Here is a 144179-nt window from a genome sequence, read left to right as displayed (position 1 = left end):
ACTCATAGAGTAACACGTTACTCATAGAGATCCATAGAGTTACGTAGAGACGCATAGAGATTATATACAGACGTATAGAATAGGCGCCGTCCATAAATGACGTCACGCACCTGCACCTAGTGGGGGGGTGGGGTCAGACATTTGTGACGATGTGTGACGAGGGGGGGGGGGGTGAGAAATGTGACGTCACATCAAAATGCGCAACTTTAAATAAATATAGACAACACGTTCTACTTAATTAAATCGACTTTTTAATAAACGTTTTCTCCTACAACATCACAGTGCAGCGGCACATTAAATACGCACTACAATAACAATAGTTTAAAGCGATTTGAAGCATGTTTTATTTTAGGGGAGGGGGCAGAGCTTTGTGACGTCATATTTGAGGGGGGGGGGTCTGACTTTTGTAACGCCGGGGGGGGGGGGGGTAAAAAATCGTACAAAATCGCGTGACGTCATTTATGGCCGGCCCCATAACGTAGACACTCACAGAGATCCATAGAGTTACATAGAGACTCACAAATTTACAGAGAGACCCATCGAATTACATAGAGACCCATAGAGTAACATAGACACTCATAGAGATCCGTAGGGTTACGAAGAGACTCACAAATTTACAGAGAGACCCATCGAGTTACGTAGAGACTCGCAGACCACAGGCCGACAACGGCAGCGGTTACAGTACAGGGTTGACCATATATACAGGCATCAGAGTCGGGATCGAACCCACAACCTCCCGTATATCAGGCGAGGTAGTTAACATCTGGCGAACCTCCATGATGGTTCGACAACGTGGTCCAGATGTCTTGTGAGCCCACCTCCCATTTAATTATCTAAAACGTAATCTTTTTTTCAGTAAGGTTTATTTTAAAACAGAAAAAAAAATATGGAAAGGAACAAAAATGTTTGGGATCAATTCATTGGTGGGGGGAGTGGGGGGGTGTTACAACACATTTGGATATACATATCTAAAAGCAATTATTATTATTACAAAATATATAATACATACATCTATAATGACGGATCATTTATTTTTATCAAAAGGTTGTTGTTGCAGGGTCAACGCTCGATCACCAGCAAACTTAAGTTTACTTTTCAGAACATTCACTTGAAACCAACCTACGTCTGTATACGTCTGTCAATGATGTTTGGCTAGGGATCAGTTTGTTTTCACCCCATCAAGTAACTTTGTGTTTCTTTCAGCCTTTATTTATTTTCGCTGTGAATCACAAACAATATCGGAACCAAAACGACACTGCTTACGATATTATCATGTATTGTGCCCCTCAAGCGAACGATCTGATTGATTTAGATTCCTTAGATTATTTGGCTGATATTAATCTCCAGATAATAAGCCACTTCGTTGAGCTATTTGTGGCCTGGTGGCTTTTGAAAAATAAGCTAATATCTCAGTGGGCTTCACCTGGCAACATAAAATAGTTTATTTTTATTTATTTTCTCGTGCTTTGCTTACCTTTACCATACTTTGAACTCCTTTCGTGCTTTTGTATTGTTTGTTGTGGTAACTTCCTGAGCCGCCCCGACTGAACCTCTGTGAAAAATATCTTTATAGCTCATCAGATTCCTCCACTATAAATACATATTCTGATTCAGACTATTGATATGACCACAACTATGTCAAAGTAGTTCAAGCCATGCACGTCACCCTCTATAATACCAAACTGACACTTCAGAGACACGCCACGCCACAGGACATGCCTTGTTAGAACGGGAACGCATTTAATTGGTTCTCTAAGCGTTCAACTGTCAGAAATGATTGAATGAAGGATGTCACTATTCCTGTGTGACCTGTTTGACGCTCTCGTGTGTTTGTGCTCGTGACTGCTTCACGCGGAACACGTGATGCTCACACGTGGTGCGCACGCGCCCGTGACTGCATCACGCGGAACACGTGATGCTCACACGTGGTGCGCACGCGCTCGTGACTGCATCACGCGGAACACGTGATGCTCACACGTGGTGCGCACGCGCCCGTGACTGCATCACGCGGAACACGTGATGCTCACACGTGGTGCGCACGCGCCCGTGACTGCATCACGCGGAACACGTGGTGCTCGCACGTGATGCGCACGCGCCCGTGACTGCATCACGCGGAAGACGTGATGCTCACACGTGGTGCGCACGCGCTCGTGACTGCTTCACGCGGGACACGTGATGCTCACACGTAGTGCGCACGTGCCCGTGACTTCTTCACGCGGAACACGTGGTGCTCGCACGTGGTGCACGCGCGCGCGCCACCGAGACCTCACTCTCGATGTGAATCTGCTCCACAAAACGCAGGCAGCGTTTCATCTTTTGCAGAGCGCGTGCAGCGCGGGACACACTTAGTTTGCCTTCTGAATGGGGAGTAAATTGGTGAAGACGGAAAGACGTGTGGCGTCGTGGTGGCTCGTGTTGACGGAAGTTTGGGAAACCCTGCACGATAGGGGCAGCTACATTGAGCAACATTAATCTGAATAGCAACCATTCATCGAATCATGAGGGGGGGGGGGGGGCTATATCCACCCCTACGCAGTGATTGCATGACTACGTAAATACAATGTCTTGGTTTGTGAGAAAAAACATTTCCAGAAATAGTTAAATAATGCACGTGGCGTAGCTGTGGTGCAATGTTTTTAGTGCATTGCGCAATGAATCAGGCTCGCTGAGTTCAATTCCTGGCTGGTGGTGAGTGAGATACGAGCCGGTCCTGGGCCCAATCTCTTCTGACACGTTCTGACCAGTGTGGTGAAGTATGGTCAAACAACCCCTATGATCGACAAAGCTTTGGGAGGTCTTCATCCAGCAGTGGAGAGCCATAAACAAGATACAAACACCATTGGAACCTCATTTGCCAGTAACAAATATCTGGCCAAAAGGCCAGATAGAAGGGTAAAACACCAATTATCATATTTTTTACTGGCAAATGAGGTTCCAATGGTGTAAATGCTTTCCCCGAGCTCTCATACTCTGATGGTGCATTGTCTTTGAGTTGTGCGCCTTTTGGCGTCATCTGGTCCAACCCATGTGAGACTAGGCTCTAAGGAAAGCTGTCTCGGGTGTGGACCAATCAACTTCAAGGACAGTGCATACATTATCAGAGTTATGTTTTTGTTTGCATTATGGCTGCAGGTATTGTGGTCTATGCAAACATGACTCCTTGTAAAAAAGGTGTCAGTTTTGTTGCCAGATAGAAGGGTAAAAAACCAATTATCAAGATACAAACAATCCGTTTATCTGCATACAAAAATAGAACATTTTAAAATCGACGTGGCAAGCTAAAACATCTTAGTCCAATGGCCTCTTAAAATGTTGGATCAATGTCCTCCAGTGCCATTTGCTGAAGTCACCTCAGGAGTGGTTTTATTTTACTGAGCAATCAGAAATGAAATCTGTTAGCACATATTGGCACGGTGTCAGTTGCCCCGTGCGATTGTGGTCATGCTACCCGTACCGTGGTGCCAGAATCAGAATATTTACTTTAACTGGTGTAATATGATGAGATATCAAGCTATTTTTTTAACAGATGACCAGTGGACCGCATGGGTTCACGTAGTGGACCGCATGGGTTTACGTAGTGAACCACTGTCGTCTGCGTTCTTTCAACGGCGGAGTAGGAAAATAAATTAAAAAACAACTCCACAAACACTCTCCCAAAGCCCTCTCCAGTCTAGCAGACGAAGCAGAGTGCGACGAAGGCATCTAGCTGCTGAATATTTTTGCCATCACCGGCGAGACAAAGCCACAAAGGAGATTGGCTCTGGTATTGGGTCAATCAGTTTCAAGGGCGATGCGTACGTTCACCAAGCGCGTCTGTTTGCATGTTTTACCACGAGGGTTCGTGGTCAATGTGGACTCGATACCTCGCCAATAGTCGAGCCTATTTGGTGTTTAAACATCTTGACACCTGCTGTGTTATTGCAGGGCAGCGTAAAGCCCTTCTTCTTAATGATCATAATGTTACGTGTTATTACCATTTGGTTTGTTTTGACCTGATCAAACCGTACAATAATACACGGCGCTGATACCGGGCAACATTGTTGAGTCCACACTGCCCACCGAGGGCAGTGTTTGTGTCTGGATTTCGGCCAGCCGTCATTAAACCGAATTCTCAACCGTTGAGATTCGATTGTGTCAACGTGGTGAGGAATGAACCGTGTAAACAAGTATAACCCGTAAAAACAAAGTTTTTCACTCTAAATCCTTTATATGCGTGGCGGCTAGATTCCTCTCGTCCTCTGGCCTGAGATGGCTGCCACCTATGGGTCAGATGATTGTCTGCAGTATTAAACAATTGGTAATTAAATATTTAATTTGTTTTCCCTAAACAGTGTAAAATTTTGGAAAAATTTTTTCACGAACATTAATTGTCTCGCACAACGAGTCTGTGTGGAAAATGTCAGCTCGATTGGATCACGGGAAGTGGGTTAAAAAACGACCGAAAGGTTTGCACGGTCGTAAGCACGCAAGCGAACTTAATATAAAGGATTTAAAAAAAACATCACAGCAGTGAGGACATTCTTTTTTCAACTTCATTCGGTATACTCCACTTCTAATTTCGCACCTCCCATTATCACGGTGGGATACGTACGGTGCGAAATAAGTTCAACGTACTGCACATATAGGCATAGTCATACCTGTCAACCCATTATTATCAGCGCCCTACCTTATCACAGACCAATTCAGACCTCATTTGTCACCCCCGTGTCCTTAGAAATGTCAACGTACGTTCAACAAAGTCCCACCACAAAGGAGAAAGACAAAAACAAACAGACAAACAAAATGTTGCCCGTATTGAAACGGCTGCACGCTCGTATGGACCTGAAAATGCTATTTCCTTGTACAAGAATGCGGAGTAAAGCGTATGGGTTGACACGGCATGCATAGTTCAGGATAACATTCACATATAACGACTGAATGGCTGATGAACAAATGCCACGGAGGTTTCGCGTGGGACACACACCTCGCTAACTCTGTCGCAGTGAATTGTCTCAACCACCTCAATTCAGCGTTACAAAGTTGTTACTCTGCATGATTGACAGCCACGGGGGGAGACGAATGCAGTCATCGTAAAATGTAGGAAACGCCCACAAACCAATTGACCTTTTAAAAAAAGGGTATTCAGAGGCGCGGGAGAATAACATTAAAGAGCGAGAGACGCACTTGAACATTCCGGTTGGAGGATGACTCTGTCGGCGGTCGTCTTGCCTGGCCAGAGGTCTTGCTCTCAACCATCTCGAGAACTGCTTTTGTGTTTAGTTTATTATTATCCAACCCCCGAACCTCCGATTATCACGGTTGTCTACGTGTGGTGCAACAGAAGTTCAAAATACACTACACTATACACTACATTATACACTACATTATACAATACAATACACTACAATATACAATACATTATACACTACACTATACACTACAATACACTACAATATACACTACATTATACACACTACTCTATACACAACGATGTACTTCACTACGATACACTACACTATACACTACAATACACTATACACTACATTATACACACTACACTATGCTACAACCTACACTATACACAACTATACACGTCACTACTATACACTACACTATACACTACAATACACTACATTATACACACTACACTATACACAACAATACACTTCACTACGATACAATACACTATACACTACATTATACACACTACAGTGTAGTGTAGTGACTACACTATGCTACAAACTACACTATACACAACGATACACGTCACTACTATACACTACACAATACACTACATTATACACACTACACTATACACAACGATACACTTCACTACTATACACTACACTATATACTACAATACACTACATTATACACTACACTATACACAACGATACACGTCACTACTATACACTACACTATACACTACAATACACTACAATACACTACATTATACACACTACCCTATACACAACGATACACTTCACTACGATACACTACACCACTATACTAAATTTAAAATGTATTTCTTCAGAACTGCTTTTTGTGTTTAGTTTTCTGTCCTTCCCCGGCACCTCCGATTAGCATACGGTGCGAAAGAAGGTCAACATACAACGTACATACAAACGGGGGTCACTTGAGGCAAAGCGTGTGGACATACCGCACTCTCTGTCAGAATTCTAAAAGGTGTATGCGAAGGGACATCATACACAGTTGTCTGACATCTTTTCCGGATTCATTCCGACACACAATGGTGCACTGCTAGCTGCCAGGGCTCTCATTAGACAATCCTTGTTCTGCTTCCCTTCACGTAACGCCTGCAAATAAATTGTAATAAACATGCCAATTAAAAGGAAACGCCAAATAAATAAATATTCTGATTCTGCTATGGGGGGGTTGTTTGACCATACTTCATCACGGTTTGCGAAGGGAGGGGTAGAGAACGAGGTAGCAACCAGTTTAAATCACACTTCCCCGACGTTATCCATTGTTAAATCACACTTCGCTCATGATGACCACAACCCAGAATAAAACTCGGCCCACCGAGCTCATAACATAATTTTATTTCCCCCCTGTTACTTTAATGATACACTTAAGTTTTTTTTTTTTTGGGGGGGGGGGGATCAGGGGTGAGATTATATAATTATTAACATCACCAGCCATGATAGGTTTCTTGTTACATTCTGACAATCATTAAGTTAAAGCAATATTTTTCTCAGGTGTGGCCTCGGTATGTGCGGCTTTTCTTTTTTTAGCTCTGGGCTTGGCCAGACCCCAGTCTGTTTGCTCGGCTGGGAATTTCCCAGCCCGACCACGTGGGCCTTTGCTGGCTCGCGTGGCGAATGGCTGAGCGTTCAACGCTTGCCGGATATATGCAAATCATTTTGCAAACCAAAGAAGGGCAGTCGACGGAAAGGGTGTGTGTGCGCGTGTGTGATGATGATGATGTTGAGGCGTGTTCAGGGGGAGCGTGGGTCAACTCGGCATCCACTGAGAACCTGGGCACGGTTGTGTAATAAACATCGCCTACTGGGGAGACAAAGGCGGTCGGGCGTGGTCGCTGGTCACGCCACCCCTCCCCCCTCGTGTGCCATGCCGACCCTCGTGTGTGGCTTACTCCCTCACAGAACTCGCCCCCAAAAATCCGTTTGAGGCTATATGGGGGGCCTTTGTCTTTGTTGGGTGAGCGGTATAATCGAACCCGGCGACCCGAGTTCGATTCCCGCTCACGGCCAACAGCCAGTGACGATCGTCTGAACCGGTCCTGGGCCTCCTTTAGGTCGACTCAGCCTCGAATGAGTTACCTGGTGCAGCGTGTGTCGGGAGACAAAGGCGAACGGGCGTGGATGTGCTGGCCAACTCACCTGCGCGCGGTGCATTTCCGGCCATTATATTGGTGGCTGTCTCTCACGACACTTGCCCCAGCTGTCTGTTGATACTATACGGGGGCTCTTTGCCTTGTGGGAGGGGGCTGACACGCCGGCAGTGGTTTGTCAAAATTCTGGTTTGTCAAGTTTGTAGGTGAGCTTCATTCGCCACGCGATGCCGAGCAATTAAAACAAAGTCCTCCAGGCATGCACTTTAAACTTTAATCCACCCACATTCTCTCCGCTTATTTAACTCTCCACGCTTCGGAGGAATTTTTTTTCACCCAAGATGAACAGCGTGGAATGTTGGCAGATCTTAAATCTGTCCTCCACCCCACCCCCATAACATCGCCACAACATTGTGTTGCGTTCTTGGCGTATTAATTGAGAGGGTTGAGGTGGATCAGAGCTGGGCAAACATCGACTTATAGGACCGCAGACCGTGGCCACTTAATGGCACCGATTCTGACTGCATCCCAGCTTGCCCCGTGGTTATAATTAAAGCCGGTTGGTTCCATTGTGTGTTCTTGTGGCAACATTAAAAAACTACCAGAACGTTACATTTCGATTTAAAGCTTTCGTGACTGCAGGGATTCATCTTCTTGGTTCTTTCGGTAAAGTCACGTAGAAGGGAGATAATAATACAATAATACAAATAAAACATAATAAAATACAATTCTCACGACGTTTCGGACCACAACGCAAGCAGCCATCCTAAGGTGAAGAACAGGGCTGTCGGAAAGACAGCGTCTGAATGAACACCACCACCTGGTTCATTCAGACGCTGTCTTTCCGACAGACCTGTTCTTCACCTGAAGATGGCTGCTTGCGTTGTGGCCGAAACGTCGTGAGAATTGTATTTTATTATGTTTTATTTTTATTATTTCTCTTCTACTAGAACGTTCTTTCCAACAACGGACAACAGTCGATGATGGTTGCATGCGAGTTGTGTCAACTCGCATGCACCTTGTGAACACAACACAATCGGCATCGAAGTTCGGGCCGCAGATCGTAAATAGAGGGTCCCTGTTTATCGCATGAAGGCAGTGCGCAGGCACTGATTCAAGCGAGCCTGGCTCTCGGCTGATAAGGCAATGTTTGCCGAGTCATGGTCCAGAGTTTGCTCGTGTGATATTATTGCATTAATTCTGCTGCAATGATGCACCCCCAGAAGGGGTGTGGGAAAAGAATGGGTTGTGAAGAGAGGGAAACATTGTAGGCTAATCTATCGGTATAAATAATTATCCTTGTGTGTATAATTGTACTGTGTGTTTACGTTGTTTTAGTGACTGGAAAATGCACAATGCGTATACAAATGTGTGCTTGTCAAACTAACAGAAAGGTTTTCATTTTAACTTGACGGCACTTTTAGAAAAGTCGTCCCACCATTGTATGTTAACTTCATTTTAATGAGGCGGAGGCAATTTCCTACATGCCCTTTCCGTCATTTTGTTAACGATGGGCATTCCAACTAGCTATCAGCTGATAGCAGTGTAAACGTGTCTGCATATGTGTACGCAAAGGGTCGTCTTGTGACTCCAAATGAATTTACTCAAAAACATAATTTGCATGTAAATTTATCTTTTAAACAAACTTTACCTTGAAAAAACATTACGTTTTAGATAGTTAAATGGGGTGGGGGTCACAAGACATCTGGACCCCCCTTGGCTAGGAGATGTTAACTCCCTCGCCCGGTGTGCAGGAGGTCGTGGGTTCTATCCCCACCCTGGCGCCTGCTGCTGCTGTATATTTGGAGTTTGCGGTGTCTCTCTCTCTCTCCCCGTGGTCGCGCGGATTTTTCTTCGGGTCCTCCGGTTTTTCCCTCCACGTTTAGAATGAACATCGCCACGCGTTTAGAGCGTTTGGCTACCTGCCCTACATGTCCACACGATGAGACCACTTCGTTTGGGATGGCCAGGTCGCTTCTGAAAACACACAAAAATAGCTGCTTAGCTCCAGTGGGACCTTAACTGGACAAAATACAAACAAACAAAACATATTTACATCATTGTTACCTCATTTGCCAGTAAAAAAATATGATAATTGGTTTTTTACCCTTCTAGCTGGCAACAAAACTGACACCTTTTTTTTTACAAGGAGTCAAAATCTGGCAAATGAGGTTCCAATGGTGTAAATGCTTACCCCGAGCTCTCATACTCTGATGGTGCATTGCCTTTGAGTTGTGCGCCTTTTGGCGTCATCTGGTCCAACACCATGTGAGACTAGGCTCTAAGTGAAATCTGTCTCGGGTGTGGACCAATCAACTTCAAGGACAGTGCATACATAATCAGAGTTGTGTTTTTTGTTTGCATTATGGCTGCAGGTATTGTGGTCTATGCAAACATGACTCCTTGTAAAAAAAGGTGTCAGTTTTATTGCCAGATAGAAGGGTTAAAAAACAATTACTGTATCAAACAAAAAATAGTTTAAAGTTATTTTCTCTCTCTTTGGCCATCCACCTGGGCCTGTTCTCACCGCGGGAGACCTTCAGGGTTAAAGTCTCGCAGTTTGTATTTTTCCGTCTTACCTCTTGCCACAACCCCCTTTCATCTCGCGATGCGTGGCGTGGACCGATTCAAACCCCCGCAAGCAGCTTGGTTGTGAGCCACACAGCTGGGGCGTGTGTGTATGCGTGCGTGTGTGCGTGTGTGTGTGTTCGTGTGTGTATACGTGCGTGTGTGCGCGTGTGTATTCGTGCATGTGCGTGTGTGCGTGTGTGAGTGCGTGTGTGTATGCGTGCGTGTGTGCGTGCATGTGCGTGTGTGTGCGTGCGTGTGTGTGTGCGTGCGTGTGTGTGTGTGCGAGCGTGCGTGTGTGTGTGTGCGAGCGTGCGTGTGTGTGTGTGCGAGCGTGCGTGTGTGTGTGTACGAGCGTGCGTGTGTGCGTGTGCGCGTGTGTGTGCGTGTGTGTGCGTGTGTGAGTGTGTATGCGTGCGTGTGTGCGTGTGTGTGCGTGCATGTGCGTGTGAGTGTGTGTGCGTGTGTGTGTGCGTGCGTGCGTGTGTGTGCGTGCGCGCGTGTTGGTTTACTCCCTCTGGGGCTGTGTGATCTGCGGTTATTATTATTGACCTGCATATTAAAGGCAGGTGGGGGTGGTTGGGGTTGAAACGCGTAAAGTATAAATGTGTCGTTAAACTCGCCACCACCAGACGCGGCCAATTTGTAAGGTTTGTCACGTAAACAGAACGTGCCAATTCGTTGCTACTGCAGCACACCAGTTGTGTGTTGGAGAGTAAACCCACAAGATTTATATGATGTTTTATATTAACCTTCAGTCGGCACGACTGCACTTGTCTGTCGTGTTTGCTGTGCGTTGGTTGTGAGTTTGTGGTGGGGAGCGGTGGCGCAGTGGTTAGCGCGCTGAGCTGCGAACCCGGCGACCCGAGTTCGATTCCCGCTCACGGCCAACACCGGTGACGATTATCTGAACCGGTCCCGGGCCTCCCCTAGGTCAACTCAGCCTCAAAGCAGTACATGGTACAGTGTAGAAACATTGTCACGAGGGGGATAAAGGTTGCTAGGCGTGGTGCTGTCCACCCACCCCCTCTTGTGCCGTGCCGGCCTTCATAGGTGCTTGCTAACAACACTTGCCCCGGCAGTGTGTTAAGGCTACACGGGTGATCTTTGTGTCTTTTGGAACTCACAAGACCAGGACCGTCGTCGTTGCGTCTCGACGTCTCTAACGTCCTCATCCGCAACGCCCGTCCCCACTATTCACATCCGTAACGGCAAATTTATTTTCTTCGTTCAAACAAACCCCATCTAAAAGGCGCAAATCGCTTCAGCTCGACATTTAACCGCCTAGTCTCGCGCAACGCCATCCGACACTGAGCTCAGTGTGGGAGCTTTCTTGCCGGTATCAAAATATAACAAAAACTTTTTCTTGCAATAAGATGTTAAAACACCAAACGGAATCCTTTTTCAAGGAGTCCTGTCTCCGTTAACCACACGTACTTGTGGTGAACATGCAAACGAAACCCATGCTCTGATGATAATAATTACACTGGTCAACACACTTTTTCTGGCATAAGGTATTCCAACGGTTTTAAGGTAATTTTGGGGTGCTGATTCCAAATCTGGCATCAGTTTTTGTCTAATCACATCAGGTTTTTGAGATATCAAATATTGCATTTTCAATAAAAACTGCAGAAGAAAATATTAAATAAATGTGGATATCTACATACAATTATATTATAAACACACTATCCTAAATACATCACCATATTATGGGGACCTCATTTGCCAGTAAAAATATGATAATTGGTTCTTTACCCTTCTATCTGGCAACAAAACTGACACCTTTTTGCAAGGAGTCATGTTTGCATAGACCGCAATACCTGCAGTCATAATACAAACAAAAGAACATAACTCTGATAATGTGCACTGTCCTTGAAGTTGATTGGTCCACACCCGAGACAGCTTTCCTTCGAGCCTAGTCTCATATGGGTTGGACCAGATGACGCCAAAAGGCGCACAACTCAAGGACAATGCACCATCAGAGTATGAGAGCTCGGGGCAAGCGTCTACACTATGGGGACCTCATTTGCCAGTAAAAATATGATAATTGGTTCTTTACCCTTCTATCTGGCAACAAAACTGACACCTTTTTGCAAGGAGTCATGTTTGCATAGACCGCAATACCTGCAGTCATAAATACAAACAAAAGACATAACTCTGATAATGTGCACTGTCCTTGAAGTTGATTGGTCCACACCCGAGACAGCTTTCCTTCGAGCCTAGTTTCATATGGGTTGGACCAGATGACGCCAAAAGGCGCACAACTCAAGGACAATGCACCATCAGAGTATGAGAGCTCGGGGCAAGCATCGAGCTCTCATACTCTGATGGTGCATTGTCCTTGAGTTGTGCGCCTTTTGGCGTCATCTGGTCCAACCCATATGAGACTAGGCTCGAAGGAAAGCTGTCTCGGGTGTGGACCAATCAACTTCAAGGACAGTGCACATTATCAGAGTTATGTTCTTTTGTTTGTATTATGACTGCAGGTATTGCGGTCTATGCAAACATGACTCCTTGCAAAAAGGTGTCAGTTTTGTTGCCAGATATAAGGGTAAAGAACCAATTATCACATCACCATATTTTAACACTAAAGCAGTCATTGACTCGCAACAACTTGCAATCATAATTGACAGTTAATTTCGGGTAAAATCAATGAAAATGGGGTATGCCGATAGCATAAAAATGATGTGATAGAGAAAATTTGAGATAAGATTTGGAATCAGCACCCTGACATTAGTCTAAAACAGCTGCAAAAGTCCAGGCCAGAAAAAAACGTATTTTTTTTGTTGACCAATGTAATAAGATCCGAATTGTCTTTGAAAGTGATTGGTCCGCACCAGAGACGGCTTTCTCAACTCCACGGCTCAGCATTGCCTCTCGGTCCGCAACATTGCACGCGTTCTATATTGTATTGTTATCATGATTCCTACTTAACACTTCCCGGTGCACAGACCGCGACACAAACGCCGTGCCGTGTTTAAGTTTCAGTTGCTCTCGGACAATGCCGGATTTGACCCCACGGCGTACAAATGGGAGGGCTGCCCAGCACAATTCCTCGCGCTCGCATCATGCTCGCAGTAGACATGGCTGGCTGTGGTTTACACTGTCGCCTTCTAAGTATGGTGAAGCTGCCCGTTCTTCCTCTGCCTGACATTTTCAGAGCAACCACCCCGGGTTTATTCACAGGCGTTGGACGTTGGAGTTGAACCCCACGGACCTCAGGGGTGCCAGCTCACGACTCTGACCTTTGAACTGTCCGGTCAGGTCACCTTCCCGGTGTAGGGAAGAGACGCTCGCTAGAAGCCGACGCATTTTTGTTTGTTTGTAAGAAGGTCAGTCGGGCCGATCAAGATCTTTTCTTTTTCAAGAACATTTCCGAGGAAAATCTTAAAGCCACAAGCTTTTCCTCACCCCTCGGTGACATTTAAATAACAAGACAAGTGATTTGCAATGAACCTGCTTTTCACTCAAGGGGTTTATGATCATTTAAGCCGGGCAAAGAGCAACCTTTGTGTGTTTTTGTGTACCTTTTACAGTGGCGAGTGGTTAAATACATTATATTGGGGCTGCTGTAACGCCCATTCACATTGTTTATTTATTTATTTCAGAAACCCCTAGTTAAGATCTTTGATACATTTCTTTTAAAATTGATTTTCGAGGAAATCGAACATTGACTTTAATATCGGCTATGTTTACTTAATGTGACATTTAGTAATCACACGCATTAGCCTCGTGCGCCATTTGATAAAGTGACGAGCCTCGCTTCGTTATCGCTAATGGGCAATCGGCAAGTCTTTGCTGGATTTTGATTTTTTTTTATTCTGCTTCAGCCAGAGCTATTACCGGAAAAATGAAATAAGCTCTGTAGCATATTTGCATATTTATAAATAAAAAAAAATATGCGCTTCGTGATAATGAAGTTCAACTGCAATGGGTGGTTCTGTTCCCACATTCTCAAGACCTTTTGTGCCTACTATTAAGTATCATATGGAAAACAATTGTGGGCAGAGAACAATGATGACGATGATGATTTTATTTACCTGTAGAGGTTAAAGACATCATACAAGCTACGGTATTGCCAAAGGCAGTGGGTCCATGTCGGACACGTCGCTAGAATCTATCTAAACTGTTTTTATTTTACCAGCTAAGGTCCACTGAGTTATGCAGATCTTTTTCAGAAACGACCTGGCTGTCACAAATGATAGCTCAACGAAGTGGCTTTTTATCGCGTGGAAATTTCTAGCAGCAGCCAAATACTCTAAACGCGTGATGTCGATTCTAAATGTGAAGGGAAAAACTGGAGGATCCGGAGAAAAATCCACACGATCACGGGGTGAGAGACACGCAAACTCCAAATATACAGCAGTAGGCGTCAGGGTCGGGATCGAACCAACGACCTCCTGCATATTCATATTCTTAGGTTTTTTCGGTAAAGTCACGTAGGTAAAACATAAAAATAAAATAAAAATCACGACGTTTTGGAGGCAACACAAGCTTCCGTCTTCAGGTGGAACCGTCACTTGATACAGCTATCGTGCTGTGACGGTTCCACCTGAAGACGGAAGCATTTGGTTTTGCTCCGAGTTTCGTGACTGTATGAGACACGTGGACCCCATTACACACATCGTCTAGCACGGTGCGAAAGAAGTTCAACATACACACATTTTGTTTTTTTCGGTAAAGTCACGTAGGTAGAAAAAATAATAGATCACGACGTTTCGATCACAGGGCAAGCAATCGTCTTTACCTGATGACGATCGAAACGTCGTGATCTATTATTTTTTCTACCTACGTGACTTTACCGAAAGAACCAAATCACATCGTCACGTACGATTTGACAAGCATCGATTGTTACACACGTGGTTCGACGTGCCTATCGTTAGCTTTAGAGCCAACGCGAATGAGTCGTTTCATCATTACACCCCAATTATGCGATATGTACTCAACTGACAGAAAAACAAACATTTTTTTTAAGAAAGGCAGAACTTGAACTAACCAACACGATTTAATGAATATGTAACTGAGTGGGTATTTCAGCAATCATTACAGAACAACTGAGGGTTTTGATTGCAGCAGCCGGCTATAAATAATCTACCATGACCTTGACGTGACCTTGTGCTGGTGACCTGATTGGTGATTGGTTAATACCGGTAGGAACCTCCTGGTTACACCAGCCCACAGCACAGGGGATTATTGTGTCCGTCGTGCAGGGAGGGGCTGGGTGGGGAGGGAGGGGCTGGGTGGGGAGGATGGGGAGGGGCTGGTTGGGGAGGGGAGGGTGGGGAGGGGCTGGGTGGGGAGTGTGGGGCTGGGTGGGGGGTGGGAGGGGTGGGGCTGGGTGGGGAATGGCTGGTCACCCTGTGGTGCCCTTATAAAACTCAACGTTTAACCTACTCACGCCGGCTTGTGCCCGCCCTCACAGTCGGGCATATTTGCGGAATACACCACGCCGCCGTTGACCCTGGCCATTGACCGAGCAACCCAATGTTCCTACCAGCTCCCTCCGCAGGAATGTGTTTCGTTGTTGTTCTACACTTGGGCTACGCCCATCTCCAAACCCTTATAAACAGTTTGCCTTTAGAGGCAGATCCCCTTTGCCTGATGACGAGCGCTTGTGTTGCGATCGGAACGTCGTGATTTGTTCTATTTTATAATTGTTCACACGGTTTTTATTAACTCACTGTCTGTTGTTGAATCCTCAAATCTTGTAACTCAATTTTAACCCACTTCCCAATGTGGTATCGACTGCAAACTTGATATACTTATGTCACACTGATGACAATACTAAATTCTTTCATAAAAATACAAATTAAATATTTTTAAACATTCTTTTTTATATGTTATCTTTCGGCTTGGGTCTAATTGTCCACGCTCAACTGACGTTGGCTGTAAATCACCACGGCCCATTACGTTATGGCAAGCTTCGGGGCCACTTCCTGGAGTCGTGGAGTTCTGCCATTACGAGTACGGTACATTTCATTAAAGCGTGTTTTTTAAAATATTACTTATGTTATCTCTAACTACGTGACTTTACTGAAAGAACCAAAGAGTAAACTATCTTTTGTTTCATCACTAATACCCGGCGAGTTCGATTCCCGCTCACGATCAACACCAGTGATTATTATCTATAACGGTGCTGGGCCACCTTTAGGTCTACTCAGCCTCAAACGAGTAACCGGTGCGGTGTGTAAACATCGCCACTAGAGAGACAAAGGGCAACCTGGGCGTGGTGCTGGCCACCCACCCCCTCGTGTGCTGTGCCGGCCTTCATAGGTGCTCGCGAACAGCACTTGTCCCAACGGTCTGTAAAGGCTACACGGGGGACCTTTGTCTTTGGTAGGTTGCGAGAGTGAAATGCCAGGCCCTCAAAGCTGACCTTTGAGCTCTGTGCGCACGGTTGCCCGGTCGTAAATGGCGACCTGATTCCCGCACGTCACATTGTGTATTAGTTACCACTTCCCTGAGTAACAAGCTATGGACCACTCCAAACAGAGCAATAGTAATGATCTTTCGAATCGCTTTAACACCACTCGGCTGGAAAACACGACATTATGATGTGAACTTCCCACTGAGTTGAACGCCAGTCATGTTTATCATACTTAGGCACCGCCTTCACATGTCTGTCCCCCTCCATATGAACAATGTCCCATCAGCCATACCCGATGCACAAATGGAAACTTAAAAAGTCTCCAGCGGTGTGCGACTGTGGTCATCCAGAACAGAGCGTTCAAGTTCAAGTTCATTTATTAGGTATAGCCCTGTGAGCCATTCGGTTCTTGAATCGGGTGCAACCGCAACAAACAAAAACATAAACAAAAACATCTTAAAGTGAATATGTGACTGAGTGCAAACAGAAAATTCAAGAAAAGAGGCAAAATATTGCAGAAAAAACACCTGTCACCAACGCTGTGTGCAAAAATCCGTCCAGCGTGTAACGGCGCAACGCCCCGATCCATAAACACGACGGAGACATCGCAGCGATGAAACACTCCGCTTGCTCCAGACTGGGCTACAGTATCTGGGCTTGGCCACCTGAATGTGAACTTGTAAGTTGTTGCTCTGCGTTTACATCAGCAGACATACGACAAAAAGGAGAAGAAGACATCCTTCTAGGAGAGCATAAACTTATCGGCATTGTTTAAACGTGTATGTCTGTTTTGTATTACTACATCGCTGTTGTGTGCAACAATCCAATATAGGGTGTTCGTTAAACATTAATAGCGTCTGTTCAACAACAGCAATGTAAGAAGTTTGACTTTGGTCTTACTTAATAAATAAATATCTGGACTTCGTCTCAGTCTCCTCTAATAATTATTAACTCTGTGTTTGAAGAGAGGGAGGTCGTGGATTCGATCCCGACCCTGACACCTGCTGTATATTTGGAGTTTCCATATCTATCTCCCCGTGGTCGCGTGAATTTTTCTCTCTCCGGGTCCTGCGTTGTTTCCCTCCACACTTAGAATCGACATCACGCGTTGAGAGTATTTGGCTGCTGCTAGAAATTTCCACGTGATAAAAAGCCACTTCGTTGATCTCTCATTTGTGGCCCGGTCGCTTTTGAAAAGAGCTACATAGCTCAGTGGGCTTTACCTGGTCAAAGATAAAAAAAAAGTTGAGTCTTAGTCGAGGTGTCAGATCGACTGGGCAGATCTGACCACCCCACGTGGCATTCCTCCAGCCTTGAACTCACATTGCTACCCTTGGCTGTACCGCCGGTGTCAGATCCACTGGGCAGATCTGACCACCCCACGTGGCATTCCTCCAGCCTTGAACTCACATTGCTACCCTTGGCTGTACCGCCGGTGTCAGATCGCCGTGTGAGTAACCACCCCACGTGACATTCCTCCAGCCTTGAACTCACATTGCTACCCTTGGCTCTACCGCCAGTGTCAGATCGACTGGGCAGATCTGACCACCCCACGTGGCCTTCCCTCAGCCTTGAACTCACATTCCTACCCTTGGCTCTACCGCAGTGTCACATCGCCGTGCGAGTGACCACCCCACGTGGCGTAACATTGCTCCGGCCTCGTGCTCACACAATCTCTGTCCACTCTCCCCCTGCCCCCACCGCACCCCCCCCCCTCCCTGCCCCGCAGGTGTCAGATCGACGGGCGGGTGACTCGCGTCGCCTGGCTCAACCGCTCGAGCATCCTGTACGCGGGCGGCGACCGCTGGACGCTGGACCGCCGCGTGTCGCTGGCGTCGCACACGCCCAGCGAGTACAGCGTGCGCATCGCCGGCGTGACGGCGCACGACGAGGGCCCTTACACGTGCTCTATTCAGACCCAAAACCACCCTAAGACATCTCAGGTGCATGTGATAGTACAAGGTATGCTCTCAACCCGGTCTGAGCTTTATCAATCAAATCAATCAATGTCCTGTCAATTTGTAAAAAATTAATAAAAAATAAATCGAAAATAATGTCACCTTAGCCCCCAAAATATTTTTTCGGGAAAACATTACGAAAGTTTGATTCAAGTTTAAATCAAATTGTTAATGGGGACACATGGCGGGGTGGGGTGGGGAGCGGAAAGAAACGGAGATGGAATCTCGACCGGTCGCATCGCTGTAGAGGCCAGGGTCACCGCTGTGCCACAGACATCTCCCCGCTGGGTTTTCGCCTCCTTCCAGCTCGCTGTTGGCTTATTTTCACGTGGGAATTCATAGCGGCCAAATAACAATCCGAACAATCCAAACGCGCGTTTTTCGGGTCCGACCCCGAGACACATTGGAGCGCCCGACGTCACTGAAAGTGGCTCCCAGGCTGCCGCAAGGAACACCGTGCAGTACCGGGTCGGTGGGTCATGCCACCTCTGTCCGTGTCGGTGTTTGTGTCTCAGAGGTCACGGTTGCATTCCCTTGGCTGGACGCTTAGGCGTTACGGGCATTCCAACAAAACCGCAGTGACGTGCTTATGAAAGGCAATTATTCGATAATCCACGTCCACCGATAGGTGCGGCTCCAGTTCTGAATCACACCTTGAACCATAAATTGCATTCGTGTGAACACATGTCAGGGGCATTAAGCTGTGACTAAGACCCACTGAATGTGTGCGGTCGCACTGCAGCGGCGCAAGCGTGTCAACCGGAACGACGCTCGCGATGACGTACGGATCAGAAACATGGATACTGACAGAAAAAAATGAACACGAGATCCCGATATGACAATAGGTGTTACCCTTTCTGGCACTGAAACAGGTGTTAAGATGTTAAAGCACCAAACAGAAAGGTTCCATGCTACAAAATCTGATGATTGCACAATTCAGCAGGGAGAGAGAGGCACGTGCGTGGAATTACACTGAGAGACGGACAGAGAAACGTCATGGGTGGGAGAATGTGCAGCATGTGATGGACGTACGAAGCGTTAAGAAAAGTCAAGTGGGGCTTGCACAGGGCAAGTCGATATTAAGGTATATTGAACTTCGCTCGCGCCGTACGTAGCCAACCGTGCTAATCGAAGTTTGCGGGAAATCGGAGGTGCGGGAACGATGGGTAATGATGGGCGATTGCAGGGGAAGATGGAGCGGGCGTCCGGAGGACGTCCACCGCAGAGATGGAGCGATGAAATCAGCCCCTTGCGCACGAGACAGTTGGATCGCGCGCACTGCGGGGACCGTCCAAGAGAGATGTCGACGGCTTTAAAGGGTTTCGTTGTCGTCCAGCAGGAGGCTAGGTCATGGCTGACGGTGGTCGTGATGACACCGCGTGTTGAGAATTGTGTCAAGCCTGCAAACTTGCAACAACAAAAAGCGGTGACACGCGTTTGAGAACACGACGATTATCACAGGCACTCAACGAAACATTGCTCGCTGTTTGTTTAATGGTTTAGTGCACCCACGTCTCCGTCCATAAATTCCCCCTACTTAAAAAAAATGATAGACAGCTGTCTGCTACAGCGATGCGTTCACGTGCTCAGTCAGCGAGGAACCAACGTAACCCTTTGGGGACCTCGTCAACAAACGTCATCATTGTCATCAACCCGAATTAACAAGCAATACAAATGTTGAGGCTTCTGTCAGTACACTTCTGGATGAAGCCCCCCCCCCCCCCCCCCATTGGGATTGTTCGACCATACTTCGGGCAGTGATAGGGTTTGCCAAGAGGGAACCCCAGAAATTATTCGCATATCACTCGCCACTTATGTTCACGATGAACCTCCAGTGGCTGGGTTCAGAGTTCATTACCACTAATCAACTATGCCACTAATCTAGCGGAAAAAACCCACCAGTGATACCCGTGCAAACGTTGTGTCTTCAACTGTTAAACATGACAGTAATATCAGCATAGAGTCAGAGTGCTGAGCTCGCACGAATGGGTCCTCGAGTTTTAGGGAGATAACGCCAAATGACTGCACAGAAAGATTAAAAAAAACTCTCATTAAAGTGTTGATTACACTTAATTTTGGCAAAAATAAAAAATCTAAGATCGTCAGAATATGGGTTCGATTGTCGTGAAAATAACAATTATCTTGTTGGCAAAACGGGTGGGAGAGTGTGCCCCCCCCCCCCACCCCCAAAGTCCGTGGACCAGAGGAGGTCTCTTTTAAGTGAAACTCGGCGGTAGCTCTGTGAAATCTGCTTCCGTGGGACGTCCCCTTACGCAGCGTGACGCGCGCCGCTCTCTGCGAGAGATTCGAATGGGTCCATCGTGGCCACGTAACGCCGATAGCACGATCTGGACAAAAAAATCGGGGCGAAATTTCTAAGTGATCAATACAAAATAATGTTCAACCGACGCGTGAAAGGGCACCGTTGAGTCAGCGTGACCACGATCGTGTGTAAGAGCCAGTTACAGAAAGTTTGATTCCCGAAACCGTCCAACAGGCGCGCCAGAGATCATTGAATCATTGCCCAAATTGGCCCGTGCGAACAGGAGCTGCCTCGAAGGACCGAGGCTTGGTGAGACGTTGAGTCGGGTGGTGGTGGTGGTGGGCAGAGGGGAGGGGAGGGGCCGCTACAGACAGACAGAGAACAACGTTGAGGCAATATGTTTATTCGGTTTACCAGTTAAGGCCTTAACTGAGCTGTATCGTACTATTTCGGAAAGCGACCTGGCCACACAAATGATAGCTCAACGAAAGTGGCTTATTCTTATTATCACGTGGACATTTATAGCAGTCAAATGCTCTAAACGCGCGTTGATTCTTAACACGGAGGGGGGAAAAAACGGAGAATCCGCAAAAGAATCCACGCGATCACGGGGAGAGAATCATGCAAAGAACAACAACAACTATACAGCAGGCGTCAGGGTCAGGATGGAACCCACGACCCCCTGTAAACCAGGCAAGGGCATTAACATCTCAGCGGCCCAGTGTGTGACGGCGTCGGGGGTCCAAATTTGCTACATTAGAAAATTCAACTGCGCATTACTCACCACCACCACCACCCACAACAACTACTACTACTACTGCTGCTCTGTAAACCGCTTTGATTGACGTTTCGATATTCGTCATCGCTCCGTTCAGGAACGCATCCCCGACGAAAACAAGGTGTTACTGAAAAAACTCAAATGAACTTGCACTCAACTAACAGCGAGTGACACCAGAACCAGGCCTGGGGCATCCACCGCTCACCTCTCGCCGCTCATCACCAAAAACTCACCCATGGTCAAACAGCGCACCATAAAACAACGTTTTAATATCCCACGGCCTGGTGCAGCCACAGTCCGTTAAACATTTACAGGGGAACCTATAACTCAGTCGGACACGACTGGTTTGAAGTCACCAATATTGCCTCTTTGTGGCGTTTGAAAAATAGTGCCAATAAATGCGGTTAACAAGATGCCTCGTCCAAGATTTTAAGTACAGATACGCGACTTCAAAGGGGGCGTCAGCACAAGTTTGAGTGACCGAAAATGGGATCGCTGCCATTTAAACACGAATGTTTGCGGCAGAGCCGCATTGAACCTGCTTTCCCACGAAAACTGTTCCTTATGTAATAAAAAGGACTCGAACACTTCTCTCTGTCTTCGTGTCTTTATTCAGGTTCACGTCTTTACCCACACGGCACTCTGTTATAACTCCTGTATTTGTAGCCCCCGGCTATTCACTGCTATTATAGCTTCCTCTCCCCTCTGACTCTCTGCTTCATCTACTGTAACCTCCTCCCTGCAGACTCGCTGCTACCCCTATGCAGATCCCCGCTGCTACCCCTATGTGCAGACCCTCTGGCTGTCACTGTATGCAGACCCGCTGCCCACCCTCTCTGTGCAGCCCCGCTGCTGACTGCAGCCTCCTCGCTGCTTCGGGTCGGTCACCGCTGGCCAACGGTGCCGATCCTCGCTCCCCCCGTGTTCGTGGCGATCTCGCCACACCCCGCTTCGCCCTTCGTGGCCTTCCTCTGTTCCTGGTTCCCCGTCACTCCCCCTGCTCTTCCGGTTCCCCTCCTTCTATACTCAACCCCTCTCCCCCCACGTGACCTAACTCCTCCCCCCCTGACGGCACCTCAGAAGGGCCGTTTACAACCGCATTACATCACCCTCCCCCCTAAAGAAAATCCAGCCGACCTCGGCTGAATTGCAACCTGAAAAGCAATGCGGGTGTAAAGGGCCAACACGCAAAAAGACACGAAGCATTGAAGAACATTATAACAATAACACAACACAACACAATCTAACGAAACGTGAGGGATTTCGAGCGAGTACGGGTAGCCGGGCCGTCCCGGACGGTCGGCGGCCCACCCGCCGAGCGGGAACGTGGAAGGGTTTTAGGGGCGACGGGCGCAAGTTCTTCCGTCGCCATTGGAGGCCCGCCACTGTCCCGCTCGCGTCCAGAAACATCCCGTACTCGCGTCCGCGGAGGGATAGGAAGAGCTGCAGGTCCCGTGGGTTCTGCGGCTCCGGTCGGCGTCCCACAAGCGGAAGGTCCTCCTCCCTGCGCTGTCACGGCCGGCTTGTCTGTGAAGGGTACGACAGGCGCTCTCGCAAGGTCAGCAGACACAGGCAAGGGCGAGTCGGCAGCAACAGACCCCGGCAAGGCAACTTGGGGAGATGACGCATCCGGCCGTGGGGCAATGTATGGCTTCAACCGGGACGTGTGCACGAACCAACGCCGTGCACCAACCTGAACACGCGCCGACTGTGGGTTGGGAACCTCAATGAGGCGGACCGGACCCTGCCAAGGTCGATGTAATTTAGGAGATGTACCTGGCCGCACCTGTGGGCAATGAAGCCAGGCCAGGTCCCCCTTTTTCCAGGGACACTCCCCCTTTGAACGTCGGGCACACCGCTCATTCCTGGCCTGAGCCTTGGCAGTAGCCATGCGGGCATTTTCCCTCGCCTCAGCGACACGCCGAACGTTGTCCTTAATATACTCAGGAAGAGGCTTAACAGGCCCCCTCGCACCGGTTCCCAACTGGTCATGAATCGGCGGCACGTTCTCACGGCCGTACATAAGGAAAAACGGCGAGTATCCAGTAGCCGCGTGCGGCGTCATGCGATACGCCGAAAGCACCCCAGGGATATGCAAATCCCAATCAGATTGGTTTTCCCCGACTGTATGGCACAGCATGGCGGACAGAGTCCGATTCAACCGTTCCACCATACCATCCGTTTGCGGGTGGTAGGGGGACGTCCGTATCTTTTTAGTTCCAAGAGCCGCACACACCTCCCCCAACAATTTAGACGAAAAGTTACGTCCCTGATCCGTAAGGAGCCTCTCCGGAGCCCCTTTGTCCATTACATACCCAAATAGAAAGGCGTCCGTGATAGACGCCGCTGACTGGTCAGGCAAGGGCCAGGCCATCGGCCAGCGAGAGAGGTACTCCACCCCCACCAGTAAATACTTATTCCCTTTAGCTGATGGCGGAAAGGGTCCCAAAATATCTAACGCCACCAACTCATTAACCCGAGATACTTTAATCGATTGTATCGGCGGAACATATGGATGTTTAGGCGGCTTACGGCGGGCACAATCGGGACACGCGCGAACGTGACCGACGACATCCGTCGTCATGCCGTGCCAATAATAGTCTCGTTGCAGCGTCAATAGGGTTTTCTGTACCCCCAGGTGTAAAAGTGTGTCACAGTGCAAGGATCTAATCAGCTCATAGCGCAATGACGCAGGCACAACGAGACGCCAGTGTTCCTGTATCCCTTCCCTCCACATCAGTAACCCATCTCGGAGAGCAGTTTCCGAATTACCACCCGCACCGACTTCCTTACCCGCCTTCTCCGTTCGTTTCCGTAACGACACCAAAGAATCGTCCAACATTTGCTCCCGAATCCACACAGACCTTGGAAGACGCAAAATCCCGTCAGCCGGTCCCCCTTCAACCGGTCCCGGTGTAAGCGGAGGTTCGAGAACATCCACTGCCCGCGCGACAGGTTGAGGGGGGGGCTGAGCCGGTCCACACCTATGCGTCCCCGACGCACACGCACAAGGGGATTGTTGCGGCAACCTGGACAGTGCGTCCGCGTTAGCGTGACGCACACCCTTCCGATGGTGAATTTGGAAGGAGAATTCTTGCAACGTGTCCAGCCATCTCGCCAATTGTCCGGATGGCTGGTCCATCTTAAGAGCGTACTGCAAGGCCGCATGGTCCGTTCGGACAATAAACGACCGACCGTACAGATACGGTCGAAATTGGCGGAGAAAATACACAATAGCCAAAAGTTCCCTGCGAGTGACGCAGTAACGAGTTTCCGCGGGAGACAAAACCCGACTCCCGTACGCCACCACACGCTCAACACCACCTTTTGACTGGGACAACACCGCCCCAATCCCGGTGTCACTCGCATCAGTATCCAGAATGAAGGGATGTTCAAAATCCGGATAATCCAACGTCGGCGCAGTAGCCAGTAGGTCGCGCAGGCTCCGAAACGCCGCCTCCTCCGGCGGTCCCCACACAAATTTGTGCCCCTTCCCAGTAAGGAGATGCAAAGGCCTGGCGATAGTAGCGAAATTCGGAACAAACCTCCGGTAATATGAGGCGAACCCCAAAAACCGACGCACATCACCCACCGTGGCGGGGGTTGCCCAATCCCGGACACACGCAGTTTTCTCTGGATCCGTGGCCACCCCGTCCGCACTAACAATATGTCCCAAGTATCGAACGGAACGTTGCAGTAGATGACATTTCTTAGGCTTGAATTTCAAATTAGCAGAACGCATTCTGGCAAAAACGGCCTCCAACCGCAATAAATGCTCATCAAATGTGCGGCTGAAGACAATAATATCATCTAAATAAATGAGACATGTCTCCCACTGCAACCCCGTCAATACCAACTCCATCAATCTCTGAAAGGTGGCAGGGGCTGCATTCAACCCCATCGGCAGACAGTTAAATTGGAACAACCCCTGCGGCGTACGGAACGCTGTCTTTTCCCGCGAGAGCTCGTCAAGGGGAAGCTGCCAGAAGCCCGAAGAGAGATCTAGCGTTGAAAAAAACTTAGCCCCTGACAAGGCGTCGAGAGAATCGTCCATACGCGGCAGGGGATACGCATCTGCCACCGACACTTTATTTAACTTCCGAAAATCCACACAAAATCGTAATTTACCATCTTTCTTTTTAACCAACACGACAGGCGCACCCCACGGGCTATTAGACGGAGATATAATATCCGCTTTCAACATGTCTTCCACAGCCCCTCGAACGTGCTCACGCTCAGCCGGACTCATCCGACGCGAGTTCAAGCGGATAGGGGCCGCGTCCCCCGTTTCGATGTGATGAGAGAGCAGCGAGGTGCGTCCCAAGTCCAAATCGTCCGAGCTAAACACATCGGAATAGCTCGCTAATAATTTATGAATCGCACAACGCTGCTCAGCGGAAAGGGCCGAATTTTCCGCACATAATTCGGCGATCCAACGATCGTCCACCCCTCCGTCGTGTGAAACACCACCCACCAGCCCCCCGTCCGGAATGTCACTCTGAGCCGTAAACGCCGTAGTGGCGTGTGCCACAACGGTACCAGCCGGCACACACACGCTTTCAGAAGTCGCATTTAACACCTGCAAAAACGGGCGCTGATCCGGACGGACAATGGTTTGCGCCCCCACCAGTGCCAATCCACCCGTAACAGCGGCGGACGGCGACAGCAAAATTCCACAAGCACTCTGCCGACCCGGAACCGGCTTCCGGTATCGTAGGGGAATGAGCATCTGCGAGCCAGGTGGAATATCAACTGAAACTTCCGATAACGCCTGCACCTGGGCAACCGGAGCCGGTCGCCCCCAGGTGGACTGTAAAAACGCCAATTTGCGGCCCCCTGGCAGTTCAATGCAATTTTCATTGATTCTAATTAAAATGGGCATCTTAGCCAAAAAATCCGTGCCCAACAAGCAAGGAACCGCCAGGGACCTCGAAATTAACACAACGCCCGAGGCCGAGACCCCCCCGATAGAAATATTAGCGTCCACCTGTCCCACGATGCCCATACTACCCCCGTTCGCAGCGATGCAGGAAGCGTAAGCCGGCCTCACGGCCCCCGGTGGGATGTTCAAAAGATGGAATATGACATCCGAAATAATGGTCGCGGACGCCCCGGAATCCACCAAAATACGCACGTCCACCCCTTGGATCGACCCCGGTACAGTGGACGAACCTGTAGCGGCCGCGACAACCCGCCGAGCCAACTTACGCCACTGCGTTATCGAGCGACAAGGCGCAGATACTGGCCTCCCATATTTTAGAACATCCGCGTCGCACAACAACGGCGATGAGTGAGGTGTCAGGCCTTGCCGGGTGTCTGGTGCGCACCGACTTGCCTGTGCCGGAGGGTCTTTCTTTGGGACGTCCGCGATCGAGGCCTCCTGCTGGGGCAGCCCCGGAACCCGGGCCCAGCAGTCCCTGGCATAGTGGCCCCGACGGCCGCAGCGGAAACAGTCGACGTCGGGTCGGCGCGCAGCAGGCACCCCGTCCCGACGTGGCCGCGCCGGCGGCGGAGCCCGCAGCCCCGGCCCGCTTCGAGCCGGCCACGGAGTGGAGGCGGCCGACAGCTCCTTTGGGCCGGTCGCATCCGGCACGTACACGGCCTTTGTAGGGTCCCACCCTACGGCCCCCCCATCGACGACAGGACCGCCCGTCCACGCCGTGACTTGTTTCCAGCGGCGGAGATTGAACTGGGTGTCCAAACACTTGGCCGCGGTCCGGGACGTGAGTTTCTCGTGACCGCACGCCGGCATAGGAATGCCCAGATCCCGGGATAACTCCAACATCTTCCCCAAGATGAGAGGTTCCAGCAGGTCAGGCTCCGTCTCCGGGTAAGCGGCCATCGCGAGTTCCAGCACGGCGCCCCTGTACGCTACAGGCGACTCCTCCGGTGCGCGTTGCCGCTGCACGAAGCGGCGATGGGCGTCATCCGGTGGCTCGTACGCGTCCGCCATTTCGTCGAACACTCCACGCAATGTTTTCTTCTTCGCAGCTTTTATAGAGCGAAAAAAACGAACAGACTCATCGTCAAGGAGAGTCGGAAGCACCTCCAGCGCCTCGGCGTCCGTCCACCTTGCCGTTCGTACCGCCGCCAAAAATCGACAAGCGAACGCACTCCAATCGCCCCCGATGGAGAACTCCTTAACAGTTGTAAGGTGACGACTGCGGCTCCTTGGCCTGCTTCCGTCCGTCACCGACTCTTCCGGCGGCAAGTTCAGCAAGGCGTCGCAACGCGGTGTCGCCAAGATGGCGGACGATCCTCGTGGCGGCCCCAAAATGGCGGCTTCCCGCCTTCCGTGGTGCGCCACGCCCAAGATGGCGTCTTCACGCCGCGTGGCCGATGGCGGCGCCATCGAAGACGACCCGGGCTCCTGCCGATCACCACCATCACCTTCCAACGCCGCCCTTGGCGTGACAAGGTCACACAACTCCGTGATGACGGTTTTTAGGGTCGCCAGTTGCTCCGCCATCCGGGTCCATCTTAAATCTTCGTCCTTCAACGCAGATGGGTCGGACGCAGCGGCAACCTCCTCCACACCCGGGCCCTCACGGATCTCTCCCTCCGCCGAAGTGAAGCCGACCTCAGGAGGAAGATCGTCGTCGTCCGATGATGAAGCCGACGCCGGAGATGGGATATTCTTCTTCCTCAGTTGTTTCGCCATGCCGTTTCACTTCTGACTCCAGTGTAATAAAAAGGACTCGAACACTTCTCTCTGTCTTCGTGTCTTTATTCAGGTTCACGTCTTTACCCACACGGCACTCTGTTATAACTCCTGTATTTGTAGCCCCCGGCTATTCACTGCTATTATAGCTTCCTCTCCCCTCTGACTCTCTGCTTCATCTACTGTAACCTCCTCCCTGCAGACTCGCTGCTACCCCTATGCAGATCCCCGCTGCTACCCCTATGTGCAGACCCTCTGGCTGTCACTGTATGCAGACCCGCTGCCCACCCTCTCTGTGCAGCCCCGCTGCTGACTGCAGCCTCCTCGCTGCTTCGGGTCGGTCACCGCTGGCCAACGGTGCCGATCCTCGCTCCCCCCGTGTTCGTGGCGATCTCGCCACACCCCGCTTCGCCCTTCGTGGCCTTCCTCTGTTCCTGGTTCCCCGTCACTCCCCCTGCTCTTCCGGTTCCCCTCCTTCTATACTCAACCCCTCTCCCCCCACGTGACCTAACTCCTCCCCCCCTGACGGCACCTCAGAAGGGCCGTTTACAACCGCATTACACTTAAATACTCAATGCAAGTTTGTTCATCACAAACCGTGATTCATTCTTCATAGCGTGTTTACATACAGTGGCATGGGTGTGTGTGTGTGTGTTTGGGGCGGTAGTGTAGCAGCTATCTCGCTACGAACCCGGCGACCCGAGTTCGACTCACGCTCACGGCCAACACCCGGTGACAATGATCTGAACCGCTCCTGGGCTTCCCCTAGGTCGACTCAGCCTCGAGTGAATACCTGGTGCGGTGTGTCGTAAACATCGCCACTGGGGAGACAAAGGCGGCCGGGCGCGGTGCTGGCCACAAACCGCCTCGTGTGCCGTGCGGCCCTTCATGTGCGCTACTCAAGAAGAGCACTTGACCCAACAGTCTGTTGAGGCTACGCGGGGCAATCTTTGTCCATTGCAATTGTAATCACGCGAAGCGCTTTGCGAATCCGCTTGTGGACGAAGGCTTCCCCACGCCGGCCATGGGTGGTCGGGGGGGGGTGCCGTGTTGTCGGCTCGCGTCACTCTTGTGAATTAGACCCTCGTCCAGGTATCTGGAGTTCTCGTCGCCAATGCCGGATTCTTCTAGCAGCAAAAGTAGCGGCGTATGTAGTAGCTACGTATGGAGCAGATTTCTCACACACACACCCATACCACGTTCAAGGGCCCCCGCGCTAAATGCTTTCAAGCTATCAATTCCGGTGCAGTGATTATGCACTTGCTCTATTACTATAGTACTCATCTTCTTGGTTCTTTCGGTAAAGTCACGTAGAAGGGAAATAAAAAATTATAAAAATAAAACATAATAAAATAATTCTCACGACGTTTCGGCCACAACGCAAGCAGCCGTCATCAGGTGAAGAATGAAACACCACCAAGCTTGGAGCGTACTATAGTACTATACTGCCTTCAACTTTTTTGAACGACTGGGTGTTTAAGGTTCGCGATTTTTCGTATGATATGGTTGTATTGAAATGAAAAAATAAAATTTTTCTTTATTATGCGAGTAAAAAATGTTGTCTTTTAATATGTACGTGTCTTTTTTTTTATTTAGGGCCCCTTTATAACATAATATGCTACAGGCCCCGCACTAGCTTGATCTGCCACTGCTCGTCGGGTTACACAAAACGAACAATGGGAGGTCGTCACGCCTTCACCACTGCTGCTGCTCTCTCTCTCTGTCTGTCACCACTGCTGTCTCTTCCTAAGCTCGAGTCCAAGTTTAGCCTCTTTCTACTTAAGGCACCTTGAGGGATTGTGAAAGGCGCCTAATAAGTGCAAACTATGATTATACATTTTCAGATTTTTTTTAAGTCGGCTACGTAAGTCTCCTCCATACATTGAGTACGTCATTCGGCTTGCACGGTGTGGTGAGATTCGGTCACGATGAGATGAGTTGTACATTAATATCGTATTAGCATCGAACCTTGGTTGTGACTGCAATATTAAGTTAAATGCACAGTGCTGAGGACACGGAAATTACCGTTTTCTCTCTCTTCCTCCCACACAAACCCAGCAGCCTCCGGTATTGTGTCGTTGTTGTTGAACCAGATAAGGCCCACTGAGCTATTAGTTCTTTTTCAGAAGTGACCTGGCCACAAATGATAGCTCAACGAAGTGGCTTATTGCGACGTGGAAATGCACGTCCTTAGGTGAAGAACAGGTCTGTCGAGAAGACAGACCTGTTCGAGAAGAAGACTGTCTTCTCGACAGACCTGTTCTTCACCTGAGGACGGCTGCTTGCGTTGTGGCCGAAACGTCGTGAGAATTATTTTATCATGTTTTATTTTTATTATTTTATTATTTCCATTCTACGTGACTTTACCGAAAGAACCAAGAAGAAAAATTCCAGTGGATTCCTTTCTGAAGTTCGTTTCGACGTGGGTAGCCGCTTTGGCCCGCAGCATAAGTCGTGGAAGCCTGCACTGTTGTCTTACGTGGCTGCAGAGTTTGGTGGTGGTACATGTTGTTCACGTCGTTTATTGTGAAAATTCGGTCACAGTTCCTATGACCACTGTTTCATTGCTTTTATGGCTTTATTTTGGTGATTTTTGAAAAGTTTTTCGGTTTGGCCATGTTTGTTTGTTGTAGTACAGAGTTAGACTGATGGCCTTAATCTAAGTTGTCTTGTGGTTGTTGTTGTTTGACTTGCATCCCACTGGAATTTTGCACGCAGTGTTGGTGTACGGTGATTTTTGTGCAATATTTTGCTGTCTTTTCTTTGGATTTTCTGTTTATACATAGTCACTTTAAGATGTTTTCTTGTTCATGTTTTAGTTTTTTTGTTTGTTGCGGTTGCACCCGATTCAAGAGCCGAATGGCTCACAGGGCTATACCTAAATAAATTAAACTTGAAACTTGAAAACAAAACTGACACCTTTATTTACAAGGAGTCATGTTTTGCATAGACCACAATACCTGCAGTCATAATGCAAACAAAAAACAAAACTCTGACCAGATGACGCCTTTTGGCATCATCTGGTCCAACCCATGTGAGACTAGGCTCTAAGAAAAACTGTCTCGGGTGTGGACCAATCAACTTCAAGGACAGTGCACATTATCAGAGTTGTGTTTTTTGTTTGTATTATGACTGCAGGTATTGCGGTCTATGCAAATATGACTCCTTGTAAAAAGGTGTCAGTTTTGTTGCTAGATAGAAGGCTAAAAAACCAATTATCATATTTTTACTGGCAAATGAGGTTCCCATAGTGTAGATGCTTGCCCCGAGCTCTCATACTCTGATGGTGCATTGTCGTTGAGTTGTGCGCCTTTTGGCGTCATCTGGTCCAACCCATGTGAGACTAGGCTCTAAGGAAAGCTGTCTCGGGTGTGGACCAATCAATTTCAAGGACGGTGCATACATTATCAGAGTTATGTTTTTTTTTGCATTATGACTGCAGGTGTTGTGGTCTATGCAAACATGACTCCTTGTAAAAAAAGATGTCAGTTTTGTTGCCAGATAGAAGGGTAAAAAACCGATCCACGCACGGTCGGCACGCGTCGCGAGCGCTCTCGGTGGGGGACAATAAGCTCACGCCGGAAACTCACGGGGTTGCCTTTAGTGACGTGAAGTCTTTTATTAGTTTTTTTTTTGCATGCATGAAGGATAACACAATCGAAATGAAAACTAAACCCGTCGACTCGTCACCGAATCGTCACACGTCGTCGACGACCGACCGAAAGTGAAAACTGATGCTTTTATTGTTGAGGCTCAACAAAAAACGACGCCCGGGAGAGTTGCACGGTTGCGGCGATCGAACGACGGAGATTCAGCGGAAACCACGTGCCCATCTCGTCAATATATGGGGCGCCGCGGTGGCTACGAGATGTTATCTCCCTCGCCTTGTATGCAGGAGGTCGTGTGTTCGATCCCGACCCTGACGCCTGTTGTATAATTGGAGTTTTTGTGTTCTCCCCGTGGTCGTGTGGGACTCCGTTTTTCCCCTCCACAGTTATAAGCACGCGTTTTTGATTATTTGGCGGCGATACATTTCCACGCGATAAGCCACTTCATAGAGCTGTCATTTGTGGCCAGCTTTACTCCTGAAAGAGAGCTACGTAGCTCAGAGGGCTGTAGCTGGTAAAATTAAAGTTGAGTTCATAGTTACCGTACTTACATCGTCCACGCGACGCGTACGCATGCGTTTCACATTTACGACTACACAGGAAGCGATAACGATAGAGTATTTTAAAACATTATTATTACTACCCGTATACAGAACATTTATATTAATATATATCTCTCTCTCTCGAATAAAGATGAACAGTTTGCCTTCGCGATTTATAAAACGTGTGTTACGCTAACGGAGACGTACAAAATTCCCTCGAAAGAAATCCCCCTGCAGCTATTAATTTGAAGACGTTAAAATGATTCACGCGACCGTGAAAACCATGCTACTATGCGCGCATTACACGTATATATATATATATTTATATACCCTACACAGTAAACCCCATAAAATACTCGTACGCGGGGATGGCACACTGTTAAACATTTATTCGAATGACATAATCTTGGATTTAGCGGTGACGCAGTGAAACGGTTTCCCGCACTGCCCCATGAACCCGGCAACCCAAGTTAGATTCCCGCTCATGGATAACATCCTGTGGTGTATGGTGTCTGAACCAATTCTGGGGCCCCAAACCCCGGCCCTCCAGCAATCTGCACTGACCGGCGTGGTGAAGTATGGTCAAACGACCACCAGTGACCGAGAGTACGGAGAGAGACCTTTATCCAGCAGTGCTAGGATCATGGTTTATCAGACACGAATAACAATTTGTTTAATTATAATATCAGTGGACTTTAAAACAACTGCGGATGCAACTAAATCAGAATCCTACTTAAACTTTAAACATGCTACCTTCAAAGAAGAGAGTAAAATGTTAAATTTATTACCTATTCTTACCATTGTTAAAGAATCAAAACCTTAATTATATAGACGTTGAAAATCTTCGTAAACTTAAACAATAATCAGGATGTATAAAAACACACAAATGTTGTGTCATAAATTAAAATCAAAGGTGAAAAAATAGATTTAAATATGTATATGTAACACGACGGTTAGAAAATATTAAATATAATGTATGCTAAACGTATTGACTTTGTTGCAGAGCCAAGTTTAACTCATCTGTAAGAACAAAATAATTAAAATAAATAAGCCACGCGAATTGTCCGTCTCATTGACCAATCTCACTCATAATCCTCTCATCGCTATTACAATAGGCAGCCAAACGTGGACTATAATAATGACTGTGCTGTGGAATAGAGCTTAATTATAGCGACGTTTAAAGCTATGTAATAGCCATTACGTCAATGGTTTCTAACTGATTATACGTTATAAAAACATTTCATGAAAAATATAATTCGTAATTGCTGAGCACTAACCATAATAACCCCTCTAACCGGGTCTCTATTGAGATTTATTCTGTCCCCGCCTGCGCACTTGGTCATGAATGAGCGGAGGTTTGGAGAACGATAAATCTCTGGGCTTCAAAGCATTAAATGCCTCTCTCTCTCTCTCGAGGGGCAGTCAATGCCCACGCCTACCAGATGAGTGAAACTTTCTCCGACACGATCTACGCTTTAACAACAACGACAACAAAAATCACGCGTAAAAATGACAGTAAGAGAAACGAAAGTGGTTATATAAGGGGGAGCGCCTCATCGTATAACTATACAGGTGGCCACGTAACGCGACCAACACGTGGAGTTTCATAGAAACCATGAATACTTCGCAACAGTCCCTGGGAAAAGTTCCTTGTGGCACAAGCCACGACAGCTCGCAAGCACCGTCCCACACACGCAGCCAAAATCGCACCTTCCAAGTCTCGAACGTGGACTGGGGGAGGGTTGGGGGGGGGGCATTTTAGGAGTGGTTGCCACACCCCCCACCCTCCACCCGGCCAAAAAACAAATAACGCGACAACAACCAAAACCAAATTGGTGTTTAAAAGAGGGAATATGGTTGACAGTTTTTAGCAGCAATGATAAGCCGCTTACTGCTCGTGACCAATTTGCATCTACGGTGCACGCCGTTTGTTTTAGCGGAAATAAATACGTAGATAAATAGGCTGTCAGAAGTTGCTAGTGGTGGCCGATGCTCGGCTTTTTTAACCGATGAACAAAAAATTGGCTGGAAAATGGCAATTCATCGGCGTTCGCTTTTTGGGATCTCGTAGAAAATGGAGACGTCGCGTTTATTTGCTTCGGCATTTCACGTTCGCGGACGTTGGAAGGCCCTAAGAGACGGTGCGTTTGCGAGCCTTCGTGCTCGACGGCCTAGGAGCCAAACCCAGACACCTTAAGTCGCTAAATTGAAAACATTGAAGGAAACCCGACTGTCACATGACAGTGATTTTCTGACCAGGGCGACGCCATGCGAACCAAAGTCACTGCCTGCCCAGGATGGCCTGAGCAGGGGCCCTTGCTCGTGGAGACACCCCAGCCCTCCCTCTTAGGATCTGTTTCACCTGCGGAGAACAACAAAAACAACAGCGGGGGGAAGGGAGGCACTGGGTTAAGCGGCGTAAGATAAACACGCGCGTTCAACGGCGGCGTTGCGTTACGCGATTTTCATTCTGGACGTGTTGACGAGCGCGCCGTTACGGTACGATGATTACCAATCAACGTTGCGATTAAGATCGTGAGTCAAACCCGACTGACGACAGTGAAGTTACTTACAAAAATGTGCATCGATGACGATTGTGATCAAGGTCATGATGCGAGTGATGGTGACAGGTCATCGGCGACGAGGAATGTGGCAACGACACGAACGACGATGATCGTGAGCATCACAATCACGGTGGCGACCGATCTATCTGACAACTGCGCCGATCGTGGCTGATCGGATGACGACATTCACCGCGATGACGACAGCGCCTGCCGTCGGGCTCACCAATTCGGCGCTCGCGCTGCCCTGGTACACCAGGTGGAGCGGCTGCTCGTTCTCCAGGTTGCGCACGCTCGGGTCGGCGCCGTAGTGCATCAGCACCAGGATCACGTTCTCCTGCTCGCTGCCACCGCAGGCACCGCCGTTGCCCATCCCGGCCGCCACGTGCAGCGCCGTGTTCCCGTTGTAAGCCTGCGAATGGTCCACAGGCAAACCCCCCTCACACGTGAAGCGACGGCAATAGCAACGCCAGTGCCACCCACCACCACCACCGCCACCGCCGAGAGAACAAAGATCCCCCGTGTAGCCTTAACAGACTGTTGGGGCAAGTGCTGTTAGTGAGTAGCACCCTATGAAGGCCGGCACGGCACACGAAGGGGTGGGTGGCCAGCACCACGCCCTGCCACCTTTGTCTCCCCAGTGGCGATGTTTACACACCGCTCCAGGTACTCATTTGAGGCTGAGTCGACCTTGGAGAGGCCTACGACCGGTTCAGATAATCGTCACCGGTGTTGGCCGTGAGCCGGAACCGAACTCGGGCCGCCGGGTTCGTAGCGCAGTGCGCCGACCGCTGCATCACCGCTCCCCACGGCAGTGCCCCCCCCCCTTCACACCCCCACCCCCCCTAAGCAGTGACGTGTCGTCGTGTCGACGATCTTACCTTCATGTTGATCAGCTGTGGACTGCACGTCGGGAGACGGAGCAGGAAGTCGAGCAGCTCGAGGTTGGAGTCCTGCACAGCGAAGTGAATCACTGACCTGCCACTCTTCCCATCCTGCATCGAACAACAACAACAGCAGCAGCAGCAATCCCCGGGATTAGTTTATCGCTGTCATTTTGCACACCCCTTTTAACAAAGCGCATTCTTGTGAAACAGGCAAAGCTGAGAATGCAAGCAAATATTTTAGTTGTTACTTATATTCTCCGCAATGATGCTGATGATTATTATGCATTGTTTTTAAGTAGCTTCACGTCGATTCTAGATTTGAAGTTTTCGTGACTGCAAGGATTCATACTCTTTGGTTTCTTCGGTAAAGTCACGTAGGTACAAAATTTAAAAAAATTAAATCACGACGTTTCGGGCGCAACACAAGCATCCTTTTTCAGGTGGGGACAACTTAGCGAAAGCACAAACGCTTCAGTGTGTCTTCACGTCGATCCAGGAGCCGTATCCAACAGAGAGTGTCCTTGCCCACGGACATGTGGCAGGCCGCCAGCATTGGTGTAAGCAAGCCTGGCTCTACTGATGAGACGCTCTCCATAGAGCAGCCACCACCACTCTTGACCTCCCCACGAAACGCGACTCATTTATCGAAGCTCGGGTCAGGATGGTGCCGCGGTGGCGAGATGTTAACTACCTCGCCTGGTATGCAGGAGGTCGTGCGTTCGATCCCGACCCTCATGCCTATATATTTGGAGTTTGCGTGTCTCTCTCCCCATGGTCGCATCGATTTTTCTCTGGGTCCACCGGTTTTTACATCCACATTTAGAATTAACATCACACATTTGAGAGTATTTGGCTGCTATAAATGTCCACATGATAAGCCGCTTTGTTGGGCTATCGCTTCTGGTCAGGTCGCTTCTGAATAGAACGATATTGCTCAGTAGGTCTTACCTGGTAATACATGTATTTTGAACGTGTATGGTATGTATGTTGGACTTCTTATACACCATACATAGCCAAGGTGTGGGTAAAATAAAAAATAAAGTTTGGTTTTAATAAAAAAACGTCTCTCACCTGAGCGTGGAGCGAGGCGCCCATGCCCAGCAGCATGGCGACGGTGCCCAGGAGGTGCTGCTTGCGCTGCTGCAGCCGCACCAGCTCCGCCGCCCCAGAGGCATTCTGGGGGCGTTCGAGCATCGCCTGCAGCTCCCGCGCTGTCTGGCCGTGCGCCATCACCGCGCAGTGCAGCGGCGTGAGGCCTGAGGGGGGCGGGCAGGGGGAGAGGCGTCATCCTCCGTTAGCGAGTTCGACGCTCGTCCATGGCAGGCAAAACGCAACGGTGCCTGATCATCGGCGGCCGTAGCAACAACGGCGGCAGCATCGTCGGTTCGTCAGGCTTCATTCGTCAGGGTTCATTCGTTCGGGTTCATTCATTGGGGTTCATTCATTGGGGTTCATTCTTTCAGGGGCATTTGTTCGGGTTCATTCGTAATTGACAAGGGCCCAGGAATGAAAGACTTAAAAAGCGAAGAGTTTCGTTGATTGCTCGAGAACCTTCCGTGCTTTAATCGGCGCACTTGCCGACTGATTTGATGGCCTCTGTCGTTGTGACTTCTCTCATTGGCCTCCTGCCCTTGCCAACTGTCCGGATAACGCGGCTCCCTCTTGCGAGCTGACAATATTGTCCCAGTGCACCGCGCTTCAATTCGTGCATCAATTTGCATCAATCGTCAACTCATCATCGTCTCTCTCTCTCTCTCCAATCGTTGTCAATTGATCAGTGTCGGCTTCCGTTCAAAAAACCACCGTCAAATGTATACCGTGCCATGTGCAGACGTGCGAATGTGTGAATATGACTCAAGCCTGCGATGTCACTACAAGAAAATTTAATTAAACCTGCCAAGTACGTTTTTGAAATTTTAAAACCATTGGGATTAGTTAAAGGGAACAAAAGAGTGATAGAAATATATACGTTTGAATCTGTAAGATATCAACAGCGGTTGAACACAAAACTCTAGAGATGGCGATTGTGTTTGGACTCGAGAAACTCGCAATCTGTGGTGAGGTATTCATAGGGCTCCGCGTGGAGAACACGAAACCTACCTTCGAAATTCGTAACGTCAACCTCCAAGACCTTTCCCCTCTGCTTGCACCACTTCTTCAGAACCTGCATCCACCGAGGCAGAAACATCACGAACGCGTTAGACCACCCACTCCTGCTCCCGCCCCCGCCCCCCGCCGACTCAATGCGACGTTCTCTCACGTAGCATCGGAACCAAAGAAAACTCGCACGGTAGGTCCTCGCTTAACGCGCGGTGTTCGCACAACACACTCGGCAACATCGCTCCGAATAAGCAGTCTTAGAACTCTGTGAGGCTTTCCGGGGTAACCAAGTACAATCCCCAAAAAAATAAAAGTGATACCGATTGAGGATAGGATGCCACGGTAGCAAGATATTTACTGCCTCGACTGTTATGCAGGAGGTCGGTGGGTTCAATCCCAAACCCTGACGTCTTTATGTTTGAAGTTTGCATGTTCTCCCCATGGTCGCGTGGATTTTTCTCCGGGTCCTCTGGTTTTACCCTCCACATTTATAAATCAACACGCGTTTAGAGTATTTGATTGATGTAAATTGTGATGAGACACCTCGTTGAGATATCACTTGTGGTCAGGTCGCTTCTGAAATAAAGCTATGAAGCTCAGTGGGGCCTTACCCAGTAAAATTAAATATAGGTTTTAAAAACTGGTTTTAAGATTCCTCACCTCCAGCACCTGCAGGAACCCACCCTCGGCACAGACGTGGATCAGGGACCGGCCCCAACGGTCGGTGGTGCTGTTCTCAGCGCCCAGCCTCATGAGGTCACCCACGATCAGAGGCTGATTGGTCACGGTCGCCAGGTGCAATGCCGACTGGGTAAAAAAAAAAATGAGTAAAAAAAACACACGCCCTGTTATTCAAGGTACACAAATTGCATCGTGATTTTTTTTCAAACGATTTTAGTGAACGCCTTTAGCGTAGTTTTTATTCTTTGCAACGAACCCGAAAACAGTTTGCGCGTGGCGAAATTTGGCACTTTCACAATCTTCATCGTCAGCCGTGGTCAATCCACTGTCGCGTGAAGGTGTCACCAAGCCGTCCGTTGCTACCCGTCACCTGGCACCTGCCGACGAGCGTCGGGGTGGTTTCCATGGCTCTGTTTTTATCATCTTTATGAATATAACGATAGCGTTCATTTTTCACTGCAGACATCCTTTGGGGGTTTTTTTGTTATCATTTCAAGTGTGTGTGTGACGTGCGTGTTGAGTTGGGGGTTACTGAGGAAGCGGGTTACACCTTCAAAGAATAAAAAAAAAAGCGGGAGACAAAAGACGCACGCGCGCTATGGCACAGGGACTGAGACACGTTGCGTAACTATGCGTCGCCTTTACGGACTTCCTTGAGCATTAATTTGCATTTCCTCAACAGTTGAGGTGGCGCCTTCACTATTTACATTTCTGCATCTTGCGGGCGGGCCGACCGGTGAGTTGCGCAACGCCGAGCGGCGTCGAGGAAGTCGAATTCATTACCCCGGACGCGGGGACAAACACCGACGCCGCGTGACCGATTTTATCGTCGAAGTCACCCGAGGCAGGGTGCGAACCCCCCCCCCCCCTTGCCCCTCCCCCCCTCCCCGCCACCACCTCCAACCTCCGGGCCACTTGCGCATCTCACCAGGCCATTGTGTTCCCGTTCGTCCAGGTACCCGTGACTCGCCATTTTCCGCGCCAGCACGAACGCCAGCGCCCGCTGACCGTGAACCACCGCGATGTGCAGCAACCTAGAGTGGGGTCACGCACGCACGCACGCACGCACACCCACATACCAGCACACACACACCAGCACACGCGCGCACACACGCAAATGCCAGCACGCACACACGCGCGCGCATACCAACACGTAGCCAAACACATACGTGGACACAACAACACACACGCAAACAAATGAAGACGGTGCACATTTGAACAGGATGACTATGCACAATTTGAGTAAATTAGACCAACTCTTTACCGCTCAGTTTTATTCGTATTAGTATTGGGCCAGGATAGCTGGGATTTTTTTTCACGTATCAAGTTCATGTTAAGAGGGCATATGTGAGAGTTTGCCACCGTGGTGCCGACAGGGTATAATTTCGTGATTTATGACAGTCGCTGCTGGGATTTTCATGCCATTTAAACGTGAATGTGTAAGCAAGAGAGAGAGAGAGAAAAAATCGTATCTCTAATGGCTTTAAGCCATGCAATCTTTTAAATAAGACGGTGGTGGCGGCCAGTATTATCTCGAGTTACCAGCCCACTGCCAAAAGAGTCCACGGAAAAGTCTGCAACAAGATGTCACTTCCTTCCAAGTGGCTCTGAATTTAGTCGGCATCTTGAAAGTTTCACGACGAAATGCAATCCGCAGACCAATACTCGATTGAATTTTTCGCAAGCTACTGTCACTGTCAACTAGCCTGAGACTAAACAGCTGATGGAATTAACACCGCTTCTCGGCATGGAAAAGAAGCTTGACGGTTCATCGGATTCCTCCAGCATAAATAAACGTTCCGATTTCTGCGTTAAAGCTCCACTTTGGCCGCACCGACACCCCCGCCGTGCCAAGTGCGAGCGACCCGTGTCTCGTCGTCGTGCCCTTACGTGTCGCCGTCCACGTCCTTCTGGCACAGCTGCTGCGTCGTCACGTGCGCCAGCTTCTGCTCCATCTGCTGGATCTGCCTGTCCAGGAACGACGAGCCGCTGCCCTGGGAGCAAGTGCTGCTTGTGTTGGGCGCCAGATGAGGAGCGGGAGGAGCAGGAGGAGCAGGAGGAGCAGAAGGAGCGGGAGGTTGATGCCGCGGCTGCTCGCTCGGCCTGCCCCCCAGGGGGGAAGGGGCGGCCTGCTGCTGCTGCTGTTGCTGAGGCTGGCGATCGGAGATGTACACCCATTTGTTGTCCACCTTGGGAAGCTTCCCCACGTCGAGCTCGGCATAAGGCCACTCTTGCGGCTTCGGCTCCGCCGGCGTGAACTTCTTGTCCGGCCAGCAATCCTCCAAAGGCAGGAAGAGCTCCTGTGTGTTGTTCGGATCGTGGGTGATCGTCCCCATCTCCGGCTGGGGAGAAGACGATTTGAACATGTCCCGCTCCTCTATCTCGAGGATGTTATCGAGGATTTCCTGCAGGTCGTCGCTTTGGTACTCGGAGGAGTTTTCCTGGAACATCTCCGGCATCTCGAAGGCGGAGTCCGACTCCTGTTTGGGCTGCGGGGGCGAAAGACACCGCGAGTTACACACGTGTGCCACGTTTAATGCATGCAGGGCGATCTACCAAGAGGTAACTTTGAATCGCTGACACGTCGTAACGCTGCGTTATATATTTTACCAGGCTAGGCCCACTGAGCTATGTAGCTCTTTTTTTCAGAAGCAACCTGACCACAAATGATAGCCCAACGAAGTTCCTTATTACGTGGAAATTGATAGCAGCCAAATACTCTTAGCGTGCGATGTTGATTCTAAATGTGGAGGGAAAAACCGGAGGACACGGAGGAAAATCCACGCGACCACGGGAAGAACATGCAAACTCCAAATACACAGCAGCAGGCGTCAGGGTAGGGATCGGACCCACGACCTCCTGCATACCAGGCGAGGTAGTAAACCTCTCCTAGCCACCGTGATGATGACGAGAGAGAGACACGCAAACTCCAAATATAAGCCTGGTGCCAGGGTCGGGATCGAATCCACGACCTTCTGCAGTTAACATCTCGCCACTGGGCACAGTCCTTGGGGGTAGTGGGAGTTCCAACTATTATTCCCAGGGTTCGTTGTTAAAGTGGCGACAGGAACGGGAGAGTGTGTGGCGCGCGTAGTCGCCCGCTGCCTCTCCGACGAGGGGTTCTCACCGGCTGGGATGGACACACTCGCTTAGAGGGCACGGGCGTGTTGCCACTACTCCGGCGCTTGTTGGGGATGTATCTTTGGTCTGCACATTGTGGGGGGGCGGGGGCAGAGGTGGTGGGGAGCCGGAGAGGAGAGAGAGGCAATGGACATTAGTCGCGAACAACGCAGACCAGGGTTTGGACTAATTGATTCACCGATAGACAAGAAAAAACGTACGACTGCTGATAAAGCGTTGGCCAAAACTTCATTGCATTACGTATATATATATTTCAGTGACTAAAGCAGCGTCCACTTATGACAATTAACGGATGAACGGCAATGTGGCGGCAGGGTGGCGCAGCAGTAACTCTTGTATGCCTCACAACAAAAAAGGCCTAGGTTCGCTTCCCGACTGGGGCGCCTTTCTGCGCGAAGTTTGTGTGTTCTCCCCCTGCTCTGCATTGGTTTCTTCCGGGTTTTCAGGGATCCTCCCATCGTTAAACACACACGCTACATCATCGGTATGGGCCAAAGCATCCCGATGCTGGATGTTCGCCTGCAAATTACTGACATTGGGATGGCAAGTCGCAGCGTCGCAGCCTACCGCTGCAAGAAACAAAAACAAACTTGGCAGGACCGTGCTGAAAGCAAGTCTTCAGACTCGGTGAGGCTTTCCTGGGTAAGCAAACGTCAACAATAGGAATAATACTAATGATGGGTGGTAATTATTTTCACACCGCGCGATTGGAAATACGCGCTTCAAATTTGCCTTATTTTTTGTATTCATTCACCAATACGAAGTTCTATGGAACACAGCCAGAACTAAAACGTAGCTACAAAAAAACATCTGAACTACGCCCTGCCCTCGAAAGGAATTTCCGATTGACGTGGCTAACTGGTGGTGGTCGGTGTCCGTTCAGTCGCCAAGTTAAGTGTGTGCCGCGTGCGACTTCAGCGTGAGCCAAGTGGCCAGTGTGCGCGCATTACCTTCCATGCAATTGCTGAGACTTCCTTGCACCTGGGTCTGCAAAAACAACAGCAACAACAAATGAAATTGACAACGGTCGTACATTTTACAATGTATGGAAAACTGTACGAAATATTTTCATTGTTTGTAACAGATAAAAAAAAATGGCAACTGTGCAGCCAACGTCACCCTATTTATACCTAGCATAGTGTCCCATATCTTTGACCCAGCCAAACTGGTTAGCGATTGCAACTACAAAATAAAAGTCTCCTGGTGACTATTATTGTATTTCATTCTCACAGTGCACTTTTTACGTACTGTTCCCAAATAAACGTATTCTCGTCACATTGAGCATGCTAAGTAAGTCTTGGCTTTTCCAATGCCAAACTTGAGAATCTCGTAATATATGTGTGTCAAACATATGAGTCCAACTTTCCATGGCAATATGCCTTCTTTCTTCATGTCATGTTACAAAGTAAATTATTATTATTTTAGCACTCTTCTCAAATGAATTCGTTTTCTCGTTTCTGCACCAGTGAGATCGATCACGTGGTAAAATGCAAAAGCACTTCTGAGTTTGACAAACTACTTTAACGCGCCGGTTTGTTTTTAGAAACAGTTCGTACGTCCACCCAGGCACTGCCACTTGAACAACAATAATTTTCCCGACCGTACTGCAACACGCTGGTCAGTGGTGAATGATACCTGAACCGGCTAAAACCGGTTCGGAACACAGTTCCCCCATGGTTAGCCAGGAAGCGCGACACATTTCCAACTGCAATAAAATAAACTGGTATACTCGTTTTGCGAAGCGCGTGCGTGCGCGTGGGCGATCACGCGCGTGCGCCCTTTTTTTAATCAATTCTAATTCCACAGCTGTTTGTAAACCTGGACAACTTTTCCGGGAAAGCAGAAGAAAAAAAACCCGCTCAGCGCCGCATTCGGCGCAAACGGGGGGCGGCCTACGCGCACCACCACCAACACGTGCGTGCATTCCGTTCCGTACGCTCGGCCTATTTATACGGCGCACTGCTGTGGCTGCGGCCCACTGCGGGCAGAGTGTTTCCCTCCGATAAGAGAGCGAGAACGAGCGAGACATAGAGAGAGGGGGGGGGATGGTGGGAAGAGCGACGCTTGACGCACCTGGCCCGTCACTTGGCCGTTCCTCTGTCGCTCCAGCAGGGTGCGGACCGTGCAACGCACGCGCACGCCTTGGTAGACTCGCGGGTTGTCACCACCTGCAGCAACGGTAACAACAACAACAATAACATCAACGACCTGAACATCAACAACAACAACCACCAAAGACAAAGATGCACCCCCTGCTGGAACTTTCACAGGCTGTTGGAGGCAAATGGCTGTAGCGAGCACCTGTGAAGGCCGGCACGGTGCAACGATGGGGAGGGGTGGTCGGCACCACAGATTGTTTATACCCCCACACCAGACACTCTGTTTCAGGCTGAGTCGGCCTGTGGTAGGGAGGCCCAGGACCGGTTCAGATGCATCGTCACCGGCGTTTGGCGGCCGTGAGCGGGAATCGAACTCAGAAGACAGCAAGCTGCCTTTCTCCCACTTTATTTTATTTTACCAGTTAGGGCCACCCAGCTATGTGGTTCTTTTTCAGAAGCGACCCGGCCAAAGATTATTGCTCAACGAAAGTGGCTTATCATAACGTGGTAATTTATAGCAGCCGAATGCTTTTTAAACGCGTGTTTTATAAGTGTGGAGGGAAAAACTGGAGGGCCCGGAGAAAAAAAAATCCACACAACCACAGGAAGAGAGACACGCAAACTCCGAATATACATCAGGCGTCAGGGTCGGGATAGAACCCACGACCTCCTGTATACCAGGTGAGGGAGTTAACATCTCATAGCCACAACGTGTCAGGGTCGGGATGGAGCCCACGACCTCCTGTGCACCAGGCGAGGTAGTTAACATCTCATAGCCACAACGTGTCAGGGTCGGGATGGAGCCCACGACCTCCTGTGCACCAGGCGAGGTAGTTAACATCTCATAGCCACAACGTGTCAGGGTCGGGATAGAACCCACGACCTCCTGTGCACCAGGCGAGGGAGTTAACATCTCCTAGCCACCGTGGCAGACCCACAAGTCCCCCCTCACTCCCCATTGTTTGTACAGCTCGTATACTCTGCCTCTCTAAAATAATAATGATTTTAATCGCGTCTTTCACCTATCTGAGAATGCCTAAAATAAGAGCAATCATAATGAGGGTCCAGCCTTGAGGTGTTTGGAAAGTTCCATTGAAACGCGGATGGGATTATTGTTTATCAAATATAAATTCACTCTCCTCAGTTGCATCTCATTTCCAAGGGAGTAAAATGCCGTCGATTCCTTAAATTTAACATGTCATTTACAAAGCAGACATGACCGATTCATACCGCACAATATGGCAGATGTAACACTTTAGACACTGTAAATATAAAACGTTTAAATAATGAAAGTTACAAAAAAAATTAGGTAATATGTTTTAAAAGAAATATCACTAAGCAAAAACGTTTGCCGAATCTTTTAAAAATGAGCACGCAGAAATAAGTTGTGACGCAGTGGAGAAGCTACCTTTAAAATATATTGTATCAGTGCAAACAAGATGTTCTTTTTTTAACTGCATACCTTGAAGGACACTGGCCTGAAAAGTTTCTCTCATTAAAAAAATGCCACTTACCGTGCATAGGTGATTTTGAAGACAAAATGTTTCTCAGACGAGACAAATCAATGGGATGCCTGGCGGCTGGTGTCAACTTGTGCGACCTCATCGATGGCAATTGTTCACGCAAGGCTCATCGTCGAGAACGTCGCATCCTCACGCCACTCGACAAACTTCCTCAATGATAGTGCGCATTTCCCTTGCGTCCCTCTGAATCACCCCCCCCCTCCTCCCCCCATCGTATAGAATCCCCGTTATGGAACACGTATTTTTTTAACATTATTTTGGGAGTCGTGCACTAACCGCGAGCAAGGAAGCAGATGTACGATTATCCAAACGGAGGTCACTGCGCCCCATTATAAAATAGACGATTGTGCAAATGTACAAAAAAGTATATTGTGGGTATCCGAGTGACGTGGGTCGATGGGTCCGTAATGTGAACTCCCCATTCTCTCGATGTTTTGGAGAAGCGGGGCAGGCCAAGGCAAATTCACTGACCACAGAAAGCCCCACTTACGAGTGCCGAATTAACGCACGCGCACAAAAAACACAGAAGTTAATTTTCCTGGGAGTCGCCGATTTTTTCAACGGGTTAATTTCCTATCCTGCTCGTGCGTTACGAAATGAAAGCCAATCGCATCGAACGCGCGCGCTTCGCCCACCTCGTTGAGATTTGCCCTTGGAGGCTACGTTTGCTTCTCACTGCTTACCGAATGTTTAATGTGTCCGTATTGTCGCAAGACTCAAGTGGCGAGTCGGCACGGAGCCGTCGTCAGCGTGGTATTTGCGTAAAGGCTAAACACAGTGCTTCGCTCGTTCGAATCTACTTTTTCGTGTAAATGTTTCCGCACATAGAAATTATTCGGTGGTGCTGTTGCTGCATTGGCACTGGTGCAACAAGCAACACATGGAAAACAAGAAAACGCAACTCGTTCGTCGATTACAAGGCAACATTTTGCCCGACGGCTCGTATTCACGGCACGTTTAAAATATATATTTAGTGATTGAAAGCTTTCGTGACTGCAGGGATTCATATTCTTGGTTCTTTCGGTAAAGTCACGTAGAAGGGAAATAATAAAATATATATAAAACAATATTCCCTTCTACGTGACTTTACCGAAAGAACCAAGAAAATTTACACCATGAGACCTCCTTTACCAGTGGCAAAATATAGTAATAGGTTTTTACCCTTTCAACTTGTACCAGTTGAAAGGGTAAAAACCTATTACTAAACCAAGAAAATCTATATTTAGTGATCAATATGTGCAAGTGAGTACTCGGTGCGGTGCGTAAACATCGTGGCGCTGGTCACGTGTACCGTTCCGGCCTTCGTAGGTGCTTACTCTTAGTTCTTTCGGTAAAGTCACGTAGGTAAAAAATTAAATTCAAATTAATAAAAATAAAATAATTTTAATTTCATTTATTACCTACGTGACTTTACCGAAAGAATTAAGAGTATGAATCCTTGCAGTCACGAAAGCTTCAAATTTGGAATTCGTAGGTGCTGCTCGCTAACAGCACTTGCCCCAACAGTCTGTTAAGGCTACACGGGGGCGAGGGGATCTTTGTCTGGTCCCCGGGGGAGGGGGGCGGTGTGTGGGTGGGGGGGTGTTGTAACGCACCGGTCTGCCGAGCAGAGCACGAGCTCTCGGGCGGGGAGCTGGGTCCTCCTCCGTGGCTGTAGCAGGGCGAGGCGGGGGTCCCGGCGCGAGGGGACAGCCCCATGCCGCTGTCACGGCTGTGGCAGTCGTCCGGACTTCTCGGTGTGTCGCGCATCTTCCCTCCTCGTTCGTGGAGACTCTACGGTAGATATATATCGTGGGGGGAGGGGTGGGGAGGGGGCGAATATTTTTAAATTTAACAGCTAAAGTAAACAATAAAATGTTAAACAATAGATAATTTCTATTTATTTTTTTCCTACGTGACTTTACCGAAAAAAAACCTAAGAGTATGAATCCTTGCAGTCACGAAAGCTTCAAATCTAGAATTACCAGCTAAAGGCCCACTCAGCTGTATAGGTAACAAAAGGTTCAGAAGCGATCTGGCGATCACAAAATGATCGCTCAGCGAAGTTGAGTCTCGCGTGGAAATGTTATAGCAGCAACATCAGCGACAGCAACAGCCAGGCACTCTAAACGCACGTTTGATTCTAAATGTGGAGGGGGGAGAGTGAGAACATGCAAACTCCAAATTAAACAACAACGCGTCAGGGTCGGGATCGGACCCACGACCTCCTGCATACCAGGCGAGGTAGTTAACATCTCCTAGCCACTGTGATGATGACGAGAGAGAGACACGGCAAACTCCAAATATAAAGCTGGTACCAGGGTCTGGATCGAACCCACGACCTCCTGTATATCAGGCGAGGTAGTTAACATCTCCTAGCCACCGTGATGATGACGAGAGAGAGACACCGCAAACTCCAAATATAAATCTGGTGCCAGGGTCTGGATCGAACCCACGACCTCCCGCATACCAAGCGAAGTAGTTCACATCTCTTAGCCACCGCGGTAACAATCAGCACGGGCCAACAAACGGTTCCAGAGCAGCAAAAGGCAGCAGCGGCAATGCGAGCCTTAACATCTACGGAGATGAAATTCGAGAGAGAGACACGGGGGTCTCCCCCCACTTGCCAATAATCATCGCGCCGTTCACCAGCGTGGGTTCGAGTGAGCCTGGCCGCTCTGCTCATGAGACGCTCGTGTTGAAGCAATACCCGCTGAAATGATGGCACTCCAATAAAGGGCCTTGTGACTGATATGGATGTTTGAAATAAAGTTGGTGCGATTTTTTTTTAGGTTTTACGTGGAGGGGCAGATATGTGAAGGTGTATTATCGGCGTATTATTTATCCTCGAGAAAAAGATCGAACCGACCGGGCAGAGAGAGAGAGAGAGCGAGCGGGTGGACTGTTCAGTTAAAGCGTGTCATGGCAATCGTAAACAAATCCATACGAATTATAATGCAGCGAATTCGATTACGGTTAATTCTCAATCTAATGTTCGATAAAGGCCACGCCACGTCGGTTGTTTGCAGCGCCGGATTAAGATAGTGTGGGTCTGTAGCATATCCCATTAAAAAAACACGTAAATATTAAAAACACATTTTTTTTACGTGCATCGTAAAGTAATTGTATTTTTTCATTTGCGATACAGCCATATAATACGACAACCTTAAACACCCAGTCGCTCGTAAAAGTTGAAGGCGGTATAGTACTATAGAGATAGAGCAAGTGCAGAATCACTGAACCGCAATTGATAGCTTGAAAACATTTAGCATGGGGCCCTTGAAAGTGCGGGGCCCGTCGCTATGTAGTAGCTACTACATACTACTACATATGTAGTAGCTACTACACATGCAGCTACTACATTCGTAGCTACTTTTGCGACTCGGAAAATCCGGCACTGGTTGTTTGGCAATCGCGGGTTGCAAGTGGGAAGGACCCCGGCCGAACCAGCTCGGAGGAGTACGTGCCACTGATGTTAGCCGTCGCCTGGAGTCAAACTTAGGTGGCTCAGGCTCGCCGGGCAATGCGCGAACCACTTCGCCCACCGCTCCCCCTGCACCCGCTCCCCCCCTTCATCAAAATTATTTGCAAAAGAATAGTTATATTTTTACCCGAGTAAAGCACTGCATACAGGAATATACATGTGCAAAAGAGTTGTTACCCTGAAGTAATGTCTATGTAGCGTAATATATCACACGTTATACAATACACACCCTCACCGCAAAATTGCAAACACCGTCACAGCAAATCCAGTTTTAATTTAATACGAACCCTTATAAATAACTCCAATGGTTGCATACACTATGTTCAAAGACTACGATACACAGCATACACTATTTAAAGAGCGGCGTGTGATTTTAAATGTTCGCATTTTAATCCTTGTAAAAACAAAACGTAGAGGCGACATTCGGCACGCTATATACCCCAACTGAGCAAATCCGTTTTGACGCGTAAAAAAATAACTAAAACTCCACCATTGGAACCTCATTTGCCAGTAAAAAATATGATAATGTTTTTTTACCCTTCTATCTGGCAACAAAACTGACACCTTTTTTTTACAAGGAGTCATGTTTACATATACCACAAAAAGGTGTCAGTTTTGTTGCCAGATTAAAGGGTAAAAAACCAATTATCATAAAACTCCACATTTTACCATCTCATTTCTAATCGAATACGCGCACACACACACACACCACACACACCGTGTCGTTGTATACTCACCAGATATTCCGATGAGAAAAATGTCAACGGCAGCTTGCGGCCCACGTCTCTCTGACCGACGCACACACAAAACCCTCCACCCGCCCACAAAGACTCCTCTGCTCAACTCCGCAAGTGTCTCTCTCTCTCTCTCCGCCCCCCGCGGCCCTTCCGTCTCCTCTCGTCGCTGCGTGCGTGCGTGAGAGTCAGCCGACTGTGGCGTGCCGTGTGCGTGCGAGTGCACTTTAAGTAGTGTGGGCGGTGTCCACTCTGGTGCGGGGCGGTTCTTTGGAGTGACGGGCTGTTGCTGCTGCTGATGATGATGATTGATAAATGATGATGGCTGTGGTATGTTCAGTTTCATTTATTAGGTACAGCCCTGTGAGCCATTAGGCTCTTGAATCGGGTGCAACCACAACAAACAAAAAACATGAACAAGAAAACAACAACAACAACAACAAAACGATGTACTTTACTTCAACCGTGTGAAGTCCACTGAGCTTTTAATTTTAACTTTATTTTCTTCACGTGACTTTACCGAAAGAACCAAAGAGTAATTCCTGCAGCCACGAAAGCTTCGAATCTCGTCTCCACTGAGCTGTTTAGCTCTCTCTTTTTTTCAGAGGCGACCTCATCACGTGCAATGGAAGCTCGTCCACATTGGGCTATAACAGTCATCGTACGTGGGAATTTAGAGGAGCAGCCAAAATAATCGAAACACGTTTATTTTTGAAAGTTTTTTTTGTCATGTGAAGGAAGGCAAAACCGGAAGCACCCGGTGAACAATCCACGCGACCATCACGGGGAGAGGGACAGAAAACACGCGGACTCCAAATATGCAAGTGGCATCATCCTGGAGGGTCCGGGATCGAACCCACGACCGCCTGCGTACCAGAAGAGGGAGTTGTCGCGTCCTTCCCAGTGGCGATGATCATTAATAACACTGGTCAACACACTTTTTCTGGCATAAGGTATTCCAACGGGTTTAAGGTAGTAATAGGGTTTTACCCTTTCAACTGGTACAAAAACTGACACCTTTATACAAGGCAGTTGAAAGAGTAAAAACCTATTACTATATTTTGCCACTGGTAAAGCAGGTCTCATAGGGTTTAAGGTATTTTGGGGTGCTGATTCCAAATCTGGCATCAGTTTTTGTCTATCACATCAGGTTCTTGAGATATCAAATATTTCATTTTCAATCAAAACTGCAGAAGAAAAATATTAAATAAATGTGGATATCTACATAAAATGATATTATAAACACACTATCCTAAAAGTACAGCACCATATTTGAACACTAAAGCAGTCAATGACTCGCAACAACTTGCAATCATAAGTGACAGAGTTAATTTCAGGTAAAATCAATGAAAATGGGGTATGCCGATAGCATAAAAATGAGATGTGATAGAGCAAATCTGAGATCAGATTTGGTATCAGCACTTTGAAATTAGTCTAACACAGCTGCAAAAGCCTAGGCCAGAAAAAAATGTTTTTTTTTTGTTGACCAGTGTAATCAGAGGGAACATTCTAAAAGTGAACGCATAGCGAAATCGTCGCAAAAAAAATCAATAATCATGATGGGTCACAAATGAACACGGAGACGATACACCTCCTCATTTCTCTCTCTCCACATCGAAAAAATAGGTTGTGTTTTACACATCTCATCAGCCACACGGCCTCGCTTCCGATAGTTTATTACCCAGCAGTATTGCTTTAACACCAGCAACCTCTGACCCGGTTTGGACATTTGATGTCTCATCAGCAGTGTCCGGCTTGCTTCAACTAATGCTGCCGACCTGCTATGCGTTTATAGGCGACGACGCTTGTCTGGCAGTTATGGATCCTCATGCAGTATGACTCACAGCTCTATAATACTTCACACGAACATAATCATTGGCGTCCACGCGGAGAACAGAACGAAATATATGACCGGACAATACAATAAACAATACCCCTCCTTTCTTCCCGTGTTATCGCTCTACAGATCACCCCTTGCAAAGTAAATAATCCTCGTCGCTTAAGTTCGCATCTGGTTAAACCGCGGATCCTAATGCCTTTGGCTCCAGAGCCGCGTGTGGCTCTTCAAGGAACCGCTGCTTCATGTACACGTTATTTTATTAAGGTCCCACCACCGTCTCGTGTTCACCACCGTAGTGGAATTGCGGCTCTTGAAGTATTGAGGTGTGTGCCGGATTAAGCTAGTGGGGGGCCTCTAGCATATGTTATAAAGGGGCCCTAATTTTGTTTTTAACACGTAAATATTAAAACACTATTTTTTTACTTGCATAGTAAAGTAATTATATTTTTTCATTTGCTATACAGCCAGATAATACGACAAATCGATAACCTTAAACATTCGGTCGTTCATAAAAGTTGAAGGCAGTATAGTACTGTAGTAATAGAGCAAGTGCAGAGTCACTGAACCGGAATTGATAACTTGAAAGCATTTAGCGCGGGGCCCTTGAAAGTGCGGGGCCCGTAGCTACTACATATGTAAGCTTCTTTTGTTACTCGGATAATCCGGCACTTATTGAGGTGTGCTTTTTGTTGTTGTTATAGTACCGAATTCGATAAAAAAAAGTCTATGCTTGTTATTCTGTTTGCCGACGCCCGTGGGTCAAACAAACTAACACCCTGACTTGTCTCCTCGCCGCGTGCAAACAAAAATGTTACCGCATTATTTGACGCATCCCATCGGTATTCGGTTAAATGATCCCTGACTCCAAGGGGGTTGAATGGAGGAGCTGACCGTTGACGGTAGTTGCCACACCTTTGATAGATTCCGAGGAAAACAATATTTGACGACAACAACAACAAAAAACCGCCCAATCGTTACGGGCAAGACTCGTTGCGTGCTTGGCCGTTATGGAAAATATAAATAATAATAACCATGAGCAGTGGTCTACAGGCATGATCGATGCAATAGGAACGCGATTGCGATCGTCATTGGGGCCGGCTTGCGTGCAGCGTGGTAACTACATTGGTCATCGCGCAGCGGAGTCAAACTGGACCACCACCCACATTCGTTTCCCCTGCCACGGCTAACATTAGTGGGGTGAGTGAGGTCTGAACCGTGCCTGCCCCCACCGTCACCAAACGCTACCCCCCCCCCCCGCTCCCTTTCACCAACCCACACACGTGGCCAGCGTGTTGAAGTGGTTGTGTGTGCGGTATTCGTTAGCGCAATGCGCTACGAACCACCGTGCATAACAGGTATTATAGGTGGCTTAAAGCTTTCGTGACTGCAGGAATTCATATTCTTTGGGTCTTTCGGTAAAGTCACGGAACTTTGTGACTTTACCGAAATACCCAGAGAATATGTATTATAGGCTGCGGCGCTACGCTGTAAGCAGCAGAGGGCGGTACAGCAAAATATATTCTTGTACTGAACGTATATTCCTTCCCCGCAACCCAGGCTGACCAGCATGGTGAAGTCTATGGTCTAAGGACGCCTCCGTGGCGAGATGTTTACTACCTCGCCTGGTATACAGGAGGTCGTGGGTTCGATCCAGACCCTGGCACCAGCTTTATATTTGGAGTTTGCGGTGTCTCTCTCTCGTCATCATCACGGTGGCTAGGAGATGTTAACTACCTCGCCTGGTATACAGGAGTTCGTGGGTCCGATCCCGACCCTGACACCTGCTCTATATTGTGAGTTTACGGTGTCTTTCTCTCGTCATCATCACGGTGGCTAGGAGATGTTAACTACCTCGCCTGGTACGCAGGAGGTCGTGGGTCTGATCCCGACCCTGATACCTGCTCTATATTGTGAGTTTGTGGTGTCTTTCTCTCGTCATCATCACGGTGGCTAGGATATGTTAACTACCTCGCCTGGTATACAGGAGGTCGTGGGTCTGATCCTGACCCTGACACCTGCTGTATATTGTGAGTTTGCAAGTCTCTCTCCCTGTGGTGGTCGCGTGGATTTTTCTCCGGTTTTCTTTTTCCCTCCACATTTAGAATCAACACCACGCGTTAATGAGTATGTTTCTGCTATAAATGTCCACGTGCATAAGCCAGCTCAGTGGGCCTTACCTGGTTAAAGCAAAAAAACATTTGTTTAGTTTTAGTTCATAGTTTAGTGTGACATGACACTGAAAAACCGGAAAGGCACCCCCACCAAGCACACGAGGAGAGCGACAGCGTTGCCATATCCTGGCGCACACCTGTAAGCCCAACGCCCACGGCACACCTGGCAAGCCCCGGCGATGGTGGTCACCCATCAAAATGCTTCCGATATTTTGTCCCCGGGGTTTTAATCCATCTATTAGCGCGGCCGTGGCGTGCAGACTGCCGAGCACTGTTAAGCCACTGTCGAGTTTAATCTGTCTACGTTCAGTAGCTGTGGGAGCGCGGAGATGTTGCAGCGATGTGTTTCGTCACCTACCGGATGTGCCATTCAAAATCGTCACCTATCATTTCATCTCACGTGTACTATGCCCACGCACGCACGTGGCTATATCGTGATAGATGGTACAGTGGGCGCATTACAGGGTGCTTCAAAACTATGGTAACACTTATATGCGACTTTCGTTTTTAATTGGGAAAAGAACGGATAACATGAAAACAAATGTAATGTCAATAGCTTTTAAAAAGTCAAAGAGTCTCCCAATTGTTCGCCATCGTTGTCAACGCATGCCTGGAATCTTCTCCAGGTAGTCTCCAGAATCAGAAGGCACATTTCTCGTGGTATTGTTGCAAATTCTCGGAAGTGTTCGCATTTTTTTAAGCACACTGCATTATCTTCTTGGTTCTTTCGGTAAAGTCACGTAAAATGGAAATAATAAAATGCAAGCAGCCGTCCTCAGGTGGAGAACAGGTCTGTCGAGGAGACAGAGTCTGTTCTCCACCTGAGGACGGCTGCTTGCGTTGTGGCCGAAACGTCGTGAGAATTATTTTGTTATTTTTTATTTGTATTTTATTATTTCCATTCCACGTGACTTTACCGAAAGAACCAAGAAGATGAATCCCTGCAGTCACGAAAGCTTTAAATCGAAATTTAACCACCCTGTATTAGTCAAAAAGAATACGTTTAGAGCGACAAGAGTGAATAGTGCGTTTGTGCATTTTACACAAACTCGACGAGCCGAGTTCTATTTATGCCCACGGCCAGCACTAAGTGACGATTATCCGAAGTGGGTCTCCCGTAGGTCGACTCAGCCTCAAATGAGTATACCTGGTGCGGTGTGTAGCCATTAGCTCCTGGGGAGGTCACAAAGGCGGCCGGGCGTGGTGCTGGCCACCCGCTCCCTCGTGTGCCGTGTTGGCCTTCAGAGGTGTTGGCAAACGGCACTTGTCCCAACAGTCTGTTAAGGCTATACGGGGGAAAACTTTGATGAACGTCTTATTTGGAGTAGACAATAGCGGCGAAGCGTGTAGTATGGGCCACACCACCTCGTTAATTGAGGTGCTGCTACAGCCTTAATAGGTGTTCGCTGACACGTACTCGCCCCAACAGTCTACCGTACGGCTTAGCTAGATGGGGTTGGAGGGACCTGCAGGTTACGTCAACAAGATGTCGTTTTTGCATTGCCTAAGGACGGCGTGGGTAGAGCATCGAAAGTGTCACGTTCCGTAACGTGACACCCGCGACGAGGTTGAAGCGAGGCTCTCCGACAAAGTGAAATTAACAATTTTTTTTTTACCCGGCGTACGCGTCCGGGCACGATCCTTATCCGGACAACTCATTGCGTTTCTCATCTATGGGACTCCTTTTTTTTTGCATAGCCAGGATCAAAATGACGAAAGGAGGTGAGCGGCTTGGCCTTTTTCTGGCAATAACACGGGTGCTGTTAAGATGTTCAAACACCCAACAGACACCTAGAGCAGGACATCAAGTTTCCATTAAGCACACATACTTGTGGTAAAATAGGCAATCATTGCGGGTTTTCTCTTTGTACACTTTGATACTTTCCACCACCACCCACTGAGCCACCGGGCGTTGATTTGTTTTTTCTCGTAGCGCCTTTCAAATACTGATTATGATGATGATCAAATCGCTGTGAATGTGCCTGATCTCAGACGTTCAGCAGACTATGACGATGGTTACTACTTGAGCCTGGTTACTACCTGGATGGGAGGCTGTGCCAGGGAATCCGCCAGTTATTGTAGACGTGTGCTGACTGAGAGGTAACCAGCGGATGGGGTGTGTAAATAATTTTGTGTTATTATTATTTCACGTGGATTAACAGATATAGAAACGGGATGAATTGTCTACTCAGCCACACGGACGAACATGAGCTCACATCCTGGCCAGCTTTGACTCACAATTTCGTCATGTTGTCCTATGGATCAGCCTTTATTTCCCGGTCACAGGAACGTGGAATTTCCACAGAAGACCAGGAGAGCCAATAGAAAACGACACATCTCCGTGTGGGATCATCGTGGTGAATATACAATGGTCCGACGTTCCGGGAAATAGTCCTTATGTTGTTTTCACGGCGGAGAGATTCACCGACTTGCATAACAACACCATGCCCCTCTCTACTCAGAAGTGGGGGGCATTGCCCTGCATATCACCAGCTCGCTATTCAATTTGCAATGCGTACTCCTCGGTATCGTGAAGTTGGCGTTCTTGCGGAATGTGGTCAGTTTAGTTTTTTGAAACTTCGAGACGCCTGTCCTCCCAGAGGTGCTCCAGCGCTGTGGAAGCCTGAGATCTCTGACCGCTGACTCGTTCCTGGTATGGCGGGAGGAGGGGGGGGTCTCTAATAAATAAATAAATAATTCTGGGATAGGTTAGATCGCGTCGATATAACTGTGTCGTTATACCCGCCACCACCCGACACACAGCCGCTTAAGGTTTGTCACGTAAACTCAACTATTAGTTACCTCCATAAATGACGTCACGCACCTAGGGAGGGGGGGGGGGTCAGACATTTGTGACGATGTGTGACGAGGAGGGGGGGTTATGAAATGTGACGTCACATCAAAATGCGCAAATTTAAATAAATATAGACAACACGTTCTACTTAATTAAATAGACTCTTTAATACATGTTTTCTCCTACAACATCAGAGTGCAGCGCCACATTAAATACGCAATACAATGACAATAGTTTTAAGCGATTTGAAGCATTTTTATTTTCAAAATGGAAATATGGTTGGGGGGGGGGGGCAGAGCTTTATGACGTCATATTTGAGGGGGGGTCTGACTTTTTGTGACGCCGTGTGACGAGGGGGGGGGGGGTCAAAAATCGTCCAAAATCGCGTGACGTCATTTATGGACGGCCCCTGAGACACACCCGGTGTGTTTGGAAAGTAAACCCACAACATTTGCAATTCGAGTACGACGCTTCGCTGGTATTGACAACCAGCTTCATCAGGCCATAGCCGGTATTGTGAAGCAGTCCTCCTGTTTCGGTCTTAAATAGGGGGGGGGGGGGGCTTAAGGTGATGTCATTACTGTGGGCATATCAGGTGCGAAGACCAGAGAGGAGTTAATGTAGTCATATAAATGACAATGGATCGTGTTGATCTGATAATATGCGATCTCCCTCGCCTGGTGTGCAGGAGGACGTGGGTTCGATCCCGACCCTGACGCCTGCTGCTGTATATTTGGAGTTTTCGGTGTCTCTCTCTCCCCGTGGTCGCGTGGATTTGTCTCCGGGTCCTACGGTTTTTCCCTCCACTCTTAGAATAAACGTCACGCGATTAGAGTATTTTGCTGCTATAAATTTCCACACGTGATGGCAAGCCGCTTCTTTTAGCTTTCGTTTGTGGCCACGTCGCTTCTGAAGAAGAGCTACATAGCTCAGTGGACCTTACCTGGTGAAATACATATTTTGTATTGTTGCTGGGTAGTTACAGACAGGATCCACAAAGCTCAACCCTGCACTTCGACACGGATGAGATGAGAATTGTACTGCACTTTCATTATATTACATCTGCACAACTATTTTCTGCTGACTCAGTGCTGAGTCCACTGTTGGTGCCCTGCTGCGGTGTATTTAAAGAGTCCGTCAGCATCATCAGCAGTATCATCATCATCAGCAGCATCAGTATCAGCATCATCATCATCAGCAGCATCATCAGCATCATCATCAGCATCATCATCATCAGTAGCATCAGCATCTCCATCACTTGGTCAGAGGGAGACAAACACGGACTCGAAAATTCCAAGGTTTTTTTGGTCGTCCGAAATGTTGTGGAGACACCTACGAACGCCCCTGCTCTGCCAACGAGGCCCCCTGAATGTTTGATCACCGTGCCAAGTTGTGTTGAAAGCCACTCGCCTATTGGGGTTTAAGTCAAGATTGGCCTCTCTAATCCTCAGCTTTCTCTCGTGAAATATAAACGTGGAGTCTCGGTGGGCTCTCACGCCTGTTTGCCAAAAAATAAAACAAATTTGAACCGACTTTGCCACGCTCCCCAGACGTCTTGGAAGAGGTGGGAGTACCCACAATTTACCCCACGACACCGCAGTCAGTTGGACTAACTCGTAGGACTAACTGTGGTGTGCCTACTGTCTACTTCTGGGTAGATGGGGGGGGGTAGGGAGGTAATTGTTTAAACTGCCGGATTGTCAGTCCAGCGTCCAAAGCATTACACCGTGGAGACTGTTGCTTATCGAGACAGCCTGTGGATAACAACAAAGCCCCACGTATATAGAGGCAGACCCCCCCCCCCCCCGCCTCCCCCGCATCCCTTGTCCATTGTTTGGGGGTCTCTTTGCTGTTCAAAGTCCCCCTCCCGTAGCCTCCCAGTGTCGTCTCGCGCGCGCCCGTGCAGTCCAAAGGCGACGTGGCACAAACGAGAACTCACGGGTGCGACTGAAACCCGGATTTGAACCCAGGGTGTTTATTGAGGTGGGTGGGCTGGTTGCCTCTGCAAACTCTAAAGGGCACGGTGTTGGACTCGTTGACATCGCAGTTGGTGGGGCGGCCCCCACCCCCGCTGCATAGAAGCGGTGGAAGAAGAAGACGTTCACAAGACATATTTTAAGACATCTAATAAGACATCTAATGCGAGATCTAATAAGACATTTAATAAGACCTCTAATAAGACCTCTAATAAGAGATCTAATAAGACCTCTAATAAGACATCTAATACGACATCTAATAAGAAATCTAATAAGACATTTAATACGACATCTAATAAGAGATAGCGATACTAAAGAGGTGCGGTTAACGAATACAGGAGACTGACCACGGTTCATTTCACATTTCTAACTGTTCAAAGTTATGCTCGTAATAAAGTAATTATTTCGCCATAAATTATTTAAATCCGAGAGGATATACTGTATATATAAACATCACAACACACATTCAACTTGCCATTTCATTCTTACATAAAAGTGACAGCTCTCTCTAATGTTCCGTTGCCCAGGAACGTGTTCCAAACTCGTTTTCAATGTAACAGAAGAGCTGGGGGTGCATCTTGTCATAAGCGACATGAGTATTCCAGTGTGCGACCAGACTAACCAGTGACCAAACCAGCTCAGGGCCTGCACCACCGACAGTGATGATGATCTGAAACGGTCCGCGGGCTCCCCCTAGGTCGACTCGGCCGGACGTGGTGCTGGCCTTCATAGGGTTCCTGCCTTTATAAAGGGGTTCTAAATAAAAAACATAAATATTAAAAAAATGTTTTTTACTTGCATTGTAGAGTAATTGTATTTTTCATTTGCTATACAGCCAGATAATACGACAAATCGATAACCTTAAACACCCAGTCGCTCGTAAAAGTTGAAGGCGGTATAGTACTATAGAGATAGAGGAAGTGCAGATTCACTGAACCGGAATTGATAGCCTGAAAGCATTTAGCGCGGAGCCCTTAAAAGTGCGGTGCCCGTAGCATATGTAGCTACTTTTGCAACTACGATAATCCTGCACTGGGTGCTACTCGACCATGGCTTTATTGACATCGGGCAAAGGTTTTCGAGGCTGCGTCTTCACGATCCCGAGAAGGCGGTGACCACTTGCGTGTGGGCGCCAGGGCTGTGTGTGCGCGAACGCTGATCCACCGTTGCAGTAAAGTCAGAGGTGCCGAACCTTTTTTTCTGCCAAGGGCCATTTGGATATTTATAGCATATCATTCGCGGGCCATACACAATTATCAACTTAAAAAAATTAGCCTGTTATATTTGGTCAAACATTTAAATAACTCACCCCTAATGCGATGGGCTGGAACTGCTTCTCTTTGACGAGGCGTGTGATGATGTTAGCTGGTGTTGATGATGTTGCTACTCGCAACTGCTTTTCCAGGTTTGCTCCCAGATTTATTGAATTTCGAGTCCCGCCTGCGGTTGCCTTGGCAGGGCCACACTAAATGATTTCGCCGGCCTCATACGACCCGCGGGCCAGACGTTCCCCACCCCTGAATAAACAGTCAACAACCCAGCGCCTCTGCGTGAGCACACGCCACTGTACCTGTGTGTCTTGTCTCTATATGTTAACGCGTGTCCGTCATTTGCTCTTGTGTGTCTGCCGTCACGTCTTGTGTCTCGTCTCATGTCGTGTCTCTCCACGTCTCTAATTATGTCCATCTGTGTCTGTGTCCTCTCTCGTTGGCTTCTATTGCGTCAAGATTTGCCTCTTCCCCCTCCTCCCTCCTTGAGCGTCTACCTGTATCTGTCTCCATATCTGTGTATGTGTCTTGCCTCTCTGTGGCCTTCATGTCTACGTGTGTATATCTCTATCGATGTTTCTCTGTGTCTCTTTCTGTCTGCGTGTCTGTCTGGGCGTCTATATCAATATCTCGCCATGTGCCCGTACGTCTCTAGTATTCGTCTTTTATATATTTACCAACTAAAGCCCCACTGAGCTGTGTAGCTCTTTTTCAGAAGTGACCTGGCCACAAATGATAGCTCAACGAAGTGGCTTATCACGTGGAAATTTACACCAAATAATCTAAACGCGTGTTGCTAAATGTGGAGGGGAAAACCCGGAGGACCCCGGAGACAAATACACGCGACTACGGGCAGAGAAACAGGCAAACTCCAAATATACAGTCGTCAGGGTTTTGATCGAACCCATGACCTCCTGTATACGAGGCGAGGGAGTTAACATCTCGCCAACGCAGCTTGGGATTGACTGCTCTGTCCATCTCTCTCCGTGTCTCTTTGTCTTCGTGTGTCTGTCCATCTCTCTCCGTGTCTCTCTGCCTTCGTGTGTCTGTCCATCTCTCTCCGTGTCTCTCTGCCTCCGTGTGTCTGTTCATCTCTCTCCGTGTCTCTCTGCCTCCGTGTGTCTGTCCATCTCTCTCCGTGTCTCTTTGTCTTCGTGTGTCTGTCCATCTCTCTCCGTGTCTCTCTGCCTCCGTGTGTCTGTCCATCTCTCTCCGTGTCTCTCTGTCTCCGTGTGTCTGTCCATCTCTCTCCGTGTCTCTCTGCCTCCGTGTGTCTGTCCATCTCTCTCCGTGTCTCTCTGCCTCCGTGTGCCTGTCCATCTCTCTCCGTGTCTCTCTGTCTTCGTGTGTCTGTCCATCTCTCTCCGTGTCTCTCTGTCTTCGTGTGTCTGTCCATCTCTCTCCGTGTCTCTCTGTCTTCGTGTGTCTGTCCATCTCTCTCCGTGTCTCTCTGCCTCCGTTGTGTCGGTCCATCTCTCTCCGTGTCGCTCTGTCTTCGTGTGTCTGTCCAGCCGTCTCATCCGTGGTCTCTCCTGTCTTCGTTGTGTCGTAGCATCTCTCTCCGTGTCTCTCTGTCTTCCGTGTGTCTGTCCATTCTTCTCTCCGTGTCTCTCTGCCTCCGTGTGTCTGTCCATCTCTCTCCGTGTCTCTCTGCCTCCGTGTGTCTGTCCATCTCTCTCCGTGTCTCTCTGCTCTGCTTCCGTGTGCTGTCCATCTCTCTCCGTGTCTCTCTGTCTTCGTGTGTCTGTCCATCTCTCTCCGTGTCTCTCTGCCTCCGTGTGTCTGTCCACTCTCTCCGTGTCTCTCTGTCTCCGTGTGTCTGTCCATCTCTCTCCGTGTCTCTCTTGTCTCGTGTGTCTGTCCATTCTCTTCCGTGTCTCTCTGCCTCGTGTGGTCTGTCCATCTCTCTCCGTGTCTCTCTGTCTCCGTGTGTCTGTCCATCTCTCTCCGTGTCTCTCTGTCTCCGTGTGTCTGTCCATCTCTCTCCGTGTCTCTTGCCTCCGTGTGCCTGTCCATCTCTCTCCGTGTCTCTCTGTCTTCGTGTGTCTGTCCATCTCTCTCCGTGTCTCTCTGCCTCCGTGTGTCTGTCCATCTCTCTCCGTGTCTCTCTGCCTCCGTGTGTCTGTCCATCTCTCTCCGTGTCTCTCTGTCTTCGTGTGTCTGTCCATCTCTCTCCGTGTCTCTCTGTCTCCGTGTGTCTGTCCATCTCTCTCCGCGTCTCTCTGTCTCCGTGTGCCTGTCCATCTCTCTCCGTGTCTCTCTGTCTCCGTGTGTCTGTCCATCTCTCTCCGTGTCTCTCTGCCTCCGTGTGCCTGTCCATCTCTCTCCGTGTCTCTCTGTCTTCGTGTGTCTGTCCAGCTCTCTCCGCGTCTCTCTGGCTCCGTGTGTCTGTTCATCTCTCTGTGTGTCTCAATTTCCACACTGCCCTACGTCAGCACGGCGATGCCACTTAGCGTTTGTGAAACGTAGCAACGACCCCCCACCGAACCCCTTCCACTCCCCTTACCCCGTCCACTCTCACGCTAAGCCTGACCCTAACCCTTTGATGGGGTCTGCCCCAGTTAGAATAACAAAGACCCCCCCCCCCCCAAACCCTACTCACTCGGGGCGCCTGCTGAATGTAATCCCCACCCTGGAGGTGGGAGTTTTAGCCTTGCCACCATTAGTTCCTGCGAAATTTCCCAAGCTGCTCGCTATCGAGCTAGTTATTTTCGGACCCTTTCATTCACCCGTTTCTTTTGTTTGCTATTTATTTCAAGCAGTCCACGGAATACGTTTTCCCATCCACCAGCCAAACCCACCCGCCCATTGTTTATTCTGCTGGGGAGTTGTTGCTTTGGTTCCTGTTACAGACGAAGGCAACCCTCTCGTGAGCGTTGAAGTGGATGGCGAGAAAATGAGTCTGGAAGGTAATTCACAAGATCTGTGCCCTCGTTCCGCTGATTGCGCGCTGGTGTTATTGGCCAGGGTTTTTTTTAATGGAAAAAAACAACAATGGATATTGGGTCTACTGGCAGTTTCCCCCCCTCGGTGCGAAACAAGTTCAACACACATACTGTGCACACCCCCACCAAGAATGACGTGTCGAGCCATGTGCCTATCTCAGTCATCTATAGCAAAGTTTTTTTTGTCCTTTATATATATTTTTTAAAATTCCCAATTATGATCAAATTGTGCCACTTGTTATGTAACAGATGCTACCCATGGCGCTCATTCCCCTGGACAAACGACCACATACAGAGCAAATCATCATCTTGCCCGACGATAGCCGATGATCGCCCAATGAAGTGGCTCATCATGTCCAAATGTATAGCAGCCAAATACTTTAAAGGTGGAGGGGAGACCCGGAAGACCCGGAGAAAAATCCACGCGACCACGAGGAGAGACATGAAAACTCCAACTATCCAGGCGTTCAGGGTCGGGATCGAACCCACGACTATCTTGTATACCAGGCGAGGTAGTTAACATCTCGCCACTGCGGCCTGCAACTATGGCAGTGCTGGTGTCAGTGGGTTCGGGTTGGGTTATGGTTCGAGTTAGATGCTCAGCCATCTAACTTGTCTACCACCTGGTAGTTTATCCTGGGTAAGAGGTTGCGAGCAGCGCGTAAATACACTTGCGTCTGGATCTCCGACCCCGGATAACATTTCAAATGCCCAGCGCACAGCATCCGAGACATCTCATCTCCCACTACGGCTGTGGCTACCAGTCACGTGTCGAGTTCGGTCTACCAGCAACACGGAGCCTGCTTGTTTGTGGCGAGATTGCTATCTTCCTCGCCCAGATATGCAGGTGGTCGTGGGTTCGGACTCGACCCTGACGCCTGCTGTATATTTGGAGTCTGCGTGTCTCTCTCTCCATGTTCTCAGGTTTTTTTGTTTCCCCTCCACAGTTAGAATGAACGTGGGTTTAGATTATTTGGCTGCTATAATTTTCCGCATGATAAGCCACTTCGTTGAGCTATCACGCTATATAGCTCAGCGGGCTTTACCTGGAAAAAAAAACTTTTAGTTTAGAATGTGCGTAAGTTTCGCAAACGTGTTATACGTCTGTTCCAGGCCAGGGCACGCGTAGGCACGCATGGTTTGCGATGCCAACTTCTATCCTTCATTCACCCGTCGAAGCACAGGTGTGGTTGGCAGGGATAATTGCACGCTGCGATTATTGATATCGTTTAAACATGAATCCACTGTGCGTGACATCCTAGCAAGGACGTTCCAATAGCTTATGTGACAAGTTACACTGTAACCATTTTTTTTGTTCCTGGTTAGTAAATGTTATTTTGTAATTGCTTATGCCTCAAAAGTACAGAAGATGGCTATTATTCCCCACAAACTTTGCTTTTGTGACCAGGAGAGCCCGAGGCTATACGGGGGATCCTTGTCTTTTAGTCCCAAGCCGAGCTTCTGCTCCAATGGTCAAAGAAGGGCTTGGAGAGATCGTGTTTCATAATTAATTATGAAAATACACTACGCACAGCGTAATTATTTAACGTGTCACTTATATATGTCGTGTGTAGCAAAACTAGAACTGGTCAATGTATATAATGGGATTTACATGAAGTGCTCTTCCTCTGAAATGGGTTGCTGCTCTTGTTGACAAGACAGCGAGCGCCGCATTTTTTCTTCCCGCGACACCACGTACGCAAGTTGAACTTCTTTCGCACCGTACGTAGCCAACCGTGCTAATCGCAGGTGTGGGCAAAGGGCATCAAACTATGGGTCTCTGTGCGAGCCGATGGGTCTCTGTGTGAGCCGATGGGTCTCTGTGCGAGCCGATGGGTCTCTGTGTGAGTCTATGGGTCTCTGTGTGAGCCGATGGGTCTCTGTGCGAGTCTATGGGTCTCTGTGCGAGCCGATGGGTCTCTGTGTGAGCCGGTGGGTCTCTGTGCGAGTCTATGGGTCTCTGTGCGAGTCTATGGGTCTCTGTGCGAGCCGATGAGTCCCTGTGTGAGCCGATGGGTCTCTGTGTGAGTCAGATGGGTCTCTGTGTGAGCCCTATGGGTCTCTGTGCGAGTCTATGGGTCTCTGTGCGAGCCTATGGGTCTCTGTGCGAGCCGATGGATCTCTGTGTGAGCCGATGGGTCTCTGTGCGAGTCTATGGGTCTCTGTGCGAGTCTATGGGTCTATGTGCGAGCCGATGGGTCTCTGTGCGAGCCGATGGGTCTCTGTGTGAGCCGATGGGTCTCTGTGCGAGCCTATGGGTCTCTGTGCGAGTCTATGGGTCTCTGTGCGAGCCGATGGGTCTCTGTGTGAGCCGATGGGTCTCTGTGCGAGTCTATGGGTCTCTGTGCGAGTCTATGGGTCTCTGTGCGAGCCGATGGGTCCCTGTGTGAGCCGATGGGTCTCTGTGTGAGCCGATGGGTCTCTGTGTGAGCCCTATGGGTCTCTGTGCGAGTCTATGGGTCTCTGTGCGAGCCTATGGGTCTCTGCGAGCCGATGGATCTCTGTGTGAGCCGATGGGTCTCTGTGCGAGTCTATGGGTCTCTGTGCGAGTCTATGGGTCTATGTGCGAGCCGATGGGTCTCTGTGCGAGCCGATGGGTCTCTGTGTGAGCCGATGGGTCTCTGTGCGAGTCTATGGGTCTCTGTGCGAGTCTATGGGTCTCTGTGCGAGCCGATGGGTCTCTGTGCGAGCCGATGGGTCTCTGTGTGAGCCGATGGGTCTCTGTGCGAGTCTATGAGTCTCTGTGCGAGTCTATGGGTCTCTGTGCGAGCCGATGGGTCTCTGTGCAAGTCTATGGGTCCCGGTGTGAGCCGATGGGTCTCTGTGCGAGCCCTATGTACGGACGCACGTTGAACCTCTTTCGCATCGTATGTGGCCAACCGTGCTACTAATTTAGAAGGTTCGGCGGAAACTCTTGTCAGGTTCCCTGCATGACCACAGGAAGCCACAGCAGAGCGATTGAGAGAGCGATACCTTGCTACTCGTCGTCGTCATTGTGAAATTCTCACCGAGTGATGACGGCCTACGTGCCTGCCTGCGTAATGGGGAGCGGCGGTTGGAGGGCGCTGCGCTACGAACCCGTCGCCCCCGAGTTCCATTCTCGGTCACGGCCACCGACGATTATACACTGGTCAACACACTTTTTCTGGCATAAGGTATTCCAACGGTTTTAAGGTAATTTTGGGGTGCTGATTCCAAATCTGGCATCAGTTTTTTGTCCATCACATTAGGTTTTTGAGATATCAAATATTGCATTTTCAATAAAAACTGCAGAAGAAAATGTTAAATAAATGTGGATATCTACATAAAATGATATTATAAACACACTATCCTAAAAATACAGCACCATATTTTAACAATAAAGCAGTCACTGACTCGCAACAACTTGCAATCATAAGTGACATAGTTAATTTCGGGTAAAATCAATGAAAATGGGGTATGCCGATAGCATAAAATGAGATGTGATAGAGCAAATCTGAGATCAGATTTGGAATCAGCACCCTGAAATTAGTCTAAAACAGCTGCAAAAGTCCAGGCCAGAAAAAACGTTTTTTTTGTTGACCAGTGTTATCTGCGCCATTCCCTAGGTGCCTTCGCGAGGTACGACTCAGCCTCAATAGAGTATCTGGTGCGGTGTGTAAACATCGCCTCTTAGAGAGACAAAGGCGGCCGGGAGTGATTACTGGTCACGCACCCCCCACCTGTGCCGTGCCGGCCTCCGTAGGGGTTCTACTCGCTAACAGCGCTTGCCACAGACAGTCGACAGAGGCTGTTAAAGGGGAGCTACGTGGACACAAATGCGACGCAAGTTACACAACCACTTACGAGAATGGCGTAGGGGAAGCAATGATCAGTTAATTAATTGTACAGAGGAGAAATGTCAAGAGACATGCCCACTGTACGCACATCACCATGCAGTTATATATTTATTAATTATACTGCGATCGCTTATCGAGGAGATGGAGCGATTAAATCAGCTCGAGTGCCACTGCCTGGTGTGGATTATTTAACGTCTCAGGGTCGTGCGTGACGGCAACGGCCTCGGGTGCTCTTCATCCAGCAGTGGAATGACCCTGACTGATGATAATGTTCATGACGATCAAAAGGCACATCAAGAAGGGGCATCGCACAAACCTTTATTTACTGGCGCATTAATTAGTTAAACGAAGCTTTGGGCGGACGGAGACTGTGCTTCGGAATGCGTTCATCAGCCAAAGAAGCTCTGTTATCGGGAACGAGGATCAGCAGGAGGCAGAGGTCGCAAACGGGTTTTGATTCCTTACCCGTACCCGGCCGCACCAGGGTCGCAAACGGGTACCCGTACCCGGCCGGGTAAATTCTATAATTCAACAACAAAAAACACAAACTACCCGGCCGGGTACGGGTATAGGGTACCCGGTTGCGACCTCTTGCAGGAGGGGCCTTGGCAAGACAGAACGAGCGCTAAAGTCTCGGGGCAAGCCTCTCACAGCTTCCAGCCGTGCGCCTTGGCCTCGTAACTCGCTCAAAAGTGGTCAAACCAGTTCAGTTGCGCAGTCGTTTGCGAGCGTGCTGCAGCTCTACAAGAGTGAACAACAAAACTCACAAACTCCCTGCGTCCATTCGTTCATCAACAGTGTTAGATTTCAACGGGCAAGAGATATGTATGCACGTGAGAAAATTATTTGAGATCACACTTTTATATTGTGGTGAGAGATGGGGATGGGGGCTTTTGAGAATTTAAAAAAGGGATTTTTTTTTGTTAGTAAAAAAATATATATTATAGAATTTACATATGAGTAGCTTGCTACGAGCGAAGGTGGTGTCCCGGACACTGATATCCATCACTCGCTGCTGATGTTAACCGTGGGCAGGAAATCTGTCAAGTTGTCGGATTCATATCAGGGCTCTTGCATTGCCTCGTTGTCCACCGCTCTCCGACATGTCTACACTTTTGTGTTGTTGTTGTTGTACACATTGAGTATGAAAGAAATAGTTTAAGGTGTTAAAACATATTTTCACACACACACACGTATAAATGGATTTAAATTGTTATGTTACGTGATCGCATGTGGTTGTAACATCAGCGTCATGGGGCGGGGGGGGGAACTATTTGACTGCAAATGTCATAAAACTCCCATTATCACCCACTCTCTATCCACTGTTAGATGAATCCCTCCCAAACCGTCGACAATTCGCGGTGTCACGGGTGTAGCAATCCATCCGAATCTCGTCGTCTGGCAGCCCCCACTCCATTATGCGTCTCGATCATCCATTCCGTGCCCTAGAATTGAACTCAGGATGTTTTTGGGGCGTGTGGGGGTTTACCGTAAACCACCAAATGATCTGCTTTGATATCTTACCAGCCTCGGTATAAAAGGTCATCGTCCCACTGGTTATTTACTTTACTGTATGTATAAAAACACCCGAAAACCATAAGTCGATCTCTTGTGATGTAGCTCGCTATGATTGTCTTCTGGGTGTGGTTGGCACGCGCCTGAGATCCACAACTTTGAAAGGCAGGAGTTGCTGGATCACGTCGCGATCTGTGATGCCACGCCCCCAACAGCCCCCGAGCTGTGCGCGGTTGATGCCAGCCGATTGACGGTGACGACACGTGGATTCTTGAATCCATCTGTCCGGAGCTTTGAGCGCTACGCCAAATTGTGATGTCAAGGAGTCCAATATTATATTCTATGGTTCTTTCGGTAAAGTCACGTTGATAGAATAAATTATAACAATACAATTATCTGTTTATCTCCTGATGACGATTGCTTGTGTTGCGATCGAAACGCCGTGATATTTTAAATCCTTTATATTAAGTTCGCTTGCTTGCTTAGGACCGTTATCCGGTGTCGTGAGTTGGCACTCTCAGCACGCACGTAGTTTAATTTGTAAATTGTTTTAAGTGATTTGTTTATCTTTGCTATAGTTTGCACTCCTGTTGTGTGTTTTTTTTGTAACTGGTTGTTGTTGTAGCGTTATGACCCGCCTCTACTGGTTATCTTTGAGCAAACAAAAAAGATCTTCATAGCTCATCGGATTCCGCCTGCAGTCTAAATAAACATTCGGATTCATTAAAAGCTGAGTCGACCTGCGGGAGATGTCCGTTACCGGGTCAGAACACACGTAGTCAGTGCTAGATTAAGCTAGTGCGGGGCCTGTAGCGATATGTTATAAAGGGATCCCTAAATAAATAAATAAACACGTAAATATTAACACACAAATTTTGTACTTGCATAGTAAAGTAATTGTATTTTTAAATCCTTTATATTAAGTTCGCTTGCTTGCTTGCGTGCTTGCGTGCTTGCTTGCTTGCTTACGACCGTGCAAATCTTTCGGTCGTTTTTTAACCCACTTCCCGTGATCCAATCGAGCTGACGTTTTGCACACAGACTCGTTGTGCGAGACAATTAATGTTCGTGAAAAATGTTTTCAAAATTTTACAATGTTTAGGGAAAACAAATTAAATATTTAATTACCAATTGCTTAATACTGGCAGACAATCATCTGACCCATAGGTGGCAGCCATCTCAAGCCAGAGGACGAGAGGACTCTAGCCGCCACGCATATAAAGGATTTATAGTGAAAAAGTTTGTTTTTACGGGTTATACTTATTTCATTTGCTATACAGCCAGATAATACGAAAAATCGCTAACCTTAAACAACCCGGTCGTTCATAAAAGTTGAAGGCAGTATAGTACTTTAGTAATAGAGCTAGTGCAGAATCACTGAACCTGAATTCATAGCTTGAAAGCATTTATCGCGGGGCCCTTGAAAGTGCGGGACCCGTAGCATATGTGGCGACTTTTACTACGAGGATAATCCGGCACTGACAGTCGTACATAGCAGACATTTTCTGATACTTGAAACTGAGGGGGGGTGATCAGAAAGGGGAAGAGCAACTTTGACTTCTTAGGTGCGTGTACATGTTGTTGTTGTTTTTTTAATAACACCCAAGAGCAGGCTTCAGAGATATTTCGCTGTAGTGCGATTGGACAACTCAGTTCCCCTTTTTGATCTGGATCGCTTCCCTTTCATTTTCTCCGGTTCTCATTTCAACTCATATCTTTAAAACTGCTCTTTTGCGTATCGTCTGTTGCCCTTCTCCCCGACCCCGCAAACCTCCGATTAGCGTCGTTGGCTACGTACGGTGCGAAAGCAGTTCAACATGCATCCGTACATATTCGTGCAAGTAAATCTAGAAACTATGGACAGCACTTCATAGTAAACCACTGGAATTGTAAACGTTGTGGATTTACTCTCCCACACACCGGTGCGCTGTACTAGTAACGAATTGGCCACGTTCTGTTTACGTGACAATCCTTACTAATTGGCTGTGTCGGGTGGTGGCGGGTTTAACGACACATTGATATATTCACGCGATCTAACTCAAAACACCTCTATTTATGGATAACCCACTGGAGTCTGCGCTCCTTCAGCGGACTAGGAGGAGGAACAGCAACACGACACGAACTCTCGCTCTCCGGATTCCCTCTGGTCGTGTCGAGCAGCAGGAAACATAGAAGTTTTGCATCCTGAGAATTCTGCTGCCGCCACGTGGACTATGAGGATATAATCGTAAATCCGTCCGCAATGCAAACCATTTCCACAAAGCTGTTGTCTGTCTTGAGTTTGCTGTCCTTAGACACCCCCGCAACCTCCGATTAGCACGGTTGGCTACGTACGGTGCGAAAGAAGTTCAACGTACGTTCGTACAAAGCGTTGGCTCGAGTTCATAACGGGACGCGACAGAGGGAAACGCAAGTTCTCTTTTCGCCGAACCTTCCATTTAATCCAACAATCTCATTGTGAGAAATTCTAATCGCGGTAAAAAGCACAATTATCATCATTATCATCGTGAGTCAAGATGTATCTGCTGCTGGATGAAGGTCTCCAGATATCCGTAGCCGTCTCCTACGGCCTCGTGATGTAGCAATCGATGTAGCTGATCCGTGTGAGCCGATTCCATCGCTCCATCTCCGTGTGCGACCTCCTCTCGAGCTTGGGCATTCGTTTGGCTGCGCCAGGGTGGCTAGGAGATGTTAACTACCTCGCCTGGTGTACAGGAGGTCGTGGGTTCGATTCCTACCCCGACGATGCCTGCTGTATATTTGGAGTTTGCGTGTCTCTCTCTCATCATCACGGTGGCTCAGAGATGTTAACTACTTCGCCTGGTATACAGAGGAGGTCGTGGGTTCGATCCCTACCCCGACGATGCCTGCTGTATATTTGGAGTTTGCATGTTCTGACCGCGGTCGTGTTGGTTTTTTCTCCGGGTCCTCCGGTTTTTACCTTCCACATTTAGAATCAACATCGCGCGTTTAGATGATTTGGCTGCGATGCATTTCCACGCGACGACGGTAAGCCACTTTGTTGAGCTATCATTTGTGGCCAGGTGGCTTCTAAAAAAACAGCTAAATACCTCAGTGGGGGCCCCTTATCTGGTTAAAATGTATTTAAAAAATGAACTTTAGTCTCGACCATAATTCTTGGGAGCGACGCATCCTGCCCAAGTACAAAGTAGTTTTCTAAACAACAGTCAATGCGACGTCTTTAATTGGTTCTCTAACCCGCCTTTGCCTCGCTCGTGAGACCTCGAGAACGCATCACTCCATGCTCGATCCAGAGCTGTGGGTTGGGTTGGACCGCGTGGGAGTTTTTCCGTCGAAAATATTCTCGTGAAACCTTCCACCACCCGACTTGAGTGTCACGACGACACATATATTATTGATACGCCCCGGATTAATGGTATATATGTATATGTACACGTACAGTAATACAGAGCACTTGCATATAATATATTAGAAGCAAAATTCTATTTGTCTCACATCTAAAGAAAATGTTGAGGTCTTTTGTTCGCGTCCTATAGCACACATAATTTCATCCGTGACTAAAACTCATCATTCGCGCCGCTGTGAATACTATCCATCGCAGCAATATTTCAGAAGCCCACGTTTTCTTCATAGACATACGTGACTTTACCGAAAAAACTAAGAGTATGAATCTTTGCAGTCACGAAAGCTTCAAATCTACAATTAATACCCTCTACGGGGAGGAATTTCACCTATCTGTTAGAATCTTTAACCTACGTGACTTTAACCGAAAAAACTAAGAGTATACGTTCTAGATTTGAAGCTTTCGTGACTGCAAGGATTCATATTCTTAGGTTTTTTCGGTAAAGTCACGTAGGTAAAAAATTTAAATTAAAAACCTGAAGACGGAAGCTTGTGTTGCCTCCGAAACGTCGTGATTTTTATTTTATTTTACTTTTATTAATTTAAATTTTAATTTTTTACCTACGTGACTTTACCGATAAAACCTAAGAATAAGAGTATACGCTTGTGGCTCCGCACAACGAATACAAATGTCGTGCACGTTGATTTAGGTCTTCTCGGCGATGCACGCCTGCCCCCTGCCGAGCAAAGAACGACACGGACATGAGAGAGACTGCGCGCGGCTCCCAGCGCAGGAGACGTGGAGCGGACAAGTGCAGTTCACGTGGCCGAGTGAAGTGGACTGTGGCGTGGCGAGGCCGTGAAAGTGCGACGGGGATGGGGGGGGGGCAGCCTTCATCCAGCAGTGGATAGAACCAATGGATGACAATGACTTATCAACAACGATGCGAATCGCTGAGTCCCGTGACCTGTTTCGTTTCGGGGTTTGTTACGCGGCGGTGAAATATTGGTCCAGAAGGTCCACGGACTGATAAACTGGAGGAATCTGGTGAGCTATGGAGCTATACTCTTAGTTTTTTTTTCCGGTAAAGTCACGTAGGTAAAAAATTAAATAAAAATTAATAAAAGTAATAATAGAAATAAAATAATTTAAAAATCACGACGCTTCGGAGGCAACACACTTGATACAGCAAATCTGGCTGTGATTGTCCCACCTGATGACAGACACTTGTGCTGCCTCCGAAACGTCGTGATTTTTTTAAAAAATTTCTATTACTACTTTTATTAATTTTAATTTCATTTTTTACCTACGTGACTTTACCGAAAAAAACTAAGAGTATGAATCCTTGCAGTCACGGAAGCTTAAAATCTCGAGCTATGAAGCTATTTTTTTACACAGGTGTCCAGTAGGGACGGGTCAGAAAGTTACAAATACGAGATAAAAAAAATACGAAAGGAGTGCAGATAAAGCCCGCTGAGCTATCGGCTTCTTTTTTTCGTCCAAAGCGACATAAATGATCAGCTCGAAGAAGTGGCTCCTCGTGTGTGGTGTGAACCCCTCCAGGCGTGCGAGTGGGTGGAAAACTCCATCCCCAAAAACAGGCGGAACAATAATTGCAACGTGTCACGAAAGATAAAAAAAAATTGCATTCTCATTTAGATAGTTTTTTTCCCCCACCGATCTGCGGAGCAGTGAGCGACGAGCATGGCGAGCGATGTCACCAGGACATTGCGACAATGGAGAAACGCTCTCAGGGCAAATGGAGCTCATCAATGCTTGCAGACTATTGCTGGACAATGACAAGAGATGCTTCATTTAATGAATACAAGAGACAAGCCAATAAACGCCGAGTAGACATTGAATAAGGACTAAACTATGCACTTATATATACATTTAAAAAAATGCCTTTTGTTTAATAATTTATTTTATTTATATAACCCTTTTGCAACCATAAACACGTGAAAAGACCTCGGTTTGCAATTTTTGATGATCATTGCTTGTGTTGCAATCGAAACGTGATAATTTTATTGTTTTATTTTTATTATTTTATTATTTCCCTTCTACGTGACTTTACCGAAAGAACCAAGAATACCTATTCTCATTGTTCACGTGTGGAACGCAGTTTGCTGCATCGACTTCTCCTGGTGAGCCAAGGCATGGACACCCCCTTCTCCTCCTGCACTCCCACGGGTAGGGAGCGCACCATCAATGAGTGATCCGTCAACCCTCGCCTCCCACAGTGCTTAGCTCATTACAGGCGTGTATCGCCCCAACCGCCCAGCTATTGCATACAGAGACAAAAATCACCCGTAGAGCCTTAACAGACTGTTGGGGCAAGTGCTGTTAGCGAGCGTTTATGAAGGACGCCGCGGCATACGAGGTGGTGGGTGGTCAGCACCACGCCCGGCCGCCTTTGTCTCCCCAGTGGCGATGTTTACACACCGCACCAGGTACTCATTGGAGGCTGAGTTGACCATCGGGAGGTACAGGACCGGCTCAGATTTCAGTTTCAGTTTAATGTATTAGGTATAACTTTGTGAGCCAAGTGGCTCTTGACTCGGGTGCAACCGCCACAAACAAAACCATGAACAAGAAACGCAACAGACAAATCCAGGAAAAAACAGCAAAGTCTTCCAGAAAAAGCACCGCATTTCAACGTTGTGTGCAAACATTTCAGTGGGCTGAAAGTCAAACAATAACAACCATAAGACAATTTAGATTACATTTATCAGGCTAACCCTGTACTACAACAAACAAACATGGCTAAACCAAAACGTTTTCAAAATCACCAAAATAAAGCTATGAAAACAATGTAACAGTGATCATAGGAACTGTGATTCAAATGTAACAATAAACGATATACATAACATGTACGACCAAACTTTGCAGCCATAGCTGGCTGCATGAGTCACTCCATAACAGCAGGAGTATCAGCAGCAGTATCAACAATTTTCAGATAACACTGGTCAACACACTTTTTCTGGCATAAGGTATTCCAATGGTTTTAAGGTAAGTTTGGGGTGCTGATTCCAAATCTGGCATCAGTTTTTGTCAATCACATCAGGTTTTTGAGATATCAAATATTGCATTTTCAATAAAAATTGCAGAAGAAAAATGTTAAATAAATGTGGATATCTACATTAAGTGATATTATAAACACACTATCCTAAAAATACAGCACCATATTTTAACACTAAAGCAGTCACTGACTCGCAACAACTTGCAATCATAAGTGACAGAGTTCATTTCGGGTAAAATCAATGAAAAAGGGGTATGCCGATAGCATAAAATGAGATGTGATAGAGCAAATCCGAGATCAGATTTGGAATCAGCACCCTGAAATGAGTCTGAAACAGCTGCAAAAGTCCAGGCCAGAATTTTTTTTTTTTGTTGACCAGTGTAATCGCTTTCACGGGTGTTGGCCGTGAGCGGGAATCGAACTCGGGTCACCCCGGGTTCGTAGCGCAGCGTAGCGCTAACCGCTCCACCACCGCTCCCCACTTACACGCAATCACGCGTCGATTAATATTCCTAATCGCTTGCACGTGCTCTCGGCAACGATTAGAGTGCACATCGCTTACATTGTTTTCAGGTGAAGCGAATCATCACGGGGAGGTGGGGGGCTGATGTGGTTGCGTGACAGGCAATGAAGTGGGTGTCTAATGGATTATTCGGGGTGTCAGATTAACACCCCCCCACCCTCATCATCCAACCGACGATTCCATTTAATTGTCACGATTCTGGATAACAATACTATTAAATGCGTCGATTTAATAAAAAAAAACACCTATTTTTGTTTACTCTTTCTATCATGTTTGTTTATTTTCCTGACTCGGTGCAGCAGCGTTGTTCATTTTATTTGCAATCACTGGGGGGGGGGGGGGTATCAAAAAACACTTCGATTAGAATGTCTTATTAGGCCAATTAATCGATGTTAATCAAAGAGCCGACGCGTCGTCACACACCTCCTACACGTGTGTGTATATATATGGCAGCTAGAAATCGCTCGCCCCCCCACCCTCACTGAATGCGTCTCGATTCTCGCCGCTGGGCTGCTGCATGGTCTCCCATTGAGCGCCTCTCTTTGCAGTGATGGTAACGATACATTTTGTTGTCGAGTCTTATCGTCGCGACTGCCTGGCACGTTCAAATAGCCCGTGATGTTGGTGCCACTAATGACTCTTTGCAGTGCTTGCGAGTGCCAACGTGGACACGTACAACTCGTTTCGCACCAGCGGTCATTTCCTGCTTTTGTAAAATCGTAACATCCTGGATGCGTTATATTTTTATTTAAAGCTTTAGTGACTGCAGGGATTCATATTATTGGTTCTTTCGGTAAAGTCGCATAGAAGGGAAATAATAAAATAATATAAATATGAAACAATAAAAAAATCTCACGACGTTTCGACTGCAACACAAGCAATCATCATCAGGTGTGAAATCCACAGCAAGAAAAGTAATGGCACTGCCGAGTGGGGAACGAGGCAAAACGCGTGTAGGTGTAAATCTGAGTTGGACCACCTCGCGTTGTTGTATTGCTGCGTGTGGCCCCGCTGATCGTTGACATCGCGAGGCCGCGGGAGGTGGCAGCGGCTTTCTGGAGATCGTCATCCCACAGTGGGCTGATCGTGGATCTGAATGCTGGCGACGATGAGTTTTTTTTCGAAAGCGTCGTTTGAGTTTTGAATCAAATTTCTCACCGTGAGATTGTGGAGTTAAATCGAGGATTGCACAACAACACAATTTGCATTTGTGTTTATCGTTCCCCGTTGAGAAATCGAGTCCACGCTTTACGTAAATGGGGGGGGGGGGGGGGGGGGTGCGCTACAGATGGATTTACTATTCTCTACTCGTACAACGGCAGTAGCAATGCGTGTTCGGCAGCTAGACGTCGGGGTGTGCTGCTCGCCACGACCAGAGAGAGTCACGCGTTCGCCCGTGTCGTTTTTGCCGTTGAATGCCGAGTCTCTTTATTAACATAGGGCATAGTTTATTACAAGATACCAGAGTGAATCATTTCAAGACCTGTTCACACCACGCTTTCGTTGTCGTCGTTGTATGATAATGCGTTGCCGTCTGAGACCCCCAAGCCTTGGCCAGGGGCCGGGTCCGTGTCTCTTAAAATCGACTCGGCTGCCTGTGATGAGAAACTCCACGTGTTCTTATCGCCTGCGGTTGTGCAAACCTTGGTCCTGGCCACGAATGTCCTCCGAGATCATGGGTGGCCAACCTGTAACGGCGCGAGAGCCAAAAAATTACCCGTGAGTTCTGCAAAGGGCTAAGTGTGTGTGGAAATATAATGACCGTTTTCGGCACGGGAAAACATTCAGTATTCGTTCCTACTGTGACTCCCGTGTGTGTTCTACGTTGTGCACTTTCCATAGAGCCGCATGCGGCTTGGGAGGCGCCAGTTTGGCCACCTGCTGTACCCCGAGATGCTGCTCTCTATCTCGGTCCGTTTCGATGTAAACATGTGCCTTGCCTTGCGGTGTGTCCTGTGGCCATCTCTGAAACCCTTCGCAGCCTCCAAAAGACACAAAGAAGCAGGGCACGGCGGGCAAGGTTGCCGTTAAAGAGAAGAAGCCAAAATCCGGTACAACCGGTGGAAAAGCCAAGAAAAAGGTGCGAGATTGGAGTGCGATGCACGCTCTGACCGCTAAAGGCGCTTGCGAGCCGTCAGGCCCGCCTCCTGCTGTTGTGGAGTGACTCGTGCAGCCAGCTATGGCTGCAGAGTTTTGGTAGTACATGTTGTTTATGCCATTTATTGTGAAAATTCCGTCAGTCCTATGATCACTGTTTCATTGCTTTCATGGCTTTATTTTGGTGATTTCGAAAAGCGTATTGGTTTAGCCATGTTTGTTTGTAGTACAGAGTTAGACTGATGGCCTTAATCTAAGTTGTATTGTGGTTGTTGTTGTTTGACTTGCATCCCACTGGGATTTTTGCACACAGCGTTGGTGTACGGTGTTTTTTCTGCAATATTTAGCTGTCTTTTCTTGGATTTTCTGTTTGCACTCGATCACATATTCACTTTAAGATTTTTTTGTTCATCCTTTTGTTTTTTGTCTGTTGCGGTTGCACCCGATTCAAGAGCCGAATGACTCACAGGGCTATATCTAATAAATGAACTTGAAACTTAAATAAATGAACTTGAAACTCTGGAGAGGCCCCGATCGGCCCAAGGAGCCGTCTCGCGTCCCCCAGTGGTCGTGGGGACGCGGCTGCTGCGCCTGTAAAGTGGGTTTGAGGGCGCGTTTGACGCGCGGTGTAATGGTAACGTGGCCAAGTGGTAACTTCAGATTTTCGTCGGCCTGTGGGAGGTTTTTTTTGGTACAGGTATGGCGTGGGTAATGGACCTCGCAGCGGAATCTATTTTGTTGCACTGCACTTGTATGCTCCCCGCCTTCACAGACTCGCATACATGTGAACCCTTACGGTTTTACCCCGTGAACTTGTACAGGGATCTTTAGTTTTCAGGTCCATACGGCGTACAGCCATTTCGATACGGGAACATTTGTTTAGTCTTTTTGTGTTTCACCTTTGTCATGGGACTTTCTAGGATGAACGTTGAGATTTGTAATAACGGGCACGGGGTGACCACTAAGATCTGAATTGGTCTAACAAGGTAGCGCACTGATGATGGTTTGACCGGCATGGGACTCTCTTAATGACCAGCTGAAAATACAGGTACAGACAAAGGTCTGCTCCATCAACAACAAATAATTCTTCGTCGTGTAGGTTAATCACACCCATACGACCTATCTGGCCAATCATTGTCGGCATCATTTCTACAAGTTGCTGCTGACGTTAGGAACGGTGAAAACGGATACGGGGTTTGCCCCTTCGAAAAAACGAATTCTGTATGCTGGGAAAAATGTTCTCTAGGAGGCCTTTCAACATCGTGGGTGGTAAAAGTGCAGCCCTGCAAAGTCTCTTGGAAGGCTACGACCGTGGATTGATGGGATATTACACTGGCTGGAATTGGACTGTGTACTGTTCCCATACCCCCCACTCCAATTGCGGTCTCTTGCCCACGCACTCTGCTGCAGTGGTCCAAGCAAGTGTCGCGCGAGAAGCTGCGAAACATGGTGCTGTTCGACACGGCCACGTTCGACAAGCTACAGAAGGAGGTGCCCAACTACCGGCTCATCACGCCCTCCGTGGTGTCCGAGCGCCTGCACCTGCGCGTGTCGCTGGCGCGCGAAGCCCTGCAGCTCCTGTGCGACAAAGGTGCTGCTGCGTCGGCTGTTGCTGCGTTGGCTGTTGCTGCGTCGGCTGTTGCTGCGTCGGCTGCTGCGTCGGCTGCTGCTGCTGCGTCGGCTGCTGCTGCGTCGGTTGTTGCTGCGGCTGCTGCTGCCACCGCTGCTGTGGGGGGGGGGGGGGGCTAGGTGCGTTAGTGTCATAGATCTGAATGGGGGTTGCTAGCCTTGCGGTGCGTTAGACTAGAATGGAATGAATTTGGGAAGCGCTCCTTTGATTTGAGGCCGTTATGGTTTCTTAGCGCCGTGGTACATGCTGCCATTGGAGACTACTCCAGAGGTCCTTTGAACCCATCGCGTACAACATGTCACTAATTCATTGTAGCACGTCCGGTTGAACGCATGCCTGTGGTGCGGAGGAGTGAGTCTACCCCACACATGGCACAACCAGTGTTGACTGTCCCCACAAAGTGGTAGTAATTTTATCGCCCTCCAAAGAGGGGGGAAGGATTGATGGGCCGAGTCGACCCCACAACCAGGATTTGAACTCACGAGCGTCAGATTGTAAGCTGCTCTCTACCGTTTTAGATTTGAAGCTTTCGTGACTGCAGGGATTCATACTCTTACAGCAAATCTGGCTGTGACGGTCCCACCTGATGACGGAGACTTGTGTTGCCTCCAAAACGTCGTGATTTTTTATTATTATTATTTTATTAATTTTAATTTCATTTTTTTTACCTGCGCGACTTTATCGAAAAAACTAAGAGTATACTCTTATTCTTTGGTTCTTTCTGTAAAGTCACGTATAAAGATAAAATAATAAATGAAATAATAGCATACGACGTTTCGATTGCAACACAAGCAATCATGATGATTGCTTGTGTTGCAGTCGAAACGTCGTATGCTATTTAATCATGATGATTGCTTGTGTTGCAATCGAAATGTCGTATGCTATTATTCAATTTATTATTTTATCTTTATACGTGACTTTACCGAAAGAACCAAAGAATAAGAGTATGCTCTCTACCGCTTAGCAACTTTACACCACGTGCCTCTATAATCGACGGGTGCGAGACGAGGGGGGGGGGGTGATGTTGACGGGCGCGGGTCGTGTTGCAACGCGTGCGACTGCTCCCAGGTATGATCCGCAAGGTGGTGCGAGAACGAGGCCAGCACGTGTACACGCGCATGGCGCACACGGACGACGGAACAGACGGTGGCGACGCGGGGGGCAAGCAGCAACAGCAGCCGTCACAGCAGCAGCGCAAGTGACATCGACTCGCTATGGGAACACTCTCACCCACACCCCCCCCCCTGACCTCTCCATACTCGATCACAAAGTTGCCCCCCCCCCCCCGCCATCCCAAGGATCTTCCTTGCAGGCCACAGTCATCCCTTATGCCCTGCTTAGATACGCCCCGCCCCCCCAGCCCCATTCCTAACCGTGCTAGCTTGCCAGCCCTAATCTCGAACCACACTGGCGAACTCGACATGCCATAACCAATGTAGCCAACCAGATACGCTGGCGATCCAGAACCCTACCTATAACCAGACCTGACCCTGCTACAGTAGTTAGTCGTGTGTAATCTCAATGTTGGACCGACCCACAAAAAAATAAAATTCTGGATTCCTTTCTCTACGACTGTTATGGGTTTTCCAGGAACGTGTCCTAGGAAATTTGTCTTACCCCGAGGCGTTTATTGTCTCAATTTGTTGTCAGTTGTGTAGCGATTGACCACTCGCCCAAGCCGATGCATTTCGCATGTAGTTCAGTTTTTCTCTTGAGATTTCCTACCCCAGAAAGATGTATCAATGTGTCGATTAAATAAAATGTATTCTTGCTGTAGAATACTTGCATGAAATTGAGTGCGAGATTGTTCAAAAATAGTGAACAAATAGAACTATAAATGATACAAACGAAATGAGAAATGTATGTAAGAAATACATTGTAAATCTAATCCTTGACCACCTTCGGTCACAATGGCGCATCGAATCTCCTACAATTCGTCACGTGCCCCTAGACTAGCCACGCACGGTACCCACTCCCATGCACAAAATAATCATGAGCGGCGTTGCAGAGTAAATAAAAAAAAATTACAATAACCAAGTCTCATTTCGTGTCTGTCCGTTTACATGTCGAGAAAGAAAGGCTTTTTTTATTTTACCACAATTTATCGGGCTCCCACGCACGGTCTTGTGGGAGAATCATTTCAGCAGCCAATTGGTTCAGGACAAGCAAACTCTGGACAGGTTATTAAACTGCTGTGCCATCGCCCTGACAAAGATTATTGTAAGGGTGCTTTTATAAACTTAAATAACTCTTATTACCAAGGCCCCCACAGACCCGGTGACACTTGCTGTCCACTGTTGGGTTTCCAATCGGTAATTTATTCCGCGAAAAAGCATCTGTAACCTTGCATTTAATACACACTCCAACAAACCCACACGGATCATGCAGAGTGGTCTCGACATGTACCGCTGCATGGAGAAGTCTGCTCGCAGTTAAACTTAAAAACCAAACTTTTTATTTAGCAGGTAAGGCCCACTGGGCTACACAACTCTTTTTAAAGTCACCTGGCCACAAATGATGGCTCAACGAAGTGGCTTAAGTGAACATTCATTGAAGCCAAAATACTCGAAACGCGTGTTGCGAAATGTGGAGGGGGGGGAAAACCCGGAGGACCCAGAAAAAATCCACGCAGGCGTCAGCGTTGAGCTCGAACCCACTACCTCCTGTATAGCCGGCGAAGGAATTAAAATCTCACTAACCGTGCATTGGCAACGGGCTGCAAATTCAGCGAGCACAGCAATCAATACCTGATTCTAACCAAATGTGGCCCAACTTTATTTTACGTGTCGCGTATCTCTTCTATTGCCGCAGAGGTATTTGAGGCGGATTTTTTTTGCATAAGCCCCCGTCTCGGATCGTGTTTGCAGAGCGGATCGTGCAGATTGTGGTCTGGCAACCCACAGCAGTTAATTTGCCTTTGACACGAACGCGCGTGCTAAAAAAACAGAGCCGCAGACATGAAGAAAATGTAAAATTATGTTGACCTATTTTTTTGACGGTCGCAAAATCTTGTAAGGGGGTTAACGTAAATCTACAAAGCTAAGTCTGCGTTGGGTCTAGCAACTGCGTGCGGACTTGCTTCCCCCATCATCGCCCGGGTCTTTTTTCCCTCCGATACGTCCAGAGTCGACACCACGCGTTCAGAATTATTCAGCTGCTGCTGTACATCGCCACGCGAGAAGCCACTTCGCTTGAGCGATCGTTTGTGGCCAGGTCGCTTCTGAAAACGAACCAAGGGGCCGTCCATAAGTGACGTCACGCATCTAGTGGGGGGGGGGGGGGGGGGGTCGGACATTTGTGACGATGTATGACAAGAGGTTCCACCTGAAGACGGAAGCTTGTGTTGCCTCCGAAACGTCGTGATTTTTATTCTATTTTACTTTTATTAATTTTAATGTTTTACCTACGTGACTTTACCGAAAAAAACCTAAGAATATAAATCCTTGCAGTCACGAAAGCTTCAAATCTAGAATTAAGGGGAAGGGGGGTTTGAGAAATGTGACGTCACATCAAAATGCGCAACTTTAAATAAATATAGACAACACGTTCTACTTGATTAAATAGACTTCTTAACAAATGTTTTCCCCAAGTAGCTCGGTGGATCTTTATCCGGTAAAATAAAACGTTCCTTCGGAGTGGGCAGGTAGGAACTTGGTTGGACAGCGCGTTCGTGTGATCCGTGTCACACGACCGCAGAAGCGCATCTGGAAGCGCTCGGTGCGGCGAACGACTTTGCCCGATGGCCGGTCACAAGCCGCTGCATGCTCCTTGCCGAGGTCGGCAAGGTGTTTGTGGTTCGTCTGTGACGATGCACGTAGGGAATACGGAGACGTCGGTCCTCGAATGATTGGCGTCACGAAGCAGTCCTTAACAAGAAGCCACGAGCGGCTGCTGAGCCGCCCGTCGCCCGAGCCCCTGACCCACCCCGTTGAGCGGTCGCAGAGGCGTGCGCGTTGCGAGTTCAATGGGGTCACGGTGGCTCCCCCCCACCACCACACCCCCCTTCCCCCCTCCCAATGGGGGCACCAAGTGAGTGGTTCCCAGCAGCGTGATTTTTTTTTGCGTAACTTTTTGTGTTTGCTGTGAATGTGACCCTGTGTGTGTGTGCCGGCATGACTTTTTTTACTCGGGACATGTTTGTTCTATGAACTTGCAATTTCCAAGGCCTCATCTGGGGAGGGGGTGGGGACTGTTTTTTTTGATGAGCGGGAGCGCTCAACATTGCCAAGTAGCAAGCAGTATGAGGCTAAATGCTTCCAAGCGTGTATGTCCGAATAACCAACTCATCCCACTGACGAAAAAGAGCAATCGATCGTCATGCACTGCCTTGTCATGATTGTTTCGCATTGAAAATGACCTTCAGCCGCAATGAGCGCTGCACGGAGTTCATCCAATTGCAGCCACGACCGGGGCACTGCTGCAGACAAACACAGCGGCGTGACGCACGTAACAGCAGGAGCACAGGTGAAGTGCTTCGTTCACTTTAGAACCAACACATGAGTTCGCTGCCTGCTGTCACTTGTTCAAGAGGGGAACTGAGTAAACAAATGAATACACAACAACAAAAGAACAGCGACCAGTCGCTGCCTATGCCTCTTCCACGAGTGGGAGACCCACAGTGGCCACCCCAATCAAATAATGGATCAATCAAAAAATTAATTAAGCAAGCAGTGGATCAAGCAAACAGTGGATCAATCAATCACTTGATCAAACAATGGATTAAACAAACAGATCAAGCAAACTATGGATCAACCAAATAATGAATTAAGCAGTTGATCAATCAAACAGTGGATCAAGCAAACGATTGATCAATCAAACAATGGATCAACCAAATAATGGTCCGTACATTTGCATTCTAAACCCTCTCCGGCGGATCGCGTTGTTTGTGAAGCTGTCATCACATAGCTCGCAAACCTTGAACCTGGACGTGTAATTGGCAACATGCTCGCCATGCGCTCGCAGATGTGGCCGATGTAATACAAAAAAAACATTATTAAATGAGGCGAAATTTACGTTTTTCTTTGTTACATATATTCATTGAACGACGCTCATGATTGTCTTGCGTTGCGGACCTTAACCGAGAGGGTGTTTGCCTACAGACTGTCTGGCAGTTCAGAATCTCAATATTTATTTACACTGGTGGAATCCGATGAGCTATGAAGCTCTTTTTAAATCATTTATATTAAGTTCGCTTGCTTGCGCGCTTACGACCGTGCAAATCTTTAGGTCGTTTTTTAACCCACTTCCCGTGATCCAATCGAGCTGAAATTTTCCACACAGACTCGTTGTGCGTGACAATTAATTTTAGTGAATTTTTTTTACACTTTTTAGGACAAAAATTATATTTAATTACCAATTGCTTAATGGTGGCAGACAATCATCTGACCCATAGGTGGCAGCCATCTCAAGCCAGAGGACGAGAGGACTCTAGCCGCCACGCATATAAAGGATTTATAGTGAAAAACTTTGTTTTTACGGGTTAATTTTTTCACAGTTCACCACTATTGGTTGAAGCAACCTTTGCTGAAGAGACACTGAACATCGACGCCCGTCTAGATTGGTGCCTGCATGCTAAGCTAATGCTGCTAAAAACAACCAACTCTCAGAATCAGGATCTTTATGTACACTTCAAGAGGAATCCGATGACCAACGCAGCTCTAATTCACAGATGCCCAGTATGGAAGGCGGGTGAGCGAGTTACGACAGCAGGCTGTGTGACCGATGAGATCTAAAAAAAAACGTTTATATTCACGTGGCGAGACAAATTTATACAGGAGCATTATTCAGTTTAGCGCGTCGGCTTTCGCGACCAATAATATTAGTAAGAAAGGTTTTGGGGTTAGATCGCGTAAATACTGTATAAATGCGTCGTAACCCTCCACCACCCGACACAGCCAATGATGCTGGATGTAGTTACCAGCGACACGTCGTTCTACTCAGATTGTAAATGTTGTAGATTTACTCTCCAACACACCGGTGGGCTGAAGTAGTAACTAATTGGCGTTTTGTTCACGTGACAAATCCCCTTACTAATTGGCTGTGTCGTTTGCTGGAGGGTTACGACACATTCATACTAAACGCGATCTAACCCAACAACCTTTATTATGAGGAGGCATTCTTGTCGGCGCGTCTACATCAAAAGCTCCCGTCGGCTAACTGCAGGCAATGGCAGCGAGCGAGAGTGAGAGATGGGGCGGGTAGGAGGGTAGGGGGTTTGGTGTCGCGAGTTCACGCCGGGACACACCGGTCAGGCCGGAGGAATGCGGCCTGACCGGGGTTCGTGTTGAGGGAGTGTAGATCGTCTTCCATGTCCAGTGGCTCTCCCCTCTGCCCGCGCCCGCTCGCCGACCCCGCCGCAAAAACCGCGGCCACGCACTTTTCACGAGCGGTTGCTGGCAAATTCGGAATCGGGAATCTTTAAATCGAGGTCCTAGCTGCCTTTTCGAGGAGGAATCCGAACGTGGGCGATGGAGTTTAGGTCGGACTCACGGTGGTCTGGTATGGGTTGGCTCAGCGAGGTTACAACAGCGAACAATACAACACATGCACACGAAACGATTGGAGTGCAAAATCTAGAAAATGGTAAGTCACTAAATATGAATATCACTGGTCAACAACAATACACATTTTTTCTGGCCTGGACTTTTAAAGCTGTTTTAGACTAATTTCAGGGTGCTGATTCCAAATCTGATCTCAGATTTGCTCTATCACATCTAATTTTTATGCTATCGGCATACCCCATTTTCATTGATTTTACCCGAAATGAACTCTGTCACTTATGATTGCAAGTTGTTGCGAGTCAATGACTGCTTTAGTGTTAAAATATGGTGCTGTATTTTTAGGATAGTGTGTTTATAATATAATTTTATGTAGATATCCACATTTATTTAATATTTTTCTTCCGCAGTTTTTATTGAAAATGCAATATTTGATATCTCAAAAACCTGATGTGATAGACAACTGATGCCAGATTTGGAATCGGCACCCCAAAATTACCTTATGCCAGAAAAAGTGTGTTAACCAGTGTAATGCATGAATTATACTGAGCGAGCAGCAACAACAATCCAGTCCCAGAGCACACCAAGAACACAGCACAGCAGCAGTCCCTCAATAAATTGGCACATGAACATTGAACTATCGACGCACAGCCATCGAACAATGACGGTCACTGCCTCGCGCGCTTTCGGATGCGCTTCTGTGGCCATCGTCTGGAACGCTTTTTCCTTCCGGATAACACATTCCTGCGGAGGGAGCTGGTAGGAACGTTGGGTTGCTCGGTCAATGGCCAGGGTCAACGGCGGCGTGGTGTATTCCGCAAATATGGCCGACTGTGAAGGTTAAACGTTGAGTTTTATTAGGGCACCACGGGGTGACCAGCCCCTCCCCACCCAACCCTCCCCACCCTCCCCTCTCCACCCAGCCCCACTCCCATTTTTGGATGCACGACGGACGGACACAATAATCCCCTGTGGGCTGGTGTAACCAGGAGGTTCCTACCAGTATTAGGAAGTCACTGGAGCTAATCTAGATCACTGGAGCTGTGCACTTTTAAATCATCATCATCTCGATTGAAAACTAATTTCTTTATAAATTTCGTGTTCAGTTTGCTGTCCTTACCCCCGTACCTCCCGATTCGTGCGGTTAGCAATGTACGGTGTGAAAGAAGTTCAACGTGCACGCACAGGCGTTACAAGCGGGAGGGGATACCCAACTTGGCAGCGCAGAAGAGGGTGGGAGGTGAGAAGGCTTGGGTGGTATGACTGCAGCCTCCTTCCATTGCCGAGCGTACCCGGTGTATCGGGGGCAGTTCTGATTTCAGAAACCCTCCCTGCCTTCTGCCCATGAGTCCAAAAATGACTCCTGCCCCATGACCTATTTGCTGCGCAGTCTGTTCTACTAAAACGCTGCGTGTTTTTTCGTTTCGCGAATTGGGTATAACGCGATAAATGTATTAGGGGAACACATTTATTTTGAATATATAACGCGGATTCGAATTGGATGTAGCGCGATCGATTGAACGGAACTACGTCGGCCTGCCTCGAGGTGGCATCACCACACAAAGGTGTTGGGATGCTGCTGGATGTTTCTAGATGTTAACCCACGCGCCTCGGTCTTTGTCCAGCCCGCGTACGCATCTCACGGGTTGTCGCCGACTGTGCTTTACGCTACATTCTATATTGTTTATTACAACGCGATTTTTTAATAACGTGGTGTTCTTCAGGAAGGCAACAACTACTCCCTCTATGCGAGAACCGAGTGGATTTTATTTCGATTTAAAGCTTTCGTGACTGCAGGGATTCATCTTCTTGGTTCTTTCAGTAAAGTCACGTAGAAGGGAAATAATAAAATAATAAAAATAAAACAATAAAATAATTCTCACGACGTTTCGGCCAGAACGCAAGCAGCCGTCCTCAGGTGAAGAACAGGTCTGTCGGAAAGATAGACGCTGTCTTAATGCTGTCTTTCCGACAGACCTGTTCTTCACCTGAGGACGGCTGCTTGCGTTGTGGCCGAAACGTCGTGAGAATTATTTTATTATGTTTTATTATTTTATTATTTATCTTGTACGTGACTTTACCGAAAGAACCAAGAAGACGAGTGGATTTTGTCGATTCATGATCTGAGCAGTGGGTGGAGCTACCCAAGGAATAGGCGGGGCTAAGTAAGTTGTGGGAGGGGCTACCTGAATCGTGGGCAGAGTGAATATCAAGAGAGCGAATCCGCTCACTGAGTGGGCGGGGCATAGTGGCAGAGTGGGCGGGGCTAGTGGCAGAGTGGGCGGGGCATAGTGGCAGAGTGGGCGGGGCTAGTGGCAGAGTGGGCGGGGCTAGTGGTAGAGTGGGCGGGGCTAGTGGCAGAGTGGGCGGGGCTAGTGGCGGAGTGGGCGTGTGTAAAAGTGAGCGTTTGGGGAGCTCCCAGCTCACGATGTGTGCCAATCGAGCCTCCTAGAAATGCGGTAGCCCTTAAAAGCAATCTCGTGCCAAAGATAGAATTAGCACTGCGAAGCTGCAGTCCAGGAGCAAGGGTACACTGGCGGTCTCGTCTAGCACGTGTATAATGAATTCGATTCCCCGGCTCAGATGACGGTTCAAATATAACTTTTCAGTGTGCATTTGAACATGCAGTACTCTTACTACCTGTCTGTGAATCGGTCACTGCATGCAATTGAGCAGGGCCGTCCATAGGGGGTATTGCGGAGCCTGGGGCAAGCCCAGTGTGGGTCTCACAGACGTCTTCAAACGAAACAAGGGAGGAGTATTACATCTGACAGCGTGACGTCGAAAGCGAGACAAACCCAGCCCACCCCCCCAAAGCGCGGGGTCCAGGGCGGTCGCCCCGATTCGTGCGTTGAGTGGAAAGAACCAGCGACCTGCGGCAGTAATGGCGAGTTATGAACTACCTTTGACAGAAACTGTTCGCTGTGCTCGTGTTTTCATGCGGGTTTGCCATTCCTTCATTTGTATCGAGTGACAGGAACGCTTTTGCTCACTCAGGGCCAGGCCCACCGGGCATATTGCCCGTTCTGCGTGATGGCCACTCCGTGTGGCGAATGCCCTGGTGGGCCGGTCTGTGGTGGGGAAATTGCAAGTGTGACGTTTTAAATTTTCAATTAAAATATTGCATTACCTCTAACGTGTGTACGCTTCTTGCTTATTTACGTTCTCGGTTGGCAATTAAGTCCCCAGATACTAAAGATTCTTCGTCACCGGCCCATTTGCTTGTTTTTTTTTGGGACCCAGCCAAAAAGGTCCAATGATGATCGCAAGGCAATTTGGGCTCCCGCTGTGTTTACAAAACGCCTGAGCTGAACATTTGTTGTTTGTGTCGCAGTCCGTCACTGCTAAGGGTCGAATCGGAATTTCAAATCCCTGTTGCTGTTTTTTTTTTGTTTCGGGGCCACGCAGTTCAGGCATTACCTCTTCGCGTTATCCAATTTCACCTCTTTGTGGGCGCGCTAACATCGTCAATCAACGTCGGCGGGGTAGAGAGTATTAGGAACAAAGATTGCAAGACTTTTTTTCCTTCTTTTTTGCTTTGCGGGGGGGGGGGGGGGGGCTTGCGAAGCGATGGGGCCTCCTTGAGGTGTGGCCGCGAAACGTCTGACGTGATGTGGTGGTGCCTGCCGGAGTCACCATGGAGAGTGGAGGGGAGTTCGTCAAGGGAGTTTGTTTTTGTTGTTGTTGTTGCTACTTAACGCTCGTGTTTCGAGTCAACATCGCATCAACGCCACACTTGCCCATCCTCCTTGGGGGCCGTCCATAAATGACGTCACGCACCTGGGGGGGGGGGGGGATTTGATAAATGTGACGTCACATCAAAATGCGCAACTTTAAATTAATATAGACAACACGTTCTACTTAATCAAATCGACTTTCTGATCAATGTTTTCTCCTACAACATCAGAGTGCAGCGGCACATTATATACGCACTACAATGACAATAATATAAAACGATTTGAAGCATGATTTATTTATTTTGGGGGGGGGGGGGCAGAGCTTTGTGACGTCATATTTGAGGGGGGGTCTGACTTTTTGTGACGCCGTGTGACGAGGGGGGGTGGGGGTCAAAAATCGTCCAAAATCGCGTGACGTCATTTATGGACGGCCCCTTACCTCTGTCGTGCACCTTTATTTCCTCGGCGAATGCTTTCACGCGTGACTGTCACGCAGTAAAGAGCAGCAGCAGCAGCAGATATTCAAGAACAATTAATTGATTGCATGCGTTCGTCAATGTTGTGTGTGTGTGAGTGTTCGTCAAGCCCACAGAGCCACGTGACAGCCTCCTCCTGTTGCTGCTGCTGCAGCAGCACATGCAGGGCATCATCAACAACAAAGCAGCCCGACCCTGCACGCCCTGACGTCCACGCAGCCGGAAGCGATGGCGCGGCTAAGGCTACGGTGTCTCCATCTCTCTCTCGTGCTCCCCGCACTCACACTGCGACAGGAGCGTCACGAGCTTGGGGGGGGGCAGGCAGGGACTGCCTGTGCCCCCACCTAACAGCCCCCCCCCCCCACCACTGGCGGTCAAAGCTACGAGTTTGGGGGGCCCGCCTTGACATCCACCACCACCACGAGATTTGTTTTCAACGACAGTGTAAAAGTACACACGTGTAATGTTTTCTTTGAACTTATCTACGTGAAGACACAAAGAATATGAATTCCTGCAGTCACGAAAGCTTTGAGTCAAGATTTACACACACACACACAAACGCACTTTGGGGCCGTCCATAAATGACAGTCACGCGATTTTGGACGATTGTTGACCCCCCCCTCGACACACGGCGTCACAAAAAGTCAGACCCCCCCCCTCAAATATGACGTCACAAAGCTCTGCCCCCCCCCCCTCCCCCCAAAAAAATAAAACATACTTCAAATCGCTTTAAACTATTGTGATTGGAGTGCGTATTTAATGCGGCGCTGCACTCTGATGTTGTAGGAGAAAAACATTTATTAAAATGTATATTTAATTAAGTAGAACGTGTTGTCTATTGAAAACATTTGCGCATTTTGATGTGACGTCACATTTCTCACCCCCCCCCCCTCGTCACACATCGTCACAAATGTCTGACACCCCCCCCCCCCCTAGGTGCGTGACGTCATTTATGGACGGCCCCTTATTTAAAACGCGGTTGAAATAAAAAAAAATGTCATGAAAATGGTGAACGGCGTGACTGGGCAAGAGGAGCCGTGAGATACAGTACAACAGTTGCGACCTTGCGAGACAAATCAAAATATCGGGGGCCCCACCTGATCGATTGGCACCCCTCCCCCCCCCCCTAAGCTGATAGTTATATATTCTCCTAGTAGATGCTACCACATGTGTAGTAGCAGCTAACACATCTGTAGTAGCTACCACATCTGTAGTAGATGCTACCACATGTGTAGTAGCAGCTAACACATCTGTAGTAGCTACCACATCTGTAGTAGATGCTACCACATGTGTAGTAGATGCTACCACATCTGTAGTAGCTACCACATGTGTAGTAGATGCTACCACATCTGTAGTAGATGCTACCACATCTGTAGTAGCAGCTAACACATCTGTAGTAGCTACCACATCTGTAGTAGATGCTACCACATGTGTAGTAGATGCTACCACATCTGTAGTAGCTACCACATCTGTAGTAGATGCTACCACATGTGTAGTAGATGCTACCACATCTGTAGTAGCTACCACATCTGTAGTAGATGCTACCACATGTGTAGTAGATGCTACCATATCTGTAGTAGCTACCACATCTGTAGTAGATGCTACCACATGTGTAGTAGATGCTACCACATCTGTAGTAGCTACCACATCTGTAGTAGATGCTACCACGTGTGTAGTAGATGCTACCACATCTGTAGTAGCTACCACATCTGTAGTAGATGCTACTACATATGTAGTAGATGCTACAACATCTGTAGTAGCTACGGGCCCCGCACTTTCATGGGCGCCGCGCTAAATGCTTTCAAGCTATCAATTCTGGTCAGTGATTCTGCACTTGCTCTATTACTATAGTTCTATACCGCCTTTGACTTTTATGAACGACTGGTGTTTACGGTAATCGATTTGTTGTATCATCTGCCTGTATAGCAAGTGAACAAATACAATCACTTTACTATGCAAGTAAAAGATGTTTGTTTTAATATTTACATGTTTTTTGTTATTTAGGGCCCCTTTATGACATATGCAACAGGCCCTGCACTAGCTTCATTCGGCACTGGACTACGCCATGACACTGCGGGCTTTCCACGTAATACTATAAGCGGCACACACCCTGGTCACACCTTCCACACACACACACAGACACGCACCCTGGTCACACCTCCCACACACACACACAGACACACACCCTGGTCACACTTCCCACACACACACACAGACACACACCCTGGTCACACCTCCCACACACAGACACACACCCTGGTCACACCTTCCACACACACACACAGACACACACCCTGGTCACACCTTCCACACACACACACAGACACACACCCTGGTCACACCTTACACACACACACACAGACACACACCCTGGTCACACCTTCCACACACACACACACAGACACACACCCTGGTCACACCTCCCACTCACACACACCCTGGTCACACCTTCCACACACAGACACACACCCTAGTCACACCTTCCACACACACACACAGACACACACCCTGGTCACACCTTCCACACACACACACAGACACACACCCTGGTCACACCTTACACACACACATACAGACACACACCCAGGTCACACCTTCCACACACACACACACAGACACACACCCTGGTCACACCTCCCACACACACACACCCTGGTCACACCTTCCACACACACATACAGACACACATCCTGGTCACACCTCCCACACACACACAGACACACACCCTGGTCACACCTTCCACACACACACAGACACACACCTCCCACACACAGACACACACCTCCCACACACACAGACACACACCTTCCACACACACCCTGGTCACACCTTACACACACACACACACAGACACACACCCTGGTCACACCTCCCACACACACACCTCCCACACACACACAGACACACACCTTCCACACACACACAGACACACACCTTCCACACACACCCTGGTCACACCTTACACACACACACACACAGACACACACCCTGGTCACACCTCCCACACACACACCTCCCACACACACACAGACACACACCTTCCACACACACACAGACACACACCTTCCACACACACCCTGGTCACACCTTACACACACACACACACAGACACACACCCTGGTCACACCTCCCACACACACACCTCCCACACACACACAGACACACACCTTCCACACACACACAGACACACACCTTCCACACACACCCTGGTCACACCTTACACACACACACACACAGACACACACCCTGGTCACACCTCCCACACACACACCTCCCACACACACACAGACACACACCTTCCACACACACACAGACACACACCTTCCACACACACACAGACACACACCTTCCACACACACACAGACACACACCTTCCACACACACCCTGCTCACACCTTCCAACCGCCCCCTTCGTCTTCTTCTTGCGCGAGAGGAGCGCCAATGAACGGGAGCATTCTCTCCCCCCCCCCCCACCGCGATGTTTTTTTCCACTTCTCCACCCACTTCTCCACCCACTGCTGCTTCAGCTGCAGGTGCGGAGCCGAAATTGCTGGGTCATCCTCAAGAGCGCAACACCCCTAGGCTGTGTCGTCAGCGATATTTCTAGAAATCCGTGGAAACGTGCATCGATTTATCCGGATTATTAGACGCACTCGATGCATGTGCCCCGGATGACAGTAAGGGGGCACACGTAGGTCAGAGACGAAGATGCCCCGTATAACCTTAGCAGGATGTAGGGGCAAGTGCTGTTAGCGAGCACCTATTAAGACCTGAACGGCACACGAGGGGGTGGGTGGTCAGCACCACGCCCGACCGCTTTTGTCTCCCTAGTGGCGATGTTTACACACCGCGCCATGTACTCATTGGAGGTTGAGTGGACACACGGACACATACACTTCCTAGATTATAGGAAGCACGCCGAACATTTGTCTTCATATACAAGGGAGAATATAAATGCGACGTTTAATTGTGTTTATTAGACTTTGTTGCGACAAGGTACTAGCAACGTGTGTTTCTGGATTAGCCTGCTTTAATCTTCTTGAGCGTCACATTCTGCCCAAAGAAGCCATCAAAAAACCCGATTTATCTGATTCTGATTCTTGCATGAGGTTTCAACACTCATCGGTGTCAACCTGTAGAATCCAGTTGAAGCATGGAATACTGTACACGAATTCTTCCGGACACGAGACTGTGCTTTGGCTCTCAAACTTTCGACATGCAGTGAACCCGTCGCTGTAACAAAGATATACCTAAGAATTAGATATAGCTTTAAAACTACCAAACACAGCCTGACAAGAGACTCGTATTCGAAAATGTTGGTTTTCAGATTTCATGAGCTTAACCTACACTGGGGCCCTTACCTGGTAAAAAAAAAAACCCACCTCGGTGCTGGGTTTTGCTCCGGGTTCAGGTTACTGCCATCAGGGTTGCGATTTCCGCATGGAAAATGCGGAAGGAGGGTTCAAATTTTCCCGCATTTTTGCTAAAGTCAACCGCAAACGGTGGAAAGACTACTCCTATGACCGCGCGCTTTTAACAACACGTTAATGCGTTCTATTGGAAAGGATACATGCAAGGCCCAGCATCACGTAGGGCTTTGAGTTACTGATTGGAATGAATATATGATTTCCGCATTTCCGCACAAGAACCACATACTTTATTCAAATGCGGAGCCGTGATTACGAGCACATGTACATGATGTATCCTTTCCAATAGAACGCATTAACGTGTTGTTAAAAGCGCGCGGTCATAGGAGTAGTCTTTCCACCGTTTGCGGTTGACTTTAGCAAAAATGCGGGAAAATTTGAACCCTCCTTCCGCATTTTCCATGCGGAAATCGCAACCCTGACTGCCATACGACGCCATCGACTCACTCGTGTAACGTGGCCAAATCATCCCAAATGTGGCAGCAACCCACCTGTGACAACGAGTTAAGAGAGACTTTGGCGAGGCTCACTTGCGCGAAATAATTTGCAATCATATTATGATCATGATTTACAACGCGCGATTAATATTTCGTAGAGGGGGAATTTAAAACGCAACGAACGCTACGAAAAGACAACCCACGTTTTATTCCGGTAGCTTTATAATGTGTAGTGGTAGGTAATACAGGTAGGAACAACAGGTTCCACACTGCCCACCAGGGATGATTTGTTTGTCTGTCGTGCACGAATGCGCTGTCCAACTAAGTTCCTACATGCCCACTCCAAAGGAACGTGTTAATAACCCCCCTCGGTAGCCACTTGCAAATCAGACGTGAAACGATTGCGTCATTGTTTCCACTCGCTCCGCGGAAATCCGCGGAAGCACTGTCAGTAATAATTCTAAGCGCTTACGTAATAAGCGATTGCATACGTGGTGGGGTTGACAATGCGCTGCACGTGGAACAGGAGTTGGTTGTTCTTTGTTGTTGATGACGATAATACATGGAGTCAGTGCCTGATTCTCCTTGTAGCAAAAGTAGCTACATATGCTACGGGCCCCGTACTTTCAAGGGCCCCGCGCTAAATGCTCGATTACTATAGTACTATACCGCCTTAAACTTTTATAAACGACCGAGTGTTTAAGGTTAGCGATTTGTCATTATCTGGCTGTATAGCAAATGAACAAATCCAATTACTTTACTGTGCAAGTAAAAAAATTGTGTTTTAATATTTACGTGTTTTTTTTATTTAGGGCCCCTTTATAAAATATCGCTACAGGCCCGGCACTAGCTTAATCCGGCACTGCATGGTGTAGAGACCGTTTGAAACATCTAAATAGGAAAACCCAGCGTCCTTTGCACGCTCACGTCAGCAACTTTGCCAACATTCTGCACAGAAGTCTTGTTCAAATTCCAAATCGGCTCAGCAGTTCAAGTTCATGTATTAGGTATAGCCCTGTGAGCCATTCGGCTCTTGAATCGGGTGCAACTGCAACAAACAAAAAAATCCAAGAAAAGACATCAAAATATTGCAGAAAAAGCACCGTACACCAACACTGTGTGCAAAAATCCCAGTGGGATGCAATTCAAACAACAACAACAACCATTATACAACTTAGATTAAGGCCATCAGTCTAACTCTGCACTACAACAAACAAACATGGCCAAACCAAAAAACTTTTCGAAAATCACCAAAATAAAGCCAGCGACGGCATTATCATTTGACTCACCGGCGTGGGACACAGCTTTCGTCGGTGCTGGTACATAGCGTCCAGCATATGGGTGCGGTTCTCACACTCGCAAGAAATTCGATCTGCTATCCGACACATCGCCTTTAACGCACTGTATAAGGGGGCACGTTCTGTTAGCAAGCAGCACCTATGAAGGCCGCGAGGGCACACACGAAGGATTGGGTGGCCAGCACCACGTACGGCCGCCTTTGTCTCTCCCCAGTGATGATTTCTTTGGTTGTTGACACACCGCGCCAGGTACTCAGTCGATCAAGCGCAGGTTCGCGATCGGTTCAGATATATTTCATCGCCGATGTTGGCCGTGAGCGAGAGAGTTGGTAGCACACAGTGCGGTAACCACTGCACCACCGCTCCCCCACTAGTTTCCACATACTACACACAAAGCTCGCCCTTATAGCCTTAACAGACTGTCGGGGCAAGTGCTGTTTAGCGAGCACGAGGGGGTGGGTGGCCAGCAATGTTTACACATCGCACTCATTTGAGGCTGAGTCAATCTAGGGGAGGCCCAGAACCGGGTCAAATAATCGCAACTGGTGTTGGCCTTGAGCGGGAATCGAACCTGTATGGCCAGGTTCGTAGCGCAGCGCGCTAACCGTTACACCACCGCTCCCTATACACACACGCACGTACACACACACGCACACACACAATCCCCATGCATCCACGAACTCTCCCGCGCTCACTCCAAACACAAAACAACAAAAATCGACCTTCCTCCTTTGGTTGGTTCCAACCAACAATCGACCTACGTCTCCCTGCCCCCCCCACATTCTATTTGCCATACTCTCGATAAACACGTGTTCGGCGGTAAGGGTGTGTGTCTGCGTGCCTGCTGCTGCTGTTGTTGCGAGATGGGCCACATCCCCATCGCAGGGCCAATCAGAGGACGCGTTCCGTGACAAGTCAGTCGCGTGGGGACGTGGGGAGGAGTGTGAGCGCGCTTATTTAGCCGCCTGGCCTGGCCATGCTCAGCCTTCTTTTGCTCTCAGCTGCTGCTCATCCTGTTTGACTGCTTGCTCTCATTCTCTCGCTTTCTCTCTCTCTCGCTCGCTCGTTCGTCCGTCCCATCCATCCCATCCACAGCAGCGAGTGGCTCGAATCTGCGAGTCACATCATCCACACACTCACACACGTGTGTAGGCGAGAAGCGAAAGGCGTCTTTGCAAACCGGATTCTCGTCCGGCGCGGCAATAATAGGCCACTGTAATTTATTATAATAATTTTTATTCTGCTTCTGTGCGCGCTCACGTTGATGTAATTTTTTTGGTCGTGAGTCATTGCGAACAAGCCGACTGCAACACCTGCGAAGGGTGAGTTTATGATCCTGCGAGCCCGGCCCATTGGCTTCACTGTTGAACGGCGGCACCGCGGGGCATGCCCCTTGTTTTAAAACGCGACCCTCCCTCCCTCCCTCCTCCAGCCACGTGTGATCTTCTTATCTTGCTGTTCTTATTCTTCTTCTTGTTGTAAACGAGAGATGTCTTTTGTGAAGTCTTCGCCGCGTTCGCCGTGTGACCAAAATGCGTGCGGAGTCCCCCCTGCACAGCTGCGTCTGTAATCATGCTGCAGTATTTCGTCAGCTGGAAGAGAGGAATGCTGGTGGTGGTGGGGGCAGGGTGGATTATCACGTGTATTTTTAAAACGATATCTTTAATGTATTTCGAGAATAATTATTGTAATTTATTTCTATCGCCCGGCTCCCCCCCGCATCTAATTTTCCGTAACCGTGTACCTCGTGGCACGTATTGGGTGGTCTCTACTGCTGCTGCTGCGTGATGTTGCGGGAGGGTTTTTGTTGTTGTTTAAAACCGCACAATGACGCGGCAATGCTTAAAGCCACATCGCGTTCTAAATCTAATTTTTTTTTAAAGATCTCATTGTCGTACTATTGGATGGAACGGGGTGGCGCGCGCACTGATTAGCGCGCTGCTCCGTACATCTGACCACCCGAGTTCAATTCCGGCCCACGGCTAACGCTGAGCGGTGCGTGATGTGGATATCGTGATCGGTTCTGAGCCCACACTTCCCACGGAACCCCCCCCCCTCCAGCTTCACAGACCCTCGGTAACCAGCGTGGTGAAGTATGGTTAAACTCCGTATGCCCGACACGGCACCGTGAGACTTTCATCCACAATGTTTTGGTGGCAAGAGCAGTAAATTATTACTTTAATTGTTAGCGGCTTGGCCCTAGCCATTGCTGGTTTAAGCATCTGGGAGTTCTAGGGGGAACCTTTTTGTTGTTTGCTGTAAAGAGCGGTGTTTTTGGCCTACTCTTCCACGCTGGCCATACTCCCTTGAAATAGGAAATAATCCACCTAATTTACGTACGGTACGAAAGAAGTTCGACAAACACACAACTTGCCGAACGTATACATATCAGAATCGGAAGTTTTAGAATCCGAATGTGTATCTCTTACTGGAAGAATTTGATGAGCTATAACGCTCTTTCAAAGACGTCCAGTGTAGGGGGCTGGGGGTCAGAACTTGACAACAATACACAATATAAAAACGCGAAAGGTGTGCAAAGTATGGGAAATCTAAATAAATCGCTAAAAAATATACAAATGAAACGAAACAATATTTTTTTATCTTGCCAGGTAAAGCCCACTGAGCTATTAACTTAATCGACCTGGCCACAATTGATGAGCTCAACAAAGTGGCGGCTTCTAAAAGCAACAAAAATAATCAAATGTTGATTTGAAGCTTTCGTGACTTGCAAGGAAACCATACTCCTTGGTTCTTCGGTCAAATCACGTAGGTAAAAAAATTAAAATAAATCACGACGTTTCGGGCGCTACACCAGCATCCATCGTCAGCTGTATAAATAATCAAATGTTGAGTTGAAGCAGCGGATTATTTAAAAGGCCACTCGGCGGGCAGGCGACATCGGAACATCGACACGCCGGGACTTATTCCAAGTCCCACGATTGTAAAACGACCTCGTCTGGTTCATCTTCACCCGGAGCCCGTGGCCCATGCGACAGCAGCGATGTCTTGTCCTCTGATAGAGGCTTCGTTGAATGAACTGCCAGCGCCTTACGGACGCGTTGGGCCATATTCATTCATTCGGTCGGTCGTCGTCATCCCGATCCATGTGGCAGATAAGCCCTCTAGGTTATAACCGCTGCAACATTATGTAATGTTTCCACTTTACTCGTGTCCTTGTTCCAATGTTCGCTAGGAGTGGCCGCATCTCTCCTGGCACCAAATCTCTCTATACGATGTCGTCATCTTCTAAACATTCTCCGTTCGCGTCTTCACCCTCCGTTCCGGTTCCTTCCATCCCCCCCCGAACAGCACAAATTTTCATTTCCCTGTCGTTCTCCATCCTACATTCGTGTCCAAAACGGTGCCAGTTGCCTTCCTCATCGCAGCCCGCGTCTTCCATCTGGCTCGCTACCACTGTGCGAACTCTGCCGTACGTGATTAATAAGGCTTCTGCCAAGCCCCCCCCCCCACTGCGCCTTTTGACTTCTCTTGGAATGTGGCGAGAGCCGCGTGTCACTGACGCGGCCTCCTCCCACATGGCACGCCGAGGGCTCCTCGGCGTGCCACCGTGTGTGTGTCACACTAACTTTGTGTGTCACTAACTCTGTGTCACTGTGTGTCTCACTAACTGCGTGTGTCACTCGCTGTGTCACACTCGCTGTGTGTGTGTCACTCGCTGTCACTCGCTGTGTCACTCACTGTGTCACACTCTGTGTCACACTCTGTGTGTGTCTCACTCTATGTGTGTCTCACTCTAACTGTGTGTGTCTCACTTACTGCACGCAGAAGAACCCCCCTTCCTCCCTCCTTCCTTCCCCTCCCTCCTTTTTTACGATCAGAGGAAACAATAAGATGCTCGGTGTAGTCGGCACTTTGCTTCGTTCATCATTTAGATGTTTTTAAATGCTTTAATGTATGTGCCCTCCCCCCCTTTTTTAAATGAAAGAATTCACCAAAGATTCTACGCTCTGCTCGCCTCCTTCCTACCCCTTCCATCTCCCTCTACCCCCTCTCTCCACCCCCCCTCTCTCTCTACCTCCTTCTCCTCCCCTCCTTTCTTCCCCCTCCCTCCCTGCTCGTCATCATGGCCCGGGTGCCTGTGCTGTGTGCACCTCGGGGCAGGCCGGTGACGTCACTCGGCCTATCGTGTTTTAAGTGACCTCGGAATTATTCCGTGACCCCCCCCCCCTGCCACCCCCCCAGGCTTTGCCCGCCGAGTGATGCTTGAGGGTAATTCGAAGTAAGCACGTGGGCTTAACCGCAGTGTCGTAATACATTTGAGCAAAATCAAATAGCTGTGCCATTGATTTACCCAGGAGAGCGTCACGACTGACTTTAAAGACCCCCTTCTCCCACGCCGGAGAGTGCTAACCACGTTTGATGCTCAATATCCCACTGAGGACCTTGCTGTACGAGTTCTCTGCATTGTTGAAGTTTTGTCTGTTGTTGCTGTGATCATACAGCAGCAGTAGCAGCACCACGCATCTCCCGTGTAAAATAGCCAGCAAAACCGGCCGTGTAAGAAATCAACGCAAGCTCACTGAAACAACATTGATTGGGATGTCTGGCCAATCCCTAAAAAAATGATAGTTTAGCTTCGTGTGCGAGGGAGACCGCAGAGAACCTATCGCGTGTGTACGAGGGGACGGCACTCAAAGCTCCACACAGATGGATTCGAGAATACGTTGCTGTGCTTCCGTTTCCTGGCTACCTTGCAGGATGGTGCACGGCCTACACTCAGGGCCGGATTAAGCTAGTGCGGGGCCTGTAGCATATGTTAGAAAAGGGACCTAAATATAAAAACAATTAAATATTTAAACATACTTTTAACTTGCATAGTAAAGTAATTGTATTTTTTTCATTTGCTATATGCAGCCAGATAATGCGACAAATCGCTAACCTTAAACACACAGTCGTTCGTAAAATTTGAAGGCGGTATAGTACTAGAGTAATAGAGCAAGTGCAGAATCACTGAACCGGAATTTGTAACTTTAAAGCATTTAGCGCGGGGCCCTTGAAAGTGCGGGCCTGTAGCATATGGTACTTTTGCTCCTAGGATAATCTGGCACTGCCTGCCCACTTATCTTTAGCATGAACAGTTAACTTTATATAAAACTAGTTTTTGAAATTTACCCTACTACTCGACTCGTTTGCCCGACCTCCCTCCAACAACATAGAACTGTGAACCCTTCCAACAACGCACGACCCAAGCGCCCCGCTAACGCGCGTTACTTTGCTCGCAGGCCAGCTTATTTGGAACCAGCACGCCAATAATGTGTTTGTGTGTTTTTATTTAAAACGATGTTTTGTTCTCCACCTTCCGAGACCGATGGTAAGTTCGAGAACGACGAGTCCGCGATAATCCGCACGGTTTGACGCGCGGTCGGTGACCTGCAGTGACCTGCGGCAAGCGGCAAAAGATCACAACTCAAACAACAACAGCAGCAGCAGGGCAAACATTTTATGTTCCGTAGCCAAACTTGACTTTGGCAAAGTGGAACGCGGGGCGCGGGCGCGAGATGGCCCAACTTGCTGCAAGTGGAGTGAAAACATATAAATACATAGCACACGAACGGCGCGAAAAATATATATATACGGCGGGCAACGCTTCGCAAACACGAGGTTGTTTAAGGACGCGTTTCGTTAGCGCTATAGAAGCGGGATGAGTGGCTGTGGGAGAAAATGTGTTTTTTATTTAACATTTTTTTGAGGAGCTCCTGAATACAAAGTGGATTTCAAAAAGGGAGACCAAAACGGAACGGAGAGAGTTCGCCGTGATACGCCCTCAACGTTAACCAAGTTGTTCTTATGTCGCCAGTTCAGGTACCCGCTGAGCTGTGTGCAGCTCTCTTTCGGAATCGATCTGGCCACAACTTATCTGGCGCAACAAAGTGGCTTAGCACGTGGACGCTTTATAGCGGTCCGAATACAAAATCGGTCGCAAGTTGTGTTACGGCACTTTTTGCAATTTCTACTATTTGTTTAGTAGCGACTTTACTACTTTTTTAATCCTTGCTCTTCTTATATCGGTTGTTTGTTTTAAATATCGTTGTTGTGACTCGCTGACTCACCCGTCCTTCCCTCTTCCCCCAACACCCCCTACGGGGACACCATTGAAAAAGAGCTTCATAGCTCATCGGATTCCAACCTCCGGTCTCTAAAAATAAAGATTCCGATTCTGCTGGTGGTGGTGGTGGGGGACGGTCTCAGCGTAGGCACGGCCATACCTACCGGCCCGGCTACTTGCCAAAACTCTGCGTGTCCCGTTTTTTTTTATCAACAGATTCTTATTCTCGGTGGTGCGTAATGCCCCACCCCGATGCCTGTCTGGGCACCCAACAGGGGCAGTGGCTGTTCCCTGTGCTCGCATTTTCTTTTTCGTAAAAGCAGCCCCATGGATTGGGAGGTTTTGGTGACACACGGGGGGAGAGGGAGGTGAAGGAATCTTGAGTGTTTTGCAATCGCCGCCGCGTCCCTCCCGCTCTGGGAGGGGGTGAGTTGGGGGGGGGGCTCTCTCTCTGACGCAGGTCGGACCCCCCCCCCCCCCCTGCTTCGTCTGCTCCCCAGGGGGAGGTGGGGAGGTGGGGTGGTGGGGCAGGAAACGTGGCACGCGTGCGAGGAGAGAACATTCCGGCTGCTGTGAATTACTCGCGGACCGGTGACGTTTCCTTTCTCCCCCCACCCCCCCCCGGCACTGGACCTCGTCACCAAATCATAGCGGGCGAATTGTGTTTTTAAGGAGGTCGAAGCGAGCTCCTAACAAGGCCTGCACTGCGGCGATTGAAAAACACTCAAGGAATTCCTTGGTTCTCGGGCCTCTACCGACCCTTTAGCCGCCGCGAGTGATAATGCCTCCGCTGTTCCCCGCACCCAAACCCCTCCTCGCCGACTGGCGCGGTGAAGTACGGTCAAACGACACTCCGTGACCGGTCGGTGTCGTCCGAGCCCTTTGTCCAGCAGTGGATTGGCCGAGGGACTTTACATCGCTCTCGTTTGTTTTGTGAGATGCTGTTGTTTTGCATTTTGATGCAAATGTGGGTGGGAGCGGGGGGGGGGTTTCGTTTGGGTCGCCAAAGAAATTTTAAAGTTGGCCGCTAGTTTCTTCAAACACACGCTTGTATTTAAGAAAAAGTTTCCAGGGGGGGGAGTGGGGGGGGCGGGGTGGAAATTGGTGTCGGCAATGTGCTTCTACAGCCAGAGTTGTGGGAAATGTTCATCCGGCGGTAGATTGACGATGTCAAATGACGTATGTACGAATGTTGAACTGCTTTCGCGCACCCTCGCGTAGCCGAGCGTGCAAATCGGAGGTGTGCGGGGGGGTGTTGGTCCCAGGCGGGTCGGTGACTGCACGACGGAGTCGATGGTGCGCTGATTCCGTCATCCGTGTTACCATCTACCCCCCCCCCCCCCCACGCGCAGGAGGATGACGCCGACCCCAGTGAAGGAGCAGCAGAAGCCCAAGGAGGCCAACGGCTGCCCCTACTCCCCCGCGGGGCAGCTCGCCGCGGGCATCGCGAAGCTCACGACGGCGCCACAGACGACGACGACGCCGCCTCAGAACGGCGAGGCGGAGGTGGCGGGGGAGCGCGCTTGGATCTCGCCGGCGCTGCCCAGTCGCTGCACCTGGTACCTGGGCACCAAGGACACGTCGCCTCACTTGCACGCCGCTCCGTGAGTTTCCCCTTCCGTGCCCGCTCCCGACATCCCCGTTTTTACGAGGGAGGTCCGAAGCAATGATGATAATAATTTTCATTTTCTTGGTTCTTTCGGTAAAGTCACGTAGAAGGGAAGTAATAAAATAATAAAAATAAAACACGATAAAATAATTCTCACGACGTTTCGGCCACAACGCAAGCAGCCGTCCTCAAGTGAGCAGCCGTCCTCAGGTGAGGACGGCTGCGTTGTGGCCGAAACGTCGTGAGAATTATTTTATTTTTATTATTTTATTATTTCCCTTCTACGTGACTTTACCGAAAGAACCAAGAAGATGAATCCCTGCAGTCACGAAAGCTTTAAATCGAAATTTTCATTTTATAAAGCGTCCTCAAACGATCCTTCCTCGAAGTCCGATTTCTATTTTATAAATGTTTGTCAAATCCGATAACTCGTCATTGTTCACGAATGTCGCCGTTTGCCGCCGGGCGGTGGTGCCGTCACCACGGCGCTTGTGCCAGGCTAGGTGCATCTTGAGGCCGTCGTGTGAAGTGTCACTCGCAGGTCGTCATGGCACAGACCCAGGTGCCATGGGTTGACCGGCTGAGTTGACTGGCAGATGGCACTACCTCTGCTTGATGCAATACATACACCCACACACAGACTATACACGCACCATGGCGTACTTTCTCTAGACGGTGGATTGACAACTTTCAAACTTTTTTAATTCAAGGGTTTAAAATGTTTTAACCATTTCCTGTAACAACTGAAAAGGCCGGTCCTGGAGAGACAGCCTTGCTCACGCAATTGTCGCATCTCAAATGGACTGTGGTCCTGTCATGCCTGACTTTCTGATTTGTGTTTGTTAAACATTATGTAACAACTTTCCGCCATAATGCTGCTGACGAAACATAAAACTTATCTTTTGACACGAGTCCACGTTGCCGCTTTGATTCGCGTCGCCGAAAACAAATAAACGGGAATTTATGGGGAGGGGGGGGAAGTAACGATTTGGATAGGGGCCGCAGCAGTGGCGAGATGTTGATTCCCTCGTCTGATATGCAGGAGGTCGTGGGTTAAATCCCGACCCTGTGACGGCTGCATTTTTAAATCCTTTATATTAAGTTCGCATGCTTGCTTGCTTGCTTGCGTGCTTGCGTGCTTGCTTGCTTGCTTGCTTACGACCGTGCAAATCTTTCGGTCGTTTTTTAACCCACTTCCCGTGATCCAATCGAGCTGACATTTTCCACACAGACTCGATGTGCCAGACAATTATTGTTCGTGAAAAAAAATTCCAAAAATTTTACACTTTTTAGGCAAAAATTTTTTATTTTGCATATATTCAAATATAACTCATTCATCGCTTTGGCTGAACGTCACAGTATAAGAGCCCAGAGCGTAACCCCTCCACAGGCCGTGGCGGAGTAGCGCAGTTGGTAGCGCCCTCGCTTCCCATGCCAAAGGTCGCGGGATCGATCCCCGCGTCCTCCACAGGCGAATATATTTTTAAATCCTTTATATTAAGTTCGCTGCCACGCATATAAAGGATTTATAGTGAAAAACTTTGTTTTTACGGGTTATACTTATTAGAGTCTGGGTGCTAATCCCCGTGGTCGTGTGGATTTTTTGTCGTATGTATGTTGACCTTTCACACCGTGCTTATTGGAGATATGGGGGAAAAACAACTAACTGAACACTTAAAGCATTTATAAAGAAATGAGTTTTCAATCGAAACAAATTCGTTTTTTTTATTTAGATAAAATAAAATCCGTCGGTTGACGGGTCTCCGTAGCTTGCTGTCCAATTTTTTTTTTCTGCGACCTAAGGCCAAGAGTGGCTTTGAGTGTTGCTATTGATTCATTTCCTGATCAGAGGCCGATTCGTCACGCCGTTTTCCACACCAGCCCTCTTGTTCCCACCACGTGTTTTTATCTCGCGCCCGGCATAGCCGCTTCTTGAGCCAGCGTGCTGAGAGCCGTCGATAGCAGAAACGTTTTCTCTCCTTTTTTGATTGCGATTCCATCCTTTTTTAGTTTTGGCCGTCGGTCATCGTCCCTTAGAGCAACATGTCCTGGCACTGCGCAACGTGATTGTTCGTCAACAATGTAACTCCGCATGCTTTTAGTTTTTTTTCGGTAAAGTCACGTAGGTAAAAATTTAAATAAATAATAAAATAATAGAAGTAATAATAGAAATAAAATAATAGATCACGACGTTTCGGAGGCAACACAAGCTTCCGTCTTCAAGTACTTGATACAGAAATTGTGCTGTGACGGTTACACTTGAAGACAGAAGCTTGTGTTGCCTCCGAAACGTCGTGATCTATTATTTTATTTCTATTATTACTTCTATTATTTTATTTTTTTATTTTATTTTTACCTACGTGACTTTACCGAAAAAACCTAAGAGTATGAATCCTTGCAGTCACGAAAGCTGCAAATCTAGAAGTAACTCCGCATGTTTTTCTTATCCCTGCCCATCCCTTTTATATATGGGTGTAATTTCCAGCGTGCATGCTATCTGTGCTTCTTTGCGCAATTCTCAGCATTTGTCACCGTCCAATACTGACATCTAACTTTTTTTGTGCTCGTCACATTACTTGCTTGCCACCTCCGACATCTCCCGTATGTGAAACCTTCATTTTGACATGCGGTGGACACCTCCCAGCGGAATTGTGCCTTCCAACATGCGGCCACCCTAAATGTGGCCAAGAGGCACTCTGAAGAGACCTCCGCAGTAGTTCTGCAGTGCCAACTTCCAAGGCTTGGTTCGTGAACTGCGTGGTGTGCCGCTCGTGGCGATTTTAATATATATTTTTTAGCTTATCAGCCCTCCACAAGGTCGGCTATTGATGATGGGTGGTGAATTGTACAAACGGGACCTCGTGTGTACCCTGCTCAAGGTCGAGCTGGCTCTGCGCCGCCGTCGGCGTTGAAGTGATGCCAGCTGTGCAGCGTGAAGGGGTCCAGGGTTTGGCGGTGACGATGCCGTACAGTTGTTTTGCGTACGCCTTGAAGGCTGCAATCGCTCGGATCGGTGTAACCAAACTCTGTTGGAACGTGACTTTTTGTTAATCCTTTAAATAAGTTAATTTTCACACTCCCGCGTGCGTGTGCACATGTCATGGGCCTCCCCTAGGTCAACTCGGCCTAAAGTTAGTACTTTGTGCAGTGTGTAGTGTAAAACATCGCCACTAGGGAGGCAAAGTCGGCCAGGCGTGGTGGTGCTGGTCACCCCACACACCCCCTGATGTGTACCGTGCAAGCCTTCGTAGAGGTGCTCGCTAACAGCACTTGCCCCAAAAGTCTGTTAAGGCTATGCGGGGTTGAGGGAGGGGGGGTGGGCCTTTGTCTTTGTGCGCGCGCGTGTGTGCCCGTGTCTGTACCAACTTTGATTCCCGGCCACGGATAAAGTCGGTGCCCGGCCATATCAGAACCGGTCCGGGATATCCCTCTTCAAAGGTGACCTCGGCTTTAAACGAGTGCACGGTGTGGCGCGGAATCAACATCGACCCTGGGGAGACGCAACTGGTCGTGCCTACAGTGATGGTACTGCCCCCTCACTCCGTGTGTCGTCACGGCCTCGGTAAGCGCCACCGGCACGTGCCCTGACATGTCGATATGTCCCCCTGCCCGTTGCGCCCCACAGAAAAGAACGTCCCAAAGTCTTGCCGAACATTCTGTCAAACATCGGGAACTCGCCCATGGTTCGCATCAACAACATCGGCAAGACCTATGGACTCAAGTGTGAAATTTGTGAGTTGAAGCTGCCCCCGTCAAGCCCCCCGGTCATTTTCAGAGTAAAGTTTTTGTTGTTGTTGTGGGTTAGATCGTGTAAAGCAATACACGTGTTGTTAAACCCGCCGCCACCACCCGACACGGCCAAATTAGTAAATTTTCGTCACATAAACAAAACGTGCCAACTGCTAAACAAGATGTTCCGCCTCCAAACGATAATCCAGCGAAAAACGTTTAAAAAAAAAAAAAGTTTATGATCGGTGCATTACCGTTGTTTATTATTAATATCCTGACGATTTGCCCCCCCCCCCCCCCCCCCCCCCCGTCACAGTGGCCAAATGCGAGTTCTTCAACTCGGGCGGCAGCGTGAAGGACCGCATCGCCCTGCGCATGGTGGAGGACGCGGAGCGCGATGGCCTCCTCCAGCCCGGGGACACCATCATCGAGCCCACGTCCGGCAACACCGGTATGCCGCCCCACCTCCCTTCGTCGTGCACGCACAAAGACAAAGATCCCCCGTATAGCCTTAACAGACTGTAAGGGCAAGTGCTGTTAGCGAGCACCTATGAAGGCCGGCACGGCACACGAGGGTGTGGGTGGCCAACACCACGCCCGGCCGCCTTTGTCTCCCTGGCGGTGATGTTTACACATTGCACCAGGTACTCATTTGAGGCTGAGTTGACTTAGGGGAGGCCCTGGACCGGTTCAGATAATCGTCACCGGTGTTAGCCGTGAGCGAGAATCGAACTCGGGTCGCCAGGTTCGTAGTGCAGCACGCTAACCGCAACACTACCGCACGCTCTGTGTGTGTGTGTGTGTACGGGCCGCGGCGCGAGTGTGCAGGTCAGTGCAAGATGTAGCCCCGTACACGCAAAGACTCGGACTGTTGTGGCAAGTGTTGTTCGCGAGCAGCGTCTAATGAAGGCCGGCAATGGTGCGCACGCACGATGGGGAGGGCGGGGTGTGTGACCGGCGCCGCTCCCCGGTCACCTTTCGTCTCCCCGGTGGCGATGTTGACTACGCACCGCTGAGTGGGAGCTAAGAGGGAGGCCCAGGACCGGCTCTGATAATCCTTGCTGGTTTTTGGCCACAAGCGGGAGGTCGCGTAACAGACCCTCCACGGGATGACCGACATAACTGGCGGTTGCACCGCCCGGGCTCCCCACTCCCACCAAAACTCTCGCTGCGTTTTTAGCCTCTCGTCTGCGTTCCGTGGCGTCCTTCACGAGCACCCGCCACCTCCTCCTCCTCCAGAGAGGCCGAACTTGACACCCAGTGGCTGGCACAGATTCTCGCGCATGCGCAGGCACCAGCCACACCGATGCCGAGGGTGTTGTGGGGGCCCAGCCAGTTTTAATCGATCTTGTGAACCGCTGCCGGCAGGGATCGGGCTGGCCCTGGCCGCTGCCGTCAAGGGCTACCGCTGCATCATCGTCATGCCGGAGAAGATGAGCGCCGAGAAGGTGGGTGCAACGCCACGAGGTGGGGGGTCCCGTGTGTCGTGAGCCCGATGGTCGCGCAAGTTGTAGCGCGTCGCGTTTTAGTTTTATAATTTTATTTTCATTATTTAATTATTTCCCTTCTACGTGACTTTACCGAAAGAACCAAGAAGATGAATCCCTGCAGTCCCGACAGCTTTAAATCGAAAAAAAAAAGTTCATAGTTTAAGTTTGGTAAAGGCTACACCAGGGGGGACCCTTTGTCGTTGTGTGTAGGTGGACGTGCTGCGTGCACTGGGAGCGGAGATCGTCCGCACGCCAACGAGCGCGAGCTTCGACTCCCCCGAGTCTCACGTGGGCGTCGCCTGGAGACTCAAACACGAGATCCCCAACGCCCACATCCTGGACCAGGTGAGACGCTCGCCACCTCCTCACCACCTCCTCGCCACCTCCTCACCACCTCCTCGCCACCCTCACCACCTCCCTCCACGCCTCGATGCGACGAGTGGTCCATGGCATCGTTGCACGGCCACGCTTCTTGGCTGTAACTTCATGGTCTTTACTCTTTGGTTGTTTCGGTGAAGTCACGTAGGTTAAAAGAAAACAAATGAAATTGCGACGTTTCGGAGGCAACACAAGCTTCCGTCTTTAGGTGGAACCGTCGCAGCAAAATTACTGTATCGAGTGATGCAGTAATTTTGCTGAAGACGGAAGCTTGTGTTGCCTCCGAAACGTCGTGATTTAATGTATTTGTTTTCTTTTAACCTACGTGACTTCACCGAAAAAAACAAAGAGTGTGGATCCTTACAGTCACGAAAACTTCAAATCTAGAATTCATGATCTTTGTTGTTGTCGTTCACAAAGCTTTAGGATCTCGTGGCTCCACCGACCAAGGCCGAAGACACGAACCTTACAACACTCTTTGGTTATTTCGGTAAAGTCACGTATAAAGATAAAATAACAAATTAAATACGAGCATACGACGTTTCGATTGCAACACAAGCCTTCATCATCAGGTATAAATGAAATGGAAACACAATTCTAGTATACTTAGAAATGTAATGTAATACAACAGAGAGTCGGATAACATAACAGTCAACACCCTACCTGGTTGATTACGTTCTTCCTGAGAATGCTAAATTTGAGAGAGAGATAAAACACAGAACCAGAGACATATAGACAGACATATAAGTAGAGACAGATATCACAGAGCATTCTCAGGAAGAACGTAATCAACCAGGTATGGTCTTGACTGTTATGTTATCCGACTCTCTGTTGCATTACATTACATTTCTAAGTATACTAGATTTGTGTTTTTATTTCATTTTTACCTGATGATGATTGCTTTTGTTGCAATCGAAACGTCGTATGCTAGTATTTAATTTATTCTTTTCTCTTTATACGTGACTTTACCGAAAGAACCAAAGAGTAATTCCTGCAGTCACGAAAGCTCCAAATTAACCTTACAAAACGAGAACCGTTTTGTTCCGTTCATCTTGCGAGTTCATTCAATAGGCTCCCGCGAACAGCGCTGCTGCGGCTCTAACGGAGCGGACTGTGTTTGGCCCCGTTGCGTGCTGTGCGTGCGTTTTTTCAGTATCGCAACCCCGGGAACCCACTCGCGCACTACGACATCACTGCCGAGGAGATCTTGGAGCAGTGCGATGGTGAGTGGCCGCGTGGTTGCCTTGGAGATGCCAGTTCACAGAGCGAGCCAATTACTTCTTCACGCGTGTTGCAGCCTTCGTTTCACCAGTCTAAGTTTTTTTTTTGGAATATCTATCTTTCGGGATGTTGCCGTACCATAGCCTTGGCAAGAGTGGGTATCTCCTTGCCTGAAGAAACACGTTCCTTCGGAGCGGGCAGGTAGGAACTTGGTTGGACAGCGCATTCGTGCGGTCCGTGTCACGCGGCGCAAGCTGCGTGGGGCGGCGCGTCACGTGGTGCTGAGCCCGCCCGAAATACAAATCGAGGGCGTGGCTATGCACGACAGACAGACAGACAAATAATCCCTGGTGGGCAGTGTGGAACCTGTTATTCCTACCTGTATAATGTGCTTTTTTCCACTCCTGCCATACAGTCTCAATGTAGCATAGGGAGCTATATGCGATGGTGGAGAGATGTGAACTACCTCGCCTGGTATACAGGAGGTCGTGGGTTCAATCCTGACGCCTGCTGTATATTTGGAGTTTGCATGTTCTCCCCGTGGTCGCGTGGATTTATCTCCGGATCTCCGGTTTTTCCCTCCACATTTCAGAAACGCGCTTTAGACTATTTTGGCTGCTGTTATAAATTTCCACGCGATAAGCCGATTTGTTGAGCGATCATTTGTGATAGCCAGGTCACTTCTGAAAAAGAGCTACATAGCTTGGTGGGGACCCCTTACCTGGTAAAATAAAAAAAATAGTTTAATAGTTTTACTGTCGCTGGATTGTGTGTGACGCATTGCTGTGGCCTGGCGGGCACAGACCGCGATGATGGTTGACGGTAATGATTTTGATTTAATGATGAGGTGTTCATGTCGACCCAGGCCGTGTGGATATGCTGATTGCTGGCGCTGGGACTGGCGGCACCATTTCTGGCCTTGCGCGGAAGTTAAAGGAGAAGTGCCCAAACTGCAAGGTGACGATGAGGATGATGATGATGAAATAAGTTCGATGAATGATTAGGAAAATCAACATGTGTACTGCAAGCCTCTGCTTAACGTGGGGGTTTCATTCCAGAAGATGGCTGTGTAAAGCGAATTTGCGTTTTAAGATGGAGTAATTTTTCCGTCAAGAATAACGGTGAACGTCGACGTGCCGTTCCAGCCTATTATTTTTCCATTGTGTTCATTTGACAGTACATTGTTTTTTTTAACGTGCTGTGTTTTTACACGGCGTTTCTACAAATATTCTACGTGTGACGGACATTCATTTAAATATTAAGTCAGAACGCGAGAGAGATGTGGCGAGTGAAAAAATTAACCCGTAAAAACAAAGTTTTTCACTATAAATCCTTTATATGCGTGGCGGCTAGAGTCCTCTCGTCCTCTGGTTTGAGATGGCTGCCACCTATGGGTCCGATGAATGCCTGCCACCATTAAGCAATTGGTAATTAAATATAATTTATTTTTTCATAAAAAGTGTAAAATTTTGGAAAAAATATTTTTTACGAAAATACATTGTCACGCACAACGAGTCTGTGTGCAAAATGTCAGCTCGATTGGATCACGGGAAGTGGGTTAAAAAACGACCGAAAGATTTGCACGGTCGCAAGCCAGCAAGTGAACTTATATAAAGGATTTAAAAAGATGAGCGAGGTCAACACGTGACGCAGTGGTCGCAGGCGCGGGGGTGATGGTTTGGAGAATCCGGTGCTGATGAATGGGTGGGTGGGGAATCCCTGCCACAGATCGTGGGCGTGGACCCAGAGGGGTCGATCCTGGCCCTGCCCGACGAGCTGAACAGGACGGAGAAGACAGCGTACGAGGTGGAGGGCATCGGATACGACTTCGTTCCCACGGTCCTCGACAGAACGGTAATGCCGCCCCGCCCGCAAGTCGCCGAGCTTGCACTCCCGCCGTCGTCATCGTCATCACCGTTGCTGCCCTCGCCACTAATTATTGCTACTACCACCGCTGTAATCGTTGCCACCGCCGCCACGACTAGCAGCAACCGCCGATCGCCATCGCCACCCACGCCATCGTCGTGATTCAAATGTCCTCGCCACCAATTACCACCGCCAACACGAGCAGCCACCACCAAGCACCGCAGTAGTCGTCACCAGCCACACTCGTGACATTGTCCCTGACCACCCCCCCCCTCCTCGTAACGCTGCTCTCCCCGTCGCCGCTGCATGCGGGGCAGGTGGTGGACGTGTGGTACAAGAGCACGGACGAGACCTCCTTCCTCATGGCGAGACGCCTCATCCGTGAGGAGGGCCTGCTATGCGGTGAGACGACCAACCGCCATCATCATCATCATCACCACCAACACCTCCATCATCACTGACATCGCCTACTGCCTTGATGGCGTTGTCGCCACCGTAACCACCGGTTTGATGGCATCACTGACGCCATCATCACGACCGCCATCATCACGAACGCCATCGCAGGCATCGCTTGACGACAATGCACCACAATCAGTGACACGGCCACGAAAATGATGACTTGTGATGATCATGATGACTACAGATATACGAATGATCACGGTGATACTGATGATGATGACAATACCAATGGTATTGCTGATGACAATGACAACGATGTTATATAATTATGAGAACTACTTGGCCTGTGGCCGTATCTGTGGCACAAGAACGATGCTGCCTGCTGTGAGTATTTAATTCTTCTTTGCCTTTGAAATGACCTTGCCTTTGACATGGCTTTCACATGACCTTGAATCAGGAAGAGAAGTTTAACCTCTGTAGGCCCCGCCGCCATCTGTATGTCCCACCCCCTTTTAGTGGTGGGCGGAGACTGTGCGGGTGGAGAGGCTTCGGTAACGACCAGAATCCCTCTTAGAATGGCGATAAGGTGATTCTGATGATGGTAGCGATGGTGGCGCAGGTGACGGTGATACTTTATCATCATTACTACTTCTAGTCGTCCGGAGCAAGACGACGATGACCATGATTTATGACGATTACTACGGTGGCGGCGATTTACGACGACGACGACAGCCGTGATGACAACGACGACGGTCGTGATCACGACGACGACGGCCATGATGATGACGATGACGGCCATGATGATGACGACGACGGCCATGATGATGACGACGACGGCCATGATGATGACGACGACGACTTGTTGTGGGGTGATGGCGGCAGGCGGGAGTTCGGGGTCGGCGATGGCGGCGGCGGTGGAAGCTGCGAAGTCGCTGCGCGAAGGTCAACGCTGCGTCGTCCTCCTGCCAGACTCGATCCGCAACTACATGTGAGTCCACGCGGGGACGTGCAGGGGAACCCCGTACAACCCCCCCCCCCCCCGACTCCCTGTGTGCCCATACAGACTGTTATGGCAATTGCTAAGACGTGAAATGCAATGTGCTTCACGAAACCATTTCATTTGAGAGAGTCTCTTTTTTATGTGAGATCACGAACCGTGACACTACCATAGTAATGGGTTTTTACCCTTTTTTCTGGCACCAAAACTGACACCTTTATACGAGGGATCATGTTTGCAATAACCACAACACAAGCAGTCAAAATGCAAACAAAAAGAGACAACTCTGATAATGATATGCACTGTCCTTGAAGTTGACTGGTCCACACCCGAGAGACGGCTTTTGGCGTCATCTGGTCCAACGCCAGTGGAGACTAGGCTCTAAGAAAAGCCATCTTGGGTGTGGACCAATCAGTTTCAAGGACAGTGCAAATCATTATCAGAGTTGTCTCTTTTTGTTGGCATTTTGACTGCTTGTGTTGTGGTTATTGCAAACATGATCCCTTGTATAAAGGTATCAGTTTTGTTGCCAGAAAAAAGGGTAAAAACCTATAACTATATCTTGCTAATGGCAAAGGAGGTCTCGTAACGTGACACTACCGCTTCCCAAAACCGTTCCCTACGAGCAACCTACGCACGAATTAAATAGTATATGTTCAAAGATGCCATGGCTGGAAAGCGATTTTATTTTTTAACCTTCAAACTTTTTGCAATCTTCTAGGTCGCGCGTAACTCGGGCACGCACGCTGCCAACGTTCAACGTGGCTTTTGAGTCTTTTTCTTTTTAAATCCTTTATATTAAGTTCTCTTGCTTGCTTAGGACCGTGCAAATCTTTCGGTCGTTTTTTAACCCACTTCCCGTGATCCAATCGAGCTGACATTTTGCACACAGACTCGTTGTGCGTGACAATGCATTTTCGTGAAAAAAGAATTTCCAAAATTTTACACCGTTTAGGGTTAATTTTTTCTGAGCGCACTTCAAGCTCCGTGTGTCCATTTGCGTCACAGGTCCAAGTTTCTCAGCGACCATTGGATGGCGCAGAAGGGATTCCTCCCTGAAGAAGACTACCTGGTGAACAAGCCTTGGTGAGAGAACTTGCACCCACCCTCCGCTCTCCTAACGCCTCCTAAGATTCATACTCTTAGGTTTTTCGGTAAAGCCGCGTAGGTAAAAAATAATACAAATAATAGAAATAATAATAGAAATAAAATAAAAAAAATCACGGCGTTTCGGAGGCAACACAAGTCTCCGTCATCAGGTGGGACCATCACAGCTAGGATTTACTGTCTCAAGTGAGGCAAAATTCCAAGCGTCAAGCTCTTAAATACAAGTTTAAGGGGGGAGGGAAGGGGGAGGGGCTTATCTGAATGTGGCAGCCAATGAGTGGAACGTGTTGGGGGGTGGGCGGGGCTAAAAGAGAACAGTTGGTGCAACTTGTTGATGTTTTACCCGATGTTGGTTGACAATCCAAATACAAAAAAGGAGAGGAGAGTGCTGTTAAGATTAAGATTGTTCGAGAAGTTGTTGAGCCAGCTGGCTAGGATTGGGCAAAAAAAAACTCGCCCACCCAGTCTCTGTGTAATCTCTACAAGTCTCTATTGTATTTATGTAATGTCAAACTTCTTCCGTCACCGTAACGTAGCCACACCGTGATAATCGGGGATTGCGGGGTGGGGGAGACAAGAAGAGACTGAATTTCGATTTAAAGCTTTCGTGACTGCAGGGATTCATCTTCTTGGTTCTTTCGGTAAAGTCACGTAGAATGGAAATAATAAAATAATAAAATAAAACATAATAAAATATATTATTTTATTATGTTTTATTTTTATTATTTTATTATGTTTTATTTTTATTATTTTATTATTTCCATTCTACGTGACTTTACCGAAAGAACCAAGAAGATGAATAAAAATAAAACATAATAAAATAATATCTTTTATTATGTTTTATTTTATTATTTATTATTTACATTCTACGTGACTTTACTGAAAGAACCAAGAAGAAGAAGAGACTGATCACAAAAAGCAGTTCTAACGAAATTACTTTTCAATCGAGATTGTTAAAAAGGCCGTATAGCTCCAGTGGCTTCCTAATATCACGTGGATTAAAAAAAAATACTTTTAGAGACAAATTTGGGGAAGAGGTGGGTGTTGTGGTGTTATTTCCCGATTTGTTGAAATGACATTCGTAGCTAATTGGGTCCTACGGATGGGGGGGGACCCCTCCTCGTTTTAGTTTTATCGAGTCCTTTTTGTTTCGTTACCACGCGCAAATTGTGATTGTCTTATCTCTGGGGCTCGTGCCCCCCCCCCCCCCTCCCGCCCACACGCAGGTGGTGGGACATGAAGGTTCAAGATTTGTGTCTCTCCGCGCCGCTCACCGTCCTGCCGACGGTCAGCTGCCAGGAGACGATGACGCTCTTGCGCGAGAAGGGATACGACCAGGTGCCCGTGGTGAACAGCGCAGGGTAATAATGATGATACAAATTTCATTTTGTACAGCGTCATTTCGTGCAATTGCATCCCACACACACACACGCTGCGCATCAATTATCCAGTTGGGTACAAAAAAATACACGAAAAAAACCCCCACTACTTGGCAAATAAATAAATTAATTGATGCAAAAATAGCGAGGTGGAAAAAAGGGCACGAAACCAAAAAAAATTATCGCAGAGAAAATCTATTTAAAATAAATAAATCGGTTCGGTCTCCATACCCCAGACCACAGGGTGAGCTCCACTTTCCTCTGGCGTGGGGCCCCAGCTTATCCATAAGCGAGCGGCAAGTGCAGTCGTTTATCATGGGCGAGGATGAAGGTGGGGGGGGGGAAACGTTACAGCCACGTGGTGAGGCCTTCCAACTTGGAAGTCGCCCGCAAGCAATTTTATTCATCAACGCAGCTGCAAGCATCCTAGCTGCAGTACACGGTTACGAGAGGAGAGAGAGGCATATTTAGTGCCCTTGCAACACTGTGATTTGAATGCGATCAGTCGGCAGCGAAACTTGAGCCCCGATTTATTTTTCCCATTTTTGTTTTATATTGTGTGGGAACGCGTGGAGGACTTGGAATTTACATCGCAGCATTCCCAATCTTTAAGTCCCTCTCCTCCCGTCATTACGCCACTCGGCTGAGTTGCCAGCAGATGGCAGCACGGCATCATTTAAATGAAATTTCCCCACTTGCAAGTGAAAGTCACGTGGTTCAGGTTGCTGCTATTAACGCCATGGTCCACCAGGTGGCGGCAGTGGCATGCAGGGTTTTGTGTCGTGACCAAATCGGTGCTTTTGTGCGCTTCTAACGGTTGCGTTTTCACCCTTAAAACCCCATTTTTATCAAATTAAACAATCGACTTCACTCCAACCTACTGCTGGTCCTCTCCTTTAAAACAATCCCCATCCCTTCTCCCTCCCTCACCCATCCTACTGCTACTCCCTAACCCCGCCCCCCCCCCCAGATGCGATCAGGCCTATCCCAACCCCATCCCAACCCCAATCACCTCCCCAACCACTATCACTACCCCAACCTACCCCAACCCCTACTGCTACTCCCTGCCGGCCATGGGTTTGTTTTTGTACCATACTTCACCAACCCTGGTGGTCGGTGTGGGTTAGTGACGTGCGGCCCAGGACCTAAATTCGGATCTCACTCGGCACTGATGATTGCTGGTCTCCCCTGCCACGCCACACCCCCACGCACACAAACACACGTGCCACATGCACCGACAGTACCTGTCTACCAAGCCCAGTAGATGTGGTGTGGCCGTGCCAAGCGGCGTGGTGATGCCACCATGCGGGGGAGCGCTGGTTTAGACGGACGATGTGTGTCCGTGCGTGTCTTTCTTTCAGGCTGGTGCTGGGCATGGTGACTCTTGGTAACATGCTGTCCTGCACGCTCGCTGGCAAGGTCAAACCTTCCGACCCCGTCTCCAAGATTCTCTACAAGCAATTCAAGCAGGTGTGTGTGTGCCCTCCTCCCGCCAGCCCGGCCGAGACGCTCCGTTAACATTTTAACGTCGTACTCGGATTGCAAATGTTGTGGCTTGGCTCTCCAACACACTGGTGTGCTGTACTAGTAACGAATTGGCATGTTCTGTTTACGTGACAAACCTTACTTATTGGCTGTGTCGGGTGGTGGCGGGTTTGACAACACATCTTTACGTGATCCGACCCAAAAAACCTCTAATGGATAACATTTTTACGTGAGTTTCTGGGAGTTTTTGTGGTTTTCTTTTCGTAAGAATACAATTGCATCGTGGTATGTTTGAAGTCGAAATGATGGGTTCAAAATAAGTTGGGTAAATAATGAATTATTAATATTGTCTGTATTGAGATCTTATAATGAAATGTGTACATATTACAAATTATTTGTACAAGATTTAAGATTAAAATAGTTTTTCAATGCACACACCTTTATTTGCACTCAAAAGTAGAAACGTTATTTTGACCCCAGAATTAATTAAATTTGATGTGCTGAATAAAAGTGGGTGGTTTCCTTTTCATATGTTTCAATTAGCTTTTTGCAAGCCATCCACTTTCATTGAGCACGTGCAATTTGATCAGTTCTGTGGTCAAAATAATGTATTTTCTTTCTGAATGCAAATAAAAGTGTACGCATTGAAAAACTCTACCTAATTTATTTGAATGTTAATCTTCTGAAAATTATTTGTTATTATAGATATTCATTATAAAATCTCATCCAGACAACCACAGTTTATTGTTTGGATAATGCTAATACATTTGAAATGGTTAAATAAAAAATGTGAATACAAAAAGAAGAGGCCCAGAATCGGCAGGACCTGGACCGGTTCTTTTAAATTAATTATTTAATCGTCACACGAGACGACAATGAGTCTGCAAAATTTCAGCTCGTTAGACTTGGTCAATCTGACGATAGATATTAGGCGTCAAAGATTTTGAAATAAGATAAACGGACAACAGGGCAAGTGAAATAAAAGTGTGGTAATAATAAAAAGTTAGGAAAATCGTGCACACGCGTGGATCATGTGACACCTCCCAACACGTGAACCCATTGACACGGACTGTGGCCCATGCTTTCCTCCTGCGGCCATTCACAGATCACGCTGAAGGACAACCTGGGCAAGCTGTCGCGCATCCTGGAGACGGATCACTTTGCGCTGGTGGTTCACGACCAGATTCAGTGTAAGACATTTGGTACATGTATACGCTTTTTTAATTCCTTCACACAGGAAGACACAAACAGCCTTCACAGGCTCTGGGGGGGGGCGGGGGGGGGGTGGGGAAGTGCACCTAATGAAGGCTGGCACGGCACACGAGTGCTGGGTCTGTGGCTAGAATGATGCCTTTCCGCCTTTGTCTTCCCAGTGCTGATGTTTTGACGCCGCACCAGATTTTCTATTTTTAAGGCAGAGTCGACCTAGAGGGGGGGGGGTAATGCTCCTGGACTCGATTCAAATATTTGCCACCGTTATTGATCATGAGCAGGAATCCAACTCGGGGGTGCAGTGTGCATTGCTCAGTACACCAACCACTGCACTGAACTCGGGTGAACTCAGGTCTCCGAATTCACAACGCAGCGTTGTGAATTCGGGGACCCGAGTTCAATTCCCGACCCATGGCTAACATCGGTGGCGAGTGATATCCGAATCTGTCCTCGCCCCAACACCACCATCACCCACCCCATCTCCCGTCACCAACCTCCATTGACCAGCATGGTGAAGTATGGTCGGACAACTCGCGTTACTCCTCCAACCATACAATTAGATGGGGGAGATGATGGGTCTCCTCCATGTATTTGTCTCTTCACGTAAAAACTAAGAAATAAAGTGTTCTCTTGCGCAACCCATCGGCAACAACAGCCTCCTGGGAGTGAATCGTTTTACCGGTGTTGATTCAGCCCAAGCAAACTGTGGGACTGGTGCTTGAGATAAAATGTGTTATCGGTAGAGTTGGGCTTGCTTGCATCAATGATGGTGAACTGCCAGATTTTTTAGGAGAGGTCCCCCATCTCGTTTTTAAGATATGGGGGTCCTCGTTAGTGATGCAGTGTTTTGGAGGCCTTCGTACGGCTGTAAAATGGATTCAAGTTATCAAGAATCTTCTGAGCATGTGATGAATTGCTGCATCGTAGCGAATCAGCCAGCGCTGGGATAATCCACTGTGTCGCGATTGTCTCCACTCAAACGCGCTCGCCTCTTGTCCGTACGCATATTGAACTCCTTTTGCACCGAACGTAGCCAACCGTGTTAATCGGAGGTCGTGGGGGAAATGGCAACAAACTAAACACACAAAGCAGTTGTGAAGAATTGAGTTTGTCAATCTAGACGATTGTTAAAGTGCATAGCTCCAGTGGCTTCCCAATAACTAACTTTTTAAACCCGCGGCAGAAATGCCTCTCATTCCACCATGACAGCGGTTCTAGATTTGAAGCTTTCGTGACTGCAAGGATTCATATTCTTAGTTCTTTCGGTAAAGTCACGTAGGTAAAAAAATAAATCAAAATTTTATTTTTATTAATTTTGATTTCATTTTTTACCTACTTGACTTTACCGAAAGAACTAAGAGCATGACAGCGGTGTTGATGCCTGGTCCTCTGTCGCAGATCATGGCCAGGGCCACTCGCAGAAGCAGAACATGGTGTTCGGGATCGTGACGGCCATCGACCTGCTCAACTACGTGACGACGCGCGAGAAGGAGACCCAGGTCATCGGAGTCTGAGCCGCGACAGGGTCCCCAGGCCACGACTCGCTCGGCCGCCCGCCCGCCGTGTGACGTGCGCTGCCTGTGCGTCGCTACCGTCTGTGCGTGTCTGGTGGTATTATTGCCGCTGCGTCCGTGTGTGTCCGTGAGTGTGTCCGTGTGTGTCTCTCTGCGTCCGTGTTCATCTGTGTTGTGTCGTCCGGTAGTGCTGTGTGTGTGTGTGTCTGGAGGTATTATTGCCAGTGTGTTTGTGTGTTCGTCTGGTAGCATTATACTGTCTCTGTGTCTGGTGGCATTATACTGTGTCTGTTGTGTCTGGTGGCAATGTGCTGCGTGTGTCTCCGTCTCAGAAAATGGTTAATTGTGTTCGTGTGTGCACATTTGTGAGATGATGAGAGGAGTAGCAGCATCGTGGTTGGCACACTGCACTCAATTTCTGGTGACCAGAGTTAAATTCCCAGCCGTGGCTGACGACCTCGGTGGAGTGTTTTATCTCAACTGGTCCTGGGCCCCTCCCCAAAGTCAACTCGGCCCCAAATGAGCGCCCGAGTTATGGTGCGCGTGCGTGAACATCGCCAAAGTGGCCAGGCACGGTACTGCTGGCCACACACTACCTGCTTGTGTGCCGTGCCGGCCTTTTAATAGCCGCTCGCCAACGGAAATTTTACCCACGTGGTTTGTAAGGCTCCGCGGGGAGGAGGGGGGGGGGATCTAAGTAACGTGTGCGTGCGTGTAGTTGCGTGTTGCGTTCCTGACGCCTGGTGTTGTTGAAGTTTGTTCACGAATCGTTTTTTCCTAAACGCCGATCGGAGTGTTGTGACGCTTGTCAAGCGGTTCGCGTGCAAGTTGCCAGCGGCGTTGTCACTTTATCAGCGACTCGCTCGGAAATGTTTGGCGAGTGGAAACATCTTCTGGCGATGGCTTTTCGCAGTCCCCCTCCGTGTTGTGGCAGGTATGGTAAAAGCGATGTTTTTTTTTGAGAGAGAGAACGTACGTTTACGAAGTTTAAACTTGCCGCTAGTCTCGGCGTGCCTCCTCGCATCTCCTCTGTAACTTATGGAGCAACGTGTTCACGGAGTTGCTCTCCATCAAACCACATTTTGATTTATTCGATTGCCAAAGCCTTGTTTTCCGTGCTAATCAATGTCTTCTTCAAACCGGTAGACGACGGATGTGTCGGGTCAAATTCCCTGTTAAACAGTACGATGGCATAAAAAAAATGAGACTGTGATTTTTTTATAATTATTAGATTTTAGGTTTCCGACTTTTAAGGTATTGAGTAGCCACTGCAGGTATATGGGTGGGAAGAGTCGGCGCTGACATTAGTGGGTGGTACACAACTGCTGAATTTGGCCAGTGGTGGCGGAGTGATTGTGCGTGCCTCGGCAGACACTTGCAACCAACTCGCCCTCCACGCAAATACACAATCTCACGTCTGCTTGCTTTGGCGAGCAAGCGGTAAAGGCCCTCCGGATTATGTATTCAAATCGGTTCCGTAATACGATTTTCGATTTTTTTATTTTTTGACCAGCTCCGGTCTCAACGCCAGCAGCGCCGGGCAATCCCGCATTGATATTCGTGCCAGGCCGATCTGCCTGGCACACGGTGGGGCTCGTGTGCACGTGTGTGTGGCCGAGCATCGGGCCAGCCTCGGGAGATGGAGATGCATGTGAGCACTGTGCTGACTGCGACGTCCGTCTCTCTCCGTGTGTTCGCGTATCCGAACTTCCTGCGCACCGCGCGCGGCCGACCGTGCCGATCGGACGGACGACAAACCAAACGCAAAGAAAGCAGCAGTTGGAAGGAAATGAGTTTGCAATCTGGATTTTAAAAGTGCGTAGCCTCCGGTGGTAATCTCCCTGAGACATCGGGGGTTGTAGGGCACGCTGCGGGCTGTGCATGTGGAGTCGTGCTACTGGGGATTTTTATGGCATTGATGATGAAATGTTTACTCTTGAAACGACCGTACATTTACCGTAGTGCTTTCTTGCGTTCGAGCTGGACCATCTGTCCATTGTGTGTAAGCAAAGTGTGTGGCCAATAGGTTAGTGCCTCGAATTGTTTCGTCGTTTTTCAATGTGAGATCGGAATAAGTGAAGTTTTTCCAGTAATTCAGTTGAAGGTTTTTTTTTTGTTCAAGCTAATAACTGCACAGAATAAGTCTCTTAATTTAATTGTTATTTTCTTTTAGTCTTCCCGGACATCTGTATTGCAATTTTAAATAAAGGATTTGTTGGTGGTAGCGATGACGTTTTTGTGTCGGTGTCCTCTTCATTTATCACTTATCGGCCACGATCAATCCGCTGCTAGGATGAAGGCCTCGCCAACCTCTGGGTGTCGGCAACGCAGCGGATGTCCAGGACTGATTCCGATTATTCGGCACCGAAGTTGACCGGCCGTCGCTGGGAAATCGAAGCGTGGCGACATCCGTCTGCACCACCTCTGCAATATTTTTTCTGCAATATTTTGCTGTCTTTTCTTGGATTTTCTGTTTGCACTTGGTCACATTCACTTTAAGATGTTTTTTGTTCATGTTTTTTGTTTGTTGCGGTTGCACCCGATTCAAGAGCCGAATGGCTCGCAGGGCTACACCTAATACATGAACTTGAACTTGAACCTCCAGCTCGTGAAACTAACCATCTTCCTGGGCAGTGGGTCAACCCTCTTGCAGCCTGACCGACCTAAATGACCTCTCGACACGAAACTAAAAACCTAACTTTTTAATTTGACTAGGTAAGGCCCACTGAGCTGTATAGCTTGTTTGCATGCTCGCCACAAGCACTCTGTGTGGTTAACGCGAACTTGATTCCTTGCAAAAGGTTTCTATTTGGTGTTTGAACATCTTAACACCTGTTTTATTACCGGTAAAAGCTATTTTTTAAATCCTTTACATTAAGTTCGCTTGCTTGCTTAGTACTGTGCAATTCTTTCGGTCGTTTTTTAACCCACTTCCCGTGATCCAATCGAGCTGACATTCTGCACACAGACTCGTTGTGCGTGACGATGCATTTTCGTGAAAAAAAAATTCCTAAATTTTACACTGTTTAGGGAATTTTTTTTAAATATTTAATTACCAATTGTTTAATGCTGCCAGATAATCATCTGACCCATAGGTGGCCGCCATCTCAAGCCAGAGGACGAGAGGACTCTAGCCGCCACGCATATAAAGGATTTATAGTGAAAAACTTAGTTTTTACGGGTTCTACTTGTTAATGCCTAATATAGCTTTTTTTAAAGTGATTTGGCCGCATGATAGCTCAACGAAGTGGTGGATCAGGTGGAAATTTAGAGTGGCCAAATACACTCATCGCATGTCGATTTATAAATGTGGGGGGGGGGGGGGGGGGGGGGAATAAACCAGAAGGCTCGGAGGGAAAATCCACGCAACCTCGGGGAGTGAACATGGAAACTCAATATACAGACATCGTCAGGGTTGATATCGAACGCACAACTTCCTGTATACTGGGCGAGGTGGTTAACATTTCGCCACACGTCAGGCAAGTGCCGCCCCCGTAACGCAACATTACTTCGCCCGAAATGGGGGGGGGGGGGGGTCCTGCTTTTCACAAGCGTCATCCGCGCCAGGTGTGGATTCCTTTGCCAGCTCGTCCACTCCAGCGGTGTGGGGAGGTGGCGGCGGTGTAACCATCGAGTGCGTGGTGGTGGCGTGGAGATAAAATGACACCTGGTCTCGGCAAATTCGTCGATAGATGTATTTATTACGATGCTTATTCACGCGGTTCTTTTTTTCCAAATCCCGTGTGTGCAAGCTCGCCACGCCGAGCTAGCGGTTTTTTTGTTTGTTTCGAAGGCGCGTTTTGGTGCGACGCAGAAGCAACGTTGTTGGCGAGCCGCTTACAAAAATTAAAAACTACACCCACCGACACGCCTCTACGTTCAATATACATCGATTTCCCCCGCTGCGCTGCTGACGGATATCACCGGTCATCGGTCATGGTCTATCCACTGCTGGATTAAGGCCTCCCCACAATTCGTCTTGCTCCCAGCCTGCATAGTTTAATTTTTCTCAACCAGTCGACGTGATGTGGCCGAGTTGGATTTTTGTTTTTGTTGTTACCAGTCCCAATGTATGTTTTTACTGGTAGGAACCTCCTGGTTACACCAGCCCACAGGGGATTATTGTGTCCGTCCGTCGTGCATCCAAAAATGGGAGGGGTGGGGCTGGGTGGAGAGGGGAGGGTGGGGAGGGCTGGGTGGGGAGGGGAGGGGCTGGTCACTCCGTGGTGCCCTTATAAAACTCAACGTTGAACCTACTCACGCCGGCTTGTGCCCACCCTCACAGTCGGCCATATTTGCGGAAAACACCACGCCGCCGTTGACCCTGGCCATTGACCGAGCAACCCAACGTTCCTACCAGCTCCCTCCGCAGGAATGTGTTTCTCTCTCCTGCGAGTGTGATATCACGAGCAGCCGACAACACCCAAGGTTCGTTAGCGCCCTGCTTGGGAATCTACATAAATGAGTGTGAACTCGCCGCTTGTTCTTCACCTGTTCTTCACCTGAGGACGGTTGCTTGCGTTGTGGCCGAAACGTCGTGAGAATTATTTTATTATGTTTTATTTTTATAATTTTATTATTTCCCTTCTACGTGACTTTACCGAAAGAACCAAGAAGAAGAAGAAGAAGGTACAACGAGTTTAAGTAAATGTAGTTGCTGCTCCTGCATGCAAATGTTCAGATTACCGTTCCGTTATTTTATAATTTTTGTTAAAAATGTTTCACACTTGTCATTTGAATCTGGACTTTCAGAAGGTGATATATGAGCAATCAAAAAGATGGCGTTAAGTGAAATTAAGATGACGGGTCATTTCGTGTTACTTTTGTGTCGTGCATAAATCATTCGCGAACGTCAATTGGGAAAAAAATCAGGTTTGCTAATTTTAATTCGAGTGTAAAATAAAAAAATAAAAACTAATTTCGCCATCATTCTACAAATCGGACGACGGCAAAAAAACAAATCGTACAAATTAAAGTCTGCAGAGTAACTATGTACATATTTTTTTGACAATACTGGAATTATTTTACATCCATTCGACAATCACGAAAGGGGAAAGGACTGGGATCGTCCCGAAATTCAGTTTAAAGGAAAGAATCTCCGTCTTCCGAGGTGGAGTCGCCCTGCAAAGCAAAACCACACACACGTGCAAAAGTTTAATGCTCGCCGACATAACGCGGCACGCCGCAAATACGTGGTAAACAAAACCCCGGCGACGTTGAACTTTTTTCGCACCGTACGTAGCCAACCGTGCTAATCGGAGGTGCCGATTGAGCTGAATATCGCTGTGCGGTATGTACCGCCACTGTGCATCCCACGTGCTGTCAATCCTCCCGTTGTGACAGGTGACCCAATGCGCACATTTCGCAACCCCCCCCCCCCCCCCCACTTGGCAGCTCACGCGTGGTGGGGTAGAGTGTGGCTACTTCCACCTCTTTCAAGAAGTCTGGCCGGCGTGTTGGCGTGGACCAAATACTCGCTCGAGCTCCCTCCACGGGAGACCCTTCCGCCAGCGGTGGGCAAGAGCAGGAAATAGCACGGGCTCCGCACCTTTAGCTTTGTTCCCCCCCCCCCCCCCCCCCCCTTTACCTCGTCGTCACTTTTCTCTTTGGCCGCCTCCGCCACGGCCACCGTCACCGCCGCCACCGCCTCCCCGGCGGCGCGGGCCTCGTCCGCATCCCCGCCCCGCGCCAGCACCTCCGCGGCCACTCCCGCGGCGGCCGCCACCGCCACGGCCCGGATCACCTCCTCCTCTTTCTTCTCCTCCTCCTCGCTGTCGCTGCCGCCACCGCTCTCGGCCATCAGATTCTCGGCGGCGATGGCCGCGATGCTCGCCACCGCGGCCGCTTGCGCCGCGTCCTCCTTCCTCTGCCGCTCCTCCTCCTCCGCCTTGTCCTCGTCGTCGTCGCCCTCCGACTCGGAGCTCTCCTCGTCGAGCTCGGCCAGCTCGAGGGCGGCGATGCTCGCGATGGCCGCGGCCGCCGCCCGCTCGTGGGCGTCGTTGGTGTCGTCTCCGGCCTCCGTCGCCGCCGCCGCCAGGACCGCGGCCGCCATCCCCGCGTCCACCTCGTCCCCCTCGACGGCGAGGCGCGCGGCCGCCAAGCTCGCCACGGCCGCCACGGCCGCCGCGACGGCCCGCTCCCCGGGGCTGTCGGCGTCGGCCGCCGCGGACGCCGCGGCCATCGCGACCGCCGCAGCCGCCGCATCGTCCCGGGACGCTTCGCCGCCCTCGGCCAGCGCGCGCGTGATGGTCGTGCCGAGCTGCCGGTGGTGGCGCACGGACGCCTGGCTCGCCACCAGCAGCTCGACGCTGGCGCCGCCGTCGCGGATCTTGGCGACGATGTCGGCGTGCGTGGCCTCCTGCACGTTGTGGCCGTTCACCTCCACCACCATGTCGTCGTCGTGGAGGTCGGCGAGCGCCGCCGGGCTTCCCGGCGTCACCTGCGGCCCGGGGGGGGGGGGGTTGGGTGTTTGGCGGGCGGTTTGGTGAGCGCGAGATCGAACGAACAAACACTGCACTCGCTTGCTTCACAATCAGATTCGAAGAGTATTTATTTTTCTTCTTGGTTCTTTCGGTAAAGTCACGTAGAAGGGAAGTAATAAAATAATACAAATAAAACATAATAAAATAATTCTCACATGTCTGTCTATCGACAGACGCTGTTCTTCACCTGAGGACGGCTGCTTGCGTTGTGGCCGAAACGTCGTGAGAATTGTATTTTATCATGTTTTATTTTTATTAATTTATTACTTCCCTTCTAGGTGACTTTACCGAAAGAACCAAGAAGATGAATCCCTGCAGTCACGAAAGCTTTAAATCGAAAGAGTATGTATTATACACTGGAGGAATCCGATGAGCTCTAAAGCTCTTTCCTTCCTGCCGCCAGATCTCTCGGGTGCTTCACGGTCACGTGCCCCGACCCCACCAAGATCTGCGCTCACGGTCTCGTGATCGTCATCATCACGAGCTTGGACTGCTGACTTGTCTTTCAATGACTGATCGTACTCATCGCATCTGGCTTAGCGCTTCTGCGGCCCTTTTTTGGCCAACTAATCGAACAAAGACGGTCACTGCGGCCGTCTGGAACGCGCTCTTCCTTTTGATATTAGGAAGCCACTGGAGCTCTGCAACTTTTAAATCGCCTCGATTGAAAACATTTCTTGAACTTTTTTTTTGTTCAGTTTGTTGTCCTTCCCCGCACCCTCCGATTAGCACGGTTGGCTACGTAGGGTGCAAAAGAAGTTAAAACTACAGGCATTTAAGTCTTCCCCGTGTTGCACCGGTGACGGATCCTTCAAGGACGTACCCTCGGAGGATCGTTATCTCCATTATCGTCTTCCCGTTGGTCCAATACCTCTGGGTACCACGCGGAGGCGAGTGTGTATCCTTTGTGTTGTTCACACTAAACCCCTTGCAACTTCTTCTCTGACCGCCGATGAACGGTGACCCAGCAAAATTGTGAAGTCGGGCACCCCCCAAACCACCTCCGCCCCCCCCCCCCCCAACGCAATATGCATAACAATTAGTCCTGCAAATTCGCACGGGCCTACGTGTGCATGAGCAATGAGGATCACCCCCCTCTCCGCCTTCCCGTGAATTGATCGCTCCGCGTGCGTGCCCCACCTTCTTGATGTACTGCCCCGGCTGGCCCCGAATGCCGTAGAGGTGGAAACCGAAGCCGTCGGCGCCCTTGCTGAGGTGGCGGAGGCGCGGGCGGAGGTCCTGGGCGTCCGCGGGGGACGCCGCCTTGCCAGAGACGCCGACGTCGCTTCGACCTCCACCGCCCACGGGGTTGATGCCGTGCTGGCGGGGGTCAGGCGAGCGTTCGTCATCATCAACGTCGGTCGTCAGTCAAGTTCAAGTTAATGTATTAGGTATAGCCCTGTGAGCCATTCGGCTCTTGAATCGGGTGCGACCGCAACAAACAAAAAACATGAACAAGAATACATCTTATAGTGACTATGTGCAAACAGAAAATCCAAGAAAAGACAGCAAAATATTGCAGAAAAAGCACCGTTCACCGACACTGTGTGCAAAAATCCCAGTGGGATGCAAATCAAACAACAACCACAACCACAAGACAACTTAGATTAAGGCCATCCGTCTAATTCTGTACTACAACAAACAAACATGGCCAAACCAAAAAACTTTTCGAAAATCACCAAAATAAAGCCATAAAAGCAATGAAACAGTGATCATAGGAACTGTGACCGAATTTTCACAATAAACGACGTGAACAAGTCGTCATCGTGGTGGTCGTCGGTATCGTCGATGACGTCGATAGGGTGCCACGATGGCTGGGAGATGTTAACCACCTCGCCTAGTATACAGGAGGTCGTGAGTTCGATCCAGACTGTGACCGCCTGCTGTATATTTGAAGTTTGTTTCCCTCTCTCTCTCTCTCTCATCATCATCACGGTGGCTAGGAGATGTTAACTACCTCGCTTGATATGCAGGAGTCTGTGGGTTCGAACACGACCCTGACCGTCTGCTGTGTATTTGGAGTTTGCGTGTCTCTCTCCCCGTGGTCGTGTGGGTTTTCCTCCGTTTGGAGTATTTGGCTGCTATAAATATCCACATTACAAGCCACTTCGCTGCGCTATGATCTGTGATGGCCAGGTTGCTTATGAAAAAACAGCCACAACAGCTCAGCTCAGTTGGCCCTGATAAAATAAAACTAGTTTTAGTTGTTTTGTTGTTGTTGTTGTTGTTGTTTAGTTTACCTAAGCTGCTGCTACTGCACCCAGTGTTGCATTTTGGCTACCATGGACAGCTCCCAGGACCCGCGTGCTCACGTGTTTGCTTTCCTGGGCAAAACGCCCGAGACGCAGAGCGCCCACAACTTCGGCGCAAACTCTCTCACAGGTCGCACGACCGAGGCTACGATTTTGGCACGGGAAAAAAAGAAGACTTTAGGAGTAGCGTTCACGGCAGCGGCGTTGCAGGCGGAAGGAAAAAAAACGGCAACCTTGAGAAAAAAATCAACCGATTGGCTAATGCAGCAGTTCTCAACCTTGTTGGCACGGCGTACCACCCGCCCACCCACCCACCTCACCTCACTCAAGACCGCTGGTCACAACGCGCCCCGACTCACCCCAATAAATGCAACTAAAGATTACGGAGGCCCAAACACAGAGAGATCACGTGTCCACGCCTCGAGCCAACGCGGTTTGACCAAGGCACTCGTTTCACGTTAAATGTGCAACTGGAGTTGTGTCGCCAATGCAAACGTTCACCCCCTCCTCGAGTGGAAATCAAAATGTCTCTGCACGGTATCCACGCCGCAGCCTGCGCCTCCCCTAAAGAAGCTGATGGCTTAAGAGAGCTTCAACTGGTAAGATACAAAATAGACGTTTCATTTGAATATTTTTAAGTGAGTTATTTACATTTCCTATACTTCTCACTCGTGATGTGTTATCGTATTGTTTGTTGTTGTAACGTTGTGACCCGCCCCCTACTGGATATCTGTGTAAAAGAGCTTTACAGCTCATCAGATTCCTCCAGTATGAATAATGAATTCTGATTCAGATACACAAAGGCAACGCACGTGTTGAGAACCAGCTGACCCTGAAGTCCGCGGCCATCAACAACAACAATATTTCACGCACGGCCTTTCCGCTCAAGTTCACGATTTCCGTGACCCCTCGTCCCCAAAAAAATCGTGGCCTCGCCCGTGACCCCGCACGGCCCCCACGGGCTCCCCGGAGCCGCACCACGCACGGCACGGTACGTGCGTCAAGCCGTGCTCATCGAGGGACGGACAACGAACCGAGCGCACCATGGTGTAGAAGGCGTCGGCGGCCTCGGACAGCACGAGCAGCGTGGTGCTGCTGCCGTCCTTGCGGATACGCTCCACCACCTCCTCGTGCGTGAGCTTGTCCACGGCGTCACTGCCCACCGCCACGATGCGATCTCCGTCCTTGAGGCCCATCTTGTCGGCGGGGCTCTTGGCGTCGATCTCGCGGATGAAGTGGCCTGCACCGCCACCTCCGATTAGGTTGGTTACGTACGGCGCGACGCGACCAGAAGACTCGCCGCGGGAAACTTTGTACGGCTGAACGGGGGATTGCGCGGTTGTTTCGGTACTCGATGTTGCAACGGTGTGTGTGTGCGTGTCAGCAATACGCAACGCGGAAATGTTTCAATGCGGTAATTGCCATCCTGCAAACGCCCGTGTAAGATGTTGCATGGATCCCTAACCCCACAAAAAGCCCAACAACCGGTTCATTGTTCAGACAATTATTCAGGATCAATCAATAACCGCCGCTGCATCGCTCAATTCCTGCGCTCGAAAACTCATTAAACGGAAGCAATTGGCGTTGGAATTCCACGTCACCCACGGGTGATACATCCACGCACTTGCGCGTGCACAGCAATCGCTGCAAACATTACTCAGCTGACCGTTTCTGCGCTTGTTTATACACGTGGGTGGACAGAGGCGACTGGGGTGGGTGGGTGGGGTGGTTGGGGTGGGTGAGTGGGTGGTGGTTTACAGCTTGAGCAAGACCACGACAAAGGTCGCCTGCTGGAGCAGCCGACACCATCAACTCTTGCCAGGAGACGCTCGGCAGATAAAATCGCGCAGGCCCGGCACGACGACATCCCCGCGTCACGGGTGGCGAGATGTTAACTACCTCGCCTGGTATACAGGAGGTGCCGGGGGTTCGACCCCGACCCTGACGCCTGCTGTGCTGTATATAGTTTGCGTGTCTCTCTCCGTAGTCGCGCGGATTTTCCTCCGGGTGCTCCGGTTTTTCCCTCCTCAACATTTAGAATCAACGTCACGCGTTTAGAGTGTTTGGCTGCTGTAAATGTCCACGTGTTGATAAGCCGCTTCGTTGAGCTATCATTTGTGGCGGCCAGGTCGCTTCTGAAAAAGAGCTATACAGCTCAGCGGGCCTTACCGGGTACACTACAAAAATATATAGTTTAACACCATCTGGCGGTGCACAGGTCCGTGGTTCGAACCCAGCCGCCGCCCTGGTTAATACTGCTGGGTGCATTGGTTATAAGGGAAAACAATCATTCGGCTACTTCACTCGCAGTGGACGTTAGAGATCCCGTCACGTCACCCGCAAGCATCATGGTCCAAATAAATAACTCGTACAAATGAGTTGCATTACCTGTAAATGACTCAAATGGCATCAATATGACAATCATCGCCCCCACCCCCGCACTACTGCGATAACTTGGCAGGACCCTCCCGAACAGGAGTCGTGCGACTCGGTGAATCTTTCCCAGGCACAGCGGCACAATAAGTAAACAGAAATAACGAATCTGGGCACGAGCAGTGGAGGAGAGTTCCGGTCGGAGGAGGATGCCCGGTCGCTACATTTTATTTTTTTGCCAAGCCCGAGAAACGCAAAACTCTGTCTGCGTGTTCACGCACGCACACGCGAACACGCAGACGGGCACACGCGTGTGCGTGCGTGCGTGTGCCCATCTGATAACAACTCCCCCCGTTTTTCATGACAGCGACACCGCCGCTCGGCCAATCAAACCTAATGCCCAGCTCACCGATATCACTGTCCAATTCTGTGTTGCTGATTTGGCTCAAGATTGGCAATACAATCTATTGAAACTCATATAAATATATTAACCAGGAACGGCGTAGCGTGCGGGTCGTGGTGACCTCGCGAGCCCGAATGGGTTTAGCCCTTTGTGCGCGGTGTGAGCGCGTCAGCGAAGTTTCCGCGTCGCCCCATGCTCTTGATTCAGTGCCGCCTCTGGCACGCAATTTATTTGTTTATTTAAAGAACGGCAGAGTCCACGGATTTTCTTTTGGCAATCTACGAATCTGAACGTAGCCGTAACCTTGGACCTTCCCGCAGTCGAATAGCGCGGCTGTTTAGATAAGATGGCTCTGGAATGAAGAAACCGCTGAACAACCTCGGCGCCAGATTTTCTCATTTAGCCACACCGGGGACAGTGGACTCGCCTCTCCCCAATGCCGGCAAGCCTGAACGCTGATACGTGACGACTGCAGCTCGGACGAGGCAGGGCGTGCACTGTGCTGAGCTCGTGGTAGCATCTAAATCAGCTCGAACCTCCGTTAAAAACCACGTAACTTCTATTTCGATTGAAAGCTTTCGTGACTGCAGGGATTCATCTTCTTGGTTCTTTCGGTAAAGTCATCACGTAGAAGGGAAGTAATAAAAGAATAAAAATAAAACATAATAAAATAATTCTCACGACGTTTCGGCCACAACGCAAGCAGCCGTCCTCAGGTGAAGACCAGGTCTGTCGGGGAGACAGCGTCTGACTTCTGTGTGCCTCTCCTCTACCCCCGTGAAAACAGACGCTGCTGCTCTGGTGCCCGCTCACTACCGCTCGCTCCTTACAACTCTCTCCTCCCTCCCTTCCCCCCTCCATCTCATCATCATCATCATTGCCCTCTCATTCCCGGCATGTTGGCCCGGTCATTCCTCCTCCCTCCTCCTCCCTCCTTCCTGCACCGCTGCTGTTCCTCCTCCTCTCTCCCTGCTGCTCATCTTGAGCAGTGTGCCATGTGCCTCGTCCGTCTTGGGGACTTCAGTGCGGGCAGCCCTCTCCCGCTCATCTTTCCCCGCTGTCCGCTACCCTCGATCTTCTTTCCGCAGCAGACTCTGCTCCCCTTGGCCGAGGTGTGGCCAAAGGGGGGAGTGCAACGCCCCGCGGTCGTACATTGAACTTCTTCCGCACCGTACGTAGCCAACCGTGTTGATCAGAGGTGCGTGGGAAGGACGGCGAACGAACGATACGCGTCTCCTCGTCAGGGGGGGGGGGGTGGGGGGAGTTTTTTTTTGGGGGGGGGGGTGCGGGCCCCCCGCGGTACCCACCGATGCGTCCTCGCTCGGCGCGCAGGAAGAAGCCGTATCCGGCGCTAGCGCGCTTCAGCTTGACGGAGCGGGGCTGGTGGGGCAGGGACGCGCGTTCCACCATCTCGGCGGTCACCCGCTCGCCCGTCCGCTTGAAGTGCTCGTTGGCCTCCTTGTCCACCACGAGGAGGTGCACCGTCTTGCCGCCGCGTTTCACCTGGACGCGCAGGAGGTGCCGGGCAGGGCGGTGGTGGAGGGGTGGGGTGGGGGGGGGAGCGGGTGGGATTGTCACTTGCGGGCCGAGGCTTGCCGGGTTGCCCATTTACGAACGGGCGAGGATTATTCATTCTCGACAGCGTTCCGGTCTCGCGCCGCACGCGGGCGTGCTCGCGGTGGGTCGCCCGGTGACACCGCAGTTTCACCTCCCGCGCATCTCTCCTCCACCGGTCGGCACCGGTTGGCCACGTTACGGTGAGCGCGCGGGGGTTCGCGTCGAGTTGAACGCACAACACAAGCAGTCAAAATGCAAACCAGTTGAAAGGGTAAAAACCTACTACTATAGTTGCGTTTATAGTGTAAGCTACGTTAATTTAAGCTACGGAGGAAGGTGCGGAAAACCCCATCGTACTTCTTTGCTGTCAAAGTCCGCGGTCCTCACTTTCACTGCCCCTTCCCCGGCGTGACCAATTACTGGTCGTGTAACCCCCGCCCCCCGCGACCACCACGACCACAGTGACACGGAAGGGCCTCATTCAGCAGTGGCAGCAACAGGCGGGGAGCTGTACGCGTGACGCTATGACGCCGGGAGCACCGCTGACCTTGTCCATGACGACGGCGCGAGCCAAGCCCGTGATGTCCTCTCCGTTCAGAGCCACCAGCCGGTCCTCGGAGCGCAGGCCAGCCTTCTCAGCCGGGGAGCCGTACTTCACGTCCATGATGGATATGCCCTCTGAGCCTGACAAAGACAAAGACCCGCCCCCCCCCCCCCCCGTATAGCCTTAAACGACTGTTGGGCAAAGTACTGTTTGCGAGCACCTATCAGAATGGAATCTGAATATGTATTAATACTGGAGGAATCCGACGATCTGTGAAGTGCTTTTTCATGGCGCAGCACACGAGGGAGTGGGTGGCCAGCAAGCACCACGCCTGGCCGCCTTTGTCTCCCCGGCGCCACACCACACTGGGTACTCATTTCAGGCTGAGTCGACCAAGGGGAGGCCCAGGACCGATTCCGATAATCGTCGCCGGCGTTGGTGGCCGCGAGTGGGAATCGAACCCTGGGTCTCTGCCAGGTTCGTAGCGCAGCGCGCCGACCACTGCTGCACTACCGCTGTACTACCACCCCCGCCCCCCCCCAGCGCCCACACAACAGAGTTCGCCGCTCACCTTCAATGGACTTGAGGTGGAATCCGAAGCCGTCGCTGATGCGCTTCAGGGTGCAGAGTCGCGGGCGGGGCCCTTGCGAGGAGGGTCCCTTGGCCGAAGTGGCCGCCGTCGTCTTCGTAGCCGCCATGCGCTGCTCCTTGTAGGACTTGGCATCCTGGACGACCAGCGTCACCTTGTCGCCGCTCTTCTTGATGATATCCACCACCTGCACGGGTGGGGGTGGAGGGGCAGGGGGGAGGGGCGGGGTGGGTAGGGTGGGGGTGGTGTCAGAAGAATGCCACCAACCAGAACCGGCCCTAGACCTTTGGGGGCCCTAAGCAAAATTTGGTTGGAGGCCCCTTTGATGTATGATTTTTTTCACTCACTATCTAGCAGTGACTCTAGGGGGCCCTCTGCTGGCCACGGGGCCCTTGCAATTGCAAGCGTCGCTTAGTGGCTGGGCCGGCTCTGCCACCAACCCAAAAGAGAAATCCAGCTCACGGCACGGCAATGTGCTGTGGAAGCCCCCCAAATGAGCGTTGAGCAGCCGCGGGCCGACCTTGATGTTCGCCGTGGCCGGGAGTTGTAATCAGTGTTGCTGGGGGGGGGGGTCATAGGGCACTGCGCTAACCACTGCATCACTCCCGTTACCCCTCCCCATAGCCGTACTCGCCTCGTAAATGATTCACCAATTTTAAATCGTTACCCCCCCCCCCCTTCTCCACCCACCCGACCCCGCTTAGGTGCCTTGGCCCGAGAGTAAACGCGCATGCACAGAGCAAACCCATGGGAGGTACAATGGGAGAATGCGTACGTTAGTCCTCGCTGGCACGGAAGGTGGTGCGGTGGTGGTGGTGGTGGGGAGCGGTGGTGTAGCGGTTAGCGCTACGCTGCGCTACGAACCCGGCGACCCGAGGTCGATTGCCGCTCACGGCCACCCACCCCGTCGTGTGCCGTGCCGAGCCTCCGTAGGTGCTGCTCGCTAACGGCACTTTCCCCAACAGTCTTTTAAATACTGGGATTTTTCTGGAATACTTTTGCTTCTAGATTTGAAGCTTTCGTGACTGCAAGGATTCATATTCCTAGGTTTTTTCGGTAAAGTCACGTAGGTCTTTTAAATACTGGGATTTTTCTGGAATACTTTTGCTTCTAGATTTTAAGCTTTCGTGACTGCAAGGATTCATATTCCTAGGTTTTTTCGGTAAAGTCACGTACGTCTTTTAAATACTGGGATTTTTCTGGAATACTTTTGCTTCTAGATTTGAAGCTTTCGTGACTGCAAGGATTCATATTCTTAGGCTTTTTCGGTAAAGTCACGTATGTCTTTTAAATACTGGGATTTTTCTGGAATACTTTTGCTTCTAGATTTGAAGCTTTCGTGACTGCAAGGCTTCATATTCTTAGGCTTTTTCGGTAAAGTCACGTAGGTCTTTTAAATACTGGGATTTTTCTGGAATACTTTTGCTTCTAGATTTTAAGCTTTCGTGACTGCAAGGCTTCATATTCTTAGGCTTTTTCGGTAAAGTCACGTAGGTCTTTTAAATACTGGGATTTTTCTGGAATACTTTTGCTTCTAGATTTGAAGCTTTCGTGACTGCAAGGATTCATATTCTTAGGTTTTTTCGGTAAAGTCACGTAGGTCTTTTAAATACTGGGATTTTTCTGGAATACTTTTGCTTCTAGATTTGAAGCTTTCGTGACTGCAAGGCTTCATATTCTTAGGCTTTTTCGGTAAAGTCACGTAGGTCTTTTAAATACTGGGATTTTTCTGGAATACTTTTGCTTCTAGATTTGAAGCTTTCGTGACTGCAAGGCTTCATATTCTTAGGCTTTTTCGGTAAAGTCACGTAGGTCTTTTAAATACTGGGATTTTTCTGGAATACTTTTGCTTCTACATTTGAAGCTTTCGTGAATGCAAGGATTCATATTCTTAGGCTTTTTCGGTAAAGTCACGTAGGTCTTTTAAATACTGGGATTTTTCTGGAATACTTTTGCTTCTAGATTTGAAGCTTTCGTGACTGCAAGGCTTCATATTTTTAGGTTTTTTCGGTAAAGTCCCGTAGGTCTTTTAAATACTGGGATTTTTCTGGAATACTTTTGCTTCTAGATTTGAAGCTTTCGTGACTGCAAGGATTCATATTCTTAGGTTTTTTCGGTAAAGTCACGTAGGAATATGAAAACCTTTGCCGTTATTTCCTGGATTTTTCTGTTGCGCGAAGTCACTTTGAGACGTTTCTTGTTCACGTTTTTATTTGTTGCGGTTGCACCCGATTCAAGAGCCGAATGGCTCACAGGGCTATACCTATTAAATGAACTGAACTGAAATGCTACACGTGGCGGCGGCGGCGGGGGGGGGGGGGTCTTTGTCTTTGGTGGGGGGGCTTTGAGCGGGGGGGGGGGGGGGCTCGAAAGCCACGCGTCCTTCTCACCTTGGCGTGGTCTCCGCCATCCACGTGCTCGCCGTTGACGCGGATCACGCGGTCACCGTCCTGCAGTCCCGCGCTGTGCGCCGGGCTGCCCGGGGCCACCTCGCGGATCAGGTGGCCCTCCTCTCCACTCTCAAGGCGCAGGAAGAAGCCGAAGCCCTTGCCCGGCTTGCGCTCGAGCGCGCACTCGCGCAGCGCCCCGGCGCCTCCTCCTCCTGCTGTGACCGTCATCGTGAGCGGTGGTCTGTGCAGACGGCGGTGGTGGAGGGGGGCGGTTAGAGGGTTAGCGGGGAGCGGCAGCGTCGCTGTAGCGCTACCGACCCGGCTGACACGTGTTCGATTCCCGCTCACCAGTCAACACCCCGAGTGATGATTATCCGAGCCGGTCCTTGGGGCCTCCCCTCGGTCGACTCAGCCTCGAATGAGTTTACCTGGCGCGGTGTGTAGTAAACATCGCCGCTGGGAAAGACAAAGGCGGCCGGGCGTGGGTCTGGCAAGCCACTCGCTCGCGTGCCGTTCTCGCCTGCATTGGTGTTCGAGGACCGCATTGCACCTCTTGGGATATTGAGTTTGTTGTATCGAATTAGAAATAAAAAAAATTGATTTTCTTATTATATTGGTTGCCGATCCTTGACCATGGGAGTCCAGTTTACCATGGACTGCCATGGTGAACTCTACTCCCCTCCACCTTACTCTCTCAACTCCCCCACTCTCATCTCACTCTACTCTTCTGCACGCTCGGTCAGCGAAACCACCGGCTGACCGACCTTTACTATCCTGGAAAATCGCCCGTTAATGCTGATTGATGTCATTAGGGGCCGTCCATAAATGACGTCACACGATTTTGGACGATTTTTGACCCCCCCCCCCATCGTCACACGGCGTTCAAAAAAGTCAGACCCCCCCCCCCCTAAAATATGACGTCAGAAAGCTCTGCTCCCCCCCCCCCCCCAAAAAAAAAAACATGCTTCAAATCACTTTAAACTACTGTTATTGTAGTGCGTATTTAATGTGGCGCTGCACTCTGATATTGTAGGAGAAAACATTTATTCAAAAGTCTATGTAATTAAGTAGAACGTATTGTCTATATTTATTTAAAGTTGCGCATTTTGATGTGACGTCACATTTCTCACCCCCCCCCCCTCGTCACACATCGTCACAAATATCTGACCCTTCCCCCCTAGGTGCGTGACGTCATTTATGGACGGCCCCTTACCAGCGAACTCTCCAACACACCGGTGGGCTGAAGTAGTAACTTATTGGCGTTTTGTTTACGTGACAAAGCAACTTACTAATTGGCTGTGTCGGGTGGTGGAGGGTTACAACACATTTATACTTGGGCGATCTAACCCAAAAACCTTTATTATCAATAATATTGGTCGCGAGAGCCTACGTGTTAAGCTGCACTTTGTGCTTCGATTAGCACGGCTGGCTACGTACGGTGCGAAAGAAGTTCAACATACATACACACAGGCTATAAAAATATCCATGTTCTCCGTAAAATGCTCATCCCAGTTTTCCTACCGCGTCTTAAGTTGTGGTCGCATTTTAGCTGCTCTGTTTAAAGCAACATTTTCTCAAAGTACTTTTAATACACATAGGTTTATCTCGTTATACATTGTTGATTATTGCGGGGCTTGTCTGGTACGTGTCTAATATCTACCGATAGGGATAATAATTCACATTTCATTTTCGAAGGTCATCACAAAACATTGTCTTGAATGGAATTCCCAACCAGGTCCGATGGTGTCAAGTGCAGCCTCTGACTCTTATTAAGCACTCTGTCTCTCTCTCGCCTCTCCGTTCACGTCCCGGACACTATGAAGGAGACACACACTGCTATCTGCGCTTGTGCAACACCCAAGATTAATGTGTTTGTTCAGCTATTAACCTCCATTTATCTTCATGTTACAGTGTAGTATCCGTTCTTTTTCCATTAAAAAACTATAGTCAGTGCCGGATTATCCTATGAGCAAAAGTAGCTACATATTCAACGGGCCCCGCACTATCAAGGGCCCCGCACTAAATGCTTTCAAGCTATCAATTCCGGTGCAGTGCTTCTGCACTTGCTCTATTACTATCGCACCATACTGCCTTAAACTTTTATGAACGACTGGGTATTTCAAGTTAGCGATTTGTCTATTATCTGGCTGTATAGCAAATGAACAAATACAATGACTTTACTGTGCAAGTTAAAAATGTGTGTTTTAATATTTACGTTTTTTCTCTAATTTAGGACCCCTTTATAACATCATATGCTACAGGTCCCGCACTAGCTTAATGAGGCACTGACTATGGTCCCATGTAAGTGTTAACATTGCATTGAAGCACCCTGTATATAGTGTGCCGACCTAGTGCCCTTGCGCCGCCATCCACCTTGCAGAGACCATCATTAGCATGCAAACTACCCTCCAAGAATGTTGGTACGGTGGCTTGAACATCTGTAAAGTGACTCGCAAATGGGTTCAAAAAGTACTGGTTTAAGGATAAACCCCGTCAGTCATCCCCGACTCGATGATGATGGTGGGGTTGAGCAGGAGCCATAATCCTAATAGCCCGCCAGGAGAAGCCTGGACAGCCAACATTTGGACTCCTGCTGTTCCGTACCTTCGTATGTAGAACTTATTTTGCACCGTACGGAGCCAACCGTGATAATCGGTGGGTCTCTGTGGGGCTCTATGGGTTTGGGTGTCTGTGGGTCTCTGTGTATTTATCTTATTTAAGCGTGCTCCGCGGAGGTGCGGGAAATCGGAGGCGTCTCAGACAAAACTGTGACAGTACTAACATCATAGCAACAATCTTTGATAACATTTCCCAATGTGGGATTAACAGGATATCCGTCTGTATGTGCTAGAGTGTTTCTCCCTCGCACGCGTGGGCTTTGTTTTCCGGGTCCTCCGGTTTCCTCCCTACATGTAAGCGCTCATTCGTTAGCCGACAACACATTACAGATATATAAAGGAACGCAGAGCTTGGGCAGTCGTTAGAAGTGCCTGCTCATTGCTTGGATGCCTTCCCGTTTCTCTTTGGTTGCTCCCTCTTGACTTGTTCTCCCTCCCTCTCTCTTTGAGAGTGAGAACATACTGTGCGAGTCGTACGTTTACATTGCTATGTATCTTTATCATTTGAAAGAAAGAAAAGAAAAACAGATTACCACCTGTCTTGCAAGATTATGGATAGCGCTCACCGTGTGAATGTGGAATTTTCACCACCGTCCCAGCAGAGCTGCACATTTTTGAATGGGTACCGGGCCGCGTTTTTTTTTAATTAAAACGGGGAAGACGATTTAACTTGGATTCGTTATTTCAGCATCGCCATCAGCCATGACCAATCCACTGCTGGATATTTTTCAGTGTTAGAAAAAATTATACGCCGGCGACGTGCTTCTTTGTTACCACTTAATTATATTTGTTTTTTCCCACGTTTATTTTTACCCCAACGTTTATCTTTACGGTATGTGTCCTCTCTTTTACTATTTTATCTTTATTCTGCTGCATGTTGCAATGATGTAGGAACACGTATTGCTACTTGGATACCTCCTGTATCTGGACTATTGCACTTCTTTACAGCCTTGCCTTGGCACGCACACAGCACACACCCAGCTCGTGGCAACTACAGCACCCAGCTCGCAAAATCTACAGCACCCAGCTCATAACCACTACAGCACCCAGCTCGCAACACATTCCTGCGGAGGGAGCTGGCAGGAACGTTGGGTTGATTGGTCAATGGCCAGTGTCAACGGCGGCGTGGTGTATTCCGCAAATATGGCCGACTGTGAGGGCGGGCACAAGCCGGCGTGAGTAGGTTAAACGTTGAGTTTTATAAGGGCACCACGGGGTGACCAGCCCCACCCCTCCCACCTCCCACCCAGCCCCACCCTCCCCACCCAGCCCTTCCCCACCCTCCCCTCCCAGCCCCACCCAGCCCCTCCCCACCCTCCCCTCATACAGTCTACAGTACACAGCTCATACACTCTACAACACCCAGTTCATACAGTCTACAGCAGCCAGCTCATACAGTCTACAGCAGCCAGCTCATACAGTCACATGGCGACAGGCTGATGGAAGTTTTCATTCTACTCGGTTTCTGGAGAATCTACAACCCGGGACTTGATTAACGAGATCATCCTCCTGTCGACGTTTCGCAAGCCAGACCCCCCCCCCCCCCCCCCAGCACAGAGCATTTCACGTTTGCATACTTTTGTCGTGTTCTGGATCTGCTGTGGGTTGCGGAACGTCGAGACTTAAACGAAAAGACGTCACCGTTTTTTTCAAGCTCGTCTGTAGAAAAGCTGATAAACGTGCATTTTCGTGTGTGTGTGTGTTTTAATACTGGCCCCCATTTACCCGGGCGCCCGGCAGGACGAGACTTTTGGCAGCAATTGTCTCCTTTAAAAATGTTGCTGCGTGCACAGGTTCGTGCATTTGCAAATACGCACCGCATTATAAATAGACGTAGTCTATGCATATAGTAAGGATGCAGTAAAGAACAAACTATTACTAAGGAGGGGATTTGAAAGCCATGACGCCGAGTCAGCATATTTACGTCCACAAAGAGTTTAAGCGAATTGAGTACATGCTCAATCGAAATGATTAACAGGACGTTCAACTTACTCTTAAAAGCAACGAATTCTCATGCACAGAGGAGCAAACTCCACTTTAAATGACGACTTAACAACTCCTATAGCATCGATTAGTAGTGCGTTGGACGTGGGAACCAAAGGTTAAACGCCAGAGAAGATTATGAATGATGTGGAGGTGCTAAGATCACGGGTCGGTAAGCAAAAATAGCAAGATGAGCCGGTGGTAAAAAGATTGTTTAAAAAACCCTCAATAATTTTTAAAGCCGCAATGCACTGTGTGGTGAATACGATACGGCGGTGGGTTTCCTTAACAAATAACGTCACGAATCAGTCCTCAAAGAGTCGCTTTCACGTGTGTGCACGAGCGACAACACATTGCGGTGCTATGAAAAAATAAAGTCCCGCTTGTAAAACAACAACAACATACTCTTAGGTTTTTTCGGTAAAGTCACGTAGGTAAAAAGTAAAAATAAATAATTAAATTGTAGAAATAATAATAGAAATAAAATAATAAATCACGACGTTTCGGAGGCAACACAAGTCTCCGTCACCAGGTGGGACCGTCACAGCTAAATTTACTGTATCAAGTGAGGAAAAAGATCCAAGAGACAAGCTCTTAAGCGCAGAGGAGCAAACTCTTACGAGCTTATTTTATTTCTATTATTATTTTTATTATTTATTATTTATTTTGTACCTTCAAGTTTCATTTATTAGGTATAGACCTGTGAGCCATTCGGCTCTTGAATCGGGTGCAACCGCAACAAACAAAAAAACAATAACATGAACAAGAAAACATCTTAAAGTGACTATGTCCAAACAGAAAATCCAAGAAAAGACAGCAAAATATTTCAGAAAAAGCACCGTACACCTTCGCGACTTTACCGAAAAAACCTAAGAGTATGAATCCTTGCAGTCACGAAAGCATCAAATCTAGAAACAACAACAACAACGAAGACAAACGTGGCAATTCACGAGAATGCGGTGGCAATCGCCGTGCAGGAGACATCTCGCACTCACCCGCTGAAGCCTTGCGGAGCGTGGCTCTCGGAGTCCGCGTGCTTTTAATCGCCGAGCGCGTCAAGAGCAAAGGTTCGGGGGGAGACTTGGGACCCTGCAGCCAAAGCTCTGCTTTGCCTTGCCCTGCCACTCGCCTCGCCTTGGCTCGTAGCGTTGCTGGCACAAAGTCCACGAGGGTAAATGAGCAACTGGCTGAAGGGTCTCCTCCTCGCATGCCCCAGCCACATCTTTTTTTTGTTTGCCCTCTTTGCACCCTTGCCAGGGTATCAACAGCCTCTTGTGGAGATATCGGCTTTTGTGCGTCGGGGTGTGTCCTCTGCGGATTAGCTTGAGATAAAGGCGAACTCTTCGTCGGCGTGGGTTTCGCCGGTCATGGGACCTGTTGTGTGTATGGCGAAGCTCTTTCGCAGCGTGCGTAGCCAGCCGTGACACCAACAAAACGCAAATTTTTTTAAATGTTGCGAGGATTGCTCATGGCGAACCTCTTTTGTACCGTGCGTAGCCAGCCGTGACAGCGACGCGTCAAAACCGTGTCCAGAGTTTGCTTATAACCAGCATCATCAGGCAACTTGCCTGATGATGCTGGTTGTAAATACCAACGAAACGCAAATTTTGTTAAATGTTGCGAGGATTTCTCAAAAACCGCACCGGCGGTGCTGCTAAAGCAGTAATACGTTGTCGTTTTAACACGCAGGCTTTCGCGACCGATATTATTCATAACAAAGGTGTTTGAGTTAGATGGTGGAGAGTTACGACGCATTTATACTCACTTAATCCAGAAACTTTATTCGTGAATAAATTGGCATGTTTGTTGACAGCCCTCATCTCGTGAGAACACATCCCCAGAGTATTATGAGAAGCATCCATTCGATATAATTTAAAATCCCTGTCATACACGAACACCAGAAGCCTTTGGACATCAGCTTAGCCAAATCACCGTGACTCCGTAATCAAATTTATACAAATGTTTGTGTGCTAACCCTCACCCCCCAAAGCCTGGATTAGCATCGGCTATGAGACCGGGATTTGAACTTCGAACCTTCGCTATGTAGGCGGTACGGTCGGTACATTACCAATAGCCCCCCAGAGTCACCCAGCCACATTGTGGCCAGACCAACGTGAATTGCCTTCCCCCTCTGGAAGTTACTATGTTACGTTGTGAGGCGATTTGGTGATAGATAAACTCAACATGTTTTGCATTAACTCTGCGAACTTTCTTTGTCACGCTGTGTTTGAACACCGCCTTATTTTGATATATCTGTTGGCAAATTTTTTATTTCAGTTCGCCAAAGCGGCTCGCTTCGGAGGAGTGGGACGATGCAGAGTCAGGGTTTCTGAGTCAGCACTGTTGAGGACCTGGGTTCATATCTGGGATAGAGCCGCTAATGATTAACCAGGTTCTCAGGTTGTTAGTTAATTGATTGTCTCAGCTTGGTCACCAATGACTCCGCACCAAAACCACCCACCCACTTAAATGTTGTTTGCCAGATAAGGTTGCTCATTCCAGCTCATCATCGTCATAACGATCTACGGGCAGATAGCCCCGTCCGTGTCCACTGCACATTGTAACATTCCTTTCCACTTTCCTCTGTCTTGTGCCATTCCAGTTCAGACAATTAAAATGTTTGGTTTGATTAACACATTTCTGCACGACTTTCACAAGTCGTTGGGTGATGCCTTCTCCAGATGCCGTTCTCTGACACAAGGTGGTTGTTCCCCGCTCGCGAGTTCCAAAATGGAACCTTCATTTCACGAGGTGACACCCATTAGTGAGGTCTCTATTGAACCTCAATAGAATGCTTTACAGGGTAGATGGAATATTTAGAATCGCCCACGTTACCACGAACCACCGGGGTCCACATAGTAACACCACTGCCGCACTTTGATCAATTTGCCGGCAGCATGTCAAAATCTTTATCACGTGACCACTGAGGCTGCTCATTCTTGCTTGCTATGCTCGACATAATTAGACAAACGTTGTCGATCAGCTAACTCATTGGCATTCGAAAAAAAGAAGCTTGCCCAATGCAAAATGTGAGCACCATTGGGAGAGCTGTCAATACAAAACTTTTTCTTCGTTGTTAAGAGCGTATAAAGATTTTACGCTTTTTTATTTTTAGTTACAGGATTGGTGGAACGGAAAATTGCATTCTTACAGAAAACGTATTTCGAGTAAAATGTTAACTCGATCTTGCGTGCATGTGCGTTGAACTTATTTCACACCGTGCGGAGCCAGCCGTGCTAATCGGAGGCGCCAGTTAATCATGAAACCCACAAGCATTGCCCTGGGGGCAGATTATTCAATTAGTAAGACTGCACTAATGCCCGCTACAAGTTCTGGGCGTACAGTTGGGGTGTAACGGTGTATTGATGAATCAATCAAAGCCGGTTCTTGTGCGGCAGGGTGGTACAGGGGTGACGTGTGTGCCGTACAGCAACACATTCCTCGGTTCGATTCCCGACTCGGACAACTTTCTGGTATGCGTGCCTATCGCCTGACTTTACCGTGTGGGTTTAAAACTGCACTAATACTAGATTCGAAGCTTTCGTGACTGCAGGAATTATTACCCTTTGGTTCT

General features: G+C 48.8%; 4 protein-coding genes across 4 annotated transcripts; 2 read left to right on the top strand and 2 right to left on the bottom strand.

The window, feature by feature from the left end:
• Nucleotides 1–32996: 32996 nt before the first annotated feature.
• Nucleotides 32997–49414, bottom strand: LOC133342090 (NF-kappa-B inhibitor zeta-like). The gene is made up of 13 exons (XM_061551023.1): nt 49232–49414; nt 46627–46802; nt 43483–43577; nt 42360–42396; nt 41396–41475; nt 40159–40757; nt 39197–39302; nt 38248–38394; nt 37588–37651; nt 36559–36743; nt 35482–35595; nt 34827–35012; nt 32997–34401 (listed from the first exon to the last, which is right to left on the bottom strand). The coding sequence occupies exons 2-13, from the start codon at nt 46778–46780 to the stop codon at nt 34321–34323; spliced, it is 1848 nt and encodes a 615-aa protein (XP_061407007.1). The 5' UTR covers nt 46781–46802; nt 49232–49414; the 3' UTR covers nt 32997–34320.
• Nucleotides 49415–76097: 26683 nt separating this feature from the next.
• LOC133341947 (small ribosomal subunit protein eS25-like) lies at nt 76098–79351 on the top strand. The gene is made up of 4 exons (XM_061550790.1): nt 76098–76112; nt 76404–76502; nt 77930–78110; nt 79218–79351. The coding sequence occupies exons 1-4, from the start codon at nt 76098–76100 to the stop codon at nt 79349–79351; spliced, it is 429 nt and encodes a 142-aa protein (XP_061406774.1).
• A 16567-nt stretch (nt 79352–95918) lies between these two features.
• Nucleotides 95919–121645, top strand: LOC133342089 (cystathionine beta-synthase-like protein). The gene is made up of 16 exons (XM_061551022.1): nt 95919–96283; nt 102381–102632; nt 106263–106369; nt 106683–106817; nt 107735–107814; nt 108067–108201; nt 109388–109457; nt 110321–110412; nt 111184–111309; nt 111639–111723; nt 112603–112708; nt 113726–113803; nt 115051–115185; nt 116565–116673; nt 117794–117878; nt 119299–121645. Exons 2-16 carry the CDS (start codon nt 102385–102387, stop codon nt 119412–119414), a joined length of 1707 nt encoding a protein of 568 aa, XP_061407006.1. The 5' UTR covers nt 95919–96283; nt 102381–102384; the 3' UTR covers nt 119415–121645.
• Nucleotides 121646–123095: 1450 nt separating this feature from the next.
• On the bottom strand, nt 123096–141784 carry LOC133342088 (Na(+)/H(+) exchange regulatory cofactor NHE-RF3-like). The gene is made up of 9 exons (XM_061551021.1): nt 141601–141784; nt 136005–136245; nt 133597–133801; nt 133029–133165; nt 132232–132427; nt 129192–129388; nt 127037–127216; nt 125002–125853; nt 123096–124535 (listed from the first exon to the last, which is right to left on the bottom strand). The coding sequence occupies exons 2-9, from the start codon at nt 136230–136232 to the stop codon at nt 124497–124499; spliced, it is 2034 nt and encodes a 677-aa protein (XP_061407005.1). The 5' UTR covers nt 136233–136245; nt 141601–141784; the 3' UTR covers nt 123096–124496.
• Between the last annotated feature and the right edge of the window lie 2395 nt (nt 141785–144179).

This window comes from Lethenteron reissneri, chromosome 13 (assembly GCF_015708825.2).
Source record: "Lethenteron reissneri isolate LAM-NWPU_2019-01 chromosome 13, ASM1570882v1, whole genome shotgun sequence".
NCBI lineage: Eukaryota > Metazoa > Chordata > Hyperoartia > Petromyzontiformes > Petromyzontidae > Lethenteron > Lethenteron reissneri.
Note: the sequence above shows the minus strand (reverse complement) of the source record. Positions and strands in the feature narration are given on the sequence as shown.

Excerpts from the sequence above, each read along its gene's own strand:
- LOC133342090 (XM_061551023.1), bottom strand. The coding sequence starts at position 46,780 with ATGCGCGACACACCGAGAAGTCCGGACGACTGCCACAGCCGTGACAGC. Across the intron at positions 36,744-37,587 it reads TGACGTTACGAATTTCGAAG|GCCTCACGCCGCTGCACTGC; the intron begins GTAGGTTTCGTG and ends CGCCCCCCTCAG. Across the intron at positions 35,013-35,481 it reads CACAGCTGATCAACATGAAG|GCTTACAACGGGAACACGGC; the intron begins GTAAGATCGTCG and ends GACCATTCGCAG.
- LOC133341947 (XM_061550790.1), top strand. Across the intron at positions 76,503-77,929 it reads GTGGAAAAGCCAAGAAAAAG|TGGTCCAAGCAAGTGTCGCG; the intron begins GTGCGAGATTGG and ends ACTCTGCTGCAG. Across the intron at positions 78,111-79,217 it reads GCAGCTCCTGTGCGACAAAG|GTATGATCCGCAAGGTGGTG; the intron begins GTGCTGCTGCGT and ends GACTGCTCCCAG.
- LOC133342089 (XM_061551022.1), top strand. The coding sequence starts at position 102,385 with ATGACGCCGACCCCAGTGAAGGAGCAGCAGAAGCCCAAGGAGGCCAAC. Across the intron at positions 107,815-108,066 it reads AGAAGATGAGCGCCGAGAAG|GTGGACGTGCTGCGTGCACT; the intron begins GTGGGTGCAACG and ends CGTTGTGTGTAG. Across the intron at positions 113,804-115,050 it reads TACCTGGTGAACAAGCCTTG|GTGGTGGGACATGAAGGTTC; the intron begins GTGAGAGAACTT and ends GCCCACACGCAG.
- LOC133342088 (XM_061551021.1), bottom strand. The coding sequence starts at position 136,232 with ATGACGGTCACAGCAGGAGGAGGAGGCGCCGGGGCGCTGCGCGAGTGC. Across the intron at positions 132,428-133,028 it reads GCGCCGTCGTCATGGACAAG|GTGAAACGCGGCGGCAAGAC; the intron begins GTCAGCGGTGCT and ends CTGCGCGTCCAG. Across the intron at positions 125,854-127,036 it reads CGGGGCAGTACATCAAGAAG|GTGACGCCGGGAAGCCCGGC; the intron begins GTGGGGCACGCA and ends CCCGGGCCGCAG.